At 36.0% G+C, this 144,179-nt stretch overlaps 2 protein-coding genes, 1 long non-coding RNA gene and 1 other non-coding gene across 9 annotated transcripts; 1 reads left to right on the top strand and 3 right to left on the bottom strand.

The window, feature by feature from the left end:
• Window positions 1-28,400: 28,400 nt before the first annotated feature.
• On the bottom strand, window positions 28,401-29,851 carry LOC127877404 (uncharacterized). Its single transcript, XR_008048425.1, has 3 exons — window positions 29,706-29,851; window positions 29,186-29,267; window positions 28,401-28,601 (listed from the first exon to the last, which is right to left on the bottom strand). It is a non-coding gene; the product is annotated as an uncharacterized LOC127877404 (long non-coding RNA).
• Window positions 29,852-46,813: 16,962 nt separating this feature from the next.
• Window positions 46,814-77,279, bottom strand: LOC127877397 (uncharacterized). Of its 5 annotated transcripts, none has more exons than XR_008048418.1 (10): window positions 76,992-77,278; window positions 73,370-73,497; window positions 69,707-69,851; window positions 62,474-62,622; window positions 60,584-60,753; window positions 52,035-52,195; window positions 51,358-51,516; window positions 50,240-50,336; window positions 48,045-49,375; window positions 46,814-47,895 (listed from the first exon to the last, which is right to left on the bottom strand). XR_008048418.1 is itself a non-coding variant. In XM_052423229.1 (10 exons), the coding sequence occupies exons 2-10, from the start codon at window positions 73,485-73,487 to the stop codon at window positions 48,719-48,721; spliced, it is 1,620 nt and encodes a 539-aa protein (XP_052279189.1). In that variant the 5' UTR covers window positions 73,488-73,497; window positions 76,992-77,279; the 3' UTR covers window positions 46,814-48,718. The 5 variants fall into 5 exon arrangements, 4 of the variants coding, with proteins under 4 accessions (XP_052279189.1, XP_052279190.1, XP_052279187.1 ...); XM_052423229.1 differs by having other exon boundaries at window positions 46,814-49,059; window positions 49,096-49,375; window positions 76,992-77,279; XM_052423230.1 differs by having other exon boundaries at window positions 46,814-49,077; window positions 49,144-49,375; window positions 76,992-77,279.
• On the bottom strand, window positions 58,930-59,030 carry LOC127880347 (Z30 small nucleolar RNA). The gene has a single exon (XR_008049537.1). It is a non-coding gene; the product is annotated as a Z30 small nucleolar RNA (small nucleolar RNA).
• LOC127877393 (uncharacterized) lies at window positions 77,088-140,869 on the top strand. 2 transcript variants are annotated; one of them, XM_052423215.1, is made up of 8 exons: window positions 77,088-77,188; window positions 92,501-92,642; window positions 110,696-110,936; window positions 114,562-114,886; window positions 117,444-117,543; window positions 121,478-121,640; window positions 128,611-128,769; window positions 130,433-140,869. In XM_052423215.1, exons 2-8 carry the CDS (start codon window positions 92,527-92,529, stop codon window positions 135,287-135,289), a joined length of 5,961 nt encoding a protein of 1,986 aa, XP_052279175.1. In that variant the 5' UTR covers window positions 77,088-77,188; window positions 92,501-92,526; the 3' UTR covers window positions 135,290-140,869. The 2 variants fall into 2 exon arrangements, with proteins under 2 accessions (XP_052279175.1, XP_052279174.1); XM_052423214.1 differs by lacking the exon at window positions 77,088-77,188 and adding an exon at window positions 89,889-90,212.
• The last annotated feature ends 3,310 nt before the right edge of the window (window positions 140,870-144,179 follow it).

Here is a 144,179-nt window from a genome sequence, read left to right as displayed (position 1 = left end):
GCTCTTTATTATCCGAGACAAAAACACAATGTTGTTGCAATAGTATGTTATTTTGTATATCAATGCCAGGGTTCAATACAAATCTTTTATAGGGTCTGTAAAATGAAACACGTTTTAACACCATTTGAATTACAATGCAAACGCAAGCATCACGTTATATTTTATGTTTTCTGTTTGAACCGTTACATCAGTTTATTCAAAACTCATGTATTCAATGTTGTCTTATTGTTCATAACTGTTCGTTATTATGTCTACGTATTCGACAGTGAACAATAGATTGTACATCGATGTCAGCTTTTAATAACTAAGTCCCTGATCTAAAAAAAATGAACGATTTTCTTGTGCCTAAAAATGCTCAACACATATCTCGAAAAGGAATGACCTATTGATGCATCTTAATAAAAATACGTGGAACACTAACGGATAACAAAGATGTGGTCATGGTAACAATGGTAATAATTTACGTCTTCTTAACGGCGCCTCTGGTTGTTTGCTAACATTTACCAATAATGGAGCCCTTATCAATCACTCTCATCCTGATAAAAATACTGCTATAGTCTGACATGTGATTTGTTACGTCATAAATAATACGTGAACTTAAGATTCCGCAAAGAAAGCCATGAATTCAGACTGACATTAATGTAACATAGTTATTGATCCGTTATACAACTGGTCCAATGATACATTGTATAGTTTTTATAGCGAACCATATAAAAATAAATTCGAAATAACGATTACAAATAAATAAGATAAAGAAGATGATAGGAATAATAACATTTTGATGTATTAATATATTGTATAAAGTCTACAACTTCACAAAACATATACAAGCATATATACATTCTGGTCATTATAGAGCCTCTCCCAGAAATATGACCGGATTTATATAATGTTTGGGAGTCTACTCTGTTGAGTTTTGCAAATAAAAAGGTTTGTTAACGTAACGAATTAATGTACGTTCATATCTCATTCATATGGATTTTATTTAAGACAGTGGGGAATCTCTTTTATGAGAAAATAAAGTAATGAGAATCAAGTCCATGTTTTAAATTGGAAGTATTGTTGTGTGAAGAGATTGCGTGCATTTAATAAATTGCTTTGAGATTTAATTCAATTTAACTGAAATACTTAATTGTTCATATACATATCAATATGTAAATGTATCTATAAAAGATCAAAAGCTGCGTAATTATTATGTCCCTTGTTAGTGAACATATTTTCTATGAATCCAAAAATAGCCAAATGTATTAAGAATCGAGCAACGTGTGAATTACCCACCTGGAAATATGATATTATGTTCCCAGAGTGGATTGTCACGCGAAATCAAAAAGGACGCCGATCATGTATCTAAATAGTACAAATTGGAAAAAAATACATTTGGCAAATATTCAATTCATTTCACAGCTGAAGCTTCAAGCAACTGTGCATAGTTTGTGGTCTTCAAATATCCATTACAAAACGGACAAATAACTCTATCAATCATCCCAAAAGATAGTTTTATATAACAGCTATCGTCAAATCTTACCGGAAGACGAAAGAACATTTTTAACATTTATTGGCGCACAGTTTGTGTACATTTTCCATAAAGATGACACCATGATTTTAATGAGTGTTCTATATTGATCACAGGGATCATTGCAAAGTGTTCTATTCGTATTGCCCATTAATAAATTGAGTCAACTTACGTTGTTAGATAGATTATAACATTTAATGTTAAATAAGACATATTTTAATTGATTAAATACTTGAAATAAAGTTCAGAAGCGGGTGTTACTTTAAGCTCAATTTAAATTAATACAGAATTTAAATCGAATTTAAAATAATTTATATGCGACTTCAGTATAACTTTTCATCATGTTCTATTGTGACTGAGAACATATTATAAGTTGTTTTTTTCTTTTATGAATAATCTTTAAAAACAATGTGTGATTATAAGCTAGTGTAACGCTTTTCATCGATAATTGGTAAAACATTTTATATTCCTAACGTCATGTATAAACGTGTGTTTGTTGATCACGCGAGTCTGTCAGAGCTTTTAGTGTACGGTTCTGAAATATGTTTTAACAAAGTCATAAACTTAAAATGTAAAACTATTTCCCATAGCCGGTGAAAAACATGTTGTCAATAATAAACTGGACGCCTGATAGCATGGTTGACAAATACCGGTGAACACTTTAAGCCTCTCGGCGGCGCAATATTCATATAAACAACGTTCTACAGACATAGAGAATACTAGGTTAGCGTTGAATACAGAGAAGTTTATGTTGCGAGGCTTAGAACGCCGGGAGCGCGAGCCTTGGCGAGCGCTTTCGGTGTTCGAGCCGAGCAACATAAACTTCTCTGTATTCAACGCTAAACCTAGTATTCTATTTATCCCATTTGATTTTTTTCAACGTGACCTTTAACATAAATAGATCTTATACCCTTAACAATAATTTTAATTCAGTCTTCAAAGCGCTTAAAATCTAACGAATGTTACCATGCGAAGTGATATAAATGTATTTGTTCTGGTATGCAAAATAGTCTTTAAAAAATTCACACACAAACTGTAAAACAAGTAAAATAATCACCATATGCCTCGATTCAATTTTACGCAGTATCCGAATTGTAACACATTACGACCGCAAAAAGAAGATTTTACTTTACTATAATTCATTTTATTTTCGAAAGAAAATGATCAAAATCCAATATGGCGGCGATTGCTTCCTGACAAAATGATGTCGATGTCAACATACATGTACACCGTCGACGACCTTGACAATTTCGACGAGTAAACAGACAATTGCAGCGACTGACACTTTATTTGACCTAATATACAGGGCAATACGTTTTCCGACTTCGGACGATGAATTTAAGTACGCGCAGAACGTGTTTTTATATAATGTTATGGGTATGCCGTGTGTGATCAGATGCATCAATGGCGTCCATGTTAAAATCATTTTCCCGAGAACAGGGAACGACAAAAGTACAAAAAAAGCAAAACACGTTCGAACTTGTATCTTACCTTTAATTATCCCTTAAAATCCATCTAATAATCCAGTTTCCTCAATAATTGACGATTTTGCATCTAGGGTCTTTAATAATTATTTTAGCATAGTTAAATAAAGACCCTTATGCTATCCTATCACTATATTCAAATGAGTTTACGAACTCAATAAACTTTCTTCTAACACGCTACGTCATGTACTCTACATTACTGCTGTTAAAATGAACCGGAGCAGTTTATCAAATAATAGCCGTTGGTAAACTCGGTTGCATTTGCAGATTTCTGCATACAAACATAATTATGTTTAAACTTGCACACTTTTTGCTATTTTTACCATCTTATACTTTACACAGCTCTATGCCTAACGTGAATATTAAATCGGAAAGCAAATATTGCAGATTATTTATGAATTGTGCGATATTTGTATGGCTTGTTGTACATTCTTAAATCTCAAAAGTATATGCATGGGTTATAAATAATGCACATTACACGAAATAAGGAAAATGTGATAAATTAACATTTCAAATATGTCGATATACAGTACATGTACATGTGAAATAAGTTGCGTTCATAATAAATCGTCAATTTTGTTTGGGGGGAGGGGGGAATGATGCAATAAGTGTCATTTTCAGCTGAATCATCATTATACGGATGGCGAAAAATTATGTCATATGACTAGATTTAAAGGTTGAAGGTCGTATAATTTTGAAGCTAAAGTTTTCTCGACTTTATTTCTTATGAAAAATCATTCAGTGGTAAAGTAAAAAATAGTCCGTGCACGCGACAGGTATATCCCACAGTGTTGAATACTGGCTAGTATATTTCATAAGGTGTTATACCGTCAATGTCGCGTTGAAAATGGGATAAAACACCATTATGTCAATTATGTCAGAAAGCTATATGTATCGATGCCAGGGACATTCGAACCGTGTGGCTACTTATTTTATTTATAATTTGGCATAGCATATGTTCTTTAAGTAAACATACTTTGGATCATCGTTCAGTGGAGTAAACCGTGTTCTTGGCGAATTAAGCCGCGTCGTGAAAAGATGGGAATTAAGCCGTTTGCGGTCAGTGATGCTCAAAACCAGCTTGCGCTTTCTCGCAGTCTGGTCATCGGCTAGTTCTGGCTTCCATAACTTTAAATGTCGCTTTTTATGATTTTTGACTGGCGCGACTTTATAGTTATGGACCAACCCCATTAGGAAAGTCAACCAGAAATTCCCGAAAAGTTGACAGTTAACAAAGACCGGTCCAAAACAGCTTTTAAATGCAGTTGTTGGCCCAAATCAACCACTTGATTGGAAAGATTGACATTTTTCACATTTAACTGATATATTCTTTCACAAAAAACTATCTTAAACATTTAAAATGTATCTATTCTGCTCATACATATCGAGAAAAACAGCGATGTGACAGACTTTCTTGAAATGCGAATCTCCCGAGATTTCACGGTCATATGACGTTATTTCTATTTTTAGTAACAAACCATGTGCTCAAGTGTTTTCAAATTCAGAATGACATTTCCCGGTATTTTAATTATTCTGGCTTATTTTGTAAACAAATTGTAGTGTCAATACAAAGTCAAAGTAAATATTATATAAAACTACCTGATTCACAATGAAATCAGTCTTATAATCCACCAGACGTAAGTTGTTAATCACAAATAATAGATTTCAGAAAACGAAAGTAATGTTTACAATTTCAGCATAAAATGTCACGGTTTATCCGAAAGTATCCAAATGAAAACTCGTCACGTGACAAAGCAACAATGGCGTCAAAATTGTGAATTTCAGACTGATGAGAGTTATTTTCATCTAATGTAAGATGCATTTGAAACATCTGAACCTTAAAACATTCCTCGATGCAGTAATTTATATTCATTCACTAATATATGTTGAAATGTATCCAAGAAAATGAGCTTTCTTTGATTTATAGCGTGACATAAATATGTTACGACTCTGGTTGACTTTCGATACGGGGTTAGCTTCAGCGTACAGGTCTGTCAATACTATATAAACTGTACGCTGAAGTTTCTTTAGCTAGTCATCGGCAAGTCTGCTGTAACGTAAAGCACAGATTTGCGTTCTCGTAAGAGTACACTATGACTGCTAATAAGAGTATGTGGATGCAATTGCATATATGGAGCTCCATTGTTTGAATATACCTTATGGCCCTCACGACCCGGCTAAATTATTTAAAAGTCGCATTATTTTGCATAATGACGGTGCTTAAAGTACCCGTCGTTGACCATTGATGTAAAGTAATTTAACTCATAATTATACTAAGAACGATTTATCAAATTAAAAATGTATGCTAAATGTATCTCTAACATAAAGTAAATGTACACTGCTAACAGTGCGTTGTTGAAAGTAGCCATGTTTTCTAACTTCGGTAACATCAAAATTATTCATGTCTCAGTCCATAATAGTGTCTACAGTTGAGACCTTGCTGCAACATTTCATGCATGTACGAAATCACATTCTGTTGTTTGACAGATACACCTGGCACCACCCCGTAATGGTTCGTGTCAATCGAAGCTGAGGAAAAGAGAAATTCGTCTTTGTGCAGATCGTCCATTGGTAATCATTTAGCATCAAGTCAAAAAAGGGCGGACGGTCAATGCCAATTATAACCTGAAGGCAATTATTGTACATAAGCAATTAATCCTTTATATTACTTTTCTATATTTTCGCTATGTGTGAATATTTTGTTTTGCCTTTGCATTTTACATAAAGCAACTCGCTAAATGAGTTGTTCGTAATCTTGTCAAGCGCTAAAAAAGGGACTTCATAAACGTGTTGAAAAGAAAACGGTCCGCCTTGGATCTATAATGCAATCGTAATCTGTCCATTCGTTGAAGCGTTGAACAGAAAACTTAATGCGTTCTTGATCGCGTAATAAGGGCATATTGTACGCCTCATATGATTAGCCTTCTTGTATTTGAACCGTTGGAGCATCCCCAAACAGACCGTTACACCGTGATATGGTGCCGTTACACTTTCGTTAATCAAGAGCGTACATCTTGAAGAACGTTACAAATATGGATCGTTTTTAACATTGGAAACCAGACAAATTATGTCATAAACGGTCAAAAACTGATTCAGATCTGATTAACATATTCACTAATGGATAAATACACTCCAGAAATGCGTTGCGCAAAGCGGTGACCACGTGTAGAAGATACGTCGATCGCAATATCTTTCGTTAACATTTATGTCGACAGGTTGATCAAGTACAGACGCTAAAATTGGCATAGTGCAATTAATGACCGATGAATAAAGGAAATAGTATTTATTACCACCGACCCCATTGTTAAAAGTAACACCTTTTGTTGTGGTTTTTTACTTGATACGTCATTATCTTAATGTAATGGTATTAAAACTTAATTAAGTAAAAAAATATGTGACCAGATCCATTTTAAAAGCAATAAACGAAAAAAAAAGTTACTCTATTGCTTCAAATCCCCTTTCATCCAAAATCACCTTGTCCGTCGTACACGTAGATTGCTGTCAACTGCATCGTATTAAAATTCATAGTTTACATCAGAGAGCGAACCATACTTTCCATCTCTTGTGAGACAGACCTTGTTATACAATGGTAGGTACATTCCACTGTGAGACAGACCTTGTTATACAATGGTAGGTACATTCCATTCCATCAAAGAAGTGTTGGGAAGTTGCCAAGGTATGATAAAGACATGTTGAAAGTATTAAGTAAGCCATTTGAAGGAAAATTTATGTCATACTAATAGTGTTTTGAGGCACACTGCGTGTTTTACACATACAAGGGCATACTATGATGAATTACGACGTTATTATAACGCATTTCACGTCGGCAAAATCAAAACCTACGTGATACCAATATATGAATTAAAGAAATAAAATAAACAAAGTAGGTATTTCTTCTTATTAAACTATTCTAATAAAGGCAAGTGATGTACAGTTGACCGGGAACTGTTTGCATAGAACATCGATGATTGCAATCCAAATAACATGACTTCTCTGAGAACTTCCTCTCCTCTAGAGAAATTGTATTGCCCCCTGCTGCAATTATGATTATCGGTGACGTAGAACATTATATAACATTTAAAATTTACTTACGTTTGTTAAGATGTTGTTTTCAATAAATGGTATTTTACTTATTATAATTGTTTATTATTTAATATAGTTTCAAACAACTTAATTTGAATAAACCAGGGCTTTCCCCTCATCTTTGTTAATCGGCTTTGGCCCATTCACTTGGTAAAAAAATGAGTCGTAAATTTTCAAAAGTATGAGAAAAATGCGTCCCAAGCTGTTAAAAATGTTGAAAATATTAGTCGCATACTTTTTTAAATTGTAAAAATGTAAATTGCAAACTCTTTTAAATTGTGAACATACGGATTGCGAACTTTCAAAATTTGTTAACAACTGCCGAAATCTAAGACGGTAAAAAAACTGCAAAACACAACTATTTTGTTACTTTTCGAAATTAAGAATTATTGCGGTTTCTTCTTTGAAAAAAAAAATAATCTGAATAATCATATAGATTCTTTATATTACTTTTTATTAGGTTGGTAAAACGTATTTGTCACAAACTGTAAAACTAAACTATGTTTTATCCCAAATGCGATGGTTTAATTTACCCATCCTTCAAATGCGGCGATCCTTATTATGATTGCTTACGTCTAAGTGTTGGGCCATTAGTTATTTGCATTAAATTAAGGCCCTCGTTGTTATAATAAGAATAATCGTGTGGATTAATTTCGAGTTGAACAAAAGTTGTTGCTTTGTTAAACGAGTTGAATAGCATCAGCGACAAACAAAAAAGCAACTTTTTCTTTATTTTTAAATATTATAAGTGTTTCTGGAATGCTAATAAATACAGTGTGAGTGTACACGATATTTATCCAACAACTTAATCTTCTTGGTCCACTTCTTTCAGAAGAAACCCAGAGAAGTTCGAGTAGGATCCTCCCCAGACTGTCTCCCCAGGATCCTTATTTTGTTTGGCAATCACTTCACCCTTGTTTAGACGCAGTACAAAGCTACCGGCGCTTGTATCAAACTGGCCACCACCTCCGCCAAAGTACATATAACAAACAATATTTCCATTGCGGACCACTTGGAAATGCGCGTTGTGTCCAGGTTGAGGTAGAAGTGTGGACATGAACAAAGAAGTGTGGACACCGGGGTAGCGAAAGCTCCCACGTGCTGATTATATGCCGAGCCTTCGTTGGTGATAACGTTATCAAACTTCAAGTTTTGGCCTTGGCCAAGATTTGCTGCAATGTTGGTCAGCGCGGCAAAGAATGCAACCAAATCAGTTCCTGCATGGCGCGCTCTAGCTGTGTGACTGTTCGAATCATAACCTACATTAGTAGAATAAGTAATAATTGATATGTATGCGTAAAAGAACCATTAGCAGTAGTAGAAGTGGTATTAATAGTATTCATAATATTTGTATTAGTATTATTATTATAAGTTGAAGTAGAAGTAGTAGTAGAAGTAGCAACAAGAACTGCAGCAGCAACAACAACAGCAGCAATAGCAGCAGCAGCAGCAGCAGTAATAGTAGTAGTAGTAGTAGTAGTAGTAGTAGTAGTAGTAGTAGTAGTAGTAGTAGTAGTAGTAGTAGTAGTAGTAGTAGTAGTAGAAGTAGTAGCAGTAGCAGTAGCAGTAGAAGTAGTAGTAGTAGTAGTAGTAGTAGTAGTAGTAGTAGTAGTAGTAGTAGTAGTAGTAGTAGAAGTAGTAGTAGTAGTAGTAGAAGTAGTAGTAGTAGTAGTAGTAGTAGTAGTAGTAGTAGTAGTAGTAGTAGTAGTAGTAGTAGTAGTAGTAGTAGTAGTAGAAGTATTAGTAGTAGTAGTAGTAGAAGTAGTAGTAGTAGTAGTAGTAGTAGTTGTAGTAGTAGTAGTAGTAGTAGTAGTAGTAGTAGTAGTAGTAGTAGTAGTAGTAGTAGTAGAAGTAGTAGTAGTAGTAGTAGTAGTAGTAGGAGGAGCAGGAGGAGGAGGAGGAGGAGGAGAAGGAGGAGAAGAAGAAGAAGAAGAAGAAGAAGAAGAAGAAGAAGAAGAAGAAGCAGAAGAAGAAGAAGAAGTAGTAGTAGTAGTAGTAGTAGTAGTAGTAGTTGTTGTAGTAGTAGTAGTAGTAGTAGTAGTAGTAGTAGTAGTTGCAGTAGTAGTAGTAGTAGTAGTAGTAGTAGTAGTAGTAGTAGTAGTAGTAGTAGTAGTAGTAGTAGTAGTAGTAATAGTAGTAGTAGTAGTAGTAGTAGTACTTGGACAACTTGCAAGTTGTAATTCAATTGCTCTTAAAAAGCACACAGTCAACATTAACACGAAGACCTGAACCGTTAGCATCGTGAGTTCACTGCTTATTATACCTCCAGCACCTTCAAGTCCCTTATGCCAACTGAAATAATAAAATCATCTTAAATGTTCCTGATAAGAAAGTGGTGTCCAAAGACGTGTAGACCTATTTCTGTGGTATGCCACAGAATGTGTGCAAAAACACAACTCAAATTATGTTAAAGGGGCCTTTTCACAGATTTTGGTATGTATTGAAGTTTGTTATTAAATGCTTTATATTGATAAATCTAAACAATAGATCTAAAAAGCTCAAGTAACAAACAAGAATAAAATTAAAGAAAGAAAAAAAAAACATCAACTGGGCCTTACCACTAACCGCTGGAGTATAAGTCTATCGCTTAGACAACTCGGCCATCCGCGCTCATACAATGAGTGATAAATTTTATACTTTATATAAGCAATTTTCGTGATATCCCAAAATATAACGACAGCAACAAAACTCTCCAAATTATTCAGTCGTTTCGCGTTGCAACGCTTTATAATTTTCAGGTTTTCAAATCGTCAACAGATTCATATAATGGATATTTTAGAGCTTGGTCAACGTATAGTATTACTGTTTCATCACAAATATCATAACTACAACGAAAATATGCGAATTTGAAACAATTTTTTTTGTTGTAAATTTACCGAAGCGTGAAAAGGTCCTTTTAACATATGCGAAAATCATGTCTTATCTTTGACATCAATATGTGCTGATAAATGATTTGTGCTCGGCCGTCATACAGTTTGATCATGTTATCACCGACGAAGGCTCGGGATATAATTAGCTATTGGGAGCTTTCACATCTCCAGTGTCCATTGTTTAACGTGTTATGTCAACACTTATGCATAACCCTTAACACAAGTGCCACTTCCGCCTGGTCAGCAATAAAAAATATTGTTTGTTATATGTATCTTGGCAAAGGTTTGGGTGGAAATCAGTACGACGCCAGCGTCGAAAGCTTTGTTTTCTTGATCGACAAAGGCGACTTTCAGTTCAATAACAAGTAGTTGTTTGGTGTTTCTTAACAAAGGTATTGTGATTGCCATACTAAAGTATTAAGTATGGTATTACAACACATTAAAGTGATTTTATGGAAATCTAGCAGTATATAGGTGTCTTTCGCAACCGTTGTTTATTTTTGGTGTTTCACTTCATATACACTTATATTTGTTAATGCAGCATCAACATACTAAAACAATGTCCCGGAAAGAGAAAAATAATCCATTTGAATATCAACCATACTTTCGTTTTGACAACTGACGACAGAAATGATTCGATGTACGCTGTGAGTCTAAATGTAGTTTTCATGCAGATTCATTCATACGACACAAAGACACAGTTTTGTTTTACGGATCATTTTGGCTTAGAGGACTGGGTGAGACATCTAAAATAATAAATATGTTTTTATAAACAAATGGTAGCAAGATGAGTTGTAGATAATTGGTCAGTTACCACATTTTAACTAATTCTTTTGACCTGTTAATTATTTTCAGCTCAATTCAACAGTGAAATATGCCCATAATATCACTTTAATTATAGTTAAGTTTAAAACAAATGAACATATTTTTGCGACTGACATGATAAAACCAAATCACATCAATTGTGTTATAATAAAATAATTAAAACATTTACGAAGTTACATTCTTTTGAGGATGTATGTCCTTTAAAGTCTATATTTGGCCACTGGCCTGTATGTGTTACCGATAGTGTCGAAGATGGGACACAGTTAATATATGACTGTAGGAAAATCAAGCTATGCCGACTCATTTGAAGAGCAATCAAATAAAACGTGTATTTTCTCATGTAAAATATCCATATAAAGCTTATTTGTAAGACCTTTCACCGCTATGTCGAAACTAGCTTTTAGGACACACATTCCTCTTCACTCACATTTCCTGAAACAAAGTAAGCCGTCGTCTATTATAATACTTTGAAAAGACAACGGACGATAAAAATGCTTATCATGATTACACATATACTGCATTTTTCTTCTCAATTCTGTTCGGCTAAATATTGGGTGGACATTGTACTCAACTATAAATTGGTTTTACGGTGAACAATGGTGTCTTATTCTGTAAAGGTTCGGTACGTTGAAGCGGAACTTTACATATGTATGAAGAGAGAGAGAGAGAGTTCCGATACATCTATTTACATTATTAGATGTAACTGCTTTGCATGATGTATTCAACATATATGAAATAAACTTACTATTTTCATCAGAATTATTGCAGACTTTTATTTCAAAATGGCGAACAGAAACTGGTGAGGTACGTTTGATAAGTACAAGGTAATTAATGACTATTGTGCAATTTACACTTAAAGCATATATGTATATGCGTTTTCAATAAATATTTCGTATTACCGACAAATGGATGTCCCTTGTGCTTACATGGTATACATGGTTTATCTCCCCTCCCACTACAGATGTGTATGGTTGCTGACTTATCCATACAAGCACATTATAGGGAATGTTTTCGGGATCGGATGAGCAAATAAAATGCACATTTGTATCGATAAATATTCCATTGCAAGTGACACGTGTGAATCAATCTATCAATATCGATTTAAATAAAAATGATATAAAAAACACAAATCTTGGCTTAGATGAATATCGTTAAGATCAAATGTAATATACAGATGTTTGTATATTTGAATGGAAGACAAATAAGGGTTTGAATCTTTTAGGCAAGTTTCATGAACTCATATATCGTGAGACGATTCTATCGCTGCAGTCAGTGAAATGCGCCAAACAAAGTCTGAAAAGACCATTTCTACACAATGAGATCCTGCTATGCTATGATGGACCCATATAAAATACTGATAATTACATAATTTGAGACAACAATTAAGGCACATGCTGGTATTAAAAATTACTTCAAAACGTACAACGCATGAAAAGTAAGATTTTGAATGTTCTAAATGCTATAGAAAAAAAAAGACAAACATACATATATATATACCTTATACTTCTACATCTTGAATTTTCAAGTAAGTTGATCCCAGGCGTAATTATTTTGTGAGAAAAATGAGTCGCGTTCTGAGAAAACAGGGCTTAATGTATGTGCGTAAAGTGTCATCCCAGATTAGCCTGTGCAGTCCGCACAGGCTAATCAGACACGACACTTTCCGCTTTAATGGTATTTTTCGTTTAAAGGAAGTCTCTTCTACACGAAAATACGGATAAGGCGGAAAGTGTCGTCCCTGATAAGCCTGTACGGACTGCACAGGCTAATCTGGGACGACACTTTACGCACATGCATTAAACACAGTTTTCTCAGAACGCGACTCAAATGACTATGATGATACTAATACTTGTACCAGCTGTACATTTCACACGTTGTATTTGAAGATCGGATCACATAATTATCTGGTACACTTCTCTTTGTGTAACCACCTGCGAATTGAAAAGTAAGGTTATCTTGTTCCGCTCTTCAAGGTTACAGTGGTTTCTCCAATCAATCAGGGATGGATAGTCCACGCTATTTATTAAAACAATTGAACAAACAATCTAACGCTAACAGAAGAACGGAACAAACTAGATGATTAAAACAGATCGATAAATTCTGGTTGTAAAAGAAAGAAGGTCAAAGAATTGTTCTTAACAAAAACAAGCTGCTTATATGAATACAATAACTATAATTGCATTTTTTTATAATAACCGGTGTATTCTTATGTAGCAGGATATTGGCAGGAAATCCGAGTTCTACTTGAATGCAGCAAATGTTAAGTCTATTGTAACCCGCTAAGTTGTCATAAAATCGATACTATCATACTGTCGGGATGAATAGTGGACTCAATGCCTTGCTCTTTATGCCAGGACTGGATTTAGAACTAATATTAGGATAAACATTGAACTCGCATCCTATGAGAACCAATTGAATATGGATTTATATTTCCCAAGAGTTTCCTTATCAGTGCAAGGACATTGACCCACGCTTATGTATTATGCGCTCAGCTGTACAAATATATGTGGAGAACTGATATGTGTATCGTGTTGGCCAAAAAGCATCCCGGAAACAGTCTCGTGCGTATGCGGCTATTAGTGCAAAAAGGTGTCATCCATATTCGAAAAAGGGAAAATATTGATTTTCAACATAAATATTAGATATCGAGGATTTTATTAATAATAACAGGGTCTGACTTAGTGTATTTTTAATGCAGAAAATATATGTATTATTATTATTAACACACCTAATATAATAATTATCCGACAGCGACAGATTAAAACTTTTTAAGGCAGATATATTATCTTAATAGTATTACACTTCTCGTGTGCAATTTGTCCAAAGATAACAATTATGTCGCATTGTAACCTTTTTTTATAGTATAAATCGAGCGATCATTGCTCTATACCACGTTTATAAAATCAGCGGTGTGAGTGGGTGGGGGGGGGTATATTCACAAAACAAAAGAATATTATTTATTTGAGAAATATATGTGATGCACTTATTGATTGATGTTTTCTTGTGCAATATTGAATGAATAATTAGGTATATTGTAGAATGCTTCTTTTTTTCTTCTTTTTTTTTAAACCTTTTTATTTAAGTTCGATTGCGTAACAAGCCTAAGCTTATATGAAACGCTCTCGAGTCCGTTTCCTTGGTGTCTATGGTGTCTTGACAATTGCGTGAGTCTGTAGGAAATAAAAAAGACCTAGACGCTTATATGGAATAACGCAATTCGTTTGTTCCGTTTTTATCGGATATATATGAAGGACGCACTAGACATACTGTCTCAAGATTAATTGCATTCCGGACAGTTGTTGATGAGAAAAGCACCAGATCATATAGCGGACGGTCGTGTTCGTATTTCAAAGTGTATGACGCACTTCAGCGACTGGGGTCCTTTTGTTTAGGATCCGGAGTGTGGTTCAGCACTCCAACGTAATTAACTTACAATAGTCACGATTGTTTGAACCAATATGAAATATATCAGATATTTTAGCAATTCAATTTTAAATTAAGCATTTTTCGTTTTGATGTATTAATGTGCTGGTAGCGGGTAAAACTGGAGTAACCGAAACATAAAAATGGTTGACATTTTTAAGCAATTATAGTTTTCTGCAATATTTTGGTAACATTTGCGTTTATCTTTCCATGTACAAAAAATTTATATCCATGATTATCATTTCTACAGCTTCAAAAGTTAGATCATCAGTATACATATAGTAGCTATATAATTGATCTTGATACGTGACGTTATGTTGTCATATTAATGCATCGTGCACTATGACATGATCTTTGGCACGTGTTTATGAGTTTGGATGTATATAGTATATTTAATAGATAATTGACTGATATTAGAAAAACTTATCGAAGTTAGAGCTTGTTTTTAAGCAGCATTTTCTATTCTAGCCCCACACCTATTCTTGAAAACAAGAATGTTTATGTTGGGAAATGTTCAATAATATGTTCGATTTCCTCCATGGACATACTGATTGTCTCTTACAAGTTCGAGTAGACATATGAGTATCGGGGAACGTTAATAATTTAAAAAGTGCCAATTAAAATATTATTTACAAAAACTTAAAAAGTATGGAACATATAACGGCTTATTCGTATTTTAATTCACGCCTCTCGTTGATATCTTTGTGTTGTTGGAAGTAGGCGAACATCAAGTGTTGAGATTTAAATCGTAGATACAAGCTTTAATAATAAAACTTTCACCATAAGCATGTTTGCATGCAATTGCGTTTCAATTGGTATGTGCAGCAATATGCATACAAAACATATGCAAAACAATACATACGTATTCATTATAAAATGGGAAATAACCAATATACAAGATCTAAATAGTGCAAGAAGTAGTTATCTTTATCTGCTGAAGGTTACTTGTGATCTTAATTTACACAGTTATGATCAAGGTCGATCGATGTACTGATAGGTATGTATACGCCTCCCTAATTTCGTTTTAGAATATACATACGTGGTCTGGAGTTGGGTTTTTTCTCAGTGCATGAACAATGTCTGTCCAAAAATACTTATGCGGCCCCTCTTTTGAGGAGAAATGTGAAATAAAGGTCGTTGTGTATTGTAGAGAATGTGAGGCACCACTTTGTGATTATAGTAAACGGGATCATGCAAGGATAACGGCTTCAAAACGCCACAAGTTGTGTGAACTTGAGGATGTACCTCCCTCGGAGATACAAGAACTTCTGAAGAACCTGATAGCCTGCCCGAATCACGATAAGGATGAAGTGGTTTACCTGTGTAAAGACCACGATACGACATGCTGTAATAAGTGTGCTATGTCTGATCACAGAAAGTGCGAGGAAGTTAAGGTACTGTCTGATTTTGTCCATGACATAAAAATGGATTGTAGCGGAGTGAGAACATTGTTACATGACTTGAAACCTCAAGGCGAGAATCTTTTAGAACATGAATGCAAACACGAAGAATTTGTATCTGAAATAGAGAGTAAAGCGTTGTCATCTCTTAAAACTATAAAACAGAAACTATTAGACATGTATGCGCAACTTAAGAATGAAGTGTTATCAGCTATTTCTGATAAGAAGAAAGTGATAGGAGAAAAAAAAATAAAAAAAATACTTGTCAGTTGTTAAATGACATCAAACGGCAGTCAACCTATATTGAACACATTGAGAAATTTGGAACTAAAGAACACGTTGTTCTCCTGCAGCGCCGCCTTGAAAAGGATTCGGTATGTTGTTTGAAATCAACCGTTGGTTAATTGGAGAAAAGTAGAAGCAAATCGAGTTTTAAATGTGTTGAGAATACCAATTTCGATAGTTTACTGACAGAAATGAAGAATTCCTTGCGAATTGAAAACTTCACTTTTAATGTAAGTGAAACCGGCTCAGATACCGATAATAGTCATTATAAGCCATATACGGAGCGAATTTCACAGCTTCAATGTACTAAAAATTTAAGTAGTATACCCATGTTTGACAAGGCGAAACTTCCAGATTTTCATTCATACATCTGGATAGATAAGTACATTGTTATATACCTATATGGAAAGGATGTGTTACTAGTGATAAAAGAAGACAGCAATTTTGTATTATCATAATTCAAGTGTTATTCTCCGTCTTCGTCAGTTTCGAAGACAGGTCCAAAGGACATGGTTATTAGTATGCTATATAGTAACAAAATTGCATTTGCACAACTACGTTATGGAAATGTGAAAGTTGTAGCAGAACTCAAAACAAGGATCCCGTATCACTAAGTTACAAAACATGTGCCACTTAACCAGTACATATGTATGTCAACAGATAATTGGAAGATAGACCTTCTAAATATCGACGGAACGTTGCTTCGTGAAATAAGTTAAAGCTCAGACTTACAAGAGTGTGCACACTTTTTTTCTCAGTGATTTTAGTTTAAATGCGAATAGCCTCATGCTAGTAAGTTCACTAAGTACACCCAATAATCTATTTTCATTGAACTTAAATGGAGAACAAGTATCTGAATATAAGCACCCAGATCGTTGTGGCCAATATCAATTAGCCGTGGATCCTAGCGGCAATTTGTAAGTGAGATCATTGTATGGAACCGTACATCAAATAAGTCCTAGTGGAAAGTACATCAGATCTCTAAGTTTCAAAAATGAAAACGACATTTCAAGGGGAATATGTTTCAATAGCACGTTTGATAAAATTGCTTTGATTGATGAAGGAAACAGCAATCAATATACGAGAGTGTATACACTTACTTAATCAATTTAATTATTTTTAGTGCAATTAACATTTAAATAATGTAAGTAAACATTTTTCTAAACCCACGATATTTCCAACATTAACACTTGTAAGTTTGTTCATAAATTGCATGTGAATTAAAATGTGAATGCACATTCATTTACATACGTAAATGTATTTATCATTTGTAATTTGTATAAAATGACATTTTGTGTTGGTTCATAATGGTTCATGAATTGTATAATAAATAATGTAATTTTGAATGTTCTAATATTTTCGTGTAGAAAGAGTGTCTCACGAATTTCGTGTATTGCTAAGTAATTTAATCTTCGAGCAAGGAACAGTACCGTCTGTGTATACATTTTTGAGTCTTTTGTGTTTTTTTATTTTTCTACAAGAATCACATTTATCGTATAATTTAGTTATCGATGACATCGAATACTTTTTATTAGGAACTCGATAATATGAACGTTTGAATCAGATGAGTTATCAAATCCATACATTTGACCCATTTGATTGTTCACAGATGTGTGTACTTTTGAAGCAAGTTATTCAATATCTTACATTGGTAGATTTAATTGATGTTGCTAACATGTTTACGCACAATTAAAGATAACATGTTTGGAGCGAGGTAAAGTTCTTCATTGTTGTAATGATTTAATTTATTGCAGTTTGTTATTTCTATCCATGTATCGTTCACCTATGTATTAAATCTATTAAATCTGTTTCAATATTGGTAATTCGAAATAAATGAAATAGTATCATTCAAAATGTAATTGTGTTGTCTTGTGATATATGCTGTTCTTTGTGTTCAATTATTATATGGTTTATAACGCTTAATATGAAAAAATATATTTTGTTAAATGCCCTTAAAATGTGTACGTGAAATTATACATATTATTTTTTAATTAACGTCATGTATTCGATAAATGCCCTTATTTGACCTGAAATGAGAGCAAACATCGTATTTAACTAATACTGTAATATCAATACGCAATAAATACTGTACGCAATTAATATTATACATGTCTTTATAAATCCTTAATAAATTTCGGCGTCGAAGCCATGAAAATCGCAATAGGGCTACAACATAATATCTTGTCTTAAAGTGCGAAGGTAGCTTACTATTTTAATATGATTGATAGAACACAATTTCCCTCACATATGGCTGGTTATGGCCACAGTAGTTGGCTATTTGAAAGCATTGCCGTGAGCGGTTTCTTGGTTTAGTGGTATCAGTTTGACGCCAGCGCTAAGGGCTTGAATCTTCGATCACCCGTTCAACCTTTACCTATCAAAGAGACAATTAAAAGAGATATGAGAGAGGTGTGGTGTTCTAGATGCTTCACACCAGATACTAAAAAGGTATCGTCTCTGGAACGGGACGTATTTTGAACTATACCAAGTAATATAAAGGTATTTAGGAGCGATTGCCATATGTTCGGGAAAATCTCAGTTTTCCCGATATAAATGTACTACAATGAAAGACTTTCGTCGGGATTGCGAGTCGTGTTTCCGTGTTTGTTTCGATTTTGGGATTATAAATAATAAATGTAAGACTTTATAAGGTTAACAATAATGTTACTATATTTCTTTTTGTTTGATCATCAGGCAAAACAACAACAGTTTAAATATAACATTTAAAGTGGTAAGGCTCACACTTAGACTGGTTGTATTGTTAAGTTTCTTAGGTTGAAGTTGAAATAGTATTGCTATTGTACGATGTTTACTGTTTGGAGTTATGAATTTAAATGCCCCCGCCTTGTGACGCTCGCCTTTTATAGAGAGTATCAGCCAATCGGGTACCACGTTATAAAATAGTAAAATACCGACGAATGAAAACAAAGGTTACAAAAATGACTTTGGCGTTCTAAAATGAATATTTTAGCAAAAGTGTAAGTTCTGATGCAAATATACAATAAATTACAATGTACAATGTGGCGTTTACTTGATAGTTAGAAAGAACAATCTTTCATGAATAAAATGACACCAAATAGAGGTTTATATGACAAAAATACGAACTCGAACGCCGGTTTAGAAAATACCCACTGGCAGCTTCCAGACAAGATATAATATATATCAACTAGAAATGGCGCGGCAGAGGCCGACGCGTATCCCCACGCCGCATGTTTGACCCAGGGGCACCCCAGGGTTGGTAATAGGGCCATGTATAGTTGAGATTGACCGTATTGTCATAAGAGAAGTTTAGTATCAATAAGAAGTGAATCGGTGTAGAAATGAAGAAATTATAGTAAAAGAGAAAATTTTGGATGGGTGTGGCCTATGTGGGCGGAGCGCCCCAGGGTTGGTAATGGGGCCATGCATAGTTGAGATTGACCGTATTGTCATAAGAGAAGTTAAGTATCAATTTGAAGTGAATCGGTGTAGAAATTAAGAAATTATACTAAAAAGCAATTTTGGGTGGGTGTAGTCTATTTGGGCGAGGCGCCCCAGGGTTGATAATGGGGCCATGCATAGTTGAGATTGACCGTTTTGTCATAAGAGAAGTTCAGTATCATTTAGAAATGAATTGGTGTAGAAATGAAGAAGTTAATGTAAAATAACTTAAAACAATGAGTGAAAATCTCTGACTCGGCTCCACCCCAACCCCCACATCTTTTGACTCAGGGGTCAGATCAAATTCCAAATAGTTCACCGTCGCACCTATGCTCATAGCTACCATGTGTGTAAGTTTCTAGTGCTAATAGTGTATGAGGAGCAGGTGGCCAGGACGGCCGGCCGGACGGACGGACAGAAGGACATAACCACAATATCCCCACTTTTTCTCCGAAAAGCGTGGGGACAATAATAAATATTTGACAGTACATATTTGAATAGTTCTCCAATAACTTATTGGTGGATAACATGCAATAATTATGTAGATTGGAAGTTTAAAAAAAATCACAGTAACACAGTTATATCACAAATGTTGTGTTAAGCAAGCTGCTTAATTGAGCAAGGTTAAGTTAAACAACAATATTACATAGTAATTATTTTAAGTGTTAAATAATAACATTATAGTATAAATGTCATTCAGTCTGTAACAATTAACTTTTTGCATTCACCCCATGTACAATAAAAGAAACAAAATTGTCTAATGTCATAGGGTATTGATATTGTTGGGTAAATGTAGTAATAGTGTTAGTATTACTTATTTCGTTGTGGTAGGACTTGAATGTTTTACTTTTAATATTTTAATTACAGAATTATATCAATTCCCTCTAACACAGACAGAAATACATCAGTTTACGTGTCCCTGTGGCCAAATGTTTGCTTCAACATCTGGAGGATCAGTTGGTTTGAATTTCGACTTTTGGCCATATACGAGAGAAGAAAATAATTAGCAATAAACATACGTCTCTCGGCGCTCGCCCTAGGTTGTGGGATGGTGCCAGGCAACACAAGGATATTGTATTTATCCATCATCTCTTCTGGACCAGTGACTGGTAGCCTCCAGCAAAGGCGTCTTAGGGAGAGATGTCTCCTCGTCTTGCGCAGGTATTGGTGACTCCGTTGCGAAAACCGCTTCCTTGATTGGCGTGGTGGTATATAAATGGCTAGGTTCCTCCATTTTTGGGAAAAGGACAGGGAGTCTTCCTCTTGTGGGAAGCATGACCGGCTTCGTAGGGCTTTAAGTTTCTACCCCAGAAGTGGGACTCCCAGGTTCGTGACATTGTGTAGGGTGTTTTTGTTTCCACGGTTTCTACTGTCTCCGCCAGTTTCCACCCGGCCTCCCAGTCCTCTATCATCTTAAGCTTTTTACAATTAACAAGACCGGTCCATAAATATGTATTTATATTCAATCCATATGTCATTTAAATGTTTGGAGATTTTAGCATCATAATAAATCCGGTCGGTTTAATGTACATTTGATACACTGGTTTTGTCTGGTGATCACTGTTCAAAACTATTATTATTATTATTTATTTTTATAGGAAATCCTTCATGTTATGGAATAATACACATCCTGAAGTAATGCTCACTGTACCACGATGGCCGTCTTCATTACAAGTAAGGAACTAAAAAATCTCATAGTCATTATGGGTAGCCAATCCAACAGACTTAAGAAAGTGTCGGTTGCGCAACCTTATAAAATAAAATACTGCCACTCTGAATTGCCAATAGTACTTTATTTCATACTTCTTCCCATTACTTCACCTTGTACATTCATTTCCTCTTAATTACACAACTAATTTTCCTTTTCCTTTTCATTTAAATGTTAAAATTCCTATACAACATTTAAGATAAGAATAATTGTTAAATATACGTTCTTTAAAACAATGGGTACACACAATAATGTTCACATTTCAACTGTCATTTTCCTTAATGATTGGAACAAATTACTGTATTATAATGTTTAAAGTTAAACATTTGAAATAAATTCATCAATAGCAATTAAACACGTAACAATAATGGCATCAGTCAAGTTAACTGCCCACCCTTATATTGTTTGTGCTATACTTGAAATGCCGAAAACCATTTCGGATAGCGGTTGCCCCTATATTTCATTAAGTGATTGTGGGATGAAACCCTGGGTTTCTTTAATTTTCCCTTCTTGAGTAGTAGGTGAGGTCATCTATCCGGCGTACTATGAGAAATGAACCTTTCCATTTGGGTGTGATTTTGGTGTTCACCCTTGAACGTTTAGCGGGGTCGTACAACCATACTGCCTGTCCTGCCTCGAGCCTCCTCGATTCGGATTTTAAGTCATAATACCTTTTTCGGTATATTGCGGCTTTTTTAAGTTGTTTCTGGGAATATTATGCGCAGACTTGATTTTACTCTTCAGACTCTGCACATAGGAGTATGTGTACTCTTGAGAACTGGTGTCCTCTTCCGGCGTACTAATGACAACTGCCATGGGCAGCAGGACCTTCCTTCCGAAAACCATCTTGTTTGGTGTGACCCGGTGCCAGCATGAGGTAATAACCGGTATGCCATTAAAACTTGTGATAGGTATAGATCCCAGTTATAATGGTGTTCTGCACAATAGCTTGATAACATGCATTTTAACGTTCTACTGAAACGGTTTACTACTGCATTTGCTTGGGGTCTGCGTATTGACGTTCTTAGTTTAGTCATTCCCAATAGAGAACAGAGCTCTCGCAATAGCTTAGACTCAAAACAAGGCCCACAGTCTGTAAGAACCGAAAGAGGCACTCCAAAACACGGACAATGAAATAGTCCACCAATGCCATGGCCACTGTTTTTGCTGTCTGGTCTTTCATTAGTACTGCTTCCACCTATTTAGTGAAGCAGTCACTTATAACAAGGATATATTTATTACCATCTTTTGTGTCAGGAAGTGGCCCAGTGACGTCAACGCATATTTTCTTCATTGGATAGTTAACATTTTTCCTAACGGAGCCCTGACTTTGGGTGCTTGTTTCCTGGCAGCACACACATCGCACTGGTTGATGTACTGTTGAATGTCTTCCTTCATGGCTGGCCAGTAGCAGCATGCGGAATGCGGAAAAGGCATTTGTCCAGACCTAGGTGAGCGGCTGTAGGTATGTCGTGATAGTTGTGTATGACTTGTTCTTGTAGATTCTCCGGCACAATTACTTGAAGGGTTTAATTATCTTCCTCATCGTAAAATTTAAGGTACAAAACCCGAGAGACAATCTTTAACCTGCCCCACTGTCGCCACAGCGTTTTCCTTTTGCTGGATAGTGTCAATATTTCGACCCATTCTGGCTTTATGCCAGACTCCACACTTCTGAGGATGGACATAATATCAGGGTCTTGAATCTGCCTTTGGCGAAAAACGTCTGGCTCACAGTCTGCAGAAGGTGTCTGGTTATCATCAGCTGTGCTGCAAGATGCTTGTTCGGTTTGATCCTGAGCGACCACCATACACATTGGGTTTGTGTTGTTGCATGGATAGAGCTCAAGTTGCTCGTGTCGGGCACAAGCTTTACAGGGCATCCGAGACAAGGCATCGCAGTTAGTGTGGAGACGTCCTGGCCGGTGTTGTACCTCAAGGTCAAAACACTCTATCAATTCAAGCCACCGAGCTACCTGTCCAGTTCTGTAGTATACTTTGTTTTTAAACTTCTCCCCATGGTTCGAGTTGTCGTCAGCAGTATTTCTATGAAACTAACAATACATATTTTCGTTTCATAGCTATAGTGCTTTAGACATAAAACACAATCATCTTCGAAGTCAAGTTTCTTGGAGCAAGTTTGAGGTAAGCAGTTATCCAACATTATTAATAGTTTTTGTCAACACAGATGCACATTAACTTTCCATGGTCAGTTTCAAAGACTTGCCATGCCAACCATCTCAAGTATTTTAATTGTCTGGTCAAAAGTAAAAGTCCGTGGTCATCGTATGTTGTAAAACTAACATATATCATGTATTTCATTTTTGTTTTTTGTTAAGTATTCATTAAATTTTTATAAAGCAAAAATATCAAGCACTCACATTTTAAAATAGTGTGGGCAATTATTTTGTGTTTGTTATTTTTGTAAGCTTCTTAAACAACCCTATGGCCCAGCTGGACCACACAAGAGTTAAAATTTAATGTCCCTGTCCAACCTTATTGGTTTAACCTGGAAGCAAATTATTTAAGATACTGTAATTCAGTACATCTCTTAGTCTTATTCATGAAAAAAAGCAAAGAATTTAGAGTATTGTTACAGGACTTATTCTTTCGAACAAAATATTGCCCATTAAAAAATCAGCTCAATATTGGTGGAGTGTCAAAAAGTTGGATTATCCAATAATACAACCCCAACGAAGATATAGTTAATCAAATTTAATATAAAACTAGCGTACATGTACATTTAGCTACAATGACATACCATTTTCATATTACTGGGTACTCTTCAGAGCAAAATTTGTCACAGAATGTAGCAGCACAAATGAAAATAAAAAACACACTTGATTATAAATAAATTATAAATTATAAATGCATCATTTTGTGAACGATGATTACAATTTTAAAGAAAGCAGCTCATGCAACGTAAAAGCAATACTATTGAAGAACACAGCTTGTTTTAGTATAAATATGTAATATTCTCTAAAGTCTAAGAATAATTTTACAAAGGGTATTAAATTTACTATTAATTTTGTTATGAAATTTTGGGTTTCTAATAACAAATTGAGCAGCCTCTGTCCACTATTGTTTATTGGAAAATCCAGACAGAATGTAAGAACCCCAGAATGAAACTCAAAGCATGTAATAAACAGTTGCATGTACACTGAATAGACTACGTTAGTCTTGTTAAACTTGGTTGTAAGAGTATTACATCAAAACAAAATAATAATAGATAAATTAATATTTGTAAAAAAAGCAACAACTGCATTTACACAGTCATTTCTTAGTTCTTTACAAAATTGATATCACCCTCTTGTAACTTTTAGTTTAAATTGATTGCAATTTTAAGTAATTGTAACTTAAGTGATATACATTTTTAATTAAAAAGGTGAATTACATGTAGGTGTTTACATGTATCAATATCTTCTTACTAATGGCATAAGTGATCACACTGTGACTCATGGTAAAAAACTTAAGTAATAAAAGTCTTTCAATCTAGGTAAGTGACCCGGTAACACAATCATGTTTGACAGTTATTATTTACTTTAGTTTATACACACTTTTTCTTTAAATATATAATTATGTTGGTTGGTCAAGCAGATTCTTGATTTTCCAGCACTGAGCAGGCTTTCTTAATTAATATAGGTCTCACAAGACTAGTACAAAAACAATGTGTTGATGCTGAATCTGTGCACATGTAAGAAAAAAAACAAAAGATACGAGTAATATTTTATTACTTTAAATAACAATAATAATAAATAAGAGTATGCTCAATAGACAAGTTCACATATTAAACTAAAATTTAAAATATAACAAACATAATTTAGTTGATTTATAATGCTAATCAATATAAAGAAGTGAAACTCCAGCTGCTGGAGCAGTATTGAATTTTCATTAAAAACAATTAGTTGGTCCTTTATTTAAGGCAAGTGACCGATTGCCCAAACAGTACAAAACAGCACAATACAGCACAATACAAACCAACATAAACACAAAATATGAATAAAGCTGGGGTCACCGCCTTGGAACGGTCAATGCAAAGCAAGCCTTAACACACTGTGTATATACATTTATGGACAATTTAGCCATTTCTCAGTTGAGTAAACCAACATCGTATGTAAAATTAATTGCAAGAAAAAAGTATTTATTAAATTCATTATTGTATTTACATGTTTACAGTACAATAAGCTGTTGTTAAGTGGCAAACCATATTAAACATTTTCTTGTAATAAAGTAAATAAAGACATGTATGTGGATCTTTGAATAATAGATTAAGTGTTTGTATATGGTTTTACATTCTATAGTTTGATATATTTGTATATTTGTTTTTTTTTTCGTTTTAAGAAATAGTATAGTTTGAAAAGTAATTCGCGTACGATACACTTACGCTCATCACAAGATTCGGAGTCACAGCTGTTGTGAGCTTAATATTAAAACGTACGCTTGACCTGTGGTGATGGCGGGTTGATAACAAGTCAGCCACACAAGGCTTACAAATAAAACATGAAGCATTTTTTTTTTTGGTTGATCGAATATGTCGGACCACGGCACGAACAACAAACCAACCAACCAACGAACCAAAACATTATTTAATCAATTAGTATTCACCCCTTAAATTGTCCGCACATCCATCAATCTTAGATGGTTCAGAGATACGCACCTTCCATACCCCAACTAACAAAAACCTCCCAGGAGATGCATCATGAGGTATGTGTGCGCAACCGTCATATTTGTTACAGTCACCACCTAATTGTCGATTTTTCATAAATTTTGAGACGAATTAAATGCCTACGTCAACATAATGTCAGAATATGACGTTCCAATTTGCCAAGCTGTGTTGAACTCAAAGAATATGTATTTGCAGGCAATGGCGGACGTAATATAGTACTGACACAGAAACGTCATAACAATTCGTCGATTTTCTTGTGTACACAATACCAGCCTGTTTCTGGCTTATTATTTACTCGCAGAGACAGACAATAGCAATAGTTCAAGAAGTCAACATATATTTTTGGTTCTGCCTCTCCACTGTTTATGAATTACATTTTATAAAATTGTTATGTCGCATTTTGTTAACCTCATGTTGCGTTATCACTTTCAACATGCTAATTGCTACTAACTGTTATCTTATTGATAATCTCAATTTCAATGTATAAGCCAGAATTTATAGGCAGAATTTTTTATATAAACAAACGTAAAAGCTATTGAAACTTCTTCGCATTAATAATATATTTTATGGATTTGTTTGCATTTGCACGCATGCTATGTGATTCACGTTTAGCATGTAAATGCCACCAGAAAACGCACAACGACTAACAGACGTTGCATTTGTTTGGACCAAATACCACAATCATTTGCCATTCACCAACATACAACTGCAATATGTCAAAATGATATTTTGAGCTGCCTAGAAAAAATAAGGATACAATTTGTAATGGTTTCGGCTATAAATCAACTAGAACTATGCTGCGCACATGGAATTCATATACTTATTGGGCGTGTTACCGGTGATCCAGATGGTGAGTTTACATGCATTTCACAAAATGGAACCAGTTTAGTTGATTATCACATTATTTCAATTGATTTATTTCAATTTGTTACGACTATATCTATTGACGAATCTGACAAGTTCCCTATTTTCGTTACTATGATTTTAAATAGAAAAAAAATAGTAACACGAATTTTTATTTACCTTTTCTCATTACATAAATAACAACATTACTGAAGATAATATTAAACTTGATAAATTTAAAATGAATGATTCGCTTGGGGATACATTTGTTGAGACTTTTGCTAATATGTAAAACATGTACAAGGATGAAATTTTACATCAAATTAATGTAGCTACAAATCCAGGATCTTCATACAAAAGTATCACTTTATAAATCTGCTGCAGGAACAATAAAGTCCGCGATTGATCCAAACAATGATGCGTTTATGAACGGCAAGATAACCCATGGTGGGATAATGAGTGTGATATTTTGAAATATCGTAAGTATAACTCTTTGAGAAAATTCCGCTTCACAGGCTCACGTGAGGATGTGCAAACCTACCTATCTGAAAAAAGAACATTTAAAGTAATGTGTAAAAACAAGAAAGATAATTTCCAATTTAATATAAGAAAGAAGCCAAGCAAAGCACGTAGTAATCAACATGTATTTTGGCAAACAATTAAAAGTTCAACTTTTAACAATCTTCACATTCTAGATCTCAGCAACAAATCAGATAAAGCTAAAGATAAAGATTGGTTAACTTATTTTAATAAATTATTATTATGAGACAATATGCTCTTTATTAGATCTTCCGAAGAAGCTGCTATACCTGAATGTGATTTAGTTCTAAATAGCCTTATAGAACCACTGGGGGCTGACGAGGTATAAGCGTAGTCCGTTTCGCTACGAAGTCGGGTATATGTTTTACTACGAAAACATTGTGTACATACACTACTTAATCAGGCGAGTTTCATATTTTCTGGTGTTTATGGATTAGAGAACGGAACATCCAGTAATGGTAGGTACTTATTTTCAATAAAAAACTAATAACAAATGTGCGTAGTTTCAGCCTGTACATTTATTTTGAGGTTAAATCGAAATATTTTGATTTGAAGCAATGCATAAGGTGGTTATTATGTTAAAAAAGCCAATTACGGTAACTTAAATCGAATTAAACTACATGTTACTTTGATTCATTGTACATTACACATTTTAAAGTACAAAAACGGTTACGAACATGTATTTTAATTATTCAAATGCTTTGTTTCGAAGGAAATTACAAGTCGCTTTATGTATAGGTTTCGCACAGAGTATGTATTGGTTGTGCTACGAAGTACAAATATAATGTATAGGTTACTCAACGAAGTCTCTGTATCCTTTTCAGGACATATCACATGCAGTTTGCAGTTACTGCAGACTACCATTTCCCAGTGCAAAAGATGCTGTGCTTAATTGTGCGCATGAGCATCCAAACGAAAAGGTTCCCTTTATGTGGGAGATGCCTTGTGACACTGCACCAGGTGTACAATACAGAAATCGAACGTTCAATATTATGGGTGGTGACATTAAAAGTATTCTGAAAATATTACATTCAGTCCGGTTTCTGGCAAATTGATAATTCCGACAAAATCTACAGTGACAGAAAGTCCTGTGCGAAAGATATCACGAATTAACACGCCCATTGTCAGATATTTCCCGAGCCAGTGGTACCTTCGGACAATGTAGACACAACCGGGATGGAACCGTCAGAGCGCCGGTTAAATTATGTACCGAATCTATACCGGGACTCAGTCGGCATTCACCAGGCTCCCCGTAGCTCTGCCGGGGTCTGTTTGGGCCCCGGTGGAGCTATGGTGCCGTACCGGTGCAGTCCCGGTTGCTCACAGTGCCACGCCGGTCGGTGTCGGTCCTTCCCGGTGACTCGCGGTTCATCTCGGAGGTATTAAACATTTTAATATTTTACCGGTGGAGCCCCGGTTGTCCCCGGTCGTCTACGGTTCATCCCGGTGGAGCACCGGTTCATCCCGGTATGGCCCCGGTTCATCCCGGTAGATGCCTGATCACGCACCGGGGCTCCGCCGGCATCATAGTGAGACCGGACCTTAACCACATTGTAACACGAGGTAAATTTACCGGCCGTCATGTACACAGTAAACAATAACCTGTGACAGAAACCCACTGTCAAGCCTTAACAACAATACATTGATTAGGAAATTGCGGATTTGTGCCATTGGGTACCTACTTTCCACATCTTACGGCTGTTACAGGTGTTGATTTTACAGGTAAAATCATGTATACGAACATGAAATTCATCTAAAAATTAGTTGGCGATAACCGATTTTCAAGAAAATCGCTTTGACAGATAAAATGTAAAAATCCGTATGAGATAAAGAAGGATCGAAGTTGGGACATGGGATTTACTTTGACATAAGCAGAGTTTCGAGATAACATAACGAGCATCGAATGTTATTTGATAAAGAATACCGTATGCTAAAAACCTATCGTCGGTCTCTGTCCAAAAGAACGTATAAGGGATTGTCACAAGGTGAAGATGCGTAATTTTTATTGAGACCGACGACAATAGGTTCTCGACTCTCAACTGTCGTCTTATATATGGATTTTCGATTTTGATCGTTTCCTTTGGCCTAGTCGTGAATTTAATTATATCATAATAATGTGCATTACCATGTCGACTGTGCGCTTCGGATCATGTTGTGTCGTTGTTACTATCTCTTCCTCAAAGGAAACATCCAGCCACTCCATGACTCTGTATTAAAAAAAAACATGTTCTTTATTTCGCCTTCGAGAGATAACCAATACGTCCTCTGTGAGAAACGCATACACGCTAAAGCGTTGTCGTAGCGAGGCATATACGTATGCTGTCAGAGACACGATCATACATAATAATACTATTTAGCCTTTATTTCTGACAACTGGGTCACCTTATACATTTCTGAACACACCAGTGGCTTAACGATACATACATCAATATGGAAATTGTAAAATTGTGTCAATTAAACATAGTTGTAAACCTTAATTGCATTTTTGTAAAATAAAACTTGACTTCGGTTTGATAAATCAGCGGTAAATTTAATGTTTAACGCATAAACCAGACACATGTTGAATCATAATTTGATGTAACAGACCTATGAAATGTCATTGTGCTTAAATTCAGAGTTTTGTTATTACAAAAGCATAATCTTACCTGTTTTAAACACAAATTTCCACTAATCCGTTCTTCGATGTCATGTGTATGTACACAATGTTTTCGTAGAAAAACATATACCCGACTTCGTAGCGAAACGGACTACGCTTATACCTCGTCAGCCCCCAGTGAGAACACGCAGAAATAATGATAAGTATTCCTAAATTAAAAATGGTAAGGACGCAGAGGTTTGATGGTATGGGTGCAGAGTTATATATAAAAAAGACAAATAATAGAGGTATTTCATTAATAAATGTTAAGTATAAAATATTTGGAAATATTGTAAATTGACGACTGTGTAGGGCTACTTGGTCCGAAGAATTTGGCAAATTAATTGAGTCCCAATCAGGTTTTTGGAAAGGTAATTATACTATTGATAACATATTAATCTTACAAAGCATGGATAAATACATCTAACTAAATCAATAGGAAGGTTTTATATCTTAAACGTTAAATTTCAATGCCTATGTCGGGATATTGCACTATAAACTATTAGACATAATGCAAATAATAGGTTTAAAATTAAAACTGTATAAGGTCCGTGTCTCTATGTACCCATATTTGTGGAGTCGCTTGCGTGTCATAAATAACAATGTCACTACTGAATACAAGTTAAACATTGGTGCGAGGCAAGGAGACGTAACTAGCACGATAATTTTGAATTTATTCATAAATGAGTTATCCCTTTACCTACGTGACCGGGGCCATCAAGGAAATTTCACTACCCCGGTTCATTATTGAAGATATTCCAAATATAAAATGTATATTATTTGCGGATGATATTGCGAGTTGTTCTGAAACCGCTTTTGAACTACAGCGTCAATTGAATAGTATGTTTGATTTTTGCCAAATAACTCATTAAGTGACATGATTGTAAATGAAAAGAAAACCAAAATTATTGTATTCAAACATGGTAGCCCATTGCGGTCCTATGAAAGTTGGTTCTATAATGGAAATCGTGTGAATGTTACAAAGACATGGGTTTACCGTTTACTCCTAAAGTTGATCCAAGGCTAAAGCTAAGGGGGCAATGCGAGCTCAAAATTCTATTAATGCGATAATATAAGCTAACAAGGCTATTTTGGAAAATTTGACTTTCAAGAGTATTTTAAACATGTTGTTTCAATGGTAAAGCTAATCCTTACATACGGGGCGGAAATTTGGGGCCATACCTTTTCTGAAAATATAGAACAAATTCAGGCTCAATTGTGCAAAGATTTTCTTGGTCTGAACAGGTCAGCCAACAATTGTATGGCTCTAGGGGAGGTTGGTAGATTAGAATTATGTGTAGACTATCATTTCAAGTGTGTTAAATACTGGTGTAACTTTATTCATATGTCATTACATACCCAAAAAATTGTTATAATAGGTTGAAACGCAAGGATGAAATCGGAAAGACAAATTGGGCTACTTCTGTTAAAATATCTGTTATGTTATTATGGTTTTGGTTATATCTGGCTTTATCAGGATGTTGGTAATGTTGATGTTATTTTACAACTGTTTAAATATCGTCTTATCTGTTGTAACACGCAAAATTCGTCAGTGAGTTCATTCGACTCGTCTATATGTGAAATATAGAATGTATATATTATCATTGCTTGAACCAGAAAAATATCTTTCGCTAAAAAATACCATTCTACTATTGAAAAGCATTTGCAAAGTTAAGATGTCCCAACCACAAGTTTCTTGTTGAAACGGGACGAGTTCTTGGTAAAGAACATGATCTTAGATAATGTACACATATGTCTATATGTAGAAAAAACTTGTGTCATTGAAAACGAATTTCATGTTTTTTTCATTGTTCTAAATTTCACGCCAAACGAAACATGCACCATTTTCTTGGTATAGTTTATACAGAGAATTAATCGATTTCATTAATCTGATAAATTGCAAAATGTATACATTTCTTTTTGCACAAAGCATAATATAAAACTATTCACAACTCATGCATGTATAATGTGACACGTCGGTATATTGTATTTTGCACCGGTGGCCATTAATTACGAAATACATTGTCTCGTCTTGTCATGAAATAAAATGCAACATGCATGGACTGGCGGACATTCCCTTCTATTGAATTATATATTTAAATGGATTTTCTAATTATCTGTTATAACAGTTGCATTGATGAAAAATGTAACATTTTATTTTATGCTTTCCGTTGGTTTATAGAGAAATATCAGTGAAATAAAACTGGTAATCTATTTCACTGTTTCAAACAGTGAAAAATATCGATATTTTTCACTGTTTTACTGTGAAATGACGTCATATTCTCGACGAAATGACGTCATAAATCCATCGAAAATATCCATTTAAACTCTTTAACAATGTAAATTAACGGTTAAAAAAGCATGCAATAAAAATAAAATTTGTTGGATTCGATTGAATATCGATTTTAATTCACTCGTGATCATAAAAATAGATGTTTTCACTCGTGGCGCATTATTTTATATGATCACTCGTGAAATAACCCCATCGAATACAACAAATATCCTCTATATATAAAAATAAAACAACATAAAACGTGTCCATATTAAAATTAATGTAAATAATGTAATTCTTGTCTATTGCAGTATTTCTTTCAACGAGTGTCTTCTTATCTGTATTCGGTGTAGGTTGGAAACTTGTATGTTGATCCCTCCACTTCAATTTGCCTCCATTGAACTAAAGATCATGCGGGAAATGTAAAATTCATGATAAGTATTTTTCATTTATATTATTATTATTTTATTTTATTGTTTATTCACTTATTAAACACAACAAACTAGCGCGACCCAATTTCACGAATTTCAAAAAACTGCTTTCCATCAACGTGGTGTTTAATCTTTCTTGCCAGAAAACGCCATGTGATTATTATGGCAAGTCTGATTTAATTCATGCCTTTATTAAACAAGAGGGACAAGATGGCCCTACTTCGCTCACCTGAGAGGAGTCGGTTCATTCAATCTTTACCTAATGTCAAACTTGACCTAGATATTGACCAGACAAACATCCTGGTCAAGTTACATCATTATTGAACCAAAACTCTGGCGTAGGGAGTGTTTTTGTTTTTGTAAGATTTGAAATGGTGACCTATCATCAAACTTGACTGAGATCTTTCAGCAACTTTGATAAAGAATGCTTGAGAAATGTGAATGCTAGAGTGTTGACAAACCAAATGTGGACGGACAGACAGCGGACAAAGACCAATCCTAAAACCTCAGCTGAGCAATCAGGTAAGCTAAAAAGTGTGTTTCACCGATCTGAGCCATTTCCAGCTTGTCCAAGAAATCAATAAAACCAATGTATTGACTAAGATCACAAGGTTTCGCTCTATATAGTCACATAAGGAAAACTGTCCCAACCCCCTGGCAGCCATGTTTATTGACCCATCGGGACCATTTGCAAACTCATCTGAGATATAAATAAAACCAATCTTTTCACCAAGTTTCATGATGATTGCGCAAAAAATGTGACTTCTAGAGTGTTCACAAGCTTTTTTTTACTATATAAATATAAGACAAGGGACAAAATTGTCACAAAACCAGGTTTTCATTGTGAAAAAAAATCTGATAAAGGGAGAAAACTCAAACTGAACTTTTGAAATGAACAAACAAAATTAACCCCCTTTGTAAGTTTTTTGTTTTTTTTTAAATCTATTTTTAGTCGTGGCGACCTTGACATTGGAGATATTGACGTGATTCTTTCGTGCGACACACCGTCCCATGATGGTGAACAAATGTGCCAAATGATTTTAAAATCTCACAATGAATGACATAGTTATGGCCAGGACAAGCTAATTTATGGCCATTTTTGACCTTTGAACTCAAAGTGTGACCTTGACCTTGGAGATATCGACATAATTATTTCGCGCGACACACCGTCCAATGATGGTGAACAAATGTGCCAAATGATTTTAAAATCTGACAATGAACGACATAGTTATGGCCCGGACAAGCTTGTTCCGCCCGCCCGCCAGCCCTCCAGCCAGCCAGCCCGCCAGCCAGCCAGCCAGCCCGCCCGCATTCGCCAATCTAATAACCAGTTTTTTCCTTCGGAAAACCTGGTTAAAAACTGCCCCCCCCCCCTTCGCAAGCCATGTTTTTTCAACTGACCGGAACCATTTTCCAACTCAACTCTCGTATCAAGGAAACAAATGTTCTGACCAAATTTCATGAAAATTGGGCAAAAAATATGTCTTCTAGAGTGTTCACATCTTTTCACTGTATACATATACAGAAAAATTCCCCACCCACTGGCGGCCATGTTTTTTCACCGATCTGGACCATTTTCGAACTTGTCCGACATATCAATAAAACCAATGTTTTAATTAACTTTCATGATTGGGCCAAAATTGTGACTTCTAGAGTGTTTACAAGGTTTCTCAATAGCCATATAAGGAAAACTGCCCCGCCCACTGGCGGTCATGTTTTTCAACAGACCTGAACCACTTTTGAACTCAACCAACATGTCATTAAGACAGACATTTAGACAAAGTAACATGAAGATTGGGCATTAAATGTGACTTCTACAGTGTTTACAAGCTTTTTCTTTTTTTTGACCTAGTGACCTAGTTTTTGACCCGGCACGACCCAGTTTCAAACTCGACGGAGATTTCATTGGGACGAAGCTTCTGTCCAAGTTTCATGAAGATCTGACAATAAATGTGGCCTCTAGAGTGTTTACGAACAAATGTTAACAGACGGACGGACAGACGAAGGACAAAGACCGGTCACAAAAGCTCACCTGAGCAATCAGGTGAGCTAAAAATAGGAAGGCTGATTAAGTCCTTTTTTTACTTCATTGCGTTTTTCTGTATAGTGAACACAGGCGCTCGATGGTAATTTTTATTTTTTATTTTAGTTACCCTTTGATTATTAAAATGCACACACAGACTAAATCAATAAAAATCTTTCAAAAAAACGTCTTCTTAATAAAAAAATTAGTTTGAATATGTATATAGAATTGTTTATTATTCGTTGCAGTGAAGGCCAATGTGAATCTTTCATGCCCTGATGAAATTTTTCTACAAGTTATTACATCGACAGTATTTAGCCTTAGTCCGTCAGAGATATAATTTATTTCCTGATCCACCTCAATAAGCCAATTGTCTCAGATTGTAATACGTACAACAATTTGCGAATTCATCGAACAAACATTTTGGATAATTATTTCTGGCACAATGTGTATTAACCGAATTAGTTCAAATATATATAAACAAATCTCTGCAAACCAAATCTTCCCATACAGCTTAAGTGGATACAAGTTAATGTATATTTTATGCAACATTATTGGCGCTGAAGCATGGATTATTTCTGCGTCATGTGGTAGCACATTCCATCTTGCCATGTAATTGTCAGTGTAAAGTTTTGTATTATACTGCTTTTCTGTTTTTCATTTGAATCATTAAAAATCAATACGTCTAAAAAGATAATCATATTCGACTAGTATTAAGTGAACAAAAACTTTATTTTTACAAGTTGGAAGACCGATGTTGCTTCCGTCCGAAATCAAGACAAAAAGACATTTTATTTATTCTAATTTTAAGAACTTAAAAATTACAACGGACTAATCTTAAATTAGAGCCAAACACTCTTTATGTTTTATTTCGATGTAAAATATGTTCGTGTTTTGAACGGATTTTTCCTCAGATCTTCATATCTTTAAAAAGCCATTTAATCAATTTATTATCAAAATTGCGATATTTGAAATAGTTTTAAATATGTAGAATAACGTGGAAGAAGATATCATAACAAGAGCTGTCGTGGGACAGCGCGCTCAACTATTCGAGTGCTTGACAGTATAACGTAAGCCATCATGGGAAAATTGTTCATATTCAATAATTTAATAGGCGATCTTTCAAAATTAAACAAGAGGGCCTGAAAGGCCCAAAGTCACTCACTTGAGATTCATATGAACTGACCTGTTCTGTGCAGCCCAAGATATCATTAGAACAAAATGTTCTTACCAACTTTCATGACTAGTGAACACCCTGGCAGCCACCTTTTTTCAACAGACCAGAAACATTTTCATACACATCCAAGATATCATTTAAACAAATATACTGACAAAGTTTCATGAAGATTCATAAGTCCATAAAAGGAAAAATGCCCCGCCCACTGGTGGCCATGTTTTTCAAGCAACTGGAACCATTTTCGAACTTGTCCAAAATATCATTGGGACAAATCTTCTGACAAAGTTTCATGATGAACGTACAATAAATACGGCATCTAGAGTGTTAACAAGGTTTAACTATAGCTATATAAGGAAAAATGCCACGCCCCCTTGGCGGCCATGTTTTTGCACCAACGGAACAATTTTCAAACTCATCCAAGATATCGTTGGGACAAATCATCTGACCAAATTTCATGATGATCTGACAATAAATGTGGCCTCTAGAGTGTTAACAAGGTTTTACAAAAGCATGATATATAGCCATATTAGGAAAAATGCCCCCCATGGTGGCCATGTTTTTTAAGCAACCGAAATCATTTTCGAACCCATCCAAGATATCAATAGGACAAATCTTCTGACCAAATTTCATGAAATCAGAAAATAAATGTGGCCTCTAGAGTGTTAACAAGGTTTTACTATAGCCATATATGGAAAAATGCCCCGCCCCATAGCGGTCATGTTTTTCAACCAACGGGCATCATTTTTTGACTCGTCCAAGATATTATTAGGATGAATCTTCTGACCAAGTTTCATAAAGATCGACAATAAATGTGGACTCTAGAGTGTTAACAAGATTTTACTATAGCCATATATAGCCATATAAGGAAAAATGCCCCACCCCTTGGCAGCCATGTTTTTCAAGCAAACGTAACCATTTTTGATCTCATCCAAGATATCATTGAGACCAATCTTCTGACCAAATTTCATGAAGATTGGACAATAAATGTGGCCTCTAGAGTGTTAACAAGATTTTACTATAGCCATTTAAGGAAAACTGCCCCGCCCCCTGGCGGCCATGTGTTTTCACCGATCTAGACCATTTTCGAACTCGTCCGAGATATCAATGAAACCAATGTTTTGACCAAGTTTCATGATAATTGGGCAAAAATTGTGACTTATAGAGTGTTCACAAGGTTTCTCTAAAGCCATATAAGGAAAACTGCCCCGCCCCCTGGCGGCCATGTTTTTCAACGGACCGGAACCATTTTTGAATTCAACCAACATATCATTTAGACAAACATTTTGACAAAGTTACATAAAGATTGGCCATCAAATGTGACTTCTACAGTGTTCACAAGGTTTTCCTTTTTTTGACCTAGTGACCTAGTTTTAGACCCAGCATGACCCAGTTTCAAACTCAGTTGAGGTATCAATGGGAAAAATGTTCATAAAGATCAGACAATAAAAGTGGCCTCTAGAGTGTTCACAAGGCAAAATGTTGACGACGCACGACGGACTACGGACAAAAGGCGATCACAAAAGGTCACCATGAGCACGTTGTGCTCAGGTGAGCTAAAAAAGGGAAAACAAAAAAAAAATTGGGGGGGGGGGGGGTAGGGGGGGTTGAGAGGGGGGTATCATGTGGGGTGTGGTCAGTTATTAGATGATCTTTCAAAAATAAAATAAGGAGAAACAATTATTTTTTTATTTTTTTTTGGGGGGGGGGGGGGTAGGGATTCTAGGTTGAGGCGTGGGGTATTGTTTGGGTGGAATCCATTGTGGTATTCAGGTAAGTGTTGTTTTGTCAAAGTATTAATAAAATCTGATCATAAAGAAAGAAGTTAAGGCAATGTAACTAAAGTAATATGCATATTATAATGGAAAAAGGGCCATAATTCTTACAAAATGCTTGATACAGTTGTCTGCTCTTGTTTATATATTGGGATCATGTTGGTAAAGAAGTTTGCAAAATATGAAAGCAATATGTCAAGGGACATTGAAAATATTTGAGGTGGTACGCAAACTTTAACATAGATTTATCAATAATATGCATATTTCAAGTGGAAAAGGGTCCATAATTATTACAAAATGCTTGAAAGAGTTGTCTGCTCTTGTGAATAGGTTGGGGTCATGTTGGTTAAGAAGTATGCAAAATAAGAAAGCAATATGTAAAGGGACATTGAAAATATTTGGGGTTACAAGTACGCAAACTTAAAAATTTGCACGCTTACGCCAACGCAAACACTAACGCCTACGCCAGGGCGAGAAGGATACATGTAGCTCCACTATATATATTTCATATATAATAGTCGAGCTAAAAATGCGCCTGATCTGGAGTTCAAATCAGACCACTACAAGCAAAAGCTAACGTGTTATCTTCACCCCACGCAGGCTTTTTATGTGTTAATTTAAATGCTATTGCTGTAATTAACGCTGTCGCTATTTTATCGCTAGAAGCGTTACAAACGCATTGTATATACGCATTGTATATTTCTAACTTCGATGGATGACTTTGAATAAAAGAACATACATAGAACGCTAGTATACACTTTTGACTAAAAAAAGTAATTAATAGACACTTTGTCAAAAGTGTATATTTCATTACTTTTCTTAGTCAAAAGTGTATAGTGGCTTGTTTAAAATATAATACTTACATTCTTTTTTTCGGTTTCTTTAACATTGTCAATTTTAAATTCTGTGAGCATTTCCCTGAACGTACTAATTATAGTTTTTATTTATAAATTAACAAATAATGTAATTAATTTGTAGATTAATACCTATATCGTTTCGACTTTCATTTTCATTAAATCCATTGGAATCACATCTGCACTTCAAGATAAGCTAGGACTGATTAAACAAGAGGGCCTGAAAGGCCCAAAGTCGCTCACCTGAGATAACAAGATATTATTGGGACAAATCTTCTGACCAACTTTCACGAAGATCGGAAAATAAACGTGGCCTATATCTAGAGTGTTAACAAGGTTTTACTATAGCCATATAAGGAAATATGCCCCGCCCCCTGGCAGCCATGTTTTCCAACCAACCGGCATCATTTTTGAACTCATCCAAGATATAATCGGGATGAATCTTCTGACCAAGTTTCATGAAGATCGGACAGTAAATGTGGCCTCTAGAGTGTTAACAAGATTTTACTATAGCCATATTAGGAAAAATGCCCGGCCCCTTGGAAGCCTTTTTTTTTCAAGCAAACATAATTATTTTCGAACTCATCCAAGATATCATTGAGACCAATCTTCTGACCAAATTTCATGAAGATTGGACAATAAATGTTGTCTCTATAGTGTTTACAAGGTTTTACTATTGCCATATATAGCCTTATAAGGAAAAATGCCCCACCCCTGGTGGCCATTTTTTAAAGCAACCAAAACCATTTTCGAACTCATCCAAGATATCATTGGGACAAATCTTCTGACCAAGTTTCATGATGATCGGAAAACAAATGTGACCTCTAGAGTGTTAACAAGGTTTTACTATAGCCATATTAGGAAAATAGCCCCGCCCCTGTGGTGGCCATGTCTTTCAACCAACGGGCATCATTTTTTGACTTGTCCAAGATATTATTGGGATGAATCTTCTGACCAAGTTTCATGAAGATCGGACTATAAATGTGGACTTTCATTTTCATTAAATCCATTGGAATCACATCTGCACTTCAAGATAAGCTAGGACTGATTAAACAAGAGGGCCTGAAAGGCCCAAAGTCGCTCACCTGAGATAACAAGATATTATTGGGACAAATCTTCTGACCAACTTTCACGAAGATCGGAAAATAAACGTGGCCTATACCTAGAGTGTTAACAAGGTTTTACTATAGCCATATAAGGAAATATGCCCCGCCCCCTGGCAGCCATGTTTTCCAACCAACCGGCATCATTTTTGAACTCATCCAAGATATAATCGGGATGAATCTTCTGACCAAGTTTCATGAAGATGGGACAGTAAATGTGGCCTCTAGAGTGTTAACAAGATTTTACTATAGCCATATTAGGAAAAATGCCCGGCCCCTTGGAAGCCTTTTTTTTTCAAGCAAACATAATTATTTTCGAACTCATCCAAGATATCATTGAGACCAATCTTCTGACCAAATTTCATGAAGATTGGACAATAAATGTTGTCTCTATAGTGTTTACAAGGTTTTACTATTGCCATATATAGCCTTATAAGGAAAAATGCCCCACCCCTGGTGGCCATTTTTTAAAGCAACCAAAACCATTTTCGAACTCATCCAAGGTATCATTGGGACAAATCTTCTGACCAAGTTTCATGATGATCGGAAAACAAATGTGACCTCTAGAGTGTTAACAAGGTTTTACTATAGCCATATTAGGAAAATAGCCCCGCCCCTGTGGTGGCCATGTTTTTCAACCAACGGGCATCATTTTTTGACTTGTCCAAGATATTATTGGGATGAATCTTCTGACCAAGTTTCATGAAGATCGGACTATAAATGTGGCCTCTAGAGTGTTAACAAGATTTTACTATAGCCATATATAGCCATATAAGGAAAAATGCCCCGCCCCTTGGCAGCCATGTTTTTCATGCAAACGTAACCATTTTCGAACTCATCCACGATATCATTGAAACCAATCTTTTGACCAAATTTCATGAAGATTGGACAATAAATGTGGCCTTTAGAACGTGAACAAGGCAAATGTTGACGTTGCACAACGGACAACGCACGACGGACAACGGACAAAAGGCGATCACAAAAGCTCACCATGAGCACGTTGTGCTCAGGTGAGCTAAAAACAACCTTTATTTCTGTTAAAATGCATACACTGACGAATTGATATTGAAGTGTTAGTCCTTCATTAGTTCTTATGAACTATTACGTTGTAATCTTCCACTCCCTTGCATTTGCACAGGGACCTATACAAACAGACACTGGTCCCTGATTTGCATCACAATGACTACCCCACTGATTCATTTGTGAAGTGCTTTCAGCTGTACAAGCTAGTCAATGTCTTAATAATTGTGTAATTGGATTGTTTAAGTAAACTGTCCAAATTAAGTATTGATGTATGGATTGTGGGACTGGGTAAATTATGTAAAGGATCTGACATGATCAACTAATCACAACATTTGGTTTGAAAATAATATAGAAGCTTAAATCTATCCGATACATAACATACGAAATTTACGCGCAATGTGTGTTTTGATTGGCTAGATATAAGGTGGTTACCATGGCAAATTTTCTTTTTCCAACGAGTTATTTACCACCTTCACAAAAGGTACTGTCATTCCTGTTTAGGTTCCTGGCCACCAAATAAGTAGTGGTAACTCTTACATCTGTGCCACGACCCCCCCCCCCCACACCAAATAACAGTTTGATTGTTGTATAGCTATTTGTTAAAAACATGTAACAGACTTAATAATGGTACCAACATCTCAAAACTGACAATATATCATTGATATTTATTATCGGTTTTAGCTGTTGATTGTTTTAGAGTTGTAGGATGCTGATTTCTTCGTTCTTTGGTCCTTTTTCGTCTTTCCAAGTCATAATATTTTACTTACAATTGTGTTGTATGTTTGTTATTAACGTCAATACCTTCAAATGGAGCAAACCATTACAATGCAAACAATAGAATCCTTTACGAAGAATCAAGGGCGTCAAATTCTTCAATACTTGTGGGCTGCTATCCTGTCAAATGTACACGTTGCCATAGCTACATGCACCAAAACCATACATTCGGTGTGCGCCACATAAATCTTTACTAACACTATTCCTTAACGACTCAAAGTGTTTAGAGGCAGATTTTTATTCCGGAAACGTACAAATATGGCAAAACTTATTTTCTCTACAAAATCTTCTGCCCATTTTTTTCACTAATCTTTATTTTTTAGTCCCAGTGCAAGTAAACTCTATCCATTGATATAAATCCATGAATTTTTGTTGGTTCTTGTTGCATTTTAAAGGGTCTTAGTATCAAATAATGAGCATATGATGTATTCGTAATCATTTACATAAAATACTCTATTTGTCGAGCTTTGTCAAAAAGGGATAAACGTTCAAAAGTCCAAATAAGCATAAATGGAAACCACTTCGGAAACACTTATTTAAATTGATCATAAAGTTCAAAATTGGGGAAAAAAAAAATTAATAACGTTATAATATAACTTAATTGAAAATAAAATCGCAGACATTTTATAAATTGCAGATACTTGTCTTTAAACATAATCTTTTTCTACCATTTAAACTATATTTTTCCGGTATACCAGTACCATAGAACTTTGTTTTGTGCAGTTTTTCCAGTAATTAATATTGCAACATAAGAACAACTCAAATTAATCTAATTTACAGATGTAAAATATAGTGTGACGATCGCATTCATTGGCATTATATTAGTCATTCAATGATTTTTTTTGAATAACAAAATATTATGTTTAAATAACCTTTATTACAAAAATACAACTTAATTTGGGAAAATATGTATGCAAACTAACTTAAACTTCATAACAGTGATGTATAAATTAACATTATGTGGAATGCAAAATACCATTACTTGAACTGATAGAAATATCAATGCACGTATATATCCATATTTCAAAGTTATCGTATTTAAAAGTGCACATATATACTGAATTATGCATCTTCTTAATCTAGACTAAAATGATATTTAATAAATATGTGAACAATCAAAATAGAATAATACAAGAGATTGCCAAGCAATATGGTCCCCTACCGGTGAAACTCCACCCTTGTCAATAAAAAAATTTATTTTTTATTTTTTTTGTTGCCATAGCAACCAGAATTTTTGACATAGGAACAAATGAAATGACGTGCATAATCTCCATATTGCCATCTATCCATGTTTCAAGTTTCATGAACAAATATTAAGAACTTTTTAAGTTATCGCAGGATCCAGAAAAGTGTGACGGACTGACTGACAGACTGACAGTCAGACGGAGTGCAAACCATAAGTCCCCTCCGGTTTAACCGGTAGGGGACAAAAAAAACAAGGATGCGGAATCCAAACTGAAAAAATACATCTTTCCATAAGTAGAGCATGATCCTTTATTCCACTTTTGTCTAAAAGCTTCCCTCTTGCCAAAAAAAAGGTGTTCATGTTTTGACTTCCGACTAAGTGTGCCTTGATATTTTATTTAAGGACATTTCAAACAGATGTGCAGACATACTTGTTGATCAAATTTAAATATTGAGAAACAATAAGTACCAACTAATTACAACTTTTGTAATGGTCATTTGGTTGCATTTTCTTCCTATAGTTCTGTTGGATAAATCCTCATTGTATAAAATAGCCAAAACAAAGATGACAACAAAGAATATGTAGAATACGTAAAGGGAGAAAACGTATGGTTACAAAAGGGAAGTTTCTATTGATGTATTTATATTGAGGTCCAGTTTTAACAATATGTCTTAATATAAGTGTGTATTATATATATAATACAATATAAAATTGCAAAAAGTGTGTAAACATTTCAAATAAGAAAAGTTAACATAATGATAATGTTTATCTATGATGGCTCTATACAAAATAATTCAATAATATTAATATTATAATACAACAAAATAGCACTTATTTCCAATATAAGAAATATTAATATGTTAGCATAATATTACTCATTACATCCAATAAGAAAACTTATAAAACATTTTCTTTTATACCTAATGATAAAATATGACATTTCTGCAGTGAAATAACAGCAGTGAAAATAACACAATTGTTCTTTTCACCGATGAAAAGAACAAATTTTCGGAATTCCTTTTTCTATTTTTAGATTATCATATCAAGATGTACTTCCCTTGTTTATATCCTTGTTTATATTTTTTCTATGATCACGAGTGAAACAAAATCGATATTCCACCGAATCCAACACGTTTTCTTTTAGTTTTATGCTGCTTTTTTTTCCGTTTATTTACATTGTAAAAGAGTTTAACTGAAGAATGTCCATGGAATAATGACGTAATTTCGTCAACAAAATGACGTCATATCAATGTATTGAGGCAGCCCACGGGAGAAACTCCGAGAAAGGGTAACTTTTCAGCAAAAGGGAAACAGCTGTGAATTATTTTCTTGAAAAAGGGGCATAAAAGAAAATTTGTTCATGTCAGTGTAAGATCGTTTGTTATTTCTCTTGTGATCATAGAAAAATAATATTTTCACTCGTATCCCCACTATTCAATGAAAAACTGTCAAAATCAAAATTAAACCTATTCCATCTTGCATTCTTTTTAAATAATTGTGTTGGTGTAACATTGCTGTCATAAAAAAAACTTATTCATCAGTACTTAAAAACACAAATACAATTTTAATATCCGTGCTCCAAGTTTTTTTGTTGTATAAGGACAATTATACCCACAGAAATATTTTTAAACATTGCATCAGATTTCTTCTTTAATGAAAGACTTCCATAGATAAATCAAAGCGCTGTAGGTGCTAAAGGATTGGGGCTAGGTTTAGTGTGACGTAAAATGCATTTAGGATGTTTTGTCCGAATTTCTCCCTTTGTCCGAATTTATACGGATTGATCCTAGCAGTTGAGTGCAGAAGCTCAGAGACTGCAAGAAAAGACAATAGTTGTGTATATACTACAGTGCACATAGACAGTGGAGGACAACACGATACTGGTTGTAGGACGATAACCTTTTGTTCAACTCTACAGATCTGGTAGAGGTTCGTCTACATAGGCGGTGAAGATATACACAACAACATGGCCGCAAAAAACTGTTATTGTTGGCGTCAAATAAATAACTTTCAATAGCCTAAAATAGCTTTCTATTACATAATTAACAGATCAGGAAAACATTCATACTTCCTTTGTAATGTGTATACACAAGAAAATCCACTTAAGCCCAAGTATCACTTTTGCCGGTGGAGCCCCGGTCCATCCCGGTTTGCTAACGCCGGTCGACCGGCGAGGACCAGGATGATTCATAGAAATTTTTTAAGGCAGTCACACTTTTTCCCGGTGCTGCCCCAGCTGAAGCCGGTCAAAAGCCCGGCAGAGTCCCAGTCAACCCGGACCGGCTACGGTTTATCCCGGTGAAGCCCCGGTTGTCACCGGTAGTGCCCCGGTGAAAGTTGGCACGTCCCGGCATAGCCCCGGTTGTCGCGGGTAGTGCCCCGGTTGAGCCCGGGTATACCGTAACACCTCCGGCACTCACTGTGTCTATACCGGCATCAGACCCGACAGAGCTACAGCAACGCCCCGGTTTCACACCAGTTGTCGCCGGTAATGCCCCCACGGAGCCCCGGTGAATCCCGGTGGCGTTCCGGCAGAGCGCCGGTTTTCTTATATATATTGTTACACCTCCGGCACTCACTGTGTCTATACCGGCATCAGACCTGGCAGAGCTACAGCAACGCCCCGGTTTCACACCATTTGTCGCCGGTAATGCCCCGACGGAGCCCCGGTGAATGCCGGTGGCGTTCCGGCAGAGCGCCGGTTTTCTTATATACCGTAGCTATACCGGGACTCTAACGGCATCCACCTGGGCATTGCTGTAGCTCTGCCGGGGTCTGTATGGGCCCCAGTGGAGCTATGGTGCCGTCCCGGTTGTTTCCGGTGCCGTGCTGTCCTTGCCGGTCCTTCCCGGTGACTCCTGGTTCATCCCGGAGGTATTAAACATTTTAATACTTTCCCGGTGGAGCTCTGGTTTTCCCCGGTTCATCCCTTTCATCCCAAATGGAGCCCCGGTAGATGCCGGATCACGCACCGGGGCTCCGCCGGCATCATAGTGAGACTGGGCCTTTACCCTGATGAAGAACGGTGTACAGATTGTGTACGTTGTCTCACGTAGAACTTTTCGCGCTCAATTTGCGCGCTCGATCTGCGCAGTGAAATATCATATCCCGTAACTTGGTATATTTCCGAGAATGATCATGAATATTTGTTGTTTTGTTTTTTTCATTTTCTTTTTCTTAGATGTCTCGTTAACACAAAATAAAATAACAATATCTTAAACAAGGGCTGTTTGTAAAACGTGCATGCCCCCCCTATATGGGCTATAAGTTGTAAAAGCAGCCATTGTGTGAATACGTTTTTTGTCACTGTGAACGGTGGGTGGTGGTGGTGGTGGTGGTGGTTGGTGGTTGGTGGTGGTGGTTGGTGGTTGGTGGTGGTGGTTGGTGGTGGTGGTGGTGGTGACCACGGTGGTGGTGGTGGTGGTGGTGGTGCAGGGGTTTTTCAGCACTGTCTGCGCCTCCGGACAACGGAGGCACTCCCAAAGCAAACGGACTCGATCCCAAACCGAAATTATAAAAAAAATCCCAATTTCCAAAAAAAAAAAAAAAAAAAAAACAAATTGCCTTATAACTTGTGTGACTAACCAGTGTTTGTTTTGGTCAAAAATATTTGCTATAAGGTTTTGACTGTTCAGTTCTTATCACAGAGTGTAACTGTAACTGAAAAACAAAACTGCAGTAATTGAATTAACGTTGAACATGCCCAATAGCATCTGTTTACATAAAGAAGACAAAATAACCAAATAAAAACAAATTTATTTGTTAAACCACTGAATTATTTAAGCATGATTAATTCACAATTTTTTCCCAAATGAGCCGTTTCATCGAAGCAAAAATTCCCAAAATGACCAATTTTGTCGATAAAAAATTCCCAATTTGGTCAGACTCCTTTTCCCAAAATAGGCAGAAAAACCCCTGTGGTGGTGGTGGTGGTGGTGGTGGTGGTGGCGGTGGTGGTGGTGGTTATTGATACAATGCATTACAAAAATGCAGTTAGCCTTACATTTGGTAAAATTTAAATATATTACAAGGGAGGCAAATGCTGTAACAAAAAGAACATGCACAAACGGTTGTTGTTTCCCTTTTTTGAACCATGCTAAATCCTTAAAATTTCCAGTAACTGTGACCTTCACCTGTGACCTTGACCTTTGACCTAGTGACCTCAAAATCAATATGGGTCATCTGCGAGTCATGATAAATGTACCTATGAAGTTTCATGATCCTAGGCCCAAGCGTTCTTGAGTTATCATCTGACAACCACCTGGTGGACGGACCGACAGACAGACAGACAGACCGACAGACCAACATGAGCAAAGCAATATACCCCCTATTCTTCGAAGGGGGGCATAAATATGTTTATAAATACCAAATGAAACGTCTTAAAAAAATGTATCAGAAAAAAATTCTTCTTATTTTCTCACTCACTTCGTTTGTCCAAAAATAAATTAATTCTTTGCTTACTAGCAAACAAATGACAACAAACATTACAACAAACACCAAATGTAGAAAGCGGTCCGCTTTTATCGAATAAACAAAGAAGAAACTTAAGTATGTAAATCACGTTAGCCAAACATGAAAAACAATACAAATTATCAAATCCCTAAACTTTTTGATACTGTTTATCTTTTTTCTACACTGAAATGAACATTCTACTTCCCTGCTGAGCAACGACTGCTCCACAGTCGATGTATTGCTGAAATTCCCCGACAAAACTTTTTGATTTTCCGACATTTTTCCAACACAATATCAAACTTAAAACAAATGTATTGAACCACAATGTGCGTTGTCTCCTGTAAGCGGACCTCGAATGACGCTATACCCGCCAAAACTCACGAAAATTCAGTGCATTAGTAAACACGCATGTTTATTTAACTGTGATGAAAAGAATAGCAATTACTTTCTCCGTAGACACTCGTATCTTTTCGGCCTAGACCGTCAAGTGAGGAACTTATTCTCGCATGAAAATGCAAACAATAATAAAAACTATGTGACATATAATGTCGTAGCCAATGCTTAGCAATGTTGCTTCAATAATATTTTTTTTACACGTTTTATGACACTGTCATGTTATATAGTGATGTTCTGTATTTACAAGGCGGGTTATTGAGATCTGCCAAGAACTTCTTTGATTGTGCATGAATGACCGCCAAGTGGTAAATCGGACTTTTGGGAATTCATTCATTCGTGATGAGCACTTTGTAAGTTACAGACATTTAAAATTGGCCTGTATTAGAAGGAAAAAGGTTCAACTTCATTGGAATATGATCTCTTTTTTAGGGCCTTGATCAAGTTGAATGCCTTTTTTTGAGCAAGGAATAGTACAATTATTATTAAGTATACATTTCAATGCAATTATTTTCTATATCTACATGTGAAGAAACCTTGGAAAAGTAGAAAGCAAATAAATTAGATTGCTTACAATAACAAGGGCTGTTTGTGAAACATGCATGCCCCCCCCCCCCATATGGGCTGTCAGTTGTAGTGGCAGCCATTGTGTGAATATTTTATTTGACACTGTGACCTTGACCTTTGACCTAGTGACCTGAAAATCAATAGGGGTCATCTGCCAGTCATGATCAATGTACCTATGAAGTTTCATGATCCTAGGCGTAAGCATTCTTGAGTTATCATCCGGAAACCATTTAACTATTTGGAGTCACTGTGACCTTGACCTTTGACCTAGCTAGTGACCTGAAAATCAATAGGGGTCATCTGCCAGTCATGATCAATGTACCTATGAAGTTTCATGATCCTAAGCGTTCTTGAGTTATCATCTGGAAACCATCTAGTTGACGGACCGACGGATCGACATGTGCAAAACGAAGAGGGGCATAATAACAAACTGGAATGTCTGACAGCTTTCATAGTAAATTTTGATAATAAAATCAGTAAACATTGAGAATGAAACAAATGCTTATTTTAGATTTTTTAAATAATTTAAAAACATAATGTTCACATATTATTATCCTAGTATGCCAAAACAGTGAATTGTGCAAAATGTTCAGATGCAAAAGATTACCAGACAAATATTTGTTAAGAGATTTTTTGACATAAATGTTTAATATTTTTCTGCCAGATCACCTGCCATAAACCACCATGTAGGAAAACAATAGACAGACACTTCAAATTAACCCAAAACCTCATACATGACCCATTTTAATGGACAACTGAACATAAGCAGCAACAAAACTAGCAATCAACATTGCTTTTGCCAATTTTAATCAGAAAATGAATATTTTCTGCCGATCAGGAAAAATTGCATGAAGTTAAAGTTAAATAAAAATCTCAACCTGTGCTTTTAATGCTTATTCAAATATGATTCAGAAAATGATAATGATATGTCAGTAAATGCATCTAGTCTGGTCAATGGAGTATGATAAACAACAACTATGTTCAATATATGGCAGCTCACAACTCAGTGTGCTTGGAATGCTTTTCATTGTCGGATTTGTTGTCCCCTACTTCACCTACCACTTCTGCAGAGTTTTCTGTCTTACCATCATTTTTGGATACTGTAAGATCAATGTCTTCACTCACAACTTTTGCAGCTTTAGCTTTAGTTGAAACTTTTTCATCCAATGAGTCTTCTTCCTTGTAACTAGGCACATCATTTTTATCTTCTTTTAAATCCCCCTTATTTGTTGTTTCAACAGTTTTGCTAGGAATAGTCTCCGTCTTGGCTACAACAGTTTCACCCTTTTTGCTGGGACTAGTCTCTGCATCTGGTACACGTGCAGTGCCTCCACCACGTGCAGTGCCTCCACCATGTGCAGTGCCTCCACCAGTGCTGGGACCACTCTCTGCATCTGGTAAACGTGCAGTGCCTCCACCAGTGCTGGGACCACTCTCTGCATCTGGTACACGTGCAGTGCCTCCACCAGTGTTTTCATCGTTACCAAGAGAATCATCAGTTTGTGGGCTACTCTTCGTGTCATCGAGTGCATGGGCAGTGATTTGCTTTTTAAAACAGCTAGAAAAGTCTCGAATCAGAGTGTCTACATCAACACTGTACATTTCCTCCCACGTTAATTTGATGTCTCCATTCTGGTTCAGACGCTGGAACATCTGTAAAGTGAATCGGTTGAACATGACACATCAAAGTTAGCTTAGCTTCCTTTTTTGTTTATAATTTTCAATAACTGTGGATTCCTACTGGCTCAAAGTCCCAGGAACCAGCAAGGACAATTTTAGCAAGAAAAATGTAAAAAAAATAACAGTTTGGGAATACGTACTTTAATATGGCAAAATAATGTCATGCGAGTGGGCAGTCAGAAAAAATATAGCAAATGTAAAACAACCACAATGCTACCTAATACATGTTTAAGATTGGATTAAATCATGTGATAAAATATCATTCTTAATGATTTAATTCTGATTAAATGTATTTTATCAAATCAGCTTTCTGTCAGTAATATATAATAAGTTATGTCAATTCTATATGAAAATCATGAAATAGTTTTCTGATTACAAGCATCTGTCATGCATGTTTGTTTGTTTAAGCATGAATTGCTTAAATCAGGGCTCCTAGCATTTTGTATGAACAAAATTCCCTGATTATTCCCTGATTTTTCCCAGATGGAAAATTAAAACTCCAGGATCATAATTTCGACCTATTTCTTGTTTTAGACACCCTCAATAAGTAGCAGTTGCAGACATAACTAAGCTACATGTATACTACGAAGCCACCATAGCCATGCAGAGAAATTGATTCACTGTTTTAATTGTATGGACTTTTCGAAACAAGTCGGGAAAGTCTGACCAAACAAAATTCCCTGATTTTCCCTGATTTAAGGAACTTTTCCCAAATTTCCTGACTTTTCCCTGACTTGAAAAAGTGAAAGTCTTTTTCCATGTTTTCCCTGATTTCCAGGTTTGCTGGGAACCCTGTAAATAACAGAGATAAGGTTAGTGTCTATTATATTAGATTACCTTGAGAGCCATGTCCTTTTCCTCACAATGGACTTCAGCAACAAAATGCTTCTGCAATATTTCCATCTTGCCACCAAATGGAGCAAAGAGCTCAGTTCTAAAATGACAAGAGTATGTTTGTCTAACATAAAACCAGAGACAACTAGACAGACTTTCTAGCCTTTTAATGGCTAGAATCGGTACATGAGAAGGGGTTACACTAATCTAAGGCCAACATTTAATCAGCATTATTGAGAGCTCATGATGGCCAGGGGATATGGTATTTGACTTTTGATCAGAGTGTCACAATAAGCTTTCAGCTCAGTTATTTCAACCAGATAAAGTGTCCTGGTACAAAGGCCTTCCCTGGAACTTTAAGGGTGCAGGATCACTTGAAGTTGTGGGGTTCACAGTAAAACATAAATGGTAAGTGTGCTTGTATTCAAATAACTTTTTAAGACAATTTTTCTTAAGAATTTCCACTAGTGCATAAAAGATGATGCTCATGGCAATGTGAAATACTTCAGAATGACTTTTTTTAAATAGCCTGTGTTCTTGGGCAAATATTCGACGTGAACAAAATTTATGTACACAGATATGCTTACATCATTTTATCAACCAGTCAAAATTTTGGCACTAATTTCAGATTCAAGGATATATTCTTAATCTTAAAATATCGGCACAAAACTGTCTTTTATGCACTGCATATCTTTTTGCAAATGTATTTCAAGAATTCCAGATATTTGCAAAAACAAAGTTCTTGCCGTTTTTTTTACATTCTGTCCAGCCAGTGTGTACACCCCTGCGCACCCTGACTTTGTATCCTCAAAATATAAGAATTCTGAGAGGTCCTCCAAAGGACCGGAGTATGGATATCTTTATCAATACATGCATTCTTATTGCAAGCACAAACATTAATGATAAGTAGAAATCTGCTTTAGATTTATTAAAATTAGATTCCATACATCATTACCTAAATAGTTTGTTTTTTTAAAGAAAGCACATGTGCAACTTCAAATAAAAGCTGAGATAACTGTCTCAAAATGCAATAAATTGTGATGGAGTCACGCTTCTCAATAGGTCTTTTATAAAATTTTCTATACTCAAGTAACAAATTTCAAACACATAAAACAACTAACCTTAATGGTTCATTGGATGAACGGAACTTGACATCCAACAGAGGGACATTACTGCGGTCTACCCCTTCACAATCTGTCTGATTGAACCACCAGAAATGTGAGAACCAGATATTTACTGCAAGATTTCGACCTGGAGGTGAGTGCACATAGTGGTACCATCTGAAATACGTCATACGGCATGAATTTTCATTGTTTTAGTCTCTCCGAATGTTCAAACCAGAGAATTAATCAGTATATATTCATTGATACTCAAGGTAAAAGAAAATTAAGAAATCTTTGCATTATTTAACACTCTCATTTACAAACAATTATCAAATAAAATTTTATTGAATTATATTTTGTAATTAACCGCAACATTCTACTATGACTGATAATTGCTTATTGAATGTCTGTGATCTATCATTACATGTATATGTAGTACAGATAACTTGATGGTACAAAATAACATGTTGTATATACATGTTCATAGCAAAAGAACAGATAAAAAAATAATGAAAAAATAACATAGAACACTTTAATACCATGGCATGAAATCCAACAAAATATTGTCTTACAACAAATAATAAATACCGTGTATAACATTCTAAATAAAATATTTGTGAATGCTCATTCTCTGTACTAAAAAATTATGAATCTTTAGAAATCTTTAAGAATCTTAATATTGATATACTGGCCACCTTTTGGGTATGAAGACACAGTCTCCCTTCCTCATGTTGACCTGGTACCAGGGAGCCTGGTAGATGGCGTTGTACTTGACAGCGTCCACGTCTGTGGGGTCCATCTCACTATAGGCTCCATCCTGCACCCAACCCACAGCCTCAATCAGGTGCTTGTAGGCCTGGTCAATAGCAACCACTTACAAAGTACATTACAAGGCTAAACAAAAGGGCCTGAAAGGACCAAAGTTGCTCACCTGAGATACAAAGAAACTGACCTGCTCAGTGAGTGATAACAAGGTTTTACTAGAGTCATATTAAGATAAATTACTGGACCCCAGGCGGACATGATTTTCAACAGACAGGAACTATTTTTGAACTGATCCAAGATAGCATTAAAACAAATGTTCTGACTAAGTGTTATGAAGATTGGACAATACATGTGACTTTTAGAGTGTCAAAAAGTTTTTGCTATAGCCATATAAGGAAAAATGCCCTGCCCCGGGCGGCCATGTTTTTCAAAACCAGACCTATTTTCAAACTCGTCCAAGATATCACTGGGACAAATCTTTTGATCAAGCTTCATTAAGATCAGACAATAAATGTGGCCTCTAGAGTGTTAACAAGATTTTATTAAAGAAATATTCAAACTGTATATGTATAGCCATATAGGGAAAAATTCCCGCCCCATTGAGGCCATGTTTTTCAAGAAACTGGAACCATTTTTGAACTCGTTCAAGGTATCATTAGAACAAATGTTCTGACCAAGTTTCATGAAGATTGGACAATAAATGTGACTTTAACAGTGTAAACAAGTTTTTACTGTACTGTAAGGAAAAATGCCCCGCTTTCTGGCGGCTATGTTTCTCAACCAACCAAAACCATTTTCGAACTCGTCCAAGATATAATTGGGACAATCTTCTGACCAAGTTTCATGAAGATGAGAAAATAAATGTGGCCTCTAGAGTGTTACCAAGGTTTTACTATAGCCATATAAGGCAAAATGTCACGACCCCTGGTGCATGCTTTTCAACAGACAAGAATCATTTTAAAACTTAATCAAGATGTCATTGAGACATATGTTCTGACCACGTTTCATGAAGATCAGACCATAAATTTGGCCTCTAGGTTGTTAACATGATTTTACTATAGCCATATAAGGTAACATGCCCTGCCCAATGGCGGCCATGTTTTTCAATCAACTGGAACCATTTTTTCAAAGTCGTCCAAGATATCATTGGGACAAATCTTGTGACCAAGTTTAATGAAGATTGGACAATAAATGTGGCTTCAAGAGTGTTAACAACGTTTTACTATAGCCATAGAAACATGCCCCGCCCCCTGGTGGCCATGCTTTTCAACCAGCTGGAACCATTTTGAACTTGTCCAAGATATCATTGGATCAAATTTTCTGACCAAGTTTAATGATGATCGGACAATAAATGTGGCCTCTAGAGTGTTAACAAAGTTTTATTATAGCCATATATAGCCATATTAAGAAAAATTCAATGCCCCCTGCCCGCCATGTTTTTCAAGCAACCGTAACCATTTTTTAACTTGCCCAAGATATCATTGAGATGAATCTTCTGACAAAATTTCATGCAGATTGGACAATAAATTGTGGCTTCTATAGTGTTAGCAAGGCAAATGCTAACGCCGCACAACGCACGACGGACAAAAAGCGATCACAAAAGTTCACCATGAGCACATTGTGCTCAGGTGAGCTAAAAAGAGGCCTAAAAAATGGACATTGCACTTTTCCCTTGTCAATTATCTTACCCTGAATTCCCCAGCCCCTCACAATCTGCCAATGGACATTCCACTTTTCCCTTGTCAATTATCTTACCCTGAATTCCCCAGCCCCACTTTTCCCTTGTCAATTATCTTACCCTGAATTCCCCAGCCCCTCACAATCTGCCAATGGACATTGCACTTTTCCCTTGTCAATTATCTTACCCTGAATTCCCCAGCCCCTCACAATCTGCCAATGGACATTCCACTTTTCCCTTGTCAATTATCTTACCCTGAATTCCCCAGCCCCACTTTTCCCTTGTCAATTATCTTACCCTGAATTCCCCAGCCCCTCACAATCTGCCAATGGACATTGCACTTTTCCCTTGTCAATTATCTTACCCTGAATTCCCCAGCCCCTCACAATCTGCCAATGGACATTGCACTTTTCCCTTGTCAATTATCTTACCCTGAATTCCCCAGCCCCTCACAATGAATTCCCCAGCCCCTCACAATCTGCCAATAATGATGACAAAGTGCCACATCCCTAACAGGTAAATAAATAACTGGTATACAAAAATGTCAGTTCTGAAATAAGAATATTTCTGTGTTTTACTTAAAGAACCCACACAATTGACATGTCGCCGCCTGTCAATCAAATCTAAGAATCGATCTACCAATCAGCAATCGATTAATCGGGCGCGTTAGTAAGCAACAAACTGTATGCCATTTCCTAGACAAGCTATGTCTAGGTTCGGTTTTATTTGAACGAGTTTCTTTTGCTTTCCTCTTTAAAAAACGTAGATAAAAAATGGTTAAACGGTGTCAATGGGGATTATGTAACTCGGACAGTCGATATCCTGACAGATTAGTTGGCGGCATTGAATTTATATTGCTTCCAAAGCCAAAAAAGATCTTGAGAAGTGTAAAAGATGGATAAAGGCATGCGGTCGTCCCCATGACCAACTAAACGTCAACAACAATTACAATATGTTCGTCTGCACAAAGGTATATTTGTTACTTTTAACCCTTCAATTCTCTATTGTGTGTAGGGTTTTTGCGTGTAAATAGACGCGTGAATGAGTATTTTTAGCTATGAGTACTGTTCTACTTTCATATATGATGTAATTTGTGACCAATGAAATTCGGCTTAATATCAAATTATACAGGCAGTGTTGACAACACTTCCTTATTTGTCGAGTTGTAAACGCCATTTTTATGACACAGATCAGGTTTTAATGTTTATCAAAAATGGTGGACTTGTATCATTCACAAGGTGAATACGCAGCACCAGTATTATTTCTACCAATTCAATATAATAATTCGCGCAAATAGTGTACATACAATATATGTATCAATTTATTGTTTATCTAGTAGTTATTTATAACTTTTTCGTCAGAAGTTAATAAGCCTCTCATACTATTACATATAACTATGCGATTCGTTGCAGCACTTTCAAGAAGGGAAACCAACAGCACAGTTCCCTGACCCATTGCCTGCAGACACATTGGGTCACATGGTCACACCAGCCAGACGACCATTAAAAAGGCTATTGGTAACTGACACAGCACCACAAAAGAAAAGAAGAAATCTTGAAAATGAAATAAATTACAGGTATATAACCAAACACAATTGCAATACAAATGTTTTAATTTTCATAACAAGTAAACAACAGTGTAAACAATAAAATGTGCTAATCTGGAACAAATAATTTTGTATATTATACATGAAATAGGAGTCAATAAATGTCAAACACAAACATTCAGCTTCTTACGTACAATCTATAATACATAGCTTTTATTTACAGTGAACAGAAAGAAAATGCGGAGCCTTTACAACATTCTCACACTGCCGGGACCCAAACTAAGGATACAATAGGTAACTACTTTATCAAATATTTATTGTACAAATCATACATTTTTAAAAGTATGTTTTCCATTGTTTCTTTATCTGGCAAAATTTGCATAATGTGCAAGTCTTGTCTTGTGTACATGACGAAATCACAAAACTTTGCAACTGTTACAAGCACCTGTCCCTGAACTTGAAACCAGTACTGGTGTGCCTTATTTAAGCTAATGTTTTCGCCATCTGAGATTTAAAAAAAATCTTTTCTTCTTGGATTCGTTTCGTCTAATACATCTGAAATGCCATGTTGCGAACTGAAAAGGGACACTTGATCTCCAAGATACCGGTTTCACCTCTGTCGCATACTTTGCCATCAGGCGTGGCCCCTATACATGGGAATTCTGGGTTAACAAAGAGCCCGCAGTCATGAACATGATTGTTGGTATTTTTTCTATACATATTTTTGGCAATGATTTCATTTGCATTTCCATAGCTGGTGGACGCGGACGTAAATGCTTTCGCCTTTGTGATGCTGTCTATGAACTTTTCATTTATTGGCGCTTTTCTCAGCATTATTCGTCCAAAATTTGAGGCAGTTAACCGCTTCTGCCTTTCAGTAGACCATACAACACTGGAGCACTGGTCACGAGTATTTAGTTCTATGGCCCGGGCTTCTTCATTTGTAACACTCACATGCTGCAGGTTATAACAATGTTGAGTGATAATGTTCAAATTTATATTAGGTCTGGCTGGGAGTTCAAGGGAGCCACACGCTTCTCTTTGACTTAACATGTCATCTACTTGCTCTATAAGTGGTATCTGAAAAGAAAATAATATTTCTATTAAATAACATTATCTTTGTCTGTTTTCAGAAGTTTGGCAACTGGATATGTTGGCCTTAACAGCCGAAAACATCAACTTGAAACAACAACTGCAAGCTGTTCAGGCAACTTTGCACCAACAAATGGCCGAACAAATTCTTAAGAATGAGGAATTGACCAGGGTTAATAGTTCACTAAGGGAAGAGATGAATACAGAATTGAAGTCTCCGGACTCTAATGGGCAATTCTATTCAGTGCAATATCTAAAAAAAGTTAAGGGGAAAAACAGCTTCCAATATTACACCGGATTTGTTTATATGAAATTCTTGGCTATTTTCCAATTCCTTGTCCCAAATATAAATGAATTCATGTTTGATGTTCCTAGAAGAATTTCAAGTATTAGAAATATGAAATTGGAAGATCAACTCCTGTTTACACTTATAAAACTAAGACTGAACCTGCAGTTCAAGCGCATCGTAAATCTCTTTAACATCAACCCTCAAGATGCAGGTGCCCTATTTAGAAATTGGATAAACTATATATTTTATCGGTTTGGATCCGTACCCATTTGGCCAGCCAGAGATATTATCGTCAATAAAATGCCGAATAACTACAGAGAATACTTTCCAGACACAGTTCTTATACTGGATGGAACCGAATTAAAACTGGAAAGGCCATCATCATTACATACACAAAGTCAATGCTACTCCGACTACAAATCAGCCACAACTTTGAAAGGATTAGTTGGAATAGACCCTAGGGGCTCCTTCACATTTATTTCCATGTTATTTTCTGGTGGCATATCAGATAAAGAAATGACAAGTCAATATGGACTCCTGGATATGCTGAAACAACTGACAGACTGTGGCAAAATAAAGAAAGGAGATGGAACTATGGTGGATAATGGTTTTTTAATTAAAGAGGAGGTTGAAAAATATGGACTTAAATTGTATATGCCCCTATTTGCTCCAGGACCAGGTCAAATGTCGGACAGTGATGTCAAACTGACCAGGAAAATAGCAAGACACTGTGTTCACGTAGAGCGTGCCATTTCTCGGGTTAAAAAAATTAAAATTGTTGACCATAGAATAGAAATTAGCCTGTTTCCATCAATTAACCAAATATGGTTCTGTTGCTGCTTTTTAACAGGATTCATGCCTTTGCTTGTGCAAGACTAATATATTTGTTACCTGATGTGATTGGGTGCTGCCAACAGCTTGAGGCCCTTTGTCTGTCAGTATGGTCTGATCTTGGGTGCAGGCCAGGTACCCCAGTAGAGTGTTATTAAGTCATAATAAGTGATGCCAGTAAACTAATATCTTTTTCTGTAAGCCGGATTTTTCTGAAAAAAGTAACAATAAGTGAATAACATGCTAGTTGTATTTTAATTGTAGTGAATATTACATTTTTGCTGCAAATACTTGTACACTTTTTTATGCCTATGTTATATATTTTGAATAAAGGTCTCTGTTTTTATGTTATTTTGATTTTTGTGTTAAATTCAACAGAATAACAACCTGTTGTCATTGAAGACTGCGGTCATAGGTCTCTTCTTCCTAGTCACATTGGAAGACCGAGACAAAACAATGGTAGAGACCGGTTCAGCCTTGATTTAGGATCCTCTCGACTTGTCCCACTGTTGCGGACATGAGGCGCTTGACGACTGGCTTGGCACATCAGTTAGGCCGTCTAAAATCCAATCTGTTAACTTTAACACCACTGCCAGCAGATGAGAGCATTCTCCAACAATCCTGCACATTAACAACAATACAAATAATACATCTCCATTAATAATAACATGCATATTTACAATATTAATATAACTGTTTATAAAGAATACAGATTGAAAAATGCATCGTGTCTATTTGTGAATCTAAGGATCATTAAGTAAAATAATAATTTCAAATCAAGATCGGGTGTTTGAAGTCAATCACTAGAAAAATTGCCATAGCATAAACATACGCCTATTAATGCATGCGCGAATTATCGTTCATATGAAGTGATAATATATGTTATAACAGTATCTTAACAAACATCAATATGTTTCTTGTAACTAGTTAAGAACTTACCCTGCCTTTCAACTACAATGTGCGATCGTAATTGCAGTTTTGGACAACTAGAAATTCGCGGTAAAGGGATCCTCTCCCTTTCGTTGACTTCTGAAAATACGGGATTTGACGTCGATTTCATCATCATTTCCCCTAAAAATTCGGACAGAGTCAATGTACGACTCATTAGCAAATTTTCTTCCTTGAATTTGTTGACGTAGAGAGCATCTATACGGCAAAAAATGTTCACCAAAATCATCGGGAATATCGCTTAACCTAATCATAGCCGCCATTTTGCGTTTAGCTTGTCTAGGTTTTCTAACCGCTTGGTCACGTGATTAGGTGGGCGGAGCGATCGTCTCCCCGGCGTCATGTCAATTGGTTTCTTCAAGAAAATGAACAACATGATGTCATAACATGTAGACTATTCACATTTGCATTATCCCACTCAGATTTTGAGGCATAAACAGTGTGCTCAGAGAGAAGATTAATCTTGGTGGTCATTTTCTGGTCAGATTCCGAGCAGAACCCAGAAAATACCAGATCACAGTCCTTATCTGTCATCACTGCACACATGTATACGACCTTAGTTACCAATCAGTTTACATAAGTTTTCACTTCCTGGTTATGCTCTACAAACTAATACCCATATATATGACTTCCATGTGAATGCCTAATTGTCAAAGAACACATAACTTAGGAATGTGTGGATCAACAGCAATGAAGTGTCCTGTATACTGTGAAACCATTATTAATCGTCAGGCATTAATTTTCGTGTATTACTTCAGTCGACCAATTGACGAATTCAAGATCCTAACAAAGAATCATGTCCCCAGGGCTCAACATTAACAGTTGTCCTTTTGTCCCTGGCAAGTAAAAGTTGGGTCCGGGCAAGTTATTTTATAATCTAGTTGTCCGCCCAGGCAAGTACAAAAAAGAACAAAGAGCATTAAATTGAGACTTTAATTAGACTTTAATTGCTTTAATCATTTTGTTAAATGTGCAAAAATAAAAAGGTTTTGTGGTGTATCATTTTGATCTTTATTAAAAAATATGAGGTTTACAGTTAATGTGATATTTCATGTTTGGGCAAATGGCTTTACATTCAGGGCAAGTAGATTTTCTAAGGAAGTGTGACAAACCGGCCCCACTTCCTGCAAGTGACTTTCAATCGTTCTCCCTCTTTACCCACTACGATTTATCGCAACCTCGATATATTTCAGACAAGTTTGACAAAGAAATAGGATATTATACAGGCTGGGGTTTGACTGAAGCATTTTTTATTTTCATTTTTTTTTCAAAGCCAGGAATTGGCAAATTTAAGTGCTGACTTAAAGGTCATTTTTTTTAAAACGACAAAATTTTGTGCTGGCGAAAATAAATGGTTTCATAGTATCTACACGTCATGGCAATGATATATTAACAGGTTCACTTCAAATGCTTGACAAATGTGCATGTAAATATCTCCAGAACATATCAACCAAAAATCAACAGACAGAACAACCGACAGTCTGACTTTAATAAACCCCCTCCCCTGCAGGGCTATAAACCCTTTCCCCATCAGAAGCAAAGTGAAAATGGCTATGTGCAAACAGCATAAAACCAGAACAGCCTGCGAGTAACTCGCAGTCTGTTCAGGCTTTATTCTGTTTGCTGCTCATCAGTATCTAAGGGTTGGAAATAATGCCTTTAAAACTTGAATCTAGTAATAAAGGTCTTTAATTAAATTTATCTTTCTAATGCATTACAAGTATGCAACAAGAGCATCGCATAACGGGTGCCAACGCACGGCTGTGAGTGCAGTTATGAATAATGAAAAATGGTCAGATTTGTTGTTTTTTTTAGAGGTCACAGTGACCTTGACCTTTGACCCCAAAATGGTTGTGGCGTGTAGAACTCATCAAGGTGCATCTACATATGAAGCTTCAAAGTTGTAGGTGGAAGCACTTTGATTCTGGCTCTAAGCCAATTTTCAAAAGGTTAACAAAGTGTAAAGGTTTTAGCACGACGCCGGACGACGAGCTGGCTATGACAATATCTCCGGTTTTCTCCGAAAACAGCCACGCTAAAAATACGTATCTAAGTGGTAAAGGTTTTAGTAGGTATTAGGAGTAAGATGTCAAACCGGGTCATAAAGCACAATTTCCTTGCTCCCGTCTAGAAGACAGTTTAAGTTGTGCAGGTCGTCTTGATGTAGCACGGAGTCCGTGTCACCCTGACTCATCCACAGCATGGAGTCCTGTAGAACACGCTGGAAGCCTCCACAACGCAGTGTCGCTGGCAACATGGCCTCTTCTGCAGGCAAAGAGTCAGTTGCTAGTCATAGAGACAGTTGCTAGTCACTTTGAATGTATACATGTATGTCTTAAACTTATTCTTTAAGTTACATGACTAATTAATTAACAACATGAAATGATAAACGAATGTTCAAACCACAGTATGTATAAGAGTATACAATGTACTTGAGTTCAAAATAACACTGAACAAAGATATAATAAATATAACCCAATAGGTAAAAATAAAAAAATCCTTGACAATGAATCCGAAAGGATAATGCCGATATTCTTATTTTTTAACATAATTCAAATCAATTATTGTCAGTCAAATACAACAGTGAGTAACCGTTTTTGGTGGCGTTACCATTGACTGGTTTTCATTACAATTAATTGTATAGTATCCATATTGTGTGTGAGAGGGAACTGGAGTTTATATTGCGTTCATGTGAGTTTCTATAAAATTGCAAATGTAAACAGAGACTTTCATCTTCAAACAATTAAGGATGCATAAACAACGACTTTCATCTTCAAACAATTAAGGATGCAATCTATAACTATAATTTACATTTTTGTGATATTGTTGCCATTGATGACAAAAGAGATTGACGGCATGAACCCTCTTTCTTAATGTAATATACTCTTGACAGCTTTTAAAGAAATGATTTAAAATTCCTGTTTTAGCTAAAAACAACCCTTAATTCCTTATTTTACTGGTAGTGGTACAATTTCCAAAGTGGTGTGTACACAGAAGCCCCAATATAACCCTTCTGTTTTCAAATACCTCAAGTAAGAAAATGACCTTTGAGGTAGGTAGACAGGTATTCAACACGTAGTATGATGGATTGCATTTACATTTGACCCTTTACCACTTAGATACGTATTTAAACGCATTTGTAGTCCCTTTCAAAGCTAAATTGAATTCAAGACCTTTCTCACTAGATTCAAGTTTTGAGGGTTTCATCTCCAACCCTAAGATACTAATGAGCAGCAAACAGCATAAAACAAGAACTGCGAGTTTCTCAACACAGGCTGTTCTGGTTTTATGCTGTTTACACATAGCCATTTTCACTTTGCCTCTGAGTGGGAAAGGGTTAAGCCGAGCTATTAAAAAATCTATCAATATACAAAAAACCAAGGGACAAAATTGTCACAAAACCAGGTTTTCATTGTGAAAAAAAAATCTGATAAAGGGAGAAAACTCAAACTGAACTTCTGAAATGAACAAACAAAATAAACCCCCTTTGTAAGTTTGTTTTTTAAAAAAATCTATTTTTAGTCGTGGCGACCTTGACATTGGAGATATTGACGTGATTCTTTCGTGCGACACACCGTCCCATGATGGTGAACAAATGTGCCAAATGATTTTAAAATCTCACAATGAATGACATAGTTATGGCCAGGACAAGCTCATTTATGGCCATTTTTGACCTTTGAACTCAAAGTGTGACCTTGACCTTGGAGATATCGACGTAATTATTTCGCGCGACACACCGTCCAATGATGGTGAACAAATGTGCCAAATGATTTTAAAATCTGACAATGAACGATATAGTTATGGCCCGGACAAGCTTGTTCCGCCTGCCTGCCAGCCCGCCAGCCAGCCCGCCCGCATTCGCCAATCTAATAACCAGTTTTTTCCTTCGGAAAACCTGGTTAAAAACATCATGGCAGTAGACAAGCAGAAAATTTACATCAAATTGTGCAATAATACAGTACAAGTCAGCAACAAATGAACTCACCACGCATTGCCTGAGGCACTGTATGCACCAAATACATGTCCTGTTTCTTGTTGTCTAGAAATCGCCCCAGCCTGATTGGAAGCCTTTCTTCCCCTCTGCGCTCCTTCTTAGAAAGTTCTACGTACACCAACTCATCACCATAGTGCTTCCTAATAATAGAGATTGAAAACACACATTCTATACTGGAGTTAAATACATGCACATGTTAGTTAATTTAGCTAGGCTTATGAAAGCCAAACCATGAGTCTTTTATTCAAAAGAAGAAAGAAATTACATAAAACAACACATAAATGAAATGTATCAACAGGTCATGGATGCCCATAATTCCACTTATGTCTCAAAACTTGACCTAACTCAAAAACAAGCTGTAAAAGCCAAATTTTATTGACAACCCCTTTGTTTGACTTTAACCTTTGTGGTAGATAGAGGGATGATACACTGACTCAATTCTCCACCTTCAATAGGAGGTCATAAGGGGTAAGTTATTCTAAAATTGCCTAATGAATGACAAGGTTACAGTCTAGACAAAGTGTTGTTTGACCAAATTTGACTTTTACCTCTTAATAAGACCCTTGACATTTGAGGTAGAGATTAGTGTTACACACTTCCCGTTGTATTATGATGCTTGAAATGTGTACCAGGTTATTTCAAAATTCATCAATATCTTTCAAAGTTGTGGCAGAGACAAGAAGGTTCAAGCTGTTTTTTGGCAAAATTTGACCTTCAACCTTTAAGCGTGACCTTGACTTTTGTAGTAGTGATAGAGGTGATACAACATGTTACAGGCTTTCTACTGCCTCTCCACAAAAAACTAGTGCAAAAGTAGGGCAAGATTTTAGCAAAAAGTAGGGCAAAATAGGGACAGTAGGGCTAAATAAGAAAATTATTACCATTTTTCAGCTGGAATTAGCATTAAATTGATACATATCCTAGTCCATCTGATACTGTGAGAATGCCTTGTTCTACCCATCCTTGAAATACAGGCACCTGAAATTTGAATTTCTCATTTAACATCAATTTACACAATGGAATACAATAATGAACATGACATTCAAAACATACACTGTTAATCTTATAAAGCAAAGTACAAAAGCCCTTAGTATTAACCCTTTCCTCCATGAATATGTACCAAACTTCACCTACTATAAATATAATTATAAGTATTCTTGCACTAGTACTAAAACAAAGAATTTTCTCACCACAGGTGATAGTGAAGAATTATATTTTTATTACAATTGTATAAGCAAACAGAGACTAAGGTCTATTCCGTTTGCAAAGGTGTTAACATGTGTATTCATGGAGTAAAGGTTGAAGTAAAATTAGTTTCAAAGCATACATGTTAGTAAGTGTAAGAGCTAAACATATACTACATAAGCATGAGTATTGGCATGTACTATTGTGTGTTGTATCCATGAACATACGCAGTAAGAAAACATAATTGATTGCAAGGCTACATTTATGCAAAAAGTATGCAAAAAAACACAAGCTCAGCATATTATATCCATACAAAGCAATCTACAACACAATGAGGTGGAATAGCAAATGCACGCTTCAATACACTGGCCAAACATTTAAGTAATATACTCTGTTAGTTATAGGCCTACAATATCTACATGAACCATATTATTTGCCTAAGATACTGCTTTTTTCTTTTTGAGAATAACTTGCAATTTATTTGCTCTTTTTGCTTTCAATCTCATTTTTTTTGATAGCATCTTTGTGTTTCTGGCCCTGGGCATGGTTCAGTATTTGTGTGGCAACAGTATTTCCACACTGCATAGTTTTCTTACAAAGAAAACAGTAACCAGCAAAGTCAGAGAAAGAGTTGTTTTAACACCAAGTATTTAGTTGATATCCATTAGTCAGTTTTCCCAAGCCAGGAAGTGTTAAATTTGGTTTTTTCATGTGGCATTATGGCTGGTTAGTATTGACTAGCATGCAAGATCACCTGTTTGCTAATTTATACAATACCAAACATACTGGATGAATCAGAAAACCAACCTTGATCTTCTGTCAAAATAAAAAAATATTCAGTTCCCTAAATCATCCACACTTAAAGCACTTGAAATAATATTGACAAGTTCACTAAGCACCTGCAGCAATGATTAAAAGTGGTTACAAGTAATTTTTATGTTAGTGAAACTGACTAGTTATACAATGTAGTACTAAAATGGACATTGTATGGATCTAAGTTGTTAGTATGTCACTGCTGCAACATAGTATTGACACAAAGCAAATCAAGGCTGGTCAAAGCAGTTGGTCAATGCAGTGTCTTATATCAAACTACAAATGCCACGGTGTTAATCAATTTCTAATCAATTAATTAATTTTAAAGTAGATGTGTGTCCATGACACAGATGCCCCCACAACTTGGCTCTGTCACAAAGATTCCTATCGTTTGCTAAATTAGGGGTCATAACTCCATAGATATCTGATACACTTGCATCAAAATACTCAGGTATACAAGTTCACATGCTGACAACTATTCACAAAAAGATGGCTCTAGCAGTTATACTTTTGAGTTCTGCACGACACAAACTTTGGGCTATGGGCAGCCAGATGGATAGACAGACAAACAATGGCAAATCACCCCCTCCCTTTTTTTTTAATACAAAATTATTTATGATTAATATGACAGTAAGGAAAAGCAAGCTTTACATACATAAACTAAAATGTATTTTGTATAAAAAGAAAGCAGAATCTGCAATTACGAATTTAATCCATATGGTTTAAAACACAGCATGGCATTTGTAGGTTCCCTCAGCTAGTAGCATCATTGGGAAAAAAAGAAACTTGGCAATGTAAAGTCTAGATGAAACGTGCATATCTGTCACCTCTATTTCAAGAAGCACATATGTTATGATTAAATAGAACATACATGTATTTTCACAGTGTAAAACAAGTTGCTATCATCAATATTGCAAAAGTATTCATAAAATGAGCGCTTTTGGCCACATTTATTTGACCTCTGACCTTGAAGGATGACCTTGACCTTGACCTTTCACCACTCAAAATGTGCAGCTTCATGAGATACACATGCATGCCAAATATGAAGTTGCTATCTTCAATATAGCAAAAGTTATTGCAAAATGTTAAAGTTGGCGCAAACAGACAGACCAACAGACCAACAGACAGGGCAAAAACAATATGTCCACCACTACTATAGTGGGGGACATAAAAATATTATCTTACCTAAAGACCAGTATGTCTGTACTGACTAGCCAAGGAACCATGGTGCTTTCAAGGATGGACATCACAAGGTGATCCCCGAAACACATCTGTACGTGACTGGACTCATTACAAAAGATTCATAATGTCTGGAAATTCTGCAAAATATCTAAAGAAAAATGATGTAAGTCTTCATTTTACATTTTATTTATTTTACTTTAAAAATGAAAGTAGGAATAATAGGGCTAGGGAAAAGTAGGGACCAGAACAAATATGCATTTATCTTACTATGGTTTACATTTGTGCCAAGTTATTTAAAATCCATCAATTTTCGGTAAAGTTAAGGCCGAGATTAGAATTTTCTGATAAACATCAGTACAATCACACCAACGGACAAAGTGGCAACTGCTATATGCCACTTTCTTCAAAGAGGGGCATAAAAACATCAAATTATGTACTGAAAATAAACACAACTAGAGCTTTGTCACAGACGTGACGAATACCCCCACATGCCGCATTGACACATAATATTTTGCATGTTGTCTTCAGAAAAAACAGCGGACACCATGCTCAATTTTTAAAACGCACTAAGTGACCCCTTGACCTAGTTTTTGACCCAGAAAGGCCCATGTTCTAACTTCTCCAGAAAACTTCTGACCAAGTTTGGTGAAGATCGGATGTTAACTACTTGAATTAGAGAGCGGTCACCATGCTGAATGTTAAAAAGCGCACTAAGTGACCCCGTGACCTAGTTTTAAGCCCAGAATGGCCCATGTTCAAACTTGTCCTAGAGATCATTTAGATAAAACTTGTGACCAAGTTTGGTGAAGATTGGATGAAAACTACTTGAATTAGAGAGCGGACTACATGGTGAGGTTTAAAACTCACTAAGATACCCCGTGACCTAGTTTTTGACCCGGCATGACCCATATTCAAACTTGACCTAGACATCATCTAGATACAACTTCTGATCAAGTTTTGTGAAGATTGGATGAAAATTACTTGAATTAGAGAGTGGACAACATTGTGCTGTTTAATCTCACTAAGAGACCCCGTGACCTTGTTTTTGACCCGGCATGACCCATATTCAAACTTGCCTTAGACATTATCAAGATACAACTTCTGAACATTTTTGGTGAAGATTGGATAAAAACTACTTGAATTAGAAAGCGGACAACATGGTGAGGTTAAAAGCACACTAAGTGACCCCGTGACCTAGTTTTTGACCCGGCATGGCCCATGTTCGAACTTGACCTACACATCATCTAGTTACAACTTCTGACCAAGTGTGGTGATGATCGGATTTAAACTACTTGAAATAGAGAGCGGACACCATGCTCAATGTGTAAAACGTACTAAGTGACCCTGTGACCTAGTTTTTGATCTGGCATGGCACATGGTCGAACTTGGCCTTCAGATCATCTAGATAAAACTTCTAACCAAGTTTGGTGAAGATCAGATGAAAACTACTTGAATAAGAGAGAGGACACCATGCTGAATAGTAAAAAAGCACTAAGTGACCCGTGACCTAGTTTTTGACCCGGCAAGGCCCATGTTCGAACTTGGCCTTAAGATCATCTAGATACAACTTCTGACCAAGTTTGGTGAAGATCGGATGAAAACTACTTGAATTAGAGAGCGGACAACATGCTGAATGTTTAAAACGCACTAAGTGACCCCGTGACCTAGTTTTTGACCCGGCAAGGCCCATGTTCGAACTTGGCCTAGACATCATGTAGATACAACTTCTGACCAAGTTTGGTGAAGATCGGATGAAAACTACTTGAATTAAAGAGCAGACACTTAATACGGACCGACAGACAGACCGACAGACAGACAAGTTCACTCCTATATACCCCCTAAACTTCGTTTGTGGGGGTATAAAAATGGAACTATTTGCATATTTTTATGTTTTCTACAAGATTAAAAATCACTAAGTTCAGTCAAGAGTGTGTTATTTAGTAAATGGGGTGATGATTATGGAATATAACTTTATGTTTTTTTTTTTGTTTTTTTTTTTAGGGGGAATTTTTCCCCCCAAAAGGGGAAAAAAGTATACTTTTCAGGTGGGGGAATGCCGCCGAATTTCGGCAGCAGATTTAATAGATTGAGGGCCCTGACAATACATGTAAGTTTTATGATGCCCATATTTGAGCACTGACTTTGAAATGTGACCTTGACATTTTAGCGCATAACATTGTTTTAAATGTGACAAGCCAACTCTACATTGTAAACATTTGAGGCAAATAATTTTACAATTGCAATAAGTTACATGCCAGACAACCTGTATTATTCCCTTATTGGACTTTTACCTCTATAAACGACCTTGACCTTTGAGCTGGATAAAGTAGTGTAATGTAACATGTTATCTTTATATGGGGAGCATTTGTGGTAAGTTTTTTATAATTGCATGATGAATGATGGAAGTTACATTCAAGACAAACTTCATAATGACTAAAATTGACCTTCTACATTTAAGTGTGAGTTTAACCATTACGCAAGGGACCTGGGTTCTAAATGACCGTGTCAACTCCATATCGTAACATGGTTAACATTTTGAGATAAGCAATTTATAAATTGCATAAAATTCCATTCCAGACAAGCTTTTATGGATGCACTCATAAAAAAAATTATTAGTGGGCTAGACAAAACTGCATATTAAACTAGAGCTTTGTCACAGACGTGACGTATACCCCCACGTGCCGCATTGACACAGACTTTTTTGCATGCTGTCTTCACAAAACAAGAGAATCTAATTTATGGGGATTTTTAAGAATTATTATGCCATTATCATTTATAGCCATTTTGACCTTTGAACTCTTGAATTCTTTCACATAACACGCCGTCCAATGACTGTGAACAAAATTAATGTACAGAGTCATTTTAAAATCTCACTATGAATGACATAGTTATGGCCCAGACAAGATCATTTATTGCCATTTTTGACCTTTGAACTAAAAGTGTGACCTTGACCTTGGAGATATCGACGTAATTCTTTCTCGCGACACACCTTCCACTGATGGTGAACAAATGAGCCAAATGATTTTAAAATATCACAATGAACGACATAGAAATGGCCGGACAAGCTCATTTATGGCCATTTTTGACCTTTGAACTCAAAGTGTGACCTTTACCTTGGAGATATCTACGTAATTCTTTCGCGCGACACACCGTCCAATGATGGTGAACACATGTGCCAAATAATTTTTAAATCTCACAATGAACCACATAGTTATGGCCCGGACAAGCTCATTTATGGCAATTTTTGACCTTTGAACTCAAAGTGTGACCTTGACCTTGGAGATATGGACGTAATTCTTTCACGCGACACACCGTCCAATGATGGTAAACAAATGTGCCAAATGATTTTTAATTCTCACAATAAACAACATAGTTATGGCCCAGACAAGCTCATTTAAAGCCATTTTTGACCTTTGAACTTTAAGTGTGACCTTGACCTTGGAGATATCGACGTAATTCTTTCGCGCAACACACCGTCCAATGACCCAGACAAGCTCAATTATGATCGTTGAACTCAAAGTGTGACCTTGACCTTGGAGATATTGACGTACTTTTTTATCACGACACACGGTCCCATGATGGTGAACAAATGTACCAAGTCATTTTAAAACCTAACAATAAATGACATAGTTATGGTCCGGACAAACTTTCAGTTAAAAAACACACTTATTGACCCCGTGACCTTGTTTTTGACCTGGCATGACCCATATTCAAACTTGACCTTGACATCATCTAGATACAACTTCTGACCAAGTTTGGTGAAGAATGGATGAAATTTCGGGAAAGACCGACAGACAGACCAACCGACAAAGTGACTCCTATATAGCCCCCATTACCAATGGTAATGGGGGTATACAAAAAATTATTTAAGGATGATGCCTATTTGGCTAATATTATACAAGGAAGTCATTCCTCACTTAGGCTTACTTGACTTGAGGTATTAATCAGTCCACATTCTGAAGGCTGGGTAGTTGGTGTAATTGATTACTACATCCTTCATCTGGTAAATACACTGAAACAAAACAATCCCTTACTATGGCTTACTTGAGATATTCATCAGTCCACATTCTGAAGGCCGGGTAGTTGGTGTCATTGAGTACATCCTTCATGAGAAGCCCCTGACTGCCCTGCATGAAGTGATGGAAGAACACAGGGGGAGGAGGGAACTTGCTACCCAGCACAGCCACGCCTACAAATCACATATCATATAGGGAGGGAACTTGCTACCCAGCACAGCCACGCCTACAAATCACATATCATATAGGGAGGGAACTTGCTACCCAGCACAGCCACGCCTACAAATCACATATCATATAGGGAGGGAACTTGCTACCCAGCACGGCCACGCCTACAAATCACATATCATATAGGGAGGGAACTTGCTACCCAGCACAGCCACGCCTACAAATCACATATCATATAGGGAGGGAACTTGCTACCCAGCACAGCCACGCCTACAAATCACATATCATATAGGGAGGGAACTTGCTACCCAGCACAGCCACCCCTACAAATCACATATCATATAGGGAGGGAACTTGCTACCCAGCACAGCCACGCCTACAAATCACATATCATATAGGGAGGGAACTTGCTACCCAGCACAGCCACGCCTACAAATCACATATCATATAGGGAGGGAACTTGCTACCCAGCACAGCCACGCCTACAAATCACATATCATATAGGCCAAAAGAGCTCTGGGAAAATTTGACTTAACCCTTTACCACTTAGATACGTATTTTACCACTTAGATAGGTATTTTGACACATTTGTAGAGATACTGATGAGCAGCAAACAGCATAAAACCTGAACAGACTGGGAGTTATTTGCAGGCTATCTGGTTTTATGCTGTTTGCACATAGCCATTTTCACTTTGCTTCTCAGTGGGAAAGGCTTAATGCATGTGTGTCATCCCAGATTAGCATGTGCAGTCCAGCAAAATTGACAAAGTCACAATAAAAACATGCTTCAAAACGCCCATCAATCAATTTGGTCCTAGCCAGGCAATCCAATTTGCACATGAAACAGCAAATACATGGCATGCACACAGGTATTTAATGTTTGCTGAACTTTGATAAAAATCATGCTAATTAAAGTTAATGAATTATAGAACTACCCATGATAGCAACTAAACAGGATAAAAAAATCAAACAATTTGTTTGTTTTTAATAAACATTCTCACCTGAGACCCCAAGGAACTCAAAAGAAAGAGTTCAAAAGGTTTTACAATAGATTTCAGGGTATTACTTAAGTACATACCAGCTTGCCCGTGCAGGGCAAGTGATTTTCCTAAGTAGGTCAATTGGGAAAGTCAATTTTCATTTCTCTTGTATCTTTCTTTTGCAATTATCTCTTGTGAGATAATATAAATTTTATTTTAGTTCCAAGTAAGATAAAAAAAAAAATTATGCAAAAGCCTTAAAAAAACACACCACTTTCTTAAATTAATCTTATGAAAAAACAAAGCCAAATAATAAAAAGATCCTTTTAGCAACTATAACCTTACTTTTGTGCATCAAAACATGTATAACCTGTATGCAGATTGAATGAGGTTTGCAAAAGTAGTTATATAGCGTTTTTCCTTATTTGTAGATGATTATCAGAACAGTTTCCGTATATTGCTCGAAAATATTTATTTGAGTGGGTCAAAAAAAATTATTCTACCAAAGTTATCAATGGTTTTTTTACATCGAAATTGGGAAAACAGCACCACCATGCTTTGCATTGGATGGGAACCATTTATTTTATGCTTTTCGGTGGTTTATAGAGAAATATCAGTGAATTAAAACTGATAATTTCACTGTTTCAAACAAGGGCTGTTTGTAAAGCATGCATGCCCCCCTATATGGGCTATAAGTTGTAGTAGCAGCCATTGTGTGAATACGTTTTTTGTCACTGTGAAAGGTGGTGGTGGTGGTGGCGGCGGCGGCGGTGGTGGCTGCGGCGGTGGCGGCGGCGGTGGTGGTGGTGGTAGTGGTGGTAGTAGTGTTAGTAGTAGTAGTAGTAGTAGTAGTAGTAGTAGTAGTAGTAGTAGTAGTAGTAGTAGTAGTAGTAGTAGTTGTAGTAGTAGTAGTGTAGTAATAGTAGTGTAGTAGTAGTAGTAGTAGTAGTAGTGTAGTAGTAGTAGTAGTAGCATTAGTAGTAGTAGTAGCAGTAGAAGTAGTAATAGTAGTAGTAGCAGTAGCAGTAGCAGTAGTAGAGTAGTAGTAGTAGTAGTAGTAGTAGTAGTAGTAGTAGTAGTAGTAGTAGTAGTAGTAGTTGTAGTAGTAGTAGTAGTAGTAGAGTAGTAGTAGTAGTAGTAGTAGTAGTAGTAGCAGTAGTAGTAGTAGTAGTAGTAGTAGTAGTAGTAGTAGTAGTAGAAGTAGTAGTAGTAGTAGTAGTAGTAATAGTAGTAGTAGTAGTAATAGTAGTAGAAGTAGTAGTAGTAGTAATAGAAGTAGTAGTAGTAGTAGTAGTAGTAGCAGCAGCAGCAGCAGCAGCAGCAGCAGCAGCAGTAGTAGTAGTAGTATGCATTACAAAAATGCCTTACATTTGGTAAAATTTAAATATATTACAAGGGAGGCAAATGTAGTAACAATAAATTTAAACTTATTGCATTTGTTTCCCCTGTATATAACAAAGATATAATAGTGTATTACCTCCCCTGTCCTGCTTATATTTATATTAATCAACAAAATTAACATTAACAGAATATTTAATATACAAAATATACAAAAAATCTCATATCATGATAATATTTTTACTGATCCACTGTATTTTACTAAAAGGATGATGTTTCATTGGACTGATAATTATAGATTTAGGATTACAGACCAGTTGCTTCAGTAATATTGTTCAGAGTGTGCCCTGTTGGCCGCGTATGCATTCTTGAGTTATCATTCAAAAACCATTTTACTATTTCGAGTCACCGTGACCTTGACCTTTGACCTAGTGACCTCAAAATCAATAGGGGTCATCTGTGAGTCATGATCAATGTACCTATGAAGTTTAATGATCCTAGGCCCAAGCGTTCTTGAGTTATCGTATGACAACCACCTGGTGGACGGACGGACGGACCGACCGACCGACATGAGCAAAGCAATATACCCTCTTTTCTTCGAAGGGGGGCATAACAATGAAAATTTTCAGTGAAAATTATCGATAATTTTCACGGTAAATGTTAAATGACATCATTTTTTTGACGAAATAAGGTCATTTTCCCAGCGATGTTCTTTTGATAAACTCTTTAACAATGTATATAAACTGTGAAAAAAAGCATAAAATAAAAAGAAAATTTGTTGGGTTCGGTGGATTATCGATTGTAATTCACTTGTGATCATACAAAATATATATTTTCACTCATGGCTGCGCCACTGGTGAAAAAATTATTTTCTATGATCACTCGTGAATTAAAATCGATAATCCACCGAATCCAACAAATATCCTCTATATCTCCCTTGGCTGAGAGCATTCACAAGCTTTTTATTTCATTTGATCTAGATTAATTTTTTTCATCAAATGAGTTGTTATCTTGGTCAAGGCATAATTTGATAAAACTTCCGACAACATATTGCAAATAATGTGGCCACTAGTGTGTTCACAAGACAAATATTTATGAAGCATGGCACATTGCAGACCACAAAGACAATCGAATCACAAAAGCTCACCATGAGAGCTTTAAGCTCAAGTTAATTAAACAACACACCAGTTTCCATCACTTGTTACCTTTAGCAGGTGTAGAATGCTGACCAAGTCTTAGTGATGCTACTTTGCAACTTTGAAACATGAAGAATGCAAAGATCAGCATGTATGCAGACTGCAGGTATTTCGTGGTGTGAGCCATCCTTTGACTTCTGAAATAAGTGAAAAATATAATAATCTAACTTAATAAAGAAAAAGCTTTTAATAAGTAGCCATTAACCTTCTGAAATCTACTTGTACTAAAATGGTTAGTCTATTATAACATATTACAATCATTATTTACCTTCAATTTAGATAAATGCTTTTAAGTAATATGGATTACTGCATCATTTCAACTATTTTATTTTCAGAAAGGAAATCTTTCTACACAATTAAAAAATTCATGGGTAAGTGGATTTTAGGGGGAAATAGAAACAGCATTAGACTATTTCTCTGAAAAATTTGAGGTGTTTGTATTTTACGCATGAATCAAAATTTCATGTGTAAATGCCTGTAGTCAGCGGTTATCCATTTTTTTCAGATCGATGTTCAGTACATGAACAATGCGCTCAACAAACCATTCTACAGGGTGAAGGTCACAATAAAAGACCGGAGACACGTGATACTAGCGACGGACACACAGCTGGAGCTGCGGACAAGGGCAAAAACCTGGTACATGTATATGGACAGAATGTTCAGAGTGGTTAAATCACCTATAAAGCAGCTGTTTCCAATTCATGAAGAACGATGATGTAATAAAACAGCTGCCACTATGCCCAGTACTCATGACTCGGAGGTTGTTGTTTATGCTGTTACAGCAAGTTAAATATTTTATTAAATTTATTAATACAATATTGAAGGAAGTGGCAAACAAAACAAATACATGGTCTGCTAATATGAGCCATATGTTCCGCTAATCTGGGCCGTAAAGTCCGCAAATAATGGTCAGCACATGTTCAAATTTAAACAAGTACACGGTGATAAGGCGATTACCACAACTATTCTGCTCACCGTCAAAATTTTATACTTCTGACAAGAGCATCGTATCCTTCTGACGAAAAAAACATGGCGGGCGAAGAAATATCAGGTAAATGGGTGAAAAAATGTTTTATTATAAGACACTGCAAAATGATTTCCACTTGCAAAGCACTCCATCGAATTTTTTAACCAATATGTCGTCTATTTAAAAGCTAACCAGTAATAAAATGTTTAGCATGAGTTTGAAATAGTGTTTACAAAAAGTCGTGTCGCGCTCGACACCATTCGTACTTGTGAGAAAAATGTAATAATCAGACGATTGTTGATGTGTCAGACCTGATGTGACAGACTTAAATCATTGTATATATACATGTATATATATATATATAAAGAACATGCCATATGAACCTGTTTGTTTTAATATCTGTTAAAGGCCTATTTTTCGGTGAAAACATGCATCATTTACATAAATATCGATGCACCGCGCAACACTTATTATAAACACCGTATTTATATTCCGTGTCACTGAAATTCATTGCACCGCTAACTTCTGCACATGGCCTAAATGTTACCCTAGAACGAGCCATCATGAGCTGAATTTATTTACGATAATCTTCCATTTATCAAAGTTACATGTCCAGAGTTGATCTTGAAAATGATGGCATGCTTGCACCAAACGATTCACCGGGATCGATGGTCTTGCTTTCCAGTACATGGAGGGCACATGTTTAAGTTTCAATTTATCTATATTGTTGTGGTAAAATACAATCATTATTGATAATTATTATTTCTTGATTTCAGATTCATAATCCGTAAAAAGATCTCCAGCTACGATTATGGAAAGGTATAAGCAAATGTTGGTGTAAAACTAACCGAAGGAAATAATAAATTTAGTTATGTATAGAGTTTACAAAGTGATGTTGCATTGGTTAAATTTACTTAAATATGAATTTGGTGTTGGTGGCCAAAACCAACGATATATACCAAAGATGCTCTCGACTACTTATATCAGAAACAAAGGGGTTACAATTATTAAAAAAACTTTTTTGAGACTGTCTATAGAAGCTTGTGAGTGCTTGCCTCCATAGATAAGACTTTACAGTGCGGTCCGTTTTAACGAGATGTAAAGGGTTCTAATCTTATATAGTTATTTCTGTCAAGTATTTAAAAAAAAACAATTGAAAACCATATATTTGCATAGTACATTGAAATATTGCTTTGAAACCGTTTGTACGATTGCTTACATCTCTTCCTTTTGAAAGAAAAAATATCAGAATAAAGCGGTGCCAAATTCATAAAGATGCGTTGCTTTCTCGGACTGTGTTGAGCGGTGTTCATATTTCTTTAATGTCAGTGTTGAGCGGTGCATACTTGCTAACACGTGTACATGTAAAAATCAGTTATATTCAATAAAGCATGACATAATGTGTCATAAATTGATTCTTCTACCAAAAAATACCATTTAACAAAAAAATATTTCAATTAAAATGTTTAAAATCTGCAAAAAAATACGATTTTTTGCGTCATGAAATGCACTTCTTTCACGACATTCTCAAATTGTTTTCCCTATTTTGAAGTTAATAGCGACTCAATTTTGATGCGGTAAAAGGCAATTAGATGTAAAGTATATACTTTGTTCGATGGAATATCTTTTTATTACCAACTTAATTATCTTCTTTTCTCGTTTTTTTTCATTTCTGGACTCGCAAAAAAGTTTGCGGCCATGTTTTTGACAGAAGGATACGGTGCTCTTGTCAGGAGTATAAAATTTTGAAGGTGAGCGGAAAAGTTGTGGTATTAACGTATTCGCCCCATCACCGTGAATTATGTTGTCATTAATTTCATTACAGCAACTTAAATATTGTATTAAATGGATTAATACCATAAAGAAGGAAGTGGAACACGAAACGAATATTAATTCAGACATAGACTGTATGGTTCGCTAATCTGAGCTGTATGGTCCGTTAATCTGAGCAGAATGGTCCGCCAACCTGGGCGTTATGGTATGGGCTATATGGTCCATGGTCTGTATCGTCCCAAACAAAAGGCCAATTAATGCCTGTTTGTATGAAATGTGTTGACTTCATATGCTCCAGTAATATACCAAACAAGATTTTTGTAATACTGATTAACACAGATCAAAATTATGTGCTATGAGATGAAACTTGCTACTTTTTTTATAAATTGTTTCCACTTTTGCGAATTTTACGCATTTTGCCACAAATGCAATGAACAGAAAAATACTGAAAAAATCTCAAGCTAAACATTAATCTGCAGCTTGTAAAACTTCAGAAATTAATTCATGTCAGAACGATGCTATTGCCAGTATTGGCAAATAGATATTTATTGCCTATATTGTAAGAGAAAAGGTGAAATTGAATGTGCAAGGACACAAGAATAATATAGTATACATAGTTTTTAATTTAAACACAAAAGCTTCATTTTAAAATGCAATAGGATAAAAAAAAATTATTTCGTGATATATATTGATTAAATATATACTAAAATGAGCACCTAATATCATTTCCTACCGACCCAAATACAAAGGACAGTAAAGTTATAAAAACCCAAATTATCCGAAAATGGAAACATCCGGAAAGCGTGTATGTATTCATGATCTTTACTGAAAATATTACATATAAGCAAAGACTATACACACGACATGCAAAAATAATGTGAGACAACTTACTCAACAAAAATATTTGCATTAAACAAAAATATCGCACCAGAGACGGCAATTTTATGTCAAATTTTGATAAGGAAATGTGCATTTATCATGGGTGCGGCCATCTTGGATTGAATGCAACTGTAATCCAGTCTGGGAACAAAAGGTTCAATTGTAGAAAATCCAAATTTTGCAGAAATGTCTGTGTTAAAAAAATAAAGGTATATCGAATTGTTATGACATAAACATGCTAAATAGAGTTCCTCTTGAACATTATTTTAAACATATATTTAAGTTTTAACTAAATTCTGATTGGTCAGGTTTTCATGAGTACTATAAAGATATTAAGGTTACACAATTTTTTATAAACTTTAACATATGCTAGAACATTAATATAGGATAGCACAGATTTGGAATGAGCGTGTTTTTTGTGTGTCGTCACCATACACAATTAAGTGTTTAATTAGATAACCTTAATTCTGGGAACGATCAACTTCGCTTAGTAAGGCTCCATTGGTCATTATTATGTCAGCTCATGCAGGTACTAATGACATGTACCCCAGATACGCTTAAGTAAATATACTTAAACGTACCCGGTTGATATTAGACTGTACCCGAGTTGTATTCCCGCCCCAAAACCGATATCGTAAAATGCGCAAATGATTACCGTAAAAGGATATTGTTTACCTTTAAACAAACTTCTCTTTTGAAAAAGCTGCATCAACATGCTTTTTGAGTATGAGTGCATGGTACCTGCTTGGTATAGTAAATGGTAACTCATGTGGTAACAAAATATCTAACTATATTGGTAACTACATAATAAATCTTGGGTTCAATGAATGCAGTCGGAACAACTGCAAAGTTATAGGGGTATTTCAAAATTGCTTATAATTGTGGTGGAATGGAACTGCAATACGATAACCACATAAGTTTCGAGATACATGTATTAAAGGGGCCTTTGACAGATTTTGAAAAAAAAAATGAGCTATTGTCAACACGTTGGCGTCGGCGTTGGCGTCGGCGTCCGGTTAAGTTTTGCGTTTAGGTCCACTTTTCCCTTGTCAAAAAATAACCCACTTTCATACCAAAACACACTTAAACCAACATAAAACTGTGTTTTTTCTGAGTTTTTCTTAGCGGAAGTTGGTTTTTGCTAATAAAAGTGAGTTTTATGTGCGCTAAACTGTGCTTAACTGAGTTTAAAGTTGGTTATTTTAAGAAGATGTGTGTTTAAGCGAGTTTTTTTCTGTAAGAAGTCGGTTTTTTGTGTGTCAAAAGTGAGCCTTTTTATTTATGAGTTGGTTTATGTGTGTTTAAGTATGTCTTTTTGTTTTATAAGCGAGTCTTTTACAACAGAAGTTGGTCTTTTTATAAACAGAAGTGGGTTTAAGCGAGTTTAACTTGGTCTTTTTGTAAATAAGTTGAGAGCTGCAACGAGGCTTAAAGACTCACTTTAACACACTTTTCAACAAGTTGGTCTTTTGTTTATTAATATAACTCATCAATGAAACAATAATTCTTCAACTGGGTCTTTGTTTGATGTTTTTAGCCATAAATAAAACAAGTCAATTGTAAAGGTGCTTTTTTTACAGCTTGTTTGCCATTGTCCCTATTGTACATTTGTGTGCTCCCCATAATTTTTAGGGAATATTGGATGAAAATGGCTCTTTCAGAACATCACAGGTTCACAGATGGACAACAAGTTTCACTGACAAAAACTATAACAATGGTCAAGCTTAGTTTTATACATGAAAATGAAAGAGTTTGTGTTTCACTTTGAATTTTTATCTTTATGTTTGTTTTTATTATTAACAATATCTTATGATTGTTTTATGTCTTAATTTTTTATTAAAAAAAAAAAATCTCATATGATTGTTTATATTTGTTTAAAACAGTATTTACTTGTTAAATCTGCATATTTAAATAATTATGGTATTGGAAACATTATTTTGGAAATAATCTATTTATTTTTGTACATAAGTTATGCAAGATTTTGATATTTGCATATGATACCATCATATCCATTTTCTTAATTTGCAATAAAAAAATAAAATGCCAAACATGACCTGTGTTACATAAACTGTCAACAAAATAACAAGACAATACCTAAAAACACCCTTATTTCACACCACTAACAATAAACAGATAACAATCTGTCAGGCATTCAGAGCTAAACAGGGTACTGATTAAGGGACAGATAAGGCTACTGATGGGGTTTGCCTAGAGATAAGGCTGTGTGGAATAAGATAAAAGGCTTTTGATTGGCTATTGCACTGAGGAAGTTATCTTTTTGAAAAAAACAACTTTTGAAAAACAAGCTGGTGTCAGCAATTGAATATTGAGCTAAATTTAATTCAGCAACATTAATATAAAGAAGTGAAAGACTTATAATGGTAGTGTAAAATGTCTTGAAATTCTGTCAGCATGAAGTATTGTGTGATGAAAACAATGTGTTTTTTACTGCAATGTGGAAATCAATAATAAGTTGGTTGGAAAGGGGGTTGAACTGCCTGTTGTTGTTTTTGGAATACTGAAGAACAGTTTTAACAGGTTTGTATTGTCATTTCTTCACCCCTTTTTTATTTAGTTTATTGAATTAATTATGATCATTATCATATTTATGTATTGTCACTGGGAAATGTAAATGGATAAGTTATTGTATTGCAATTTAAAGGATAAACAACACATTTTGAAGCAAAAATAGATAAACTTACACATGAAATAGTGTAAATGTTGTGTACAGTGAATAATTATGGTTGTGTTTCATGGTTATTGTCATCTAAAATTTTATTTATATCTATTTCTGGTTATTACTGAACGGATTTCTTTCCCTCATACTTAATTAGAACTTATATATTTTAATTTTGAAGGTTAAACTCTTGCCACAAGGCAAAATTGACATCGATGGGAAGATCCTTTGGAAAGAATGTGCATCATCGCCTGCCTGATGTATGGACTTTTAAACCTGGTTTTTACCCTGCACAAGCTGGCAAACTTGAGGGGAACAAGAGTGGGAAAACCTCGCCCTGTCCTTGACCAAGAAAGCTCGATTTGTTGAGAGGTAAACTATACAGGTTATTGCATTTACAATGCCACCAGACCACACAGCCAAATGAGACCACGCATCTTGGTACATTTTCAAACTGCATTTTCTACCAAACGCAATTTCTTTTAATAATTGATGAAAAGTGCTAAGTGACATGTGATCACGGGATTAAAATTTCAAAAATAAACAAACAAAAACAACAAGCAAATAACTTAAATTTATTATTATTAAAGCAACAAGATTACCATAACAGCAATATTTCATAGTTAAGTGGAACGAAAACATAACCAATCAACATGTTTGAAGAATGCCTTGCCCTTTTGAAAGTGATATGGTATTAATCCTTTGCAGATCAACTGGCATAAGAGATGCTCAAGAGGAGAAGGACACAAGCAGCATCAATGGCACAACTACATGTCGCTCCAGCGCCCGCTTTCCAGGTCTCTACCAGCTGCTTTCCAGGTCCCTCCACCCGCCAAGATCAGGTCTAGGTCCCTGCACTGGCTGCTTTCCAGGTCCCCTAGCGGTCCAGGTCTCTCCAGTTGCTGCTGTGCAGGTCCCAACACCGTATGCCGTCAAGGTCCCTCCATAAGCTGAAATCCAGGTTCCTCATTCCACTGCGGTTCAGGTACCTCCAACAGCTGAGATCCAGGTCTCTGCAGCAGCTGCGGTCTAAATACTCCACCCGCAGTGGTCCATTGCGGTCAACCTTTTGCTTCAAAATCTTCCATAAATGTCTATTATTGTATAATGTATTGTAAAAAAAATCTGTTTTTATTAATTTGCGGTGTACTATTTTTGTCATATAAACATAATTTTAGTACACATTGTGTTTTTTTCCCTTTTAACCACATGGGGCTTATAATGAACTGTTGTAATTGCTTCACAAAAACCATTTTTTCTAGAACATATCAGTCCAAAATTATTTTTTTTCACACTGCAAAATCCCACAAAAGGCTCACAAAAAACCTACTTTCTTAAAAAAACTCACTAAAACACTGTTAAAACCCACAAAAATCAACTTACCCAAACCCACAAATTGCTTTTGTTTTTTTCACAGATAAAATACTGTTAATAACTAGGTTTAAAGCGAGTTAAAAGCATGTTTTCACTGTGAAAAAACTAACAAAGGCGTGCTTTTAGCTCACTTTTCGCTCACTTAAAAACCGTGTTTAGCCTGCTTATAGCTCACATAAAAAACACACTTTTTACCCACTTAAAACCAACTCCACAGACAGAAGTTGGTCTAAGCATGTTTAAAAAACCTCAAAAAACCAACTTGTAGAAAATCATACTCAATTTAAACCCACTTAAGATGGTTAAAAAACCCACTATGTTGGTTTAAAGCGAGTTAAACCAAGATTTAACTCAGAAAAAACCAAGTCGGTAAGCTAAAAAACCCAGTCGGTAAGCTAAAAGCGTGTCTGAAAAACCCGCTTTTAGCACAGTGCAAATACCGCAGAGTTAAACACAGATGCCTGAAAAAAACTCACTTTAAACCCACTTAAGACGGTTAAAAAAACCACTATGTTGGCTTTAAGTGAGTTAAACCAAGATTCAACTCAGATAAAACCAAGTCGGTAAGCAAAAAGTGTGTTTAAAAGACTCGCTTTTAGCTCGGTGCCAATACCGCAGGGTTAAACCCAGTTTAAAACTGGGTTATAACCGGATTTTGCTCACTTTTTTGACAAGGGTTCTCAGAAAGTATCAATGCTATTGCATTCAAACTTGGTACACTTACTAACTATCATGAGGGGACTGGGCAGGCAAAGTTAGATAACTCTGGCGTGCATTTTGATAGAATTATGTGCACTTTTTATACTTAGAAAATTGAAAATTTTGGTTAAGTTTTGTGTTTAGGTCCATTTTATTCCTTAAGTATATTGCTTTCATACTTGCAACACATACTAAATTTAACGGTTTTATTTTGTAAATATTTTTAATTAGTTAATAATTTGCTTTCTTAAATAACACTTTCATCGGACGGTAATGGTGGAATCATTGGACGTAAGTTATCATATTAATGTCACACGACAGCGCGCCCAATTCCCAACATTCTTCCGGCCGCGAAATGTTAATATGCACTCACAACAATATGCTTATTTAAATAAAATAATTAAATCTACTGTTATTTTTTAAACTTCAAATGTCCATAACATCAGAAAGAGTTTAACACTTGATTGAGCACAAAGTCAGTTTTCTTCACATAGTACTTCTAGCAGGTATAGTTTGACGATAGGTCTGGTGGTGATTCAACCTGATGTACGAAGGCATGGGGCCCTCATCAACCCATCATTTCTGCTAAGAAGCTCGTCTTCCACAGCCAGGGTACACTGAAGTTGCGGTTTGAAGTCGTCCTGCACGATAACAATGTCGCCCAAACATATCGTCTGATGATTGTTGCCGCCTTTCGTCTGGAATTCCTTCAGTGACGTCAGATATTCGTGAGTCCATCGGTGACGGTACTGCTCGATAAGACGCAAGCGAGCCTGTGCGCGTTGTGTGATATCATGGCGTGTAACATTGGGGAAAGAACTATCACCAATGGCTTTAGCGTCACTATGAAAGTCCAGTCAGTCTTCTTCCGTAGAGTAGATGCGCTGGTGAAAGTGGTTCTGGATCATCACAACCAGAAGTGACATATGTAATCGGCCTGTCATTAATGATTGCGTCATCTTCTGTAACCACTGTCTGAATTGTCTGGAAATCAACAGAAGCCCTTCAAAGCTCTTTCTTGATGGTAGTTTTCATAACTCCAACAAGCAAGAGCACCAGCCGCCGTACCACGGGGCTCTTTGTGGAATAAACTGCCACTTTGTTCCTCTCTCTGTCAATGCTGCTTGAATGGTGGGTGAGCTACATAGGCGTTCAATATGTGTAGCTGCTGTGTGGAACGTTGTTGCGTCGTCGGAAATGGTATGGCACGGTAACGACAATCTGCTCACAAAATGTCTGAAGCCCATGAGAAGCGTTGTTAGATTGTTCAGTTTTGATGGGGTTTACTCCAGGCAGACATTCATACTGAGACTACCAGCTGATGCGCTGCAACTGCAGTCGTACACTATTCTGATGGGAGTTGTTGTAGTGTCCTTCTTCACTCCGTGGTGGGGAATATAATGTACGTGTTTCAATGTGGCATTCAACAGCAGATGCAGTTCATTGCTCAATCGACGTATTGTACTCTCTGTCCTCCTCTTTGTGATGTCATAGTTGGTCAGAAGCGGTAGATTGTTTTGTTTCCACGGTAGCTTTGCTTTGTACTTTCCATCAGTAAATAATATGCTGTGTTCTTGGTAGTGACTGAGACTCATGACAGACTCTCTGTCTTCAACCTCGTCGGAGCAAACGCCCATTGACTCTATACTCCAGAATCTGGTGAGATCCGTAGAATCTGAGATGTGTGCAGCAATTACGTCCATCACAATATTGATGGTTGCTGTATCAAGACGCCTGACACTCCGTGCTGGATCTCCAAAAGATTATAGGTTGATGTCGTCAGTTCCGTCACGTTGCAACCGCAGCTTGTCGGCCAACTTCTGCATAATGAATGATCTCTGCGCACCTTTGTCCATGAGTATATTGGCCTCAGCATACTGGCTGCCGGCGCACACCAGTGAGACTGCTGTCTTCAACAGAACATCTGAGTGGGATGTCAATGACGACGAATGTAAAATGGCTGCCCCCTCTCTGTTTTTCCATGAATGACCATTGTGACTGCTAGAACGATTCTGTGAAGTTTCAGAGGTTTTATTTCTTACACGATATCTGGATATCTGTGATGATTCACATATGAATGAATGGTGTTTGCCTTTACATTTGCGACAGCGAAATCTTGATGGACAGTTGACAGCTTGATGCAAAATGCTCAGGCAATTTAAACAAAGTCCTTTCTTCTTTACTATGGAAATGAACACTGGAATGTCACTTACTGTTTTGCATTCACCCTGATGGGTTCTTCTACAGAACACGCACATGTATACGTTGCTTGATTTCCTTCTGACACTTTGGCGACTTCCGGTTGTAGGTGGCCTTCTTCCGGGCCCCAGTGATAAACACTGCAGTGGGTATCAGGTCTGCTTGGTCGTTGTGTGTGTTCCCTGCGTCCATATTGTCAATCTCCCGATAAATAGCGCGTCAAAGATCGCTCAATTTCCAACTTCCGGTCCCGTGATCTCTGGCTAAATTCCGTTTCGTGTCTGGCGGTAGTCTCTGCAGAATGACGGGAACAAGGAGAGTTCCGTAACTCTCTTGCGATTCTCCTAGCGATTCCAGACTCAGAACATTTGTCTCCAACTGGTTATAAAATCCACATAAACTCTGCACAGTGGAGGAAGGGGACGGAAGCTGTAATAAGGTATTCATGTATGCCGCTATGATTTTATGTTTTTGTCCATACCTCTCAGTCAAAAGTGAGATTGCCTGGCCGTAGTAAGCTTTGGTAAGAGCAAACCCTTCAATTGTTCTGGCCGCCTCACCCTCCAGCATTGTCTTCAAATAATTAAACTTTTGGACATCTGTCAAAATTCCGTTTTTATGTATGGCCGATTCTTAGCTGTCCCAAAACGATTGCCATGTTAAGATATCCCCGTTAAATGTTATGAGGTTTAGCTTTGGAAGCTGATGAAAATACATACTCTGCTGGGCTGGTTGCATTACGTTGGTGTCAGTGATGGTCGTGGCGACTTGACGGGTTTGATGAAAAGCCGGAAGCGACGACTGATTAACGTTTTGGGATGATGTCATAGGGTAGTTAACTGCAGAGACGCGCATGTTCTTTCCACAACGTTTCGATAGCGGGTATTGGATGGCTGCAGAACGGACATGGACAGACTTCTATCATGGACGGCTGTGCTACTTGAAGAGGGGTGATCACGCAGATTTTGACAGTATCTCCAAAGCTTTGCTTCCATGTCAAAAACGTACATCTGCGAGTCCTACAGCTTGTCTGGGGTCGATTCCGCGTCTGATAGTGCAATTATTTTCTCATTTAAACATTGTATAATCTCCAACTGGTTATCTATTGCAACAATGGTTGGTTCAAACTGCAATTTGTCATTTTCTTCCAATCTTTCGATTAATCGCTCGATTACTTTCTGATTACATAGTCTCTGCCCCTTTAACTTATCTGTATTTGTTGACGGCATCCTTAGTTTTTAGTCACTGCACCAAAATGTCTGTTTGAATTGAATAAATAATTCTAGCGTTGTGTTTTAAGTTTTAAGGTTGTCCTTTCTCAATCATAACAAAATATTAACTGAAACAACAATAACAAGATGATGTGCATGTATGACGTTATTCGTATCACACGACAGCGCGCCAACGACGGCATCACACAATGGTGCGCCAACGGCGGCGTCACACAATGGCGCGCCAAATTCCCAACAATATTAACCTGCAATTAAATTTGCAAATGATTAAAAAAATGGACATCCCTCATGTCCCTTTTGTGTCTGTTTTTGTGTACAAAAAAACACAATACGTGTTAAATTAACCTGAAAAAAAATGCAGTTAACACCCATGCGACCGACAAAGCACACAAATCATGTTAACAGACTATTCATGTGTCTGTTGCCTATGACATCCTTGTACATAGGAAAGGTGTCAATATTGATCTATCATCCTATTGATATCTTCATAACAATAGTTGCTGCTATTGTTAAAACCTTAGAGTTGATGGGAGTCTGTTAATGCATGATTAATTTCCATTAAAAACTTTTCAGTGACTATCTTTAATCATCAAGATTAGGACTTATGACCCTTTAATGATCTTAAATATGGTCTTAAAGTAGATTTCATTAACAGTTAATCCATTAAATCTGTTGTAGGCATGCTATCTTGGCCTAGTAAATTATATAATAATATTAAAATAAACTTTAAGAACATTGGAGTTATATAATGGACCATGAATTTTTCTAAAACTAGTTTATTTGCCATTCTGCTTTTTACTTTTGAAACCCATCACACCTTCCAACATGAGAGAACAGCAATTGTCATATTTGTCCTTTCAGTGTATTTGTTGTTCTTCCATGTTTATTTTTTAGTCAACTTCAAACCCGCCAAAATGCCATAACAACAAATCAAAGGTTTGAACATGCCAAACAAAGGTGCAAGAACAAGACATTTATTTGTAATTTTGGCAAGTACAAACTTGTGGTGTTGGTGCCTCAGATTTCTTGTTCTGTGTAGTAAAACATTTTGCCAAAACAGTAACATGCCAAATCAATATGTTAGTTTTTGTTTTTTGGCATGTATATTAGTTGTCAGACGTGTTGTTGTGTTGGTTACCTTCAAACCCAACGATGCACCAAAATGACATGGCTGAAATCAGACACCATACCTAAAGCTGTTACCTCTCTCTTTGTCCGACGAATTTCAGTTGATCTTCACTAAATTTTACAAAAATGTTTATTTGAGACCACACATTTTTAGCAACATGGCTTAACTGTGGCCAAGAAAGCACCTCAAGAGGCGATTTGGGAGGAAGTAATGTGTATATACTTAGCATTGATATTATGAGCAAACAGTACATGATCTATACTGACCTGCATTGTTATAACTATTTTTATTGGAAGAAGGATCAAGGTCATTTTAGTTTCGTTTTAATCTTATTTTGCAATTGCAAAATGCATTTTATGTAAAACAATTATGTCATTGTGTACCGCATTATATCATGTATATAGGATCTGGTAAGCGGGCCTTTGGCAAGCTTACTAACGAATTTCCTGTACGAGTTTAATAAAATATGGTATGATATGACAACGAGTGTCAGATCGTTTTTATCACATGCTTTTGATGGAGCAAATAAAATAAATATTTACACAAACATAGTGATAAATCCCGAATGTTGTTTACATTTCTTGACGTCATGTGACGCTGCTGCATGTAACGTCATTTCAGCAAAATAACAAAATGCGATTGGTCAATCGAACGAAAATACGCGAATGAAAACGCTTAAAAAGTATATTACACATGTGTAAGATTATAAAATTCGTAACGGTTATATTACATAGGAAACAGGGTATGGCATGTGAAATAAAGTAGCATCAGATACTCAGGTGACAACAAATGGCAAAGCTTAATGCAAAGCGTTTTTTTCTTGCTGTATGTTACCACAGGTGGAAGTAACGTACCCAAGATAGTATATGGGCCCAGGAGTCCAATATATTCAAATAAATATATAAAATCATGTTTAATGAGAGAAAAATTGACAAAGAACCATGAATAAAAAAATCCCCACCCTATGATATTGGAATGAATCCAATGTGCGGCATCAACATTTGCCTTGTTAACTCTCTAGAGGCCACATTTATTGTCCAACTTCATGAAATTTGGTCAGAAGATTGGTCTCAATGATATCTTGGACGAGTTGGAAAATGATTCCGATTGGTTGAAAAACATGGCCGCCAAGGGGCAGGGCATTTTTCCTAAATGGCTAAAGTAAAACCTTGTTAACACTCTAGAGGTCACATTTATTTTCCAATCTTCATGAAACTTGCTCAGAAGATATGTCCCAACGATATCTTGGATGAGTTAAAAAATGGTAATCTTTGCTTGAAAAACATGGCTGCCAAGGGGCGGGGCATTTTACCTTATATAGCTATAAACGGCTATAGTAAAATCTTGTTAACACTCTAGAGGCCACATTTATAGTCCAATCTTCATGAAACTTGGTCAGATGATTCATCCCAATAATATCGTGGACGAGTTCAAAAATGATGCTGGTTGGTTGAAAAACATGGCCGCCAGGGGGCGGGGCATTTTTCCTTATATGGCTATAGTAAAAACCTTGTTAACACTCTAGAGGCCACATTTATTTTCCGATCTTCATGAAACTTGGTCAGAAGATTTGTCCCAATCATATCTTGTAATCTCAGGTGAGCGACTTTGGGCCTTTCAGGCCCTCTTGTTTTTAATTGCGGCAGCCATAAGCCGCACTGCTGATCTGGCGGAATTCTTTCTTGGAGGCATTACAAATGTTTGTCTGGTCGGATCAAAGCATTTTTTATGTTATTTTACATTAACTTCTTCAGTTCTGCACCGATTTACTTCAAATTGATACTGAACCTCTCTTATGACAATACGGTCAATCTCAACTATGCATGGCCCCATAACCAACCCTGGGGCGCCCCGCCCACATAGACCACACCCATCAAAAATTGCCTTTTACTATAATTTCTTCATTTCTACACAGATTCACTTCAAATTGATACTGAAATTCTCTTATGACAATACGGTCAATCTCAAGTATGCATGACAATACGGTCAATCTCAACTATGCATGGCCCCATTACCAACCTTGAGGCGCCCCACCCACATAGGCCACACACACCCAAAATTGCCTTTTACTATAACTTCTTCATTTCTACACCGAGTCACTTCTAATTGATACTGAACTTCTCTTATTACGATACGGTCAATCTCAACTATGCATGGCCCCATTACCAACCCTGGGGTGCCCCGCCCAAATCAGCCACACCCACCCAAAATTGCCTTTTACTACAATTTCTTCATTTCTACACCGATTCACTTCTAATTGATACTGAACTATTCTTATGACAATACGGTCAATCTCAACTATGCATAGCCACATTACCAACCCTGGGGCGCCCGCCCACATAGGCCACACCCATCCAAAATTGCCTTTTACTTAACTTCTTCATTTCTACACCGATTCACTTCTAATTGATACTGAACTTATCTTATGACTATACGGTCAATCTCAACTATGCATGGTCCCATTACCAACCCTGGGGCGCCCCTGGGTCAAACATGCGGCGTGGGGATACGCATCGGCTTCTGACGCGCTATTTCTAGTTGTCTAATATTTTTATTAATGTAAGAATTATATCAGTTCGGACATGACTGTAATTAAATGAGACAAATTGAAAATAAGCTACGTCACTTCAAGCACTTGCTAACGGTTATTCAGTGTCACTAATTCGATAAACATAACAATGTACTAGATAATTTGCATACAATAAAGGGGCCAGTTACTGTTGTCTCATAACAATTGACTATTTAGTTGGCATTTGATTATCAGGTTCCATCTTCTGCCAGTGAAATCCAAGTGAAGCACTATCCTCACTGTGATTTATCGTTGAAAACAATTAAAAAAATGTGTATGTTAATCATTAAGTCACTGTATTCAATAAATTTTATTGAAAGAATGACTACACCAAAAGATCATAAAATTTAGAATTTTCTGTAATCATAAACAAAATCTTCATGATTGTTCATTATGGTATAACCGACATAATTAAAGAATCGATAATTATGTAAAATATATATTATCAGAAAATCTTAAATTTTGAGTAATCGCATGATCATAAGTCGCCAATCTTTTAAACGATTATATATTGATTCCCAAAATTAATCCCCTGTAACCCAACGTTGCATGATGACAAGCACTGGCTATAAAAGCTCATAGCAGTCAACTATTACTATCATCTGTATCAACACTGATGATAGTGTGTTATTATGAATAAGTATTTCATTCATTAAGAATCCTGAAATTTTCAAGACTGCAATACATGTGGTATAATACATGATTATTCCCTTCATATATTTGAAGGTTACACGTGTAATTCAGTCATGCGTGTGAGTGAAGTGAGTGTTAGTAAAAGAACATTCCAACTTCAATATGTGCTAGCTATTACATATTGATCTGTATGAAAGACATTATTATTAGACACACATATTAAATATCTTTAATATGTTAAATAATCATTGTGCTTTTGAATGGTCTTTGGTCTTACAACTGGTGTTTTCCAGTCCATATTGTGCAGATCTATATCATATTAGTATGGCAAGCTTAAATATTACCTGTTGAGCTGGATATCACATTTTTGGACAATTTAAAAGCCAGTTGATTGATTACAACTTATTATCAATGATTGTATGTTGATTATGGTTTCTGTTTGGTATAATTGTACATAATTTCTTACTAAATATACTCATACAAATGAAATATATTGTTATCTGTATATAAAATTGATCATTAACTTATGCTGGTATATGCAGACTTCCCTACACATTGAATTAACCTTGATCTAAAAATAGCGTGCTATGTCCCACAATGCAATTCATGAGTGATAGCTGATAAACTCTGCATAGAGAATGTGGAGTAACTAACCACATGGGCAGTGTACAATGAATGGGTCGTTCAAGTGTAAGAGAAGAATTAGAATTTGTACTGCCGTGTAAGTTTAATTCTGTTATTGGTAAATATTTTTAGGTGTATTGTGCAGGTGTTTTACTATGTTAATTTTTGAATTCTTTGTTTTATATATGTAAGACTTGAAAGACTAGATGAACACTTGTTTGTAAATGTATAGTATTAAAGATTTAGTTTTACAGATATGTCACTTGTTTGCTTTTTTTGTGAAAAGTTTTATTACATTTTGTATTTTTATGTTTATAAGATAAGGAATGTACAATCGTTATATTTTGCTGTTATAACGCCTGTACTGGTTTGACGTATACATTAAGTCTGTATGATGTTTTGATATGTAGCTTAGGCTCTTTATTACCGTACTTTGAAATGTTCTAATTTGTTTAGAAGAACTATATATAATTATGTTCAATTTAAAGTTAAATTCTGAAAATATTTATAAAATATTTGAGATCGTATTTATTTCTACATGTAGTTCGCTCATACAAAAAAAATATGCGTTTTGTTCAGTCTTAATCGAGACTTTTTAGCATAGCGTCTAGGCGATGAGGAAAGAAACTTAATTCCCTTTGCAGTTTGAAATTTTATATTGAAACAAAACAAAAGTTTCATTTTCAGTGCCCATGTGCTTAATTTTGAAATTCGCAGAACAATCTTTCGGCAAGTTTATATATACCATTGTCTGCATGCTGTTCTGATTTTGTGAACTATTTGGGCCACTTTACAAAGAGGGGTAATCTCCTGACAGTCAAAATGGCGATATCCAGGAATATTTTACTGTTGTGTACCATTTATTAATTTAAATGTCAACGTTATTTAGCCATATCAGTAAGAAAGTGATAAGAGTTTATTACGTATTAATATTAAATCGTTCTATATCTCGATTTTACTCGCTGTGAAATTTCTTAGCGGGATCACACACTTACAGATAAAGAGGGAATATTAATACGAAATAAACACAAATAACCTTTTTGCTAATATGTCTGGAAAGTGAGCGGCATTAAAAATTAATGAGAGTATAAGTTAAGTGTTTAAAACAGCGAACAATATCTGTCTCAGAATGGACGTCGCCATCTTTACTATCCTGTGATTATCCCCGCGGTTACATGTTATAGACCATTTTCTGTTTTGATATTCTTATTTCGTAAAAATTAAAGTTAGTTTACATATATATCAGTTTCTGTGCACTATTCCATGTCACTGGGCATGCTTACTGATGTTATACTCACAGAATGTGGGAGCTAGGGTTGTTTTTGTGGCTGGTTTCATCTTCATAGTCAATGGATCAAATTATTCTGCTGATTGACATTTCTAAATGCTGCAGTGTGAATAACTTAATTCAGCAGCACTCTGGGAAAGTGGGGCTTAATACATGTGAGTAAATTAACAATACATGTGAGTAAATTAACAATACATGTGAGTACATTAACAATACATGTGAGTAAATTAACAATACATGTGAGTAAATTAACATCCCAGACTTGCCTGTGCAGTCTGCACAGGCTAATCAGGGACAACACTTTACATTTAGACTGAGGTTTTTTGTTAAGAAGAGACTTCCTGTCAAACAAAACATTTCATAGAAGTGGAAAGTGTTGTCCCTTATTAGTCTATGCAAACTGAACAGGCTTACCTAGTGACAATACATTATGCAGGTGCATTAAACCCTGTTTTCCTCACTTGATTGTGATCTTAATTGTTTGACAGTGCTTCATGTAGTATTTAACAGTTGGGATATTTTTTGCAGTAGCTGAAATACTATATCTGTCAATATTGATGACATGTACGCGTACAACAATATAAACTACACAGGAAATTTAATTACGTCAACACATAAATGGTTATAGTTATTTTTGATACAATAAAATAAACTTTCTTTAACAAAAGCAGTATTATGGAATAAAGCACATATATAACCAACCATATAGAATATGATTGATTTAAGCTTTGTTTAAGCACAATAAAAAAATATTGCATTTTTGTTCCACCACGTAAACTGATGCTGTTACTTTTGGCTAGAATTCATGTATAATTATGTGCATAGATTTCCTGTTAGCTTTTAATGTATTTGGACCTGGTTGTGTTCTATAAGATAGTTTGTCTGATGTGATAACTACAAACAATAAAAATATTTAGAAAACATGCATGTGGCTCTATACTCGAGACATATTTTTTTATGTTAAATTATTTCTTACTTTTGGTTTTGCTTTGTAAATATGTATTACAGATTTATCGTCCTTTCTGTCCAGGGACTCATTCACTAACAATTTATTCAGCTTCAATTGTTTCACAAAATATGTTTTACATATCTTCCAGAAATCTTGCAACCGGTCTGTTGTTCAATGTCTGCAATCAAGAACCAGTCAGCAGCACAACACCATGGAGTTGGCAGTAGTTGTGGTTTCCCTGGTAACCAAAGCGGCATAGGCAGTGAAGCTAATGCAGAGTTGTTCAATGTGTAAGTGCAATTAAAGTGAATGCCTTTGCAGATGATAATATCTTAAAACAGCGTTCCAAAATTCTTTTGCAAATATAAAAAAAGAGAGCATTATTTTCATTCAATTCAGATTAAAAGTGCTGGTTGCCAAAACCAATCAATCACATTTTGTCAGTAATGCGCACTCGGTAGAAATTATAGGTGGATGGAAACGGTCCTAAAAACATGTGTTAATGGTTTGGTCTAATTAGTTAAGCAATTTTAGTTCTATTATTTCATTCACAATAATTATATGATTCTATTTAAGCGTAAACACTGTTAAAAATGAACTTATTCATATTTCCAAATGGATTAAATTTAACATGTTTATACATGATGATCTGAATAATCTATCATGTTTGGTTCTGATTATTCCAGTCTTGTTTGGTTCTAATTATTAAATAGTTAATAGGTTATGGCACATACAATACCAAAGATGTTCAACTTTCTGAAGAAAGCACCAAAATTTGTATGAAGCTTATTTAATATACCCTTCATAAAATAAGACGTGAGGACACGCTCTATCTGTCCTGGAACCTACTTTTAAACCAATTTCAAAAAGGGAGGTAATAAACGGCTTTTCTGAGATAGAGATTTTGAAATTGCTTGATGTCACAATTATTGTGTTAAAATGATTTAAATGTTAACATAATGCAATACTATGAATGAAAGGTGCGTTAACTGTTAAAATTGTATGGATATATTGATGCATTGGCAGCATTGCATGATAATCCTCCAAAGTCGTACTTGAAATGGGAGATAAATTCAGATAATTAGTAGTTTACCTTTAGTACATATACAAACTCTGTATAACATTAGAAGTAAATATATTTAATACCCGTATCATAAATTATTTACCTTCATTTCAAATCTATAGGTAAATCATTATATTAAACCTTATTGTGTCGATATTTGATATTGCACTTGGTACTTCACCTTTTACAAGACTTACATTGTTTACTTCCCTTAGTATCCAAAACCCCATTTGTAAACATGTATCACTGCAAAATTCACTGACTGTTTTCCATTGATTGATTAATAATATTTCTTTCTATTGTTTTGTTTAGTGAAGGATTAGAATATTGTTTAATTCTAACACTAACATTATTAATGACTCTGATAGAAAAATAGTATTTACAACGATCCAAGTAAAAAAAGCTCAGGTTTCGATGATTAAGTAAATTTGATGCAAGTACTGGTCATGTCATAAATAAAATTATTTTAAATGTATAGCAGTTCTATTTGCTATGTTTGTACTTTTATGCAAGTGTAAAAATAGTTTAAAACGAAGGCTAAGCTTTATCATTGGGTTCTAGAAATTATGTTCAGTCTAGGTATACATGTAAATCTATAGAAATGACATATCTCCATATGTCAACAATTTTTTGTTTTGCTTACAGAATATCTAACCTGGCATGTTGGCTGTGGGGCTTACTAACAATAAGGCTGTTGTCCATCTGATATTACTAACAATTATAATAACCATGGCTAAAACGATCACACTTGCAAGTTTGTCTTGACCTTCAGAGGCAAGGCTTTTTCTCAGCATTTTAGGAAGATAGCCCATGGCTTTGAAATTGGGAATTTTATAGGCATTTTTAAGAAATTGGAAAAATAAATTGGGCTTTAAAACTACATGAAAGAGTTCAACATCTTTCTTTAATCACAAACTCCACACACAACATCATAATCAACAGTTTTCCACAAAATAAACTCACACAAAGTCTTCAGTCACAAACTTATTTCCTTAGTTTCAACATGTTGAATATCAATCAGCACTTTGCTTTCGGAAATCAACGATGACAATGCAAAAGAGTCGCTTGTTATTAAATTACTATCATTGACAATGGAAGGAGTTTCAATGGGAGGACTTGTACTTGTTGACGATGTTTGTTTATTAATGATGCTTGCCTAAAAAAAAATCAACTGTTTTTGTTTGGCCACTTTTTTGCTATGGAATCTTTTTCAAGTAATATTTTGAATTGTGTGACATATTTGTTTTCCTTTCAGCCGAATCACAAAACACTTAAATTTCATCACAAATATAATAAGCGCCTGAACAACACAGAGAATATCGGGCCCACGAATTATGCCGACGTTATCAAAATCGCGGTATAGTCTAAAAACTGTAGGAGACTGGATCGGACTACGCGTTGTTAAAAATTGAAAAAAGCCGATGTCATTATCTTTTAGCAAATTTTGGGAAAAAAGTTTACTTTTTGCGATTGGGAATATAGCCAAATTTCGGCTTTAAACTCGGGCAAAACAAACAACTGAGAGGTAGGCGAAGAAAAGGTGCCTACGGACTGGAAGTTGTGTTTATTTTGCCAGTTAAAGACAAACAAACCTCTCACCGACCCAACAAATAATTATAAGATATCATATGATACTAATAGGACTTATCAAGAGTTATCAAGAACAATCCAGACATTATCTGATCTTAATGCCCTTCCGTCTTATGTAGATGTAAACAGAATGGATAACAGTGATGGCATTGAGATAACTTTAGTTATAAATAAAGCAATGTGGCATAAAAATTGATATGCAGCATGCAACAGCCAAAAGGTTGAAAGGGCTCTGAAGAAAAGAAAGCTTCAAACTTGTGATCAGTTGTCAAATTTGAGTCCAGTTAAGAAAATTTTGAGATAAAGCACATCAAAACAGCTAGTCATAGTTCAGAATCAAATGCAGCTCATGTATTGACATGCTTCTTCTGTGATAGTGTTTGGAGATTTTCACAGAATGGAAACATTATCATTAGATGCAAAAATTCGTAAAATTGCCCATGACCTTACAGATTCGAAGCTACTTATGAAGTTATCATGTGGTGATATGGCAGCCTTGAACGCAGTGTATCACAACAACAGTTTAACAGCATTATACAATCAGTATAGGAAGTTTGAATCTGCGCAAAATGTGCTTGGAACCACGCATACGGACATTGCCCCTGAGCACATTGCTGTTGCGGAACTTAAAGATTATATTGATCAGTTTCAAAATGTTTCAGTTCACACAAGTCATATATTTAAACTTTCAAATCTGGTGAAATTATACCATGACAGCATTTTAAGTCTGGGTGGTACTGCACCAACACTTACTTGAAAAAGAAAATATTGAGAACGATTCCATCATAAAAAGTATCAATTCAAAGGCTCTTTGATTGCTGCCCAGTATCAAGATCTGCCCAAATCTTTAAATATGCTAAAACTAAACACAGATTTTCTGCACTTGCTCACGACAAAATTCATGAGCAGCAGAATGCTATAGTAAAGGGTGATGGAGGATTCGTTGGTCTAACCGAAAATCCAGATGCACTTCGAAGATGGATTGTGTCTGCACCAGAAACAAAACGCATTCTTATGGAAGCAAGTGATAATACAGACAATCCAGATAATATGAAACACCATCAGGAGAAGCAATTAAACTAAACAAAAACAGTTTCAGACTCGGGTACGCCAGCTAGTCGAAACAATAGATGATATGGGAAATCCTTTTGAAGGAGACTTATCAGACCGCTATACACTTGACACAAAAGTTGTTATGTCTCCTGAGGTAATCATGTCAGTCAACTAGACAGCAGAATCAATTGGAAAAGCTCAGTACGATTCTATGATTGTTGAACGTCTAAGCAACAATATGAAAAGTTTTTACGACTCAATAAAGAAAAGTCGCTTCCCCTTTTTCGAACTGGGTCCATAAAAAAAGTGGCAAAGGCATCAAAAGTTAAGAGTATGAAAAGTGACATTCAATTATTGTCTAGAATGTATATTTCATGTTAGGTTAGAGACGGTGATTTATACACTTTTTTTAACACGAAAACCATGCATGACCTCCATCTATAGCAGAAAATATCAAGATGAGACTAGGTAGTAAAGCAGACCTACTGAAGTGTCTAGAAAGAGAAGAAGAATCCCCAGAGATGAGTCCTCCTGTAGAGGTAAGCATACTGGATGGTGCTGCCATTGTTCAGTCCCTGGATCCCAACAGGTCAAGCAAGAGAGTTCTAACGTTCAGTGATTATGCATTGAAGCTATATACAGTCAATCTTGTGGATGCGACCACTTGTATTAAGCGACCTTTGTCTTATGCGACCATTTTGAAATCCCACGGAGCTTTTTCGCTATATAATGATATTGTATTAAGCGACTTTGGTCTTACGCGACCAGCGACCGCTGATTTTTGTGTATTTTGTTGTCCGAATCTTGAATTAAGCGACCACTAGGAGGTAAAAGTGGTTAATCTATTGATCTTTCAGGGAGAAATCCATGTTAATTGTTTATCTAAGCCGATAAGATGTACTGTTACATCTCTGCTTTGTTTTCACACCAACCATTATGATTATGCTTTGTCTCGTTGACTGGTTCTGACTGGTATTGTTGTAGACTGCGTTTCAATTTATTGAGTTCAATAATAGAGGAACGTATTGTGCACAGTCTACAGCTTAAATAGTTTACTATGTGGATCGTTAAGAGACAACGCCGATTTGACTCGAGTATAGATAACAGGTGCAGAAACAATGCACTTTACGCGACAAACATTTCCTGAGAAGTGCGGAAAATAAACTATTAATCGGCAACATCTGTTGAAATCCGTACATTACCAATTTGTAATTATGCTAATTAGTAGATATTTGTTAGCCATCACATTGTTATTTACTTAATAAATTTTCCAATCAGGTCTGTTTGTTTGTTTTCAATTGACGTGTTTTAATTTTTTCAGCTCATTATGTATCATAATCGAGTCAGATTTCCTTAAACGTACATGCAGAAATTAAATTGTCAAAACGAAAAGTGTTAACGTTGAACGAGAAAATTCGGGTTATGGAATTGTCAAAGAGTATAAGTGCACGTAAAATCGCAGATGAGTTTGGAGTTGGTAAAACTCAAATTCAGAACATTCTTAAGCGTAAAGCCGAGGTGCTTGAAGACGTGGAAAATAATGTGTCAGGTGAAAAAAAACGCGCGAGGTGCACGAGGAACGAGGACATTAATGATCTGTGTTAACTAGGGCTGTAACGAATACACTAGGTGACGAATACGATACGTATCACGAATACAGGGTGGAGAATACGAATATTTATTCGCGAATATGAATTTAAATGAACAAAAGTAATACAGACAACTTGACATGACATTATATAGTATGAAACTATGAGTATCTGTCAATTTGATTAATTGAATATCATTGCATACCAAAAATATGAAATATAACACTGCGAAATAACAAAACACTAACTAGCACTGCTTAAACTTTGAACACAGTTTTGAAACTTTTGAGAAAACATGACTAGTACCAATTAAATCCTTGAGTAGAACAATTAAGAGTCAACTGTTGACACATAAGTGACAGTACCCATTCACATTTTTTAGTTAATAAGTTGCAGAATCATTGTCGTATAAGATAAACAAAAAATGAATTCCATCTGCTAATCCTTTGTTTGTATGTTTGAGCATCAATTTACCCGTATTTACCTAGATAAACAATTAAACAGTGATTTTTTCCAGCCAATTAGGATCGCGTCGTGATCATGAAATCACCAAATTGGGAAAAACGAGTCGCAAAATCTTCCCAATTGAAGAATGGTATTTTATTTACTTTGTTTAACTTTTGTCAGCTTTAAATGACACAGGAAAGCATCATCAACTTTCATACACAGTCACGCACAAACAACAACATGCTATCGGAACACAGATTGTGTTGTTATTAGTTGCATTATTTTACCCTTTCAAAGTGCTGAATACAAGATGTGCATTGATGATTATGAATCAACACACAAGTATGAAGAAAACAGCACAATAAACAACCCTCTTACGGCATTCATTGTGCATGAAAGTGCTTAATATAAATTGTATTTACATACACTACCCATCCATCCCACAATTAAAATAAAAAAAAAAAAAATTTGGAGAGGGGGGGGGGGTAATTTTTGGTATTACACATTTAATACTAATTTTGTCTTCTAAATAAAACATTATAATTACCCTTTTATCACATTCCAGTAGAAACAACAAAACACACCTTTAAAACAAGATGTGTTTGTGAAACACAATGTCCCCCTATATGACGTTTGACCTTGAAGGATGACCTTGACCTTATGAAGGATGTCCTTGACCTTTCACCACTGAAAATGTGCAGCTCCATGAGATACACATGCATGCCAAATATCAAGTTGCTATCTTCAATATTGCAAAAGTATTCATAAAATAAGTGATTTGGGCCACATATATTTGACCTTTGACCTTGAAGGATGATCTTGACCTTGACCTTTCACCACGCAAAATGTGCAGCTCCATGAGATGCACATGCATGCCAAATATCAAGTTGCTATCTTCAATATTGCAAAAGTATTTATAAAATAAGCGATTTGGGCCACATATATTTGACCTCTCACCTTGAAGGATGACCTTCACCACTCAAAATGTGCAGATCCATGAGATACACATGCATGCCAAATATCAAGTTGCTATCTTCAATATTGCAAAAGTATTCATAAAATGAGCGATTTTGGCCACATATATTTGACCTCTGACCTTGAAGGATGACCTTGACCTTGAACTTTCACCACTCAAAATGTGCAGCTTCATGAGATACACATGCATGCCAAATATGAAGTTGCTATCTTCAATATAGCAAAAGTTATTGCAAAATGTTAAAGTTGGCGCAAACAGACCAACAGACAGACCAACAGACAGACCAACAGACAGGGCAAAAACAATATGTCCCCCACTACTATAGTGGGGGACATAAAAAAAACTTTGACAATCACCACATTGTTCCCAAATGACATCAATTAAACCGATCCCTCAAAATAGTCTGCAAGCAGTCAATGCTAGCGGTAGACATCAAAGGTCTTTGATGTTGGGGCCGATTTCCAATAGTTATAACTGTAAACTTGTAACACTCTCAGCAGGTGGCTAATTGCCAAAAGGTATTGAAAAAATATAAATATAAATTTTTTATATATTGTTTTATAGGAAATTGTGTATTCTTGAATCCGAAAGTAAAGCTTAATTTAATTAACGTTCATTTTATTGACGTACATTTTCCCGCATTTTAATGTACGTTAAGTCAATGACGCAACATCCGCTTTCTGTTATTATTTGTATTTTTCCTAATGAAGGCGTAAGCCGAAACATTGATAAAAAAGGAAAAAAAAATATGTGTTTTTGTTGGATTTATCATACCAAAAGGCATTGATCAATACTACGTTACCGGCAACATGCAGTACTGTCAGATACAGCATTAATACAATTGCTCCATAGAGGATGCAATGTGTGAAAACGATCGGAGATTTGACATGATTGGATTATTCATATGTATTTTAATCCAGTGTGAGGATATATACAATATATTGTGTTTTCTGGAATTTAAATGGGAGGTTGCTTTACAGGTATTGTTTATGGATTTACTTTAAAATGAGGGCGAAATGAATTTTGCTTATCTCTTTAAAATAGGCCATATAAGCTGATGGCGTTTTCGGGGATTGTTAACTCTATTTTGATTGAGATTTTTTGTTTTTGTTTTCGGAAATTGGGACGGGTCCGGTTCATTTTGGGAACGGCTCTGTAAGTCATTGGGAACGGGTCCGTTTACCGGACCTGTCCAAAGAAGGAAAAAAAAGACTGCATTAAACAACCATCGAAAGATTTTTAAATTCAATGTCGTAAATATTCAACGGGTGCCCGCTATTTTTGTTGATAATCTCACTGTGTAACATAGTGGGTGGGGTAAACATGATGAAAAACGCCAGAATAAGGAGAATAACATTTAAATATAGGGGTTTATTGTATGAACCTTCATTTGTATGGTAAGATAAGATGATTAAACATAAACTTTCAAACTCGAAACCATGTTGTTTGTATTTGTCAAATATTCGGTTCGGAAGGTGGCGAATAACAAATACGAATAGTCCACAGCCGTATTCGAGTAATTCTAATATTCGAATGTATCGTTACAGCCCTAGTGTTAACGTGGTTTAAGGATGCAACAACGAGGAGAATGCCTGTGTCAGGCCCTCTCATTTGTGCTCTGGCCCTTAGATTTGCGTCCGACTTAGGAATTGAGACGTTTCAAGGCTTCCACTGGCTGGTCAGCTTCGTTTCTCCGCACAATTTTTTCCAAATTCTTTTTTCTCAGGAAAAATATTTCCTTGTCTTTGTTGTTTTTGCAAATAAATATGTACACACAATTCATTTATAATAAATGATAATTTATAATAAAGTGAAAAAATAAAACACATTATAAGTAAAATATTGTTTATGTATTGTGTTTATATTCATTTTATTATAAAAGTTAAAATCATTGTGGACAAAAGAGATTATCCTTCATATAGCAGGGTTCGACATTTACTTTTTTTACAGCAAGACCGCCGGACCAGCTCCTCTTAAAATGTACTAGCCCGAACCTGATGTCAACTAGACCATAAATGACATAGCAAATGAACACAATTGTGTCATGTAACTGTTTAATCAGGATTTATCAGTAAATAATCAGTGAACACCAGATTTTTTATGCATAGAGTAAAACAATAAAATAACCCTTTTTTTGCTTTTCTTCGTCAAATTCAAGCCATGGGAACTGACTCGATTTTCCATCTAGGATAAAATTGACGTTTTCGTGTTTCTTCATATTTACGTTTCGTGTCAGTTAAGCGTCGGATTCTTTTTTATTAACTGATTTGTCGGACAAAAATCCAAACTTGAACAAAGCCATTCTTTAAATTACATTATCTTGTCTGCTACGCAAAAATGTTTACATTGACGATACCGATTTTCGATAGAAGTCGTAAAATCATGCTCTACAGTTTTAGGACACTGCAGAAAATCATTAATATTCATGACAACTTGACCAAATGAAACAAGCAATTTCTGCAGGAAGCTCCTTTGCGTCTAAAAATAGCAATGAGTCATGTGGATGCTCCGCGTTTATTTAAATATACTAGTTTTGTTTTAATGTAAATATTATAAAACGGATACAAGAGTAATTTTACACATTAAAAGTAAAGGTTTTCACAGCAGTTATTTATAGTTATATGAATCAGTATAGATTTTTTTTTAATTTATGTACGACCAGTCGGACAAGCTAGCCCGCAGTTTTACTAGCCCGACCACCGATCTTACTAGACAATGTCTGTCGGACGTGCCTTAGTGTCGAACCCTGTATAGATTAAAATTGAGGGTAAGCATTCTTCCAAAATGGCCTTTTTTATTTAAAGACCATTTTATTAAGAGACCACTTTTGATTACTCCCTTGAATGGTCTCTTAATACAAGATTGACTGTATCTAAGCAGCTAATGTCAGTGAACAGGATTGATGTAGTATGGGATACATACAGACCCGACAGCCTCAAAGCACATACTGCACAGAGTCAAGGGAAAGGCGATAAAATCAGAGTAAATGGATCGACTCGAATTCCTGCTAACTGGAAATCATTCTAAAGGGTTGATGAAAACAAGACAACACTTTACGAATTTCTCGCAACACCAATTAGCCTTTTGAAAACACCACAAGGGAAGGTGGTTCTGACCACTTATAGAGAGAATGTTTTAGTTGCTAACACCAGCACTGAGCCAGTGAAACCAGATATCGGCAATATCTAGCCTTGCAGCCATGAGGAAGCTGATTATCGTATGATTTTGCATGCTCTGGATGCATATAAACAAGGCTACAAGCGGGTAATGCTTTATGCAACTGACACAGATGTCTTAGTGCTAACGATTTTCACCATCAGTCAGTTTGAAAATTGTGAACTGTGGCTAGCATTTGGACACGCCAAACATTTTAGGTACATACAAGCTCATTTGATAGCCAGTCGTCTCGGAAAAGATGTTTTGTTTGGCCTTTTATTTCTTCATGCATTGTCAGGATGCGATACCGTCTCTGCATTTGCAGGCATTGGCAAAAAGACAGCATTCACGCTATTCATTAAGCTCCCTCATCTTTTTCCAGTATTTAAACGGTTGTCAAGTCTCTTACTTTCAATGACAGATGAGGATTTCAAAGTTGTGGAACGATACATTATCTTATTGTACAGCGAAGCCTCATCCCATGTGTCTGTAAATGAAGCTAGGAAGCATCTGTTTTCTCAAGGAAATAGACAGATTGAAAATATTCCACCTACCAGATGCGCACTTGTCGAGCATGTTAATAGGGCTGGGTATCAAGCAGGTCACGTTTGGGGACAAGCCATGATTGCGAATCCTGAGTTGCTTAATCTAAGTGACTGGGGATTGATCAAGAACAATGACACTTGGGTGCCATTTTGGAGTTCTCTTCCGGAAGCTGCTAAGAGTTGTAGAGAGCTTATCAAATGCAACTGTAACAAGAAATATCTTTAAAAAAGATATACGGCGTCGATTGTGGTTGGAGTTTATGAAAGGTAAAGAGTTCAATGAATGAGATCAAGGATAAGGAATGTCTTTCTGTGCAGTTCTTAGCTGCATCACACGCAGTACGGATGTTACGCGGAGTTTTTGCGGCTTATTTTACATTTTTACATATTGCTGTTCATAAACCTATAGATACAAAACAGAAAACCAAAAGAATAAGGCCACAATTAAAATATTGTTGGTTTGCCCTTTACCGACCCTAAATTTTACAGGTGGGTAGGTAGGTAGGAAAATTATTTTATTTTATTTGAGAAATTATATTTTTAATACACTAATAGTCTATGAATATTTAAAACACTGTTATTTAAGCACTGTTGCAGTGTACGAAGCCCTATGTAGCTTAACATTATCTTGTTTGCTGTTTCTTGTATATATTAATATCAAATGCTTGCGTGTGTGTTATTAAATCAAATATGTGTTTATTATATGATGTTAATTGCTCAAATGCATTTGTCATTATTTAACTGCCAGACAGCTTTTATTTTTAACTTAAACCTTTCCCTTTAATTGGGCTTAATTAGCATGCAACAAGCATTGAAGGAGTGTAGAAAGACAGCCCAAAGCCTTTAATGGAAAAATTCAGACATGGCGAAAGACCGTCACATTTTACAGGCCAGACTTGCCTACCAGGAGAAACAATTCACAGGCCAGTTGAAATTTTTACATGCCTCAATTTTAAGTGTTTGACCGGTTAGTGCATATTCTCATCATGGCAAAGTAAATTCATAAAAGGGCAAAATGAACATAAGCATAAGTTCTTTTGAATGCTCTGAGCTTTTATGAGAACATAAGTACAGCTCAGAGGGTCAATAGCTGGGAGTTGTATTATTGCAACTAACATAAGCATGAAAACTTTATTTGGGGAAATATATTAAGGGTGTTAGTTTCAGTTTGTGGATATATTAACGCTTTAAACATATAAACTTAAGTGTTGTCGATGTATTTAGCTAAGAGACATTAATATATTAAATAAGTTTACCTTTACATATCCATTTCACTAACATGCCATTACAGTAAACTGTTTAGAGTGGCAAACATAATAAAGCACAATATGCACATGAATCTGATTAAACACAGATCCACTTGCATATAAATCAAATCATGTTTGTCTTTTATTTTGCATTTTCGAGCGATAATCCTGTAACTGTTAGATGTATTTTGCTTTGCGAGTAGACTGCATTCCAATTTTCAAACACTTGTTCTGTGACATTCAGTTCATACATTTCCAAAAAAAAAGAGTTTTATTTGTATCTAAAACGTATGCTCCATCGTAGAATGACACGCTCTTTTCATTAATCCATACTAATTATATGATGTCCGTCGTAAATTCGATAGTCATTTGTCCTCGCTTAGCATCGTTATTTCTTTTAACCCTTTCCCCGATAGATGCGTATAAGCCCGAGTCTATCGATTCCCCGATACATGTGTTTATTACCGTCTCTATCGATTACCGCATACATGCGAATTTTCCGTGTCTATCCATTACCCGATAATCCCGTATATTCCCAATGTCCATTTTCAAATGCAAATTCTGATTAATATTGACGACAAAAGTGCTCAAGAAAACTCATTAACACAGACATCCAACATTTTTTTAAAGTATCAAATGAATTTCAGCATATGTTTCTATTTAAAGATTTGATGAAATAGGTGTCCAATCGGGACAAGGATAGTCCAACACGCGTAAATAACTTAATGTGGTGTGAGCGCATCGTGTACAGTTCATGTCCTTTTACAAATTGTAGCAGCAAATAAATACATGTATATGCCCATGATATTTTCGTGTCCAGTGTTGGTCTTGACAAAAAGCGCGCGAAAATTGGCATGGGTGTATTTATTTATACACAAAAACTGCCTAGCGCCGACAACATTGTAAAAGCTTCGTAGTAAATTTCCATTTGAGTATCGGGGTATCTCGCAAATCATTTTGACATTTTCCTGAATAAAATAAAAGTAATAAACACTGTTTTATTTTCATAATTTAGTTCCTTCAATATTGCAACAATTATTGTACTGTATCTGATTGCACGCAAAGTGCTGTGTACAGTTCATATTCTTTTACAACGACCAATTAACAGCGTCATCTATATTTAGATTTTATGCAAAATGTACAAGTCATTTTCTGGAAATTGGGAGAAAGTAAAAGTGATTTTTCGAAAATAAACCAACGTTTTTTTTCCATTTAATTTGTCATAATTATTAATATTTTGTGTTGTTTGTGTATGTTTGTTTGGTTCTCATTTGTTTTTTGCAAATCTTATGAAAATTAATATCGTAATGGTTAATGTTTAAAGCAAGTCCTGTTTCCAAGATCATATACGAGAATTACTTCGACATGTTAACTGACATATACAATTATTGTTTTGACAGACGACACGTGTTCATCAAAAGTTTGTGTTTTTGTAATACACAGGATATTGGATTATCGCTGCTTGATTGAGCAATAAAACAAAGACGCAGTCAGCGATTTTCAGTAGGCCTTTTGTACTGACCAACATAATAATTAATAGTGCACGTGCTTATCTAATATTTAGGGATAAAATACACGGGATACTAGACACTTTGTGCTTGTTTGGGCCATAAAACGCAATCCCGGTGGCTTTTTTCAGTAGCACACGTGTCCAGAAACTAACGAGTTCGGGTAATAAAGCACAGAGATTATGATCTGAAAACTGCATGGAGCCTGAAATGAAACAAAATGCCGACAAATCAAAAGATTAACCGCCTAATGTTTCAGTATTTATTGTCAATAAAACACTGAATACAATTATGTTTTACTTGAAAAAAGTGTGGCTTTGTTGTTCATTCAACATCATGCGTTGTTTAGAATACAAAATTTATACGGTTGGAAGGAGAATTTATTTCTCTACAATATTTACATTGATACAAATGATGTGAAATGCAAGGAACTAAGTGAAAATTAAGCCTAAACAAGACAGGTGTAACAGTTGAGAAATTTTCCAACATTTTCCAATTAACCCTATTGAGATGGTGTAGTCAGGCTTATCAGCTGTATATGGAGTCACTGTTATCAGAACAGCAGGACTGGTATTGGCCTGGGGTGGCAAATCAGATAAGGGGTCTATCAGGGAAAGGGTTAATTGTCCGCCATCTTGGATCACGTTAACAACATGTGTGCAACGAACGTAAACTCGTATATGTCCGACTACTTTCGTGAACCAATAGTTAAGTATGATATCGTTCGGCCATTTTCACGGAACACCGCCGATCGCGATGCTGGTTATAGACGCTTGCATTACTGTCTATTCTGGGGCATATGAAATTCCAACCATAGGAGCGACCTAGATCGGTCAGGGTTGATAATAATGGACAGGGATATAAATACGCGCACGAATAAATATTGCAGTCGGCTCTTTTATGATCAGCGAAAAAAAAGGAAAATTAAAAAAATACGTTTTCAGAAATCGCTATAAAAAATTTTGGGTCGGGGGGTAAAAAGTGGGTCGGTCGGTAAAGGGCAAACAAACATAATTTTAATTTAGGCCTAATGGAAGTGAAATTAAAACATATGAGCCAACCGGCCACACGCAAAGTATCCGTACATATTTTAAATATTTATACGCGCGTTCTTCGAACAAACCTGTTTTAGTGGTTTGTCTGGCATTGCTATTTGATTCGATTAATAGCAGTATCGAGATTCATGGCGCTCATGCTTAATACATTAGTCAATATGGTGATATAATTCTTGTTAAATTAATTAAAAATAATATTTATCATGGTATTGTTGAAAACACATTAAGAATCTATTATTGACATACCATAATTATATCACTGGATATCTTCATTTAACATCTTTCTGGTCTAAAGAAAATTGCAGTTCACATAGTTCACGCTATAGCGTCTTTATTATATAACGATTATTTTACTGGCCGCGAACTCCGGTCAGAACATAAGGTATTCGTGAAGACCCAGCGATGACCTGTATATAAACTCTGACATTCACACACACTAACCGCGAACTGACAAAGGTGTAGAATCTACGCACAAATTGTATTGATGTGAAGAGTTGAGTGTAAAACTGTTCTATCTATCATGCCTTTTCATAAGAGATAAAATTGTTTCATGCTGAACACGCAGTAGAACATTGTTGGGAAGACGTGGCCATGTTTCCAATGTTCTGGTGGTATTCTCAAATCAGCCAATGGACTTAATGTAGTGTATTCATTCGTGGGTAGCCTCGGGCATTTTTATGAATGTAACCTAAATGTCACCTAAGGTCAAAAGTGACGTTAATCAGCTACGCCGAAAAACACCTGCTCTGGTAGATGTAAATGCATCAAGGGAAATTTACTGTTGTGCCATTGTGAAGGTCTTTGTGTAAGAGAATAAGATTCTTGCATACTACGAGTATATACCACAAGTATTAGATACATTTAAGTATAGACCCTATTATAAATAAGTTTATATGATTTGAATACATGACTTCCGTAGGAATTACTGCTGTATACAACTAATTGAATATTCTATAATACATTTCATGATATGTTTAGATAATACCGGTATACATGAAAAACCAAAAATAGAGCCTCATTCCGAGTTTTGATCTACCGATCATTTTAGTTGTGTATAATTATGCATTAACCATACATGAACAGACTATTGAATTATCATTGAGACAATTACTACTATCGAATCTTACATAACCTAACAGAATTAAGATAACATATTCAACACTGAAGTTGTTTAGACTTGATCAAGTTCATTTGTTAGTTAGTTTGTTTGTAATTGAAATATAATTATTATATGTTATATCATGCATTTGATATGAACTGAAGATTATGAACAGTTATAAAAAAGATAGGTATTGTTTGGCTTAATCATGTTCTCATTTTACTCATACTTAGTATTGAAGCTGCTGATACTCAGTATTGAAGCTGATATACACTAAACAATTATTAGTATATTCCCATGTAGGGCCTCATATATGGCTTTAACCTTAATAATTAAATATGTAATACTTGTTATGAGATATTAATAATGCAAAAATGATTTATTATTTTAAGATTTTGTATTGGTCCAGTGATTCAACATTATTTGTATTATTTGCATTACCAGAGAGGTATTACTTTAGTGTTCCCAATGAAGGGCTTCATTAATTTTTGGTGAGGAATTTTTATGCCCCCCTTCGAAGAAGAGGGGGTATATTGCTTTGCTCATGTCGGTCGGTAGGTCGGTCGGTCCGTCCACCAGGTGGTTGTCGTATGATAGCTCAAGAACGCAAAAGCCTAGGATCATGAAACTTCATAGGTAGATTGATCATGACTCGCAGATGACCCCTAATGATTTTGAGGTCACTAGGTCAAAGGTCAAGGTCACGGTGACCCGAAATAGTAAAATGGTTTTCGGATGATAACTCAAGAACGCATACGCTTAGGATCATGAAACTTCATGGGTAGATTGATCATGACTCGCAGATGACCCCTATTGATTTTGAGGTCACTAGGTCAAAGGTCAAGGTCACGGTGACCCGAAATAGTAAAATGGTTTCCGGATGATAATTCAAGAACGCATACGCCTAGGATCATGAAACTTCATGGGTAGATTGATCATGACTCGCAGATGACCCCTATCAATTTTGAGGTCACTAGGTCAAAGGTCAAGGTCACAGTGACCCGAAATAGTAAAATGGTTTCCGGATGATAACTCAAGAACGCATACGCCTAGGATCATGAATCTTCATGGGTAGATTGATCATGACTCGCAGATGACCCCTATCAATTTTGAGGTCACTAGGTCAAAGGTCAAGGTCACGGTGACCCGAAATAGTAAAATGGTTTCCGGATGATAACTCAAGAACGCATACGCCTAGGATCTTGAAACTTCATAGGTAGATTGATCATGACTTGCAGATGACCCCTATTGTTTTTGAGGTCACTAGGTCAAAGGTAAAGGTCACGGTGACCTGAAATAGTAAAATGGTTTTCGGATGATAACTCAAGAACGCTTTTGCCAAGGATCATGAAACTTCATAGGTAGATTGATCATGACTCACAGATGACCCCTATTGATTTTGAGGTCACAAGGTCAAAGGTCAAGGTCACGGTGACCCGAAATAGTAAAATAATTTTCGGATGATAACTCAAGAACGCTTTTGCCTAGGATCATGACACTTCATAGGTACATTGATCGTGACTCGCAGATGACCCCTATTGATTTTAAGGTCACTAGGTCAAAGGTCAAGGTCACAGTGACAAAAATCGTGCTCACACAATGGCTGCCACTACAATGGACAGCCCATATGGGGGGCATGCATGTTTTACAAACAGCCCTTGTTTAGTTTTGCATTTAAAAAGTTGTAGGACAATTATTAAGATCAATTAAGTTAACTTTTCTATGTAAGCTCAATAAGTGGACATTTTTAAGCATTAAAAGTCTATGTAAACCCTTATTTTAGAATTTTCCACCTGTTAGGGCCTCATTTTTGTAATTTTACCATATTCTTAGTATAAAAATGTTTGATATATTAAATATTGATACATTTTATAGATAAAGAAACACTAGTAAATGAAAAAATATGTATAGTTTTTGTTTTCTATCATGTTACTCAAAAATGAAAAATGGGCCCCCTTTTGGAGCCTCATTTTAAGGCATATAGAGTTATTCAATTGCGTGTCCTCACATCTAATTGAATTCAGCATACCTTAAAATGGTTTTATACAAAGTTTCATGCTTTCTTCACAAAGTTGAACATCTTTTTCCTATAACCTATTAACTATAAAAGACAAAGGCAATACTTCATAAGTACAATGTAATAAATAATGCATGGATTGTCTGTACTAACTATCTATAATAAATTATAAATAAATGCATAATAACATGCAAAACAAATTATGGTGATCCTTCGTTATATATCGTTTTGTGTTCGTGATATTTTTGTAAGAGTTTAGAACGAAACACAATATTTATGGACTTCATAAAATTGAACTGTTTTGAAAGTGTGAAATACATGTACAATGTCTGTTGATTGATTAAACGATTGATCAGCACATCATTCATGATAAAAAGTAAGACAAAATATGGTTGACAAAGTTGACACCAGACAACTTAGACTTACATTTATGTATGTTCAACAGTCTAATATTTTGTGAAAATGTTGAAAAGTTTAATACCAGACAACTTGAATGTAAACCTCCCCGTAATTGTTCTTTTACAGAATATTGTTAAAAATTATAACATACTAACATAATTATTGATGGCCTATTAATTACTTTAATCATAAGATAGTCCATTAACCTGTTATTGGTTGCTATTCTTAAAAACGTAGACAAATGTTATAAGACATATCATTCCAACATCTACCGCATTGGACAACAAACACAAAAACTGAATTTGGATTACCCAGTCAACAGCCAAACTTAACTGCATGTAGCTTCAAAATGGGAAAATATAGTCATAGCCATGTTTGCTGTCCTGTCTTTTTAGCATGAAACAATATTTTGCTTTTCTTTGTTTATCTGTTGATAAACAATACATTTAAATGTTGATGCATTTATGCTAACAATTTGGGCTTGTGCCATTGTTGTTTAGGCATTAGAACTTGAAAGATTATTACTTACATGTACATGTAGTTACAGATAAACAACTCGAGACCATGCATTGTCTCTGAACTAGATCATGTGATTACAGGTCAGACCGAGATGTGGGAGGCGGCCACAGCTTGGACTTCTCGGGCCTGATAGCAGAGACAGAGGCTTCGATGCGTGGCAAGCTGTCCCAGCTTACTATGCCCGACACCCTGAACACGTCCAACGAGGATATAGAACAAACAATGTCCTGCGAAGAAACAAAACAACACCCGTCCATTGAAGAAACAAAACAAGCCGCGCCTGCTGGGATGAATGAAAAGTGTCCACCTTCAATGACACAGGTACTCTTAAGTGATGCCTTCTTTAGACAAAGAAGAAGGGAAGGAAGATGCCCATCATCTTTTGAAACTTCTCAATAATATGTAAAGCTCTTTCCCAATTTTGTTATTGAATGAGTGTACATGTATTAATAAACATATATATATTAGTGAAAGAAACTGAATCCATATGGCCTGGTAGTTAAGGTACCAGTTTTATTGTCCCCTACCGGTTTCACCGGAGGGGACTTGTGGTTTGCGATCTGTGTGTGTGTCAGTCTGTGAGTCTGTCACACTTTTCTGGATCCTGCGATAACTTAAAAGTTCTTCATATTTTTTCATGAAACTTGAATCATGGATAGATGCAGGGATCAAGCTAGACTCCAATTTTTGGGAGAAGTTACTTCTCCCTCAGCTCTGGAGAGGGAGAAGTGAGGCAGTTTTAGGGAGAAGTGGATCTTTTGCGATCACCAATGGACCATTGTGAACCATGACCCAGGGGTTTCACTGTCCCACAAAAGTTGTTGCCACTTTTTTTGCAGTGTGAAAACTGTCTGTTATTCCAACCTTATTAATATGAACAATAATTTAGGACGATTATTAAAAGAAACCTTACTACATTACATTAATGTCATTGACTGTATTATCACTTGTAAAAATATGGTAATGCATAAAAAAAACTATAAGTACCTTCATAAGTCATACCTTCATAAGTCTTAATAAGCTTTATTTGTATATAAAGAACTTTTTTCATCTTGATAAACAACACAGATAACCAAAATAATATAATAATGTTAACATCAATGTAACAGTATGCTGCATAAATGTCTCAAAATTAACTATTTAATTTTAAACTTAGAATCACACCAATTTACATCATTTGAAAGGGAAAGAGAAAACATCAGAAAATAAAGCATCTCACTTCATATTGTTAAACAGTTATATTTGGTCATTTGGACATGATATACATCAGCTTTGACAGCTTCTGTTGTTAAAACGTTTTCTGTAAGTGGTGGATGATGTCTAGGCTCAAATAAATGAATGTTTTTTAAAGCATATTTCTTGACAGAAAGGCCCAGATAATTGCCACCATCCATTCTAATGGCTTAAAATATCATAAAACATAATTTTACAAACTATCAACAACAAACCAACACATAAATGTCCCCAGGGATCATATTTTTTCGCAACATCAATCGGTCCGGATTTAAATGGGGAAAAGGTGTCCGAAAATTTATATCCGAAATCATGACAAATTACGTTAAAATATATACCATTGATTTTGCTATTAATGAAGATGTTATAATAAATGTACAAGTTAGATTCCCTTAGGCATTATTTTTAAACGGAACATACGAGTTTTCTCATTTTGTTTTATCATTTGCTATTTCATTGACATTGGTTGTTTCGTGTGCTATTTTATCTGACTGTTTTTCATCGTTGTCAATATTATTAGTCTGTGTAAATATATACGGATGTTTTAAATCGTTGTCAACTCGATAATAGCTTACAAACATGCATTGAACCAAACAAATGTCTGCGTAGGTTTGCTACTGACAAAAACAAAAAGTTAAGAAATAATTCATGTACGTTATAGTTTGTAGTCTAATAACCCACGGCCGATGGTTAAGATGCGTAGGGATTAAATGATTTGAAACCACGCATGTAAACTTTCGGTCGTGGGTTATTTAGCAACAAACATTTAAGAACACGAATTATTTCGATTCTAACACGATTTTTACTGAAGATTTATACACTAACACGATTTTTACTGAAGATTTATACAATGTATATCATTTTTTTGTGTGTACTATTTTATGTGAAGTTCTGCCCATAAAAATAACTTTCGGCTGTTCTGTCGATCAGATCTGCGATTTTTATTTATTTATTGCCGAATTATTACGTTGGTGAAAAATGTATCGGCATATTTTGTTTAATTACAGCTCGTGCTTTCAGTGTATAAGGTCCGCCCACAATTATTGCAGAATATCCGATTTTCTTCTTTGTTTATATGACAGTTTACTGTATCATGCATGAAATGCACAATTTCCACGAGGATAACATCAAGGTTTGTATCTCCGAAGTAACTGTCAACGATTTTATCCTGGACGAGTACACCTTACGGACCGATTGTGCTAGGTATAAGCCAGTGAAATTATCGATTGATATTGACACGGGGTTATTCACGCGTGACTAATACACAGCCGCGCATATCTTCGCTGCTTGGGGCCATACTCTGATACTAGTCGGCTGACGTGCAATAATCTGGTCCTGACCGGTTTAGAGACTGCAGCGAATGGTTTATCACACCTAATCGAGATAAGAATGTTATTAGGGTGTGCACTGTGTTATCGATTTGATGACATGGGAATTTTAGCAAACAGAATCAGACCGACTGTTTGGGACTTTCAATCGGTCTTTCATGACCTCAATCGTTCTAGGACCGACAAAACCGACAAAAATATGATCCCTGAATGTCCCTATCTTTAAATGTCCGGATTTTTAACATATCTGAAATATAGTACAACAAGTGAATGGTATACTTTTTATTTCCGAAATTGTTGGTTTCTTAATCAAACTTTACCTTTCCCAAAATATTATAATAATGAAACTATTAAACAGAAATGCTCAAAAATTCCTGTTGAAACAAGATTTCATGTGTTTTTGTGGAGAAATTGTTTTTGTTAAATGCTTTTGCCAGGCCCGTGGTATTGACAGTCACTATTGATTGAATGGTAAAGAAATAGCGGCCCTAATAATCGTTATAATTTTTTATCGTGGTGAGAGTCTGTCACAGTGTTACTTTATTTATTGCTCACTATCATAAAGGCGCCATTCATCCGATAATAACCCCCATAAAACTTGACAATAGCAGTAAAAACACCGTTTGTAACACTTACACGCTTCAGTGATTTCACTCTGCTTGGTCAAGAGATTCCTGCCAAATACCCGAATGACGAGGGCTGTGAATGGTTGCTTATCAATTTTCAATAGGTAATTTACTACGCCAGGGGGCAGAGTTTCGTCGATTCAGTCAGTTGATTGACTTTGGCGTGTATTCGGTAATAAACAGAAGCCACTTAGATAGCGCTGCGGATATGATAATTGCCAGATTTTAGGGCGAAGTGATATCGCCGGTGCTTTTGATCTGGGCGATTAAAGGGAAGCCACGGCGATAGAATCGCCCAAATCGCCCAGTTGCTTGATCCCTGATAGATGGCAATATGGACATTATGCACGTCATTTCATTTTGTTCCTATGTCAAACATTCTGGTAGCTATGGCAACAAATATATATAAAAAAAATCTGACAATGGTGGAGCCAGTAGGGGACATATATTGCTTGGCAATAGTCTTGTTTTATCAAAATTGTTAAAGGTTACAGTAGCTTGGCAAAGGAAAATTGGTTTAAATGCTTGAGCCATAAATACATATAAGCTATGTTACTCAACTCTTCTTCAGCATTCTAAAAATGTTCTTGCTAATGTTTTCAGCTTTCATGTTCATGTCTCTGTAACAACTACCAATTAAAATTTAAAATTTACGAATGTGTTAATGCTCATTATGCAAGTCATAGTAAGGAACAAAGCCCAAAATCATGACAGAAATGTGTTAATAGTCTTGTTGACTGTTTTTATTTTCTCTTTCAGGATGACATCATTGTAATGTCTGTTGAAAGCAATCAAACCAAGGCTGACCTGATGATGTCTCTGACCAACACTGTGAGCGAGGCGATGCCTGTCCAATCAAAACCTAGCGAGACAGCTGACTTAACCAATCAGAATGCAGGAATGGTGAATTCATCAGCTGCAAATGGGAGCCAGACTATGACTGCAACCTTTTCATTGACTGGACCAAATGTAATGAATATGGCTAATGTTAATAGTATGGGAGGGCAACAAACATTGCCAGGAATACCAGGGACTAATTATCTACAGGATGGAGTACTACAGAATAGGAACGTCATCTGGAAAGGTGAGTTCATTTTTTTTTCATGCCCCCCTTCAAAGAAGAGGGGGTATATTGTTTTGCTCATGTCGGTCGGTCGGTCCGTCCGTCCACCATATGGTTTCCAGATGATAACTCAAGAACGCTTACGCCTAGGATCATGAAACTTCATAGGTACATTGGTCATGACTGGCAGATGACCCCTATTGATTTTCAGGTCACTAGGTCAAAGGTCAAGGTCATAGTGACTCGCAATAGTAAAATGGTTTCCGGATGATAACTCAAGAATGCTTACGCCTAGGATCATGAAACTTCATAGGTACATTGATCATGACTGGCAGATGACCCCTATTGATTTTCAAGTCACTAGGTCAAAGGTCAAGGTCACAGTGACTCAAAACACTAAAATGGTTTCCGGATGATAACTCAAGAATGCTTACGCCTAGGATCATGGAACTTCATAGGTACATTGATCATCACTGGCATATGACCACTATTGCTTTCAGGTCACTAGGTCAAAGGTCAAGGTCACAGTGACTAAAATACTGAAATGGTTTCCGGATGATAACTCAAGAATGCTAACGCCTAGGATCATGAAACTTCATAGGAACATTGATCATGACTGGAAGATGACCCCTATTGATTTTCAGGTCACTAGGTCAAAGGTCAAGGTCACATTGATTCGAAACAGTAAAATGGTTTCCGGATGATAACTCAAGATTGCTTACGCCTAGGATCATGAAACTTCATAGGAACATTGATCATGACTGACATATGACCCCTATTGATTTTCAGGTCACTAGGTCAAAGGTCAAGGTCACAGTGACTGGAAACAGTGAAATGGTTTCCTGATGATAACTCAAGAATAATTAGGCCTAGGATCATGAAACTTCATAGGTACATTGATCATAACTGGCAGATGACCCCTATTTAATTTTCAGGTCACTGGGTCAAAGGTCAAGGTCACAGTGACTGGAAACAGTGAAATGGTTTCCTGATGATAACTCAAGAATAATAAGGCCTAGGATCATGAAACTTCATATAAACATTGATTATAACTGGCAGATGACCCCTATTGATTTTCAGGTCACTAAGTCAAAGGTCAAGGTCACAGTGACAAGGACGTATTAACACAATTGCTGCCACTACAACTGACAGCCCATATGGGGGGCATGCATGTTTTTATTAGTCCCCTACTGGTGAAACCAGAGGGGACTTAAGGTTTGCGCTCAGTCTGTCTGTCTGTCTGTCAGTCACACTTTCCTGGATCCTGTATAACTTTAAAAGTTCTTAATATTTTTTCATGAAACTTGGAACATGGATAGATGGCAATATGGACATTATGCACGTCATTTCATTGTGTTCCTACGTCAAAAATTGTGGTTGCTATGGCAACAAATAAACTAGAAATACTGCTGAAAATGGTGTTTTTTTCTGGATCCTGCGATAACTTAGTTCTTCATATTTTTTCATGAAACTTGAAATATGGATAGATGGCAATATGGACATTATGCACGTCATTTCATTTTGTTCCTACGTCAAAATTTCTGGTTGCTATGGCAACAAATAGACTAGAAATACTGCTGAAAATGGTGTTTTTTTCTGGATCCTGCGATAACTTTAAAAGTTCTAAATATTTTTTCATGAAACTTGAAACATGGATAGATGGCAATATGGACATTATGCACGTCATTTCATTGTGTTCCTATGTCAAAAATTCTGGTTGCTATGTCAACAAATAGACTAGAAATAATGCTGAAAATGGTGGTTTTCTGGATCCTGCGAAAAACTTTTAAAGTTCTTAATATTTGTTCATGAAACTTGGAACATGGATAGATGGCAATATGGACATTATGCACGTCATTTCGTTTTGTTCCTACGTCTAAAGTTCTGCTTGCTATGGCAACAAATAGACTAGAAATACTGCTGAAAATGGTGTTTTTCTGGATCCTGTGATAACTTGAAAAGTTCTTACTATTTTTTATGAAACTTGGAACATGGATAGATGGCAATATGGACATTATGAATGTCATTTCATTTTGTTCCTACGTCAAACATTCTGGTTGCTATGGCAACAAATAAAAAAATATTCTGACAATGGTGGAATTTCTGACAATGGTGGAGCCGGTAGAGGACTTTTAATGCTTGGCAATAGTCTTCACTCTTGTTTTAAGTGATAAATTGCTCAATAACGGAAACATTTGTATCCAAACTCTGCTTAAATTTGCCTAATATTGTAGGACATGTTTAAATGAAACTGTCAGAGTCCATATATAAAATCCTTGTAAATTTTCTGTAGAATCTAAAATTCTCCAGAAGTACTTATGAATTTAATTAAACTTAAACATTTAAAAAGATTTATAATTTGAAAAATGGTTTACTTCCATAGTTTACAAATTAAGAACTCTCACAGATGTTTGTTTAAACACTGGGTATTGTTTCAACAAATATGTTATCTGCTTTCAAGAGAGGAAATGTTTTAATATTGCTTTAAGAGTCTGTGCTTGGCCTGTTATACATTTTATCTAGGGTGTAAAGGAAACACCACCAACTCTATATATATTTTAGTAATGTCCCACTGCAGGTAATCTGGAGTGGCAGGATGAGAATACACCAGGCCCTGCTGACAGAATCACCCGCAGTCTCGCCTGCATGGTCTCCATTGGCAAATCAGAGCCTGATCTGTAAGTGGTCGCTAGGCAACCTTTGCCTGTGTTTGCTAGGGGACATATGCTTCATTCATTTGAATAAGTAAATAAATAATAATCAAACAAATAAGCTGCTACTGAAAAAGATGAAAATACATGTAAAAGCAGATTTTGTATTCCATAGTTAAAATATATCAATCCATTGCATTCTTATTTAAGGCTAATTCATTTTACACTATTTAGTAATGACAACTGAATTTCGTAAGCACTAAATTAACTTTCAAATACTGAGTTCCTCATGGCTTTTGTAAATGTTGCCAAATGCAACAAATTGCAAAAGTAGCTACACATTTTGTGCTTGGCAATAGTTTTATCATAGCAATTGGTTCCCTAATTATTATAATTTAAATGATGTACCGTAGGTTTCCACGTATAGGGCGCTCCCGTGTATAGCGCGCAGGCTGTTTTTTTAATGCAAAAATGGAGAAAAAATATTTAAAGACAATAAAACCACCAAATCGGACCGAAAATGTAGGCCATTTTACTATTGCACAATCCAATAATCCCGGGCATTGGAAAGCTTAATTAAGCATTCAAAATAGGAAGCGTCATTATGATTAGGAGCATGGGTTGCATAGCACTATACTTTTCTGACAATTTTGTAATTTTCTAGCAAAAGATTAACAGTCCACGTGCATTTCGTGAAAAACATGAAAAAATAAAAATTGGTGTACATGGTGTGATTTTTCCTCGGGGAAAGCATGGGCATTACCGGTAAATTTGAATGTCGCATGGGAGACAGGGATACAGTTGTTAAGGTACACCACTGTTGAACATTCAATATTTATACACACAAAATGCAATTGCATATCTTCACGTTCTCAAGTGTCAATTAGTTTCTCAAATGTCAATTAGCGTCTTAAATAGTCGTGCAACATATTACTCAATAACATCTGCCAATTACAAAGTGCAAAATGACCTCGTTTGCACCTACCCTTGCCTGCTCTCCGGAATGTCGACAACAATCCCCATCGGAATTCATCAATAAAGAAGTGTAAAAACACAAACAAAGAAATGTCCGCAAGTTTATTCAAACAAATTTATTTTTGACCAAAACTTCTTCTACCGCATTCATATCTACCAGTAGCGACTTCTTGTTATTTCGACAATGGCCCCTCAGTCTGTACGATTGTAGGGTGGTAGTTTTCTGGAAACAAACATGGCGGCCATTTTGATTCTTTACGATTACACAACATATTTTTTACCAATTTAGCAGCCAGGATAGCGTTGTATCAATGTATAGCCCGCACCAGCTTTTTAATTTGAATTTTGGAGGTAAAACACTGCGCGCTATACGTGGAAACCTACGGTAAGCAACTCAATATAAACGGCTCTCAGAATATGATAAATGAGAGCCGTTATTGATGCTTACTAGCCTGAACATTTAAGCCCGAAATCCTGGACAGGAAACAATCTGATATGAGTTTTTTTATGCCCCCCTTCGAAGAAGAGGGGGTATATTGCTTTGCACATGTCGGTCGGTCGGTCCGTCCACCAGGTGGTTTCCGGATGATAACTCAAAAACGCTTGGGGCTAGTATCATGAAACTTCATAGGTACATTGATCATGACTGGCAGATGACCCCTATAGATTTTGAGGTCACTAGGTCAAAGGTCAAGGTCACGGTGACTCGAAATAGTAAAATGGTTTCCAGATGATAACTCAAGAACGCTTAGGCCTAGGATCATGAAACTTGATAGGTAGATTGTTCATGACTGGCAGTTGACCCCTATTGATTTTCAGGTCACTAGGTCAAAGGTCAAGGTCACTGTGACCCGAAATAGTAAAATGGTTTCCGGATGATAACTCAAGAACGCTTGGGCCTAGGATCATGAAACTTGATAGGTAGATTGTTCATGACTCGTAGTTGACCCCTATTGATTTTCAGGTCACTAGGTCAAAGGTCAAGGTCACTGTGACCCGAAATAGTAAAATGGTTTCCGGATGATAACTCAAGAACGCTTATGCCTAGGATCATGAAACTTGATAGGTAGATTGACCATGACTCGCAGATGACCCCTATTGATTTTCAGGTCACTAGGTCAAAGGTCAAGGTCATGGTGACCCGAAATAGTAAAATGGTTTCCGGATGATAACTCAAGAACGCTTATGCCTAGGATCATGAAACTTGATAGGTAGATTGATCATGACTTGCAGATGACCCCTATTGATTTTCAGGTCACTAGGTCAAAGGTCAAGGTCACTGTGACCCGAAATAGTAAAATGGTTTCCGGATGATAACTCAAGAAAGCTTTTGCCTAGGATCATGAAACTTGATAGGTAGATTGACCATGACTCGCAGATGACCCCTATTGATTTTCAGGTCACTAGGTCAAAGGTCAAGGTCATGGTGACCCGAAATAGTAAAATGGTTTCCGGATGATAACTCAAGAACGCTTATGCCTAGGATCATGAAACTTGATAGGTAAATTGATCATGACTTGCAGATGACCCCTATTGATTTTCAGGTCACTAGGTCAAAGGTCAAGGTCACGGTGACCCGAAATAGTAAAATAGTTTCCGGATGATAACTCAAGAACCCTTATGCCTAGGATCATGAAACTTGATAGGTAGATTGAATCATGACTCAAAGATGACCCCTATTGATTTTCAGGTCACTAGGTCAAAGGTCAAGGTCACGGTGACCCGAAATAGTTAAATGGTTTCTGGATGATAACTCAAGAACGCTTATGCCTAGGATCATGAAACTTCATAGGTACATTGATCATGACTCGCAGTTGACCCCTATTGATTTTCAGGTCACTAGGTCAAAGGTCAAGGTCATGGTGACCGGAAATAGTAAAATGGTTTCCGGATGATAACTCAAGAACGCTTATGCCTAGGGTCATGAAACTTCATAGGTACATTGATCATGACTGGCAGATGACCCTTATTGATTTTCAGGTCACTAGGTCAAAGGTCAAGGTCATGGTGACCCGAAATAGTAAAATGGTTTCTGAATGATAACTCAAGAATGCTTATGCCTAGGATCATGAAACTTGATAGGTACATTGATTATGACTCGCAGATGACCCCTATTGATTTTGAGGTCACTAGGTCAAAGGTCAAGGTCACGGTGACCCGAAATAGTAAAATGGTTTGCGGATGATAACTCAAGAACCCTTATGCCTAGGATCATGAAACTTGATAGGTACATTGATCATGACTGGCAGATGGCCCCTATTGATTTTCAGGTCACTAGGTAAAAGGTCAAGGTCACAGTGACCCGAAATAGTTAAATGGTTTCCAGATGATAACTCAAGAAAGCTTTTGGCTAGGATCATGAAACTTCATAGGTACATTTATCATGGCTCGCAGATGACCCCTATTGATTTTCAGGTCACTAGGTCAAAGGTCAAGGTCACAGTGACAAAAAACATATTCACACAATGGCTGACACTACAACTGAGAGCCCATATGAGGGGTATGCATGTTTTACAAACAGCCCTTGTTTGGAAATTACTGTTTTATGCTGTATTTATTTTCAGATACGATAAAATTGCTTGAAGTGAAACAGAGCAAAGATATGTGACAGACTGACAGCTGTTGAAGATTATTTAATGAAAAAAGCAGATGCAACCTTTACTCTTTCACTGCGGGAACCGAATTTTGAAGGCCTGTGCAAACAGTTTGGATCCAGATGAGATGCCACAGAACGTGGCGTCTCATCTGGATCCAAACTGTTTGCTATTCTGATAGTATTCTTTGAAAAAAATCGAAGAAAATGCTAATTTTAAAAATTCAGCAGACGACATTTTAGCAGACAAAATATTTCCCAGCATGCAAAGGGTTAATGAAAAAAGCAGATGCAACCTTTAAAATTCTGCTAATATCATCAAAACCTATCAAAATATAAAGTCTTAGTTTCAGTAGGTGACCAATAGATCAGAATGATTTCCATGTTTTTCAGATGTGCCTCTGGTTGGCCCTCTGGGCTGACGATGCAGGTGATGCCAAAGGACTTGTTGAACTCACCACTGTTACAGTCCTTGGTTAAGAACAGTAGAATGGTGGAGTTCCACTTTGACCCTGATGACCTTCAAAACCTGCATAAAGTTATGAGTGACGACTTTGTAAGAAACCCATCCTTTCAATTAATTTAAGGGTTTGGTTGAGATAATACCTTTTATATGATTGTTTAAGCCTTTTTGAACTCCTTAAGTTAAAGACTTTCTAATGCTTTTTTTTCTCAGAGTTCGATATCGGCTTATCATGCTGGCATGAACTTTCTTTTGTTTTAGGACAATATTATATAATAAATTAATAATGTGCATGGCATAATAACAAATGACTATGTATTCTTTTCTGAGTCTTTTAAGTTTATTTTGTTATTGTAGTTCTGATTAGGGAATACCAACACTGGCCTTGATATCATTTGTAAATCTGTTTTAAGAATAGCTGGCATAAGACGCTTATACAATTGATAAATATCACTATAAGATAATGTCGTTGTGCTATAATGTTATTAATTAGTTGAATTCATATTGGCTTTGATATTCTGCTGAAGTCAGCCGAAAACAATACGGCTGTCTGAAGCTCAATAACAAAGCCAATATGAATTCCAACTAATTAATGACAATTTTATTAATTAACTTTATAATATTATTCAGCAAGAAAAACTTGAATTTCACTTTTGAATTACAGGTTTTACGCTCGACTATTATATATGAAATATATATAGTGGAGCTATCCTACTCACCCCGGCGTCGGCGTGTGCGTTGGCATTTGCGTGCAAATGTTAAAGTTTGCGTACTACCCCAAATATTTTCAATGTCCCTTGACATATTGCTTTCATATTTTGCATACTTGTTTACCAACATGACCCCAACCTATAAACAAGAGCAGAACACTGTATCAAGCATTTTGATAGAATTATTGCCCCTTTTATACTTAGAATATGCATATTATTGATAAATCTATGTTAAAGTTTGCGTACTACCCCAAATATTTCCTATGTCCCTTGACATATTGCTTTCATATTTTGCATACTTGTTTACCAACATGACCCCAACCTATTAACAAGAGCAGACAACTGTATCAAGCATTTTGACAGAATTATTGCCCCTTTTGTACTTAGATAATTGAACATTTTGCTTACATTGCCATAACTTCTTTATTTATGATCATATTTTATTAATACTTAAAACAATACCCTACACCCCAACCAAGAATCCCTTCCCCCCCCCCCCCCCCCGCCCCCCACAATTTATTTTTTTTTAAATACTTTTTTATTTTTGAAAGATCGTCTAATAAATGACCACACCCCACAATATACCTCCTTCTTAACCCCCCCACCCCCACCCCCCAAATTTTTTTTATTTTTTTTTATTTTTTATTTTTATGCCCCCTTTTTGAAGAAAAGGTGGAATATAGTGATGGGACTGTCTTTCCGTCACACTTTGCATTTAGGTTTTGAAAATGCTCATAACTTCTATGTCCCTTGCAATATAACCTTCATATTTGGTATGCATGTGTATATGGACAAGGCCTTTCCATACACACACAAATTTTTACCCCTGTGACCTTGACCTTGAACTTAGGGTCCGCGTTTAGGTTTCAAAATCTGCCTTTAGGTTTCGAAAAATGCTCATAACTTCTATGTCCCTTGAGATATAACCTTCATATTTGGTATGCATGTGTATATGGACAAGGCCTTTCCATGCACACAAACAATTCTACCCTGTTACCTTGACCTTGAACTTTGGGTCCGCATTTAGGTTTCGAAATCTGCGTTTAGGTTTCGAAAAATGCTCATAACTTCTATGTCCCTTGAGATATAACCTTCATATTTGGTATGCATGTGTATATGGACAAGGCCTTTCCATACGCACACAAATTGTTACCCCTGTGACCTTGACCTTGAACTTAGGGTCCGCGTTTAGGTTTCGAAATCTGCGTTTAGGTTTAGAAAAATGCTCATAACTTCTATGTCCCTTGAGATATAACCTTCATATTTGGTATGCATGTGTTTATTGAACCGGACTTTCCATACGCACAAAAAAAAACTTCTCTGTGACCTTGACCTTTAACTAAGGGTCCGAGTTTAGGTTTCCATATCTGTGTTTAGGTTTCGAAAAATGCTCATAACGTCTTTGTCCCTTAAGATATAACCTTCATATTTGTTATGCATGTGTATATGGACAAGGCCTTTCCATACGCACAAAAATTTGTACCCCTGTGACCTTGACCTTGAAGTTAGGGTCCGCGTTTAGGTTTCGAAATCTGCGTTCAGGTTTTGAAAAATGCTCATAATTATATGTCCCTTGAAATATAACCTTCATATTTGGTATGCATGTGTATACGGACAAGACCTTTCCATACGCACACAAATTTTGACCCCTGTGACCTTGACCCTTAACTTAGGGTCCGCGTGTAAATAAGTTTCGAAATCTGTGTTTAGGTTTCGAAAAAAGCTCATAACTTCTATCAAGCGTTTATAGGGGGCATAAGTCATACTATGGTGACAGCTCTTGTTGAAAACTCGTTTAATAAATTATTGAATATGAACATTTTCCCCATGATGGCTTACGTTATACTTTCATACTGTCAAGCACTCGAATAGTCGAGCACGCTGTCCTCTGACAGCTCTTGTTGCTATTAAATTAAGTATGAAGTTTTGAAAAATAGAAAATTTCTGTTCTGTACAACTTATTGGTGCACAGAAACAATAGCATTTAAACTAAGTATATGGCAAAAGATGCTTTCTAGACATTACATGGTGCAGGAACACAATTTGACAGGTCGCGAAATTATGCAAAATTTACCTGAATAACATTCCAGCCACACTGGAGTCACTACTGTTGTTTTTAATACAACTCAGAAAGACAATAAGGATTGAAAACTTACTTATTGCCATTAGGAATTGCGTTTGTAATGTGTAAATCCTCCATGATTTCGAATTAGTTGTGCTTTCGGCACTCATTGTAGCTCATTGAAAATGTTGAAAGTTGTTATTTATGTATGCTCAAATATTGAACCTTACTGTTGTGGTTACACTGCATTATTGTTATTGTTTATTGTCAATAAAGGGAGCTGAATATATTAGGAGCTGAGTGCTTAAAGTATATTTTTAAAGATTTAAACTTTTGCACCAAAACTAAGCATACATCTTCAAAATGGTGTCCAAATTGTGGAAATTTAAGATTCTCATATAAGGCTGAGTTTTTCCTGGTTTCTGATTGGCTGAATCTCGTATTGGCCGACCTTTTTCCGTATTGGCCGTGTTTTTTTCCATATTGTCCACCTTTTTCTCGTATAAGGCGAGTTTCGAACTTTATTGACGCTCGGTCAAAACATTTGTCCCAATTATATCACATGGGGTCAGAAACTAGGTCACTATGTCAATTTGAAGGAAAAGCTAATGGAAACTATGCAGGCCACATTTATGACCCAAACTTCATCGAATTAAGACAAATTGATCCTTATGATATCCAGTTCTAAAATGGGTCATATTGCACCAAAAGTCAGGCCTTTAGGGCAAACTTAAAAAACAAAACTTTATTACTCTAGGCTGAGGCAATATTTTTATGTCCCACACCACTATAGTTGGGGGGCATATTGTTTTTGCCCTGTCTGTCTGTTGGTCTGTCTGTTGCTTTGTTTGCTCCAACTTTAACATTTTGCCATAACTTTTGCAATATTGAAGATAGCAACTTCATATTTGGAATGCATGTGTATGTCATGGAGCTGCACATTTTGAGTGGTGAAAGGTCAAGGTCATCCTTCAAGGTCAAAAAAAAAATTCAAAGCGGCGCAGAAGGTGACATAGTGTTTCTGACAAACACATTTCTTGTTCTCTATGTCATGAAATTTGGTCAGAAATTAGTTCAAATGATATCTCTGGCAAGTTCATATGTGGAGTAAAAATAAATTATCATTTAATTTAGGCGAATTCATGAAATATGGTCAGAACAATGTGTTCATAATGATTGCTCAGCTGAGTTTAAAACTGGTTTGTGTTAAGTCAAAAACTAGGTCATTAGGTCATAGAAGCAGTTTTTAAACTCTCTTAAAGTAAGCTTTGTTGAGGCTGTCCAGTAACCTGGGATTGTTGGCTGCATTGCACCCCCTCCCTTCCTCTTTGACACCCCACCCTTTCCCCTTCAAACTCGAAGAACCATGTCGGACTGGAGTGCACGGTGCAGGGCCTTATACCATTATAAACACCTATTTAGCCCTATCTAGGACAAAGTATTGTCGACCTTGCTGAAAGTACTAATCTTGTACCTTGGAGCACATTAAGGATTATTATAACTGCTATCTTGTGTAGCAATTTCCTTATTTTTGTGAAAACTGCTATTTTATATAGCAAATTGCCTTAATTTTATTATTATTGCATTAACTCATGCTAAAATTGCTACTTTTATAGCAAATATCCTAATTTTTTATATTAAATTGCTATTTTATATAGCAAATTGCCTCGGTTTTACTGTCTAATTGTCATTTGGATACCATATAAGGTACTTTAGTATTATTTCCTACAATGTTATCATCAGTATACTAATAATATTGGATAGATTAGAGCTTTTTGGGTTTATCTTAACGTATCTAGGTAATATTTGGTCTTTTTACCATTTTACATTTCACCATTATCAATTTTCCTTCAATAGTATACAAACTATTTTTTATTTACCGTGCACTCCCTCTGGTTCAGGGGAAACAACCATTGTAGACTTCATCATCACAATTATCTCCCTTAGTACAACTGAGTGACACCACCCCTGCTGGCTCTTCTTTTCCCCCACCCACATCGGCCTACACTTCCAAAAAATCTCTCCTTCTTTCAACCCTCCAGGGTGGCAACATGTATTTTAAATATATATATGCATATAGTCCTGTACATATTGTAAATAATGTACATCTTATACAAACTTAGCTGTCTTTGTCTTATTTTTAACTGTAAAGTACATTGTCTTACCCTTAATTTTTATGTGGCCCTATGAAGGTGACCGTTTGGAGACACGTAAGTTATTGCCCTTAACATATAAGGGTTTATTACTAAACCCACTTTTAAATATTGTTTTAATGCCACTCTGGGGGGATCTCTCTTTTCCATAGCCCAATCCTCCTTAAGTTCCATACAGACAGGGTCTTATGTTGGAGCATTACGGCTATATTCCCTGTCTGCAAGTGTTCAACATTGAGCCACATACATAAACTTGTACTCATTAATTTTTTAACAACTCAATACTCAATTGCAATATTAATATATAATTGAGAGTTACACACTCTATGTGATATCATATATTGTCTTTTTTTTTTTTTTTTTCCTTTCCTTCTCATATAATTGCATTTGCACATGCAACTTCACTCTACAATTGAGAGCTGTTAAATCAGGCTCTGGCATCCCTATTAATAAATGTTCTTAGATATAAACATATCTTTCTTATGATTAGATCTTGTTGTTTGGCGTTTAGTTTAAACTTTAAACATACACATAAAAATGGTACTTGACTATGCATGTAAACATATTGTGGCAATGTTCAACCACTTTGTGATCTGGAAAACCCTCAAATATTATTATATTGTTACACAAACATAATACACATCTGTGTATTCCTTTTTCTATAATTAATATATTAAATAGTCCTATTTGGATTCAAATTTTTAAACCACAGATCACAAAGTCTAAAGACTCCAACAAACCCATTGCAGTATATACTGAACAGTGGGTCTGGTAATGATGCTGCCACATACAACAGTATGTGTGTTTTCACCATCTTTACTTATAAAAATTGGGCTATTCTTTCTCTCTCTCCTCCTTAAAAAACAATACAAAGAATAACATACAATAACAACATCATATGAATGATATAAATTAATAATAAGTACAGTAATGTAACAAAAACATAGTAATCTTTTTTGTATTAACTCATTCTTGTTCTTTCATTTATATTTTTGCATATCAACCATCATTGTTTACTTTTTCTTAAAAGTACAAAGTCAGCCGTGGGAAAATCTATTTTAAAACGGATTGACCTACTGGCAATCCTTAATAAGAAATTTCGGCCAATCAGCGCCATCGTTATATAAACGCATCAACCAATTAAAACGCCGCTTTTTAACCGCGATAGGCCTATTCACTGTATAGCACTGCGTCTTTTTAACGCTTCATATAAAGGTTATATATTTTTAAACCAATAGATTTTTATTAAGGCACCGCACCAACACTGCAAAGTTTTATATTTATACCAATGGTACAGCCCAGTAAAATCGGGCTGTCCATTTTATGGCCGTTTTCGGCTTTTTATGCAGAGTTCTATGTTAAGCAGTGTGCTCGGGCAATGGTTTTTAACCGAAGTCCCGAGGGTAAATAACCCCAATAGTCAGTCAGCTTTGTTGTGCAATCTTCTTGAAACTTGATAGAAACATGTGTTTTAATTATTTCTTCAAAACCTGAGATGTAGCTTTTGCCAAAAGGAAAAAATAAGCAAGACATCATATTGTTTATCTGCTCATTGTGAAATATCCTCAGAACATGAAATGATTGTATTGTTACGATATCTGGTCTTCTTTGGAAAATGGTTTGATAAAAAAAAGCATGTCTGCCAGATGTTGGGGCAGTTTTCATATTAAAAGTATATTTGGAAACTTAGTGAAAATTACCTGCTCAGAACAGTTAAATGATTTGGGTTGACAAGTTAGAGTTCAAAACTGGGTCATTTTGGGTCAAATACAATAGTTTTCATTTATTGTGCAATCTTCATGAAACTTTGTCATAACAATATTTGCAATTATATCTTTGCTGATTGTTAAAATAGGTATGCAGGAACAAGGTGACTGGGTTAAAGTAACCGAAAAGCTTGTACTCTAAAGGCCGTACTCAGGTCATCATGACACTTGCTCTGTACAGTACTTTTGGATCTCAAGGGAGAAACCTAAAGCCTTTTTTCCTCTTATTCATTATACTCAAAAGTATATTATACAGTTTTTGAATTGCATTCTTGCTTAAGATAAAACCTTATCAAAATATAAGGATTTTTCTTAAATTTCTTCATGTACAATGATTCTTTAATAATTATTTGTTTGTTTTCCTGTTTTCAGAGTGGCTGCATTCACCTCCCACAGTGCAAGGCCAATGACATCCAGGTCATACTTCTCCTGTTCTCCAAGGGTCTTGAGTCCTTTGTGGGCCTCATACCAGGCGACCAGTCTGGACTGGTACACGGCCTCAGGCAGGTCATAGCTCAGACAAAACTGGCGGTAGGTGGCTAGGGAAATGAGCTGACCAGTATTAAAATGACATCCAAGGATAAAGTTGACCTGAGATAATATTTAAATGTTTATATAAAGCACATTGTTGCATAATCTAATTGGGCCTGGTAACTAAGGTGGCAGAGGGCTCAACTGCAAATCCAAGCATTTCATGTTGGGTTACCAGTCCCACCAAATAACTTGTGTGGGTATTGATATGTGAAATTATTTCTATTACCATTGTCCTATCCTTGAGTCTAGAAGGGCAGCCAGGGACTGACATGTTTATGCCCAATATACTTGTTAGCCAGCTTACCCAAAGAAAGAGTTAACCGCCTTAAAAAATAATATAAGCAAAAGCAATTCAAACAAATAAACCAATTCATTGAATGAAATACTGGGTAAGCTATATGAGACATAACAGTTGAGCAACCTATTGTTCCTTTATTTTCGCGTAAAAATGATGTATTGGACCTAAAGCAAATCTATTGTAACTAAAGAAATTGTTTAGTTTGGTTTAAGCATATTTATTCCAAAATGTGTTTTACTACTTCGGTTACAAGCATCTTAAGCTTATAGGATTGGAACGTTAGCTAGGCTAGAAGGGTTTCTTTCCTCAGTAATAAACATCTGTTTGCAAACATAGTGATGGTAATTGCATAAGTGTTTGTTTGTTTTACATACCTTGACTTTGGTAGTATCTAGTTATCATTAATCTTACTTAGGTAGGTTCCTGATTCCTGTTAACTCTTTCAGTGCTGGAACCGAATTTTGAAGGCCTTCGCAAACAGTTTGGATCCAGATGAGACACCACAAAACATGGCGTCTCATCAGGATCCATACTGTTTGCTGTTCTGATTGTATTCTTTAAAAAAAATGAAAAAAATGCTTATTTTAGAAATTCGGCAGACAACATTTTAGCAGACGACAAGTTTCCTAGCATGCAAATGGTTAAGATATAGTAGAACCTCTTTTATAATAGTAGTTATATCTGCTGCTAAACACAATAGACAAAGAAAAAGTTGAAAAGATCGCATTGATGAAATAGGTCTAAATTTTTTAACATTTTGGTTGCGCTATTTTCAGACCAATTTTATGTCCATAAATATGTTATTGATTTAATTCCTTTATGTAATATTATGATAGGTGGTTATTGTCCCCTACCGGTGAAACCGGAGGGGACTTATGGTTTGTGCTCTGTCAGTCTGTCCGTCAGTCTGTCTGTCACACTTTTTTTGGTCCTGCGATAACTTTAAAAGTTCTTCATAATTTTTCATGAAACTTTAAATATATAGATAGATGGCAATATAGAGATTATGCACGTCATTTCATTTTGTTCCTCGTCAATAATTATGGTTGCTATTGCAACAAATACAAAAATAGATAAAAATTCTGACAATGGTGGAGTTTCACCAGTAGGGGACCATATTATTTGGCAATCTGTTGTTTTAACTAACATTTATTTGACTGTTGCTTTAAGAATACTAACACTTAGAACAAATGAGAAAAAAAATATTTAAATAAAAATACAAACAAATTATAAATTGTAGTGAGTTTTTTTTAGTGGTCAAAGTTCTGAGAAATAAATGTATAATTCTCCATTAGCACATTTTTTTAAACAAATATTTACACAGTTGCCATAATCCCTGTACAATTCTGTTGTTTTTTTCAGGTTACTAAATCTTCCGAGAAAAGTAATGATTTCAAAGATGTCAGTCACAATCCTGAAGAAAACAGTAGAATGACTCAATGCGATACTGAACAATCACAGGAAGCTGAGTCTCTGACGTTCACAGAAGATCATCAAAGCAATGCACCATGTCCAAAGCAAATGAAAAGTTCAATGAGCAATTTTGTCACTATCATTGAAAACCCTGCAGCAGTGGCTGAGGTTGATAATAAGAAAGCAAAAGATGTTGAGAAAACAGCTAAACTGAATACCAATGCAAGTGAAAGCAAGTTAGAAAGCAGTGGAAAAAGTGATGGTGAGGAAGAAATGGAGTTTGAAATTGATGGTAAAGCTGCAAACGCGAATGTGGACAAAGTTGATGCAAATATTGGTAAAGATAATCTTGAGAACAATGAAGGTGATGGAACGAAAGAAACAGATCTGAAGCAGAACTCTGCTACAATTGTGGACTTAACATGTGTTGATAATGATGCATCCGTGCTTAGTCCAGGGAGCGGAAAACTGGTGATAAATGTTGATTCTACAGAAACAGAGTCACCAACTGTAGTCCACAAAATTAATTCACCCTCGCCTAAAGCAGGTTTGTTAACAAAGATAAAAACAAGTTTAGAAATATTGAAAAGTGTGTACAAAAATGTGAGTAAAGACTTAGATAGCAATAGAGAACAAAGTAGCTCAGAGCACACAGGTAATGAAAGTTTGATCCTTGAATGTGAACATGTTATTGATAAGGTAATGGTAAATGAGATGGAAACTGATGTTGAAACCATAGTAGATCAGCCAATTGAGTCACCATGTAGTAGTTTCAAAGATATGGAACAGACTGACCTTAGTTATAAAGCCAGTACAAAGTCATGTAATACTGTCAATGCAAATATAAAAGCGAATCATATGTTGGAAGCTGTTGAAAACAATATAGATGAAACTGATATATCAAAAACGGATGATGATAAAGTAGAGGATACTACCTTGGATATGGAGAGCAGTCTAGTTATAACGAATGTTATTTCCCTTGCTGATATTGAAGATGAAAATATTGAAGATATTGAAACAAGTGATACAGCTGCACATTTGAACACTTTCAAGGAAACAGCTAAAACCTCTGCAGAAACATGTGAAGTATTAGATACAGGAAAGAGTCAAACTCAAGAACACGCAAATGAAGATGAACTTTCACAGGAGTCTTCCAAAAGAATGGAAATAAATGAGCCAGGGAACACTGTTGCTGCAAATGAAAAACAGAATCCAACTCAAAGTTCACCAAAACTGCCAATTGTTGAAAACAGTACAACATTGTCACAGCTACCGAGCCAAACAAAAAGTATTGTTCAAACAGAACAATCATCAGCATCCACGACGCTATCAACAGCAACCTTTCCAGCAATACCCCCTATGAGCAGTTTAGGTCCTGGCGTACAGAATGTTCCATCCACTTCTCAGACAGCCCCTGTCCCTTCAGCAGCCTTGACAGCAGGAGCCACACGGCAGGTTCAGCTGACAATCCCCTTGAACATACTGCAAAGGCCAGTTGCTCCAGTAACAGTGAAAAGTGAGCCAGCTGATGATGGTTCTTACAGCATTGAGCAATCTATTACAAAGTCAGTAGGAAATAGGCCTTTAGATGTAATGAATCAGGTAACAAATACGTGTTATTCAGTTACAGGCCAAAACTCTGAGCCACTTTATTCAGGTGTTGTTTCAAGAGTATTGAAACCAACAATACGTAAAGAAAAAGTCACAATTCACAGCGCTAGAAAACTGTTTACAAATGCTGTATCTAATTCAACAAAAGATATACAAAAGCTGATGATGACGAAAGTTTCCCCACCAGTTCCAGTTGCGAAGCAGATTGTTGCTGCAGCACAATCTTTTGGTCCAAAGATGGTGACCCTGTTACCAGGGAAAACAAACCCCCAGCCAGTTTCAGCTGCTTCAAGACCAATCATGCCAAAACCAAATAATAGTCCCGGGTCATCAACTAAACCTTCAGGCGCATCTGAAGCAAGCACCAATAATACAGAGGCCCCCGTGGACAGGATGCAGACAATCAATATTCATTCAGTGGGAGTTGCTAAAATTACAGAGTTGATCGCACGCAAGAATCCTATCCAGCCCTACAAGGCGCATTTGAATGAGAAATATGGGACATCTATAAATTACGTGTGCCATGAATGTGGAGACGTCTTTAAGTTGGAGAAGAGCCTGGAAATCCACAAAGGTCGCTGTAGCATGAAACTGAGGTACCATTGTGAAAACTGCAAATCTGGGCTTCTCTTCACGAACAAGTGTCAGTTTCTGAGTCACCTGAGATCCCACATGAACATTGCCAAGACTCAGGCAGTACCTATCCACATCAAGTCAGACTCTATTGAGATTACTTCCTATTATCACGAAATTAAACCTGGCCAGGATTTTGAGTGGTACAAACTTGAGCCTAAATATTTGTGTCCCTTTTGTCTTTGTTCTGGGACAGATCATGTTGCATTTCAAACGCAAGAACAGCTGGCAGCTCACTTTAAAAATCCCACCAATAATAATAAACGTGAAATGGGTTGTTCACGATGTTCTTTTAGCACGTATTCAGATTGCGGACTAAGAGCCCATGTTGACATTCATATGTTTCTGGAGGAGAATCAATTAGGCATGCTGTTAACCAAACTCATTTGTCCAAAATGTGCAAAATCATTTTCACCGGAATCTCCAAATGTGCCGCTCAATGAAAGGAGTAGCATCCGAGAAGAGTTTTCTTCACACATAAACGCATGCTACCTACCATCAGTGATGAAGGACACCTTTAGATGTCCAGAGTGTGTCACTGGAAGCATCATCATGGATGAGAACACTGCATTGAGGCATCTGTGCATTAAACTTGAGAAATACTTCAAATGTCAGCTGTGCCCGATGGCTTTGAAAACCTTGAGGAACTTTGATTATCATGCTAAAAATGAACACCAGGGATGTGCCAAGACCAAGCTGATATTTCGCTGTCATATCTGTGCTACAGTCATTGATGATTGTAAGTATCTGGTCAGCCACTTGCAGTCTCATCTGAAGGAAATGCAGATTGATAAAAATGGCATCTTTGGTAACTATTGCGCAATATGTGGTCTGAAAGATATTTCAAAAGAGGAGGCTGTTAAACATTTACAGATTCACCAAGAGTCTACGCAGAGTCAAATTAAGTTTTGCAAATTTTGCGGACAACTTTGTTCAACCCAGAGATCCTTACTAAGGCATGTTTTAGTGTACCATATGAAACGCACTACTTCAAAGACAGTTGACCTTGTGAACTTTTTATGTACAAAATGCGGATTCTTCCAACCGAAACAAGATCATGAGTGTTTTCGTGCAAGCAAAATGGTCACAGAAAGCTCAGAGTCTACTCCAATTATGAATGCCTCTACTCCAATTCAGAATTGCTCTACTCCAATTAAGAATGGCTCTACTCCAATTATAAATGGCTCAGCAATAAATGTTGAAAAGAGCTCCAATGATTTCCAACCAATCGTCTGCCGACTGTGTAAAGCCTGCTTCCTAAATGGACAGTCAATGAAGAAGCATATTATGACAGTCCACCAGGACAATTTATTCTGTCTGCACTGCCCAAAGATGAACTTCAGTAATTTTGGTGAATACAGGAGCCATGAAATAGTGTGCAAAGCTGTGAAGAACTCTACTTGTGTTGAGCCGTTGGTCCAGCAAAAACTGCCAAAAGAATCCATGTCTGCAAAGAAGAGAAGAAATGACGATGAAGCAATGATTGATGAAGAAATGGAAATAAAGCTCACTCCAGCAGTGAGCAAGAGGCCTCTAGTAAATGAAACAGAGACACTTTACCCCTGTGATAAGTGTACACTGAAATTCTCCCGCAAGTCGAAGCTGGATGAGCACATAAACTCTGATCATGGTATTCATCCGTGTCACTTGTGTGGCAAAATGTACGGCTCAACACGTGCTGTGAAGAGACATTTGATGATGGATCACGAGGGCAAACGATTGCAGTACCCTTGCTTGATATGCAGGAGGAAGAAAATAGAGAAGAGCTTTGCCATTAAGTCGATGCTGTTCAAGCATTTGAGAGCAAAACACAAGGTGAAGGAGATAGATGAATCCAAGGCGATAGCTGAGTTGCCAGGTTTGCCTGATGTTGCCTGCGACAAGCTAGAGGACAGGGAAGAGGGCTACACATCACCAGAATCCACACCGGAACCACCGATCAAGAAACTAAGGGTTGATGGGGAGAATGATTTCAAATGTGCCAAGTGTTTGTTCTCCTCGGAAGACAAAGGAGTTTTTCAGAAGCATATTGAAGACCATAAAACACCTAACACTTTCCAGTGTCTGAATTGTGGCCTGTGTTTTTCTGTTCTCCCATCGTTGGAGAAACATCTGTTCATGGTGCACAAAGTGCGGAATTTCCAGAAGTATATGAAAGAGAACCAGATAGAGAATCCAGCAGACCTTGTTGATGTTGATGATGAGATTGAACGGGAGCCGGCACGGATGGATGTGGAAGAAGAGTCTGAGTCAGATATAGAAGAAAAGAACCCCCTAGAGTGTCGAGTGTGCTACAGGGTGTTTGAGAACGAGGCTCAACTGAGGGGCCATATGAGGGTTCATGGAATGGCCTTCATTAAAAGGTCCAGGCGGCGGAGTCAGGGGCCTTCTATAGTCAAAAAGAGGGCAGAGTCTGAGGATAGGAACTGTGAAAGGATTGGTGAAAACTTGGTCTTGAAGATTACAAAGAAGATTAATGCAGTGGTTGAGAAGTCAGGATCTGATAGTGGGAAGGAAAGGCTTGGTGTTAACGGAGAAGAAACCGAACACACCGATGTGTAACTCATGAAGGCATTGGCCCATGTATCCCATGATCCAACTTTTCTTATGTTACATCTGATCCAAAAATGGTTATATTAAGAAATCTTCAATTGCTGTAGAAATGTTACTGTTGCTTCAAATTTGGTGAACACGATTTTAACACCTCTAAACTTCAATTAAGGACTTGCTTAGTGGATACATGCTACTCTCTAAATGGATGATATAAAGTATAATGTGGTTGGTTTTTCATACAGATTTGTCATACCAGAATCATATGGCTATTTTGGCTGATTTAATAGCCATTGTTTGGTCATATTACCAATGGCAAAATGTTCTCTTTTTTAGCTCACCTGAGCACAATGTGCTCATGGTGAGCTTTTGTGATCGCCTTATGTCCGTTGTGCGTTGTCCAGCGTCAACATTTGACTTGTTAACTCTCTAGAAGCCACATTTATTGTCCAATCTTCATGAAATTTGGTCAGAAGATTGGTCTCAATGATATCTTGGATGAGTTTGAAAATGGTTATGTTTGCTTGAAAAACATGGCTACCAAGGGGCGGGGAAATATTTTTCCTTATATGGCTATAGTAAAATCTTGTTAACACTCTAGAGGCCACATTTATTGTCTGATCTTCATGAAACTGGGTCAGAAGATTTATCCCAATAATATCTTGGATGAGTTCGAAAATGATGCTGATCATCATGAAACTTGGTCAGAAGATTTGTCCCAATGATATCTTGGATGAGTTCGAAAATGGGTTTGGTTGCTTTAGAAACATGGCCACCAGGGGCGGGGCATTTTTCCTTATATAGCTATATATGGCTATAGTAAAACCTTGTTAACACTCTAGAAGCCACATTTATTGTCCAATCTTCATGAAATTTGGTCAGAAGATTGGTCTCAATGATATCTTGGATGAGCTCGAAAATAATTATGTTTGCTTGAAAAATATGGCTTCCAAGGGGCGGGGCATTTTTCGGCGTAAGCTGTATTAAGCCAGCTTTTCACCTTAGCCTGACCTTTGTAAGTGTCCAATAAAATTCAAATAAAATTTCCTGCAGCTAGGTATGAATGAATGCACTTCATTTATTCCATTGGCTGATTTGAGTATACCACCAGAACATTGGAAACATATTCGCGTCTTTGTAACACTGTTTTACTGTATGAAACAATTTTATCTCTAATGAAAAGGCTTAATAGATAGAACAGTTTTACACTCAATTCTCGACATCAATACAGTTTGTGCGTACACCTTTTATTTTCAGAGTATTACCAGCGCAAAAGCGTTTATACTTAAAAGGCTATGTTCTCATATTTAGTACTTACTTTCATATTCCTGTGAACATGTTAACATGTAAAAGTATAAAGAGCAGTGGAAGCGAGACCTCACTTTAAAGCATTGCATTTCAACCCGCGAGGTTTCGGGTCAATTCGCGGACATTCAGAGTTTACATACAGGTCATCACCGGAGTTCGCGGCCAGTAAAATAATCGTTATATAATAAAGACGCTATCCGTGAACTAGGTGACCTGGAATTTTCTTTAGACCAGAAATATGTTAAATGAAGATATTCAGCAATATAATTATGGTATGTCAATAATAGATTCTTAATGTGTTTTCAACAATACAATGATAAATATTATTTTTGATAAATTTAACAATAATTATTCCACCATATTGCCTAATGTACTAAAGTGATATTATGAGCATGTAACAGTTTATAGGTGTCTATCGCAACCGTTGATTATTTTTGATGTTTCTACTTCATATACACTTATATTAATTAATGCAGCATCAACATACAAAAACAATATACCAGAAAGAGAAAAATAATGCATTTGAATATCAACCGTACTTTCGTTTGACAACTGATTATGCGTTTACGAGTTGAACCTAAATTTAGTTTTAGTGCAGATTTGTTCATAGGACACAAAGACACAATATTGTTTTACGGATCATTTCGGCTTACAGGACTGGGTGGGTCACGTAAGAATATCGAATATAAAATATATCTTTATAAACAACTGGTAGCAAGGTGAGTTGCAGATAATTGATCAGTAACCACATTTTAACTAACTATTTTGACCTGTTAATTCTTTTCAGCTCAATTCAACAGTGCAAAATGCCCATAATATCACTTTAACCATGAGCACGATGATTATCGATACTGTTAATAATCGAATCAAATAGCAATGCCCGACAAACCACTAAAACAGGTTTGTTCGAAGAACGCGCCTATAAATACGGATACTTCTCGTGTGGCCGGTTGACTCATATGTTTAAATTTCACTTCCATTCTTCTTTTGGTTTTCTGTTTTGTATCTATAGGTTTATGACCAGCAATATGTTATAATGTAAAATAAGCCGCGAAAACTCCGCGTAACATCCCGTACTGCGTGTGATGCAGCTAAGAACTGCACAGAAAAAGACATTCGCTATCCATGATCTCATTCATTAAACTATTTACGCCGTATATCTTTTTTAAAGATATTTCTTGTTTCTAATATGGCTATAGTAAAATCTTGTTAACACTCTAGAGGCCACATTTACTGTCCGATCTTCATGAAACTTGGTCAGAAGATTCATCCCGATAATATCTTGGAAGAGTTCAAAAATGATGCCGGTTGGTTGAAAAACATGGCTGCCAGGGGGCGGGGCATTTTTCCTTATACGGCTATAGTAAAACCTTGTTAACACTCTTGAGGCCACATTTATTTTCCAATCTTCGTGAAACTTGGTCAGAAGATTCATCCCAATAATATCTTGTTATCTCAGGTGAGCGACTTTGGGCCTTTCAGGCCCTCTTGTTTCAAAATCCAATCTCCAAATTTTCCATTTGATGGTTTAATTTTCATAAATTTTGAAATGGAGCTGTTCAGTATAAAAATAAAAAGTTGCGAGTTATTCATTTAATTAATTGGTACCCTAATGTTAAAATTTAATTCAACCAATTATACTTTTTATGCCCCCGGATCACAAGATCGGGGGTATATTGTTTTTGGCCTGTCTGTCATTGTGTCAGTCAGTCATCGTGTGTGTCACAAAACTTTAACCTTGGTTAAACTTTTATAACTTTTGCAATATTGAAGATAGCAACTTCATATTTGGCATGCATGTGTATCTCATGGAGCTGCACATTTTGAGTGGTGAAAAATAAAGGTCAAGGTCATCCTTCAAGGTCAAATATCATTGTTTTTTTCTTTCCTAAAACTTTAACCTTCGTTAAAGTTTGGTCATAACTTTTTTAATATTGAAGATAGCAACTTGATATTTTGCATGCATGTGTATTTCATGGAGCTGCATGTTTTGAGTGGTGAAAGGTCAAGGTCATCCTTCAAGGTCAAAGGTCAAATTTATGGCTTCAAAGCGGCGCAATAGGGGGCATTGTGTTTCTGACAAACACATCTCTTGTTATATATTTAAAGTAAACTGATGATAACATTTTAAGTTTCACAGGTATTGATCAGATTCAAAAAATGGCAAAAAAAGGCCCTGTAACTTACATCATTACATGACCAACAGAGACTTGTATTAAACGTGAAAATGTTAGAAAATGAATATTAAGTATGTAAATGCATGTGTATATTGTCTGTTTTATGGTCAGTAAAATTGTGTTTGTTAGTTCTTTTTAGTGTTTATTGATTGTCATATCGTCGCTGTCGTTCTCAAACCTCGTAGCTACAAAATGCCAACTTTTCAGGAGAGAGAAAAAACTGTCTCATTTTTTTATAACGATGTTTAAGAAATTGAAATTCTGTAAAAATACCAAACAAATGAAGCTGCAAAATACGGTATAAGCCGTAGACGCGTAAGTCATACTGATAAGTCATACTGACAGTCAGACATGGTAGCTACGATATTTTGTCACCACAGTTTTGTCATTTTTATGAGGTACGACAATTCGTCCTGATAGAAAACCTCGTAGTTGCAAATAAAAAAAATTATAAAAACGTTTTTGTCAAATTTGTCCAAACGAAACGACGTACCTATAGGTGAAATGGCGTCGCTACGACTTTTCGCCGGGAAAAAAGCCGACAATCATTCTACAACATTTCGTCACGTGGCTTTTTCAAGGGCTCTGATTGGCGTATAGCTATGAGATATAGCACAAAACACGCGCCAGACTTCATATATTCGGAAAAGACGAAAAAAATATTTTGAAAATTTTGGAGCTACGAGGTTTGAGAACGACAGCGACGATATGTTCTGTACATACTCAAGATATATCACTTTGTTCATTTTTTGACAAACCTGTTGTTTATCACTTATCTTATGCGCACAAGAACAACTAATACAATTATGTATGATTTTCTCTATCGAATGGGAACTACAAAGTGAAAACATGGACTTGTGTGTATTGTTTTTTGTCAATTTATATGTAATTTGAGTGTCATTTGTTTACATGTGTACAACTTTGACTGTTGTTGCAATTTTTATTCTATATGCAAAATATTTAACATATATTGAAAGTCATGATTGTAGTTACATTAACAAAAATGTTTTGTTACTTATATTTGTATTGATAGGTCTTTCATATTAGAGAAACATCTACCATTAACAATGGTTGCTGGTTTTAAATAATAAATGAATTTGCTAGGATTTTAGTTTCATATTCAGTGTTAATTGTTTATCACTCCAAAAAGGTGATGGTATTTGTTCCATCAGGTATTTCATATTCAATCAAGATTTTACACTTTCAGTAATAAATCAGGCAGTTTGCTCAGTTCAGTTAAGAACATACAATAACACATACATCTACTACATATATGTGGAATTATATTACATTATCAGCCGCCTTTGTTTCTGTTAAGGTGATTTATACAATACTGTATGGTAGTCAACTTAAATAACTTCGAACTGGCACAAATCTGATAAACACAATTCTATTTATTTTATATATGCCTTATAAAGTTCCAACTGTGAGGTGAGCTATTGTGATCAGCCCCTGTCTGTATTAGTGCGGTGTGGGTCATCAGATTTTAGTTTGTTAGCTCTCTAGAGGCCACATTTGTCATCCAGTCTTGATGAAACTCTTTCAGAATGTGGTTTTAATACATTTTTTGGTCTTTGTTTGAATCTGAATCACATCCGTCCGAAAAAAAGCTGACCTGGTCAAATTATAGAAAAACCTTGTTAACACACAATTATGACACAATATTTATAAAAGATTGTCAGAATGTTTATCTTTACAATAGCAAGGCCGAATTCAAGTCTGGGTCACAGGTGTCTAAAAACTAGGTCACAAGGTCAAATCTTTAAGAAAGACTTGTAACCACCCAAGAGTCCACCTAATATGACACAGTCAATTCAAACCTTGGTCAAAATTATAATTTTGAGAACTGAAGGCCATGTTTGAAGTTTGGATTAGTGGGGTCAAAAACTAGCTCACCAGCTCAACAACTAAATAATATTGTCTGTGAACTCAGGTCAGTGTTTAAGTGCCATTATTGCCCTCAAACATTTGTCACAAAGTTAGGCAGGTTTTACATGCACTGATTTTTACATTTTATAGTCTGTACAAACGTTAAGTGTTACTGCTCTTTTTTGAACTGTTGTATATTTCATATTATTTCACTAATAAATTACAGACATAAAACATTGCCTGTTTTTGTTTTTAATATTATTATCATTGCGTTTTGTAACAGGTTACTCATATTTAGTGTTTATAAAAATTAAATACGTCACTGGATCAACTTCTCTATCCTGTTTTTTCTTCAGTACTCAACATTAAATTGTTTCTTACAATTATGTAGTGAAGAGACAATTATACAATGCCAGGTAGAAGGTTCTTCTTATGGTTTTCAACATTACAACATACAATGTATTTTTATTTCCACTCCTAAATATTAATGGATTGTAACTTTTCAACTGCTTCTGATGATTATTTGTGCATTACCAGAATTCAAGTGTTGTGAATCACACATGATTGTAGAACATAGGGCATGGTCACAATTTATGTTAGAAGATAAAATATATGGAAGGAGAGTTTATGCTCCCCATATATATGGGTAGCATATAGTTGTCAGTTTGTAGTTCCTTCCTTCCTTTCTTCACACTTTTGTTACAGTTTCTCATAGCGCCTTCAATATTTTACCGATCTCGTACATATTTGGCTTTTAGGTACCCTGCATGACCTCTACCTTTTGATAAGGTTTGACGTCACTGGGGTCAAGGTCAAGGTGACCGAGGCATATAATAGATTTTCCGACACTTTTGTTACAGTTTCTCATAGCTCCTTCAATATTTTACCGATCTCTTACATATTTGGCATGTAGGTACCTTGCATGGACCTCTACCTTTTGCTGAGGTTTGATGTCACTGGGATCAAGGTCATCGAGGCTAATAATAGATTTTCCATCACACTTGTTACAGTTTCTCAAAGCGCCTTCGACATTTTACTCTTACATATTTGGGGTCAAGGTCACCGAGGCTAATAATAGATTTTCCTTCAAACATTTGTTAGTTACTTATAGCCCCTTCAATATTTTACCGATCTCTTACATATTTGGCATGTAGGTATCTTGCATGGATCTCAACCTTTTGATGAGGTTTGACGTCACTGTGCTAAAGGTCAAGGTCACTGAGGCTATTAATAGATTTTCCGTCACACTTGTTAAAGTTTCTCATAGCCCCTTCAATATTTTACCGATCTCTTACATATTTTGCATGTCGGTACCTTGCATGGACCACTACCTTTTGATGAGGTTTGATGTCACTGGGGTCAAAGTCACCGAGGCTAATAATAGATTTTCAAGGTCGCACTTTTTTCCACACAATTAACCCATATATTCACACAGCATCATTAGGGAGCATCCATCAGTTTTACTGTTATTTTTGGTTTTCTGGCATGGATACGAATTATAATCCTGAAACACCAAGCCATTTGTTACACATATAACAAGAGCACCGCATAACGGGTGCCACTCTCGGCTGCGAAAGCATGTCAGAAATTGACCTAGTGACCCAAAATGGGTGTGGCGTGTCGAACTCGTCAAGGTGCAACTACATATGAAGTTTCATAGTTGTAGGTGGAAGCACTTTGATTTTAGAGCCTATGTTAAAGTTTGATATTAGAGGTCACAGTGACCTTGACCTTTGACCTAGTGACCCAAATATGTGTGGCGTGTATAACTCATCAAGGTGCAACTACAAATGAAGTTTCAAAGTTGTAGGTGGAAGCACTTTGATTTTAGAGCCTATGTTAAAGTTTGATATTAGAGGTCACAGTGACCTTGACCATTGACCTAGTGACCCAAAATGGGTGTGGCGTGTAGAACTCATCAAGATGCATCTACATATGAAGTGTAGGTGGAAGCACTTTGATTTTAGAGGCAATGTTAAGGTTTTTGTTAGAATTTATATTAGAGGCCACAGTGACCTTGACCTTTGACCTAGTTACCCAAAAATGGGTGTGGCATGTAGAACTCATCAAGGTGCAACTACATATGAAGTTTCAAAGTTGTAGGTGGAAGCACTTTGATTTTAGAGCCTATGTTAAATTTTGATATTAGAGGTCACAGTGACCTTGACCTAGTGACCCAAAAATGGGTGTGGCGTGTAGAACTTATCAAGGTGCATCTAAATATGAAGTTTCAAAGTTGTTGGTGGAAGCACTTTGATTTTAGAGCCAATGTTAAGGTTTTAGCACGACACCTACGGCAGACGAGCTAGCTATGGCAATAGCTCAGGTTTTCTCCGAAAACAGCCTCGCTAAAAATCTGCATAAATGTGCAAGATGACATGGTCTTGTATAACTGGGAAACATGGTAAGGTCCAATAAAACAAGAGCAGTGTTTGTTAAACACAATGCCCCCTACTGCTCTTTGAAGACGCACAACAGCTATTTTAGAAAAAAAAGACCTTTTACCTTGAAGGATGATCTTGAGCTTGACCTTTCACCACTCAAAATTTGCAGCTCCATGAGATACATGTGCATGCCAAATATCAAGTTGCTTTCTTCAATATTGCAAAATTTATGACCAACCTTAACGTTTGGGACAGACACACACATACAATAACAGACAGACAGACAGACAGGCCAAAAACAATAAACCCCCGATCATTTGATCCTGGGGCATAAAAATTAACTCTGGCAAACATACTTTAAACTCATCAAAAATCTTTAAAACAGTTATACTTTTCTCTATTGAATATCAACACTTATTATTAAAGTTAACACATGAATTTGATTGTAATGCACTTGTAGCTGCTAAGTATTAACAATAGCACCGCATAACGGGCTCCGCGCTCGGCTGCGAATGCTTGTCAGATTTTTTATTTTTTTAGAGGTCACAGTGACCTTGACCTAGTGACCCAAAAATGGGTGTGGTGTGTAGAACTCATCAAAGTGCATCTACATAATATGAAGTTTCAAAGTTGTAGGTGGAAGCACTTTGATGTTAGAGGAAAATGTCAAGGTTTTAGCACGCCGGATGGGGGACAACGAGCTGGCTATGACAATACCTTGGGTTTTCTCCGAAAACAGCCGAGCTAAAAATTATATATTTAAATGTTGTACACTGCATTATAAAGATAACAGAGGGGATAATCACATGACAAACCAGATGGCAACGTCCATGCCGAGGCAGGTATTTTTCGTCGTTTTATACCCTTTATTTCACGTATTAATTTTTTTTATTCAGCTCACTTTCCAACCATATTAGTAAGAAAGTTACTGGCTTTTATTTCATAGTAATATTTGCTCTATATCTCGACTTTACTCGGTGCAAAATTTCTTAGTGGGATGACCTAATTAGGGCTCCACTAAGAAAATTTGCGGGAAGTAAAGTCGAGATATAAAGCCAATTTAAATACAAAATAAACGCTCATCACCTTTTTCCCGATATGGCTGGAAAGTGAGCGTCATTTAAAAAATAAACAGAAGCAATAAAGGGTATAAAACAGGGAACA

The sequence above is a fragment of the Dreissena polymorpha genome, chromosome 4, assembly GCF_020536995.1.
Source record: "Dreissena polymorpha isolate Duluth1 chromosome 4, UMN_Dpol_1.0, whole genome shotgun sequence".
Taxonomy (NCBI): domain Eukaryota; kingdom Metazoa; phylum Mollusca; class Bivalvia; order Myida; family Dreissenidae; genus Dreissena; species Dreissena polymorpha.
Note: the sequence above shows the minus strand (reverse complement) of the source record. Positions and strands in the feature narration are given on the sequence as shown.

Coding starts and splice junctions, on each gene's coding strand:
- LOC127877397 (XM_052423227.1), bottom strand. CDS start 73,487: ATGGCTCACACCACGAAATACCTGCAGTCTGCATACATGCTGATCTTT. Junction 69,852..73,369: donor GCATTCTACACCTGCTAAAG/GTAACAAGTGAT, acceptor TGTGATTTGTAG/GCGTGGCTGTGCTGGGTAGC. Junction 60,754..62,473: donor AGTGCCTCAGGCAATGCGTG/GTGAGTTCATTT, acceptor CTTTGCCTGCAG/AAGAGGCCATGTTGCCAGCG.
- LOC127877393 (XM_052423215.1), top strand. CDS start 92,527: ATGTCTGCAATCAAGAACCAGTCAGCAGCACAACACCATGGAGTTGGC. Junction 121,641..128,610: donor AAGTTATGAGTGACGACTTT/GTAAGAAACCCA, acceptor TCCTGTTTTCAG/AGTGGCTGCATTCACCTCCC. Junction 128,770..130,432: donor TAGCTCAGACAAAACTGGCG/GTAGGTGGCTAG, acceptor TGTTTTTTTCAG/GTTACTAAATCTTCCGAGAA.